This window comes from Protopterus annectens, chromosome 4.part0 (genome assembly GCF_019279795.1).
Source record: "Protopterus annectens isolate FY-2018-M chromosome 4.part0, PAN1.0, whole genome shotgun sequence".
Taxonomy (NCBI): domain Eukaryota; kingdom Metazoa; phylum Chordata; order Ceratodontiformes; family Protopteridae; genus Protopterus; species Protopterus annectens.
In genome coordinates this window covers 250,669,647-250,813,825 of record NC_056733.1, presented here as the reverse complement: position 1 = coordinate 250,813,825, position 144,179 = coordinate 250,669,647, and positions in this window count along the sequence as shown.

Genomic DNA, 144,179 nt, shown 5'->3' with positions numbered 1-144,179 from the left:
ATATATATATATATATGTGTATAGGCATCATTTTTCATAAAGTGATACACCATTTCTAAACTGAGAAACTGAAAATACTGTCATTTCCAAGATATAACATTCTATACATTCTGAGCCATTGAACTCTTGCAGTCCCTAAAAATAAACTAATCTTGTGACGTTGGCTTAGGTTTATTCTACTTTTCTACAGTTTTTATTCTGTTAGATCTCCTTTCAGACATTGTGCCATTAGAGTTTATATGTCTGTCATGCTGCATACTTTTCAGCTCGTTTGAACAATGCAAACTTTGTTCTTCTAGTTATACCTCCAAACTACTTGTCTTTTGGAATGATAAGTGCAGATAAACTGTGATAAAAAAATTCATTCTCTGCTGGTTAATGGGTGTAACTGCCTTCTCTTCATATATGAAATCTGAAGAGCATTCTTATTATTTATGAGATATAGACCAGCTATGGAACTTCAAAAGACCAACAGGTGGCAAAAGCAACTTCTATTTCAATACAGGAGATGTAAAAGTTGCCTTCTTTCTCTTTTCTTGTTTCATTTAGCACCCTTCAGCAGCCTCCCATCCCTCATGAGAGAGTGACATAAAGAACTTGTACAACATGCAGTCAGAAGGAGAGGGATAAAAGATACAGAACTGCACCTGCTCCGAAGTGAAAGCAAAGCTGAATCACAGCTAGCTGTGATACAAACAGCTCATTGCTATTCGGGCACTGGATCAAACTGCTTACAGGAAGAGAGACAGCAAATGCTCTTCCCTCTCTGCGATGGAGGGATCGGGTATATTTGATGATCATTTACCCTTCAGGCATGACAGAAATGCTTAACTTTATTACAGTGTTTCAAATGCAGAACTTAAAAAATGTTAGCTGTACTAATTTCAAATAACTGCAGGCTAAGTGAAAGTCTGCAGACTCTATCACAACTACATTATCAGAAAAGGAGCCATGAAATAAGCTTGTCCAAAATAAATATTTTTTTCAGACAATCCATTGTAATGGTTCCCTGCATCACAGGAAGTAAGCCATCATCTTTTTAGAATAAGGGCTTCTGGGTAAGTCCTAATGTTATTAGTCTTACTGATGCAATATACACAATCTGCCAAGCTATGTACTAAGACAAAGTCATTAAGTGTTGTTTCATTTATTTATTTATTTAACAGTTTGATAGCTGTTAGAAGCAAATAACAACAGTGGCCTTTTTCAGCAGACACTCAAAGACATACCTCCTCACAATGCATCAAGTAAAGCTGATTGAAGCCATTATAGAACATAACTATAAAAGAATAAAGGACTAGACATTTAAAAAGAATCAGTACCATGCTAAATTAGCTCATGGGAGTAACAGCCTTTATGTCCTTAACTAAGCTATACAGACTGAATTGTAAAAAAACTACACAACAGTATGACACTTCTAATCTTACCTGTGGTGCAGGGTAGGTGAGCATGTGGTACAGAGTAGTTGAGGACAGCACTGTGGATGAAACAGTGTTTACTTCAAACAGAATAAGTGAACCCACAACAGATATAAAAGCCTGTGGCAAAGCAGATGCAGACGTTAGGAACTGTCTCCCTAAATATCTAATCACATGGCTTACTTTTGTTATTGGTACCTGAAATCCTTGGATTTCTCAGAAACTCATGGGAGCTGAAAGTACTAGCAGGCTAACAAGAGTCATTTCCAAAGAGTTGATTGTGGACAGATTATATCATTTCCAAAGAGTAGATTGTAGACAGATTATAACTACAGATAAGATAATATGACAAGAAATCTGATTAAAGTTAAGTGAGGTAAGAGCCTTATATAGAAGTCCAGTGGTGAATTTATACATCAGGGCGGCAATCGCCAATTTATGTGTAACATTTTGTTTAGATTATTTTAGTGCCACACTGCCAAACCACAGCAGCAGGAGAAAGGTTGCCCCCAACCATCATTTTCCTTAAGTCTGGTGAAGATGAGATTTTGTTAAGCTCAGCAGGCCTAGTTCAGTAGGACTGGCTTTATTACACAGGCTGCACTGTCCCAAAACATAACAGGTTAATCCACATGAAAGTGCGAGTATTTAATAGCAGACTTCTGTTATAACTCCTGATAATAACTTAAATTGGGTTTGGAGAAATGTCCGGTAGCAGACAACATTTTTGATGCATGAATGCTGCTATTTCCAGTACCGATAATCAACGGGCTTTTAATGCTGGTGAAACTTCTAGTGGCTTTATAAGTATGTTTATGGATGAGAGACATCAGAAAATTAATAATCCATTTTCCATGGCTGGATATGTAAGTGCTGGTTCCTTTCCTTTGGAAATACAAACAATTATTGACCATTTTGAGAAATTACATTTTTAGGAAACCAGATGTTATTTTAACATTTTGGGCTTGCAGCACTACATGGAACTGGATGTGTCTCCACATGGACTCTGGGCTTTTAAAAGTCCTTCCACCCCTTTTGAAATCAATGACATGGGGGACAAAATCTTTAGGGTTAGCTGTTGCCCATAAGTGTGGAATGGAATGGGTCTCTATTCTTGTAGAGAGAGACCAAATACAGCAGAAGAGAGTGAAGGATGAAATTATTAGTATGCACACTGAACTGGTTTCTAAAATTGGTTCTCAATGGTTGGATGGGGTATTAAATAACATCAATGACAAACTTAAAAAATTAGAAATGGAACTAATTGAACAAAAAACTAAAAAGCTGAAAAGGGATGTATGTGATTATAGTGGTGGGTGGGCTTTCCTATGGAAATCCAATCGAAATGCCTCAAAATCAGGAAGTGCCATACGTCAGAAGGGAGGTTATAAAAAACAGCATTCTGTTTCATTTGCTTCCTCGGAAAGCACGGGCTATATAACCGATTTAGACAATGATATCAGGTTTATTCCACCACTTCCACTAGCTCAGGAATCAGAACAACACCAGTAGCCTTTTTGGAACCATGGAGATGAAAGAAACAACAATGGAAAAAGAGGTACTAAATGCATGTACTAGTGAAGGACACTTTAAACCAATATATGAAAAAGGTAGATGGCAATAATTGTACTTACAATTGTGAGTCATTAATAATTAAATTGTCAGGTTGTTTATTAATCATTGAGCAGGTTAATTTTTTAAATTTAGGTTTGAAGTTCATTCCTACAGTTCTTCCTCTCTGGCATTTGTTAGAACAGGAACCTTTTTCAAATTTTTTGTAAATTGCATTTAAAATGTAATTTTAAAGATAAAACTGTGCACCATATTAATGATGTGAATCTCAGTGAAGATGAAACTTTTTATTCATTTGAACCTGAAGTATGTCATGATTTTGATGAAGAAGAAGGTTTGAATGCATATTTTTGTTAGATACAATTAATGTTCCATGTAACAGTAAATGTGTTCCTCCCTATACTAATGATTGTGTGAAACAATTTTCAGCAATGTTACAGTACGCTATTGAACATGTACATAAAGAATCAAACAGTAATAAATCTAAAATTTGTTATAATTTAACTAAAAATGAATGGGTAGCCTTGAAAGAATTGTCTGGAAGAAAGGATTTGCTTATAAAGCCTGCAGACGAAGGGAATAAAATTGTAGTGTTACACTATACACACTATATGCAAATGTATTATAAACACTTGGATGAAAGTACAGTTTATAAAATAACTGATGTTAATTGTTATAAGGAAGCTATGAATCAGTTTTCAAGATTACTGCAAAAAGGTGTTAGGTTGGGATACTTTACTAAGGAAGACACAAATAAAAAAATTAATATGGATGGTTGTGCTATGGCAACTTTTTATTGCTTACCGAAGCTGCAAAAGGATATGCACACCCTCCAGGAAGACTGATTGTATCTGCCACCAATTATTTTTTACATAATGTTGGCATTGTGTTGCATAATTTTTTATTACCATTTGTGGAAAAATTAACATCATACATTAAGAACTCATTTTACTTTTTGAAAAAAAATTTCAGTATTTCAATGGAACTATAGAATGTACTGGATCACTCTAGATGTTAGTAGCTTATATACAAACATTAGACATGCTGATGGTATTAAAGCATTCAATTACTTCTTAGGAGATAGTCCTGTGTCTCACTACATTATAGAACTGTTACAATTTTGTTTAGTAAATAATTATTTTAGTTTCAGTAATAGAATTTATCAACAGTTACTAGGCACAGCCATGGGGGAACCTTTTGCCCTCATGTATGCAAATTTATTTATGGCCATGTTTGAAAGGGATTATATTTATAAATATAACTTTGTAAAGAACTATGTTCTGCATTATTATAGATACATAGATGATTTAGTTTTTATTTGTCAAGATGGTTTTGATGAAGTGCAAATTTTTGTGAAAGACTTACATAATATTTATCATTATCATTTATCATTTGTCTTTTGCTGGATTGCAATACAGCGGGGAGATTAATTTTTTGGATTTGCATCTACTAGGATTAGATAATGGATTCATTCAGACCTCTGTGCATAGAAAATTTATGGATGGAGGACAATATTTGTATGGGACCAGTTGCATTCCCTCTCATTTAATAAATTCCCTACCTTATGGAGAATTGTTGAGGTTACATAGAATTTGTAACAATAACGAAGATTTGGGTAGAGAGATCATGCAAACATCTATAGTGTTTTTGAATAGAGGGTATGCTATAAATACTGTCCATAGTGCCTTAAACAAGATTAGTGAGGGAGATCATATATACAAACATAGGAGTAGTTATAAAGTGAATAGAAAGACTATATATGAACAGGAAAATATTTATTTAATGACTCACAATATTTTAAGTGATGAAATATGAAAGCAGGTTAAATATTACTGGAAGTTTCTTATGAATGATGATAAATTACAGAAGATTTTGTGTAACAATCCATTGATTTCTTACAGAAGAGGACAGAATTTAAATGATAGATTAGTTAGGGCCTATTTTATGGTACATTAAGATAATTTGGCCTCTGTTTTGAGATCTAGAGGTACAGTTCCTTGCAGGAATTGTAATGTGTGCCAATGTGTAGTATCAGGATTTGAGAGGATAAATAATATTAAATATGACTCTGTGGGATTGTTTTCATGTGAAACTGAAGGGATTATATATGCCCTTCATTGTCCCCTGTAACCTGGTATATATTAGAGAAAGCAAAATAATGTTTAGAACCCGGTTACAGGAACACATTAGGGACATAAAAAACAAAAACTGGAGAGCTCAGTGGCTGTTCATTTTATGGAATGCCACAATAGTGACTTTACATTATTACAAGGAACTATTTTGGAAAAAGTGTTTGTTAAATTGGGTGATGCCGCTATGTTAAAAGATGTTATTATTTAAATAATCTGTTTTTATACTTAAATATAACACTCTTGTGCCTCGTGGGTTAAATTACGAAATTAATTGGAGGTATTTGATTTAATTAAGGTTTTATTGATTGACTGTTTTATTGTTTTATTGATGTGTGTATATAAGGAGAATGTATTTCAAAGTTTGTTACTGCTTGAAGGCTGTATTGGCTGAGGTTCTAAAGTTTATTCAATAAACATTTGGAACTGTTGCCAGTTGTATTGATTTATCATTTTTTGTTCCTTTGGTGGTGTTTGGAACATTTTTGATTTACTTTGGAGTAAAAGTGAGTCTCCCTGACTCCATTCATGATTAAATTTGTATTGCATATGCATTCTTACTCCACATTGGAGGTTCATGAGTACAGAAGCATATTATTATTTGTGGATTGTGCTGAGGAGGCATTGCTACAAGGGTCTATATTAGATGATCAAACTTTCAAAAGTTTGACTGTCGAATTTTTGAAAGTTTGAACATTTTAACAGAGATATCCGTACTACACGGAATGGGAAAATTTCCCTTTTCTGGACTGTACTGCAATCTTGGAGTTAGTATATTTAAAAAGTGGGGGTGTGGGGGGTCCAGGTGGGCTTGCCCCCCTGCTTAAAACGTTCAGGTAGGTTATTTGTGTAGTTTTTTTTTATTAGATGTTCGAATTTTTAAAAGTTCGATCATATGGTGTCAATCATATGACAGTTGAACTTTTGAAAGTTCGATTATCTAATATAGACCCTTGCTACAAAGTAGCCAAAAGGTATTGATAAACAGTGAAAATAAAATTGACCCTAAGCCTGATCATTAAGATAGGTCAACCAACAGGTACTTAGGTGCATTGGCTAGGTTTACTGGTTAACTAGGTAATCAGACCAGAGACAAGGCTTAAATTGCCCAGGACCAGACAATGAAGTTCATTGAGTATGGAGTCAAGCACATTCATTACGCCCAGAAGATACCGCCTGTAGCTTTTCCCTTATCTGTGTTTGTCAGTCTCATGTTAGTGGTGTAAGTAGGCTGTCTGTTGAATTAGTACGAACAGAGAGGATTGTGTTAATAATTAATACCTCAGGTAGAAACCTGAGGAACATAGAACTGTTTCTTCATTGAACCTTTGCTCAGAAGGGCTTTCCACATGACTTGCTGTGCTATGTCATATACCAAGTATTGATACACCATTTACTTGCTGGCATCCATTGTATACATTTATGCAGACATTCTATAAAATGTATCACTACATTCTACCTACTGAGTATGGAAGTGATACATGGTTAGAAATCCAAAACAATGAATGTTATTTAACAACAATATGTACAGTCCTGTTGTTAGAATTGCTTCTTACCACAGAGAGTTTAACAACAACTGACCTAATTCAGTTCTACACCAAACTGGTTAGTAGAACCACAGGAGGTAGAAGATAATGTCTTTGAAGACACTTCTGGAATTTGTGCTAAGTGTTTCCAGTTACGTATCTTCACCCTGCACCAAATAAGAAAATAAGATTTGGGGTTTTGTTGATGAACTGGGGCAGTAGCTTGGATCTGTGACTTTTGACCCAAGCTCTGATCCACTGTCACTCTAACTCTCCTTTCTTCAGTAATAAAACATTTTTGGCATTTAGGTCATAAAACTGATTCTGTTTTAACTGCCTTCTGTGTGAAAGCTTTTTTGCTTGCACTGTGTTTTTTTGGTATTTGAAATGAGAAGGATGTTGCTTGCTTTGATGTCAATTTTTTCACATCACTAACTGTGAAAGAGAAAGGTCTGTTGATTGCAGTGACACACTCCTGTACAGAGACAATGACAAGTAATAGACTATTTGATTTGATAACTCACAGTTCTTCAGACTATTCTTTAAACTATGAATCAGGTCTTCAACTTGCCCAGTAGTCTATGGCAACCTTGGACTTGCTCTAACATGGTTGAATTCCCATTCTTTGATGAATATTTCCAAGCTCCTGAAACAGGAACTAAGATCACCACTTCCAGTATTCCCTGTGTTGTGAAGATTGATCACAGCACATAAATCAGTAGCAACCTCCATATGTTTATAGAACATAGAAAATTATTGCTGTTAAGTTCAAAAATCTTCATTTAGTCATGTTAATATTTATCTTGTGATATATTGCTTCTTTCCCTGACTTTGGTTTCTATGGATAATACAAAAGATATCATGCTACATCCTACAAATGCTGTAATTCAGTGTTTCAAAATCTGTCCCATCTGTGCAGTCATGATGGACTAGTTCATGATAACTCTTAACTTTTTCCTTGCATCTATACACTTCTGTACCTGCAGTGGCATTTCATTCCTCAGGTGAGATGGACTTCTGTTGGCATCATCTTCAAATAAGAAACCTTGTATATTGGAGAATTCCTTTTCAAAGGTCTAGCGTGGGTTGTTGAGCATCTGGAAATGCTTCACATTATTCAGCCACTCTGATATTAACGGTTTCATGCAAAAAATGAATTTCTGTCTCATCTTATGTTGCATCTTTCAGTTCCAGCAGTTTCTCAACTGTCACTGATATTTGCCTTATAATCCATTGAACTTACACATCTTCTTCTAGCATATCCTCGATAAGCACTCCGCATGGAGCAGGTATCATTGTTCCAGCTTTAGGAGACAATTTGATACTTGTCTTCAAGCATGTTAGACCCCCAAACAAATCAAAATAACCGTCTAGGACATCGATATCTGACTCTGATTCTGCATTTTGTGTTGCTGCATTTGCAGTGATGCAACACACATTTCCTGCACTCTTTTTATTGCATGTGTCTAAAAAACTAGTGAAATTCAATATTTTGTTTAATTAATTGGCTTTGTAGTATGAATTATACAGTTTCTGCACTGGCTTTACTTTAGTATGACCCACACATTCTGAACGACTGTTTCTCAAACATTTTGTTTGCCTCTGCAAGCATGAGAACAGTTTTCTCATGCATCATCACAGAACTGCATCATAGAAGTTTGCTGCATATCTCCTTCATCAGACTCTGCACATTTGGGCTCTAAACTGCACTTTAAACATATTTTCTAGTTAAACTGTCTGAATTCTTTTAATTGTGCCCATAGACACTCAGCAGGGGATCATTCCCAATACATTAGGTTGCTTTAACTGAGATTGCAGAAGTGTGACTTGTAACAGCTGTTTGTACACTTTATTATTATTATTCACAAAACTCAACTATATCTGAGCTAGAGGCTTTAACTTTGTCTAGTATATAACAAATTACATGCATATTTACATAGCTTGCAGCTTGGCGATAACATTCTGAGTGAAGACTCTGACATTATGCTGCAATCTGTTTGAGTGTCTGCCTTAAGTACACCGGCTTTTGCTTCTCAGTACAGACTTCCTGAAAACCCTCCTGCCACTCATTTTTCAGTTTACGTAAGGCTGATTGTTTCACATCTCTGATCTTGCACCTTCTGTCTTTGCTGTTAGCTTGTACAGCATCAACAAACTGTATTTCTTCTGCAGTCACACCAATGTCTAGTCTTGAGCATTTGTTTCTGCAACATTCATATTCTGCACTTGTGACTTTTTACATTTAAATCATACTTTTAAAAAAAAATACCCAACATTTCTACGTATGATGTAGGCTTATTATTTCATTCTTTTTTTTTGCTTTACATTGCATACCTGTAACCACAACATTGAAACTGGGTGCAGTTATTTGCTAAATGTTTGCAAAGCACCATTTTGTTTGACATGATGGGAGCCATGAAGACTGCCCTTCTGTTTTTAATTTTATTATATTTACAACTTCTAGGATTCAGTGTTTCCTTCTTCTCTCATACATAGTCTCAGTTTTACATGCTCTCAAGTCCTTAGTGATTGATCTTAGCTGTACATTCAACAATAAATTGATATGACCCATGTATGACTTTTTTCCAGTTTCATATCAGACTGTCTCAGTAGTCCACCTCTTATGAATTTATTTCTTATGCCACAGACTAGTATGTAGCTAATTAATGAGTCACACAGGTTCTCAGATTCACACTCTTACACTTTGTGGAATAACTCAGCAACATATACATCAATGTCTTTTTTCCAGACCCCTGATTTCTGTGAATACTAAATATGCTACATAGGAGAGCTTCTGGTTTAACTTGCACTATGACAGGAATTTACTTTTGAGTATTGTCAATCTGTTTCTGTCTGTATCTTTCAGAGAAAAAGTGTTAAGTATTTTAATGGCTTCCTTGCATACATGGCACATAGGACATGTTGTGGCTTGCCACTGAGACCACTCAGTAAAATACAACTCAAACTTTTGTATCCAGGACATTAACTTTCTGACACATCTGAGTTGCTGGTGGTTCAATGGATGCCACATGGAACCAAAAAATAAAGAAATATCCTCTTAAACATTTGCAGTCTAGAGCAATATATCTCTCAATGAAAACTTGTATTTTTAAGCAAATTGAGAGTAATTGTCTTCTCTATGTGAAAACAAAATTAGTGAGGCACATTTTCTATGGTGACTGTGAAAACAGAACTCAAATAATTTTACATGTTAGCTACGACATGGTAATACTGTTCAGACATGAAAGAAAAATGCACTCATATAGCACTAGAATATACAACTGGATAAACAATTTTTTTATGGTTTAAACGTTCTTTATTAGAGAATACAGAGAAACCTATGCCTTCATTGTAGAACTGTACCTTTCTTCTGATACATTAGATCTGTATGAAGAGGCACTAATAATCAATGCTTCAAGATGATGCATGCATCCCTTTTGAAACAGAGAGAGAGTGAGAGAGAAAGACAGAGACAGAAGAGAGATGATTCTTCACTGAACCTTTACTTTGAAGTTTTGAACCCTTCCTTGTCACATAAATTGTATCCTGTATTACTTCTAACTTTTACAGGTATTCTTCGTGACATACTATGGTATCCGTTACATAACAGTACAGAAAACCAGGCTGGCGTCAGTCAATGCACTACCTAGATAAGGCATGAGTTTCATAGTTTGCATTGACTTGTGTCTGGACTTGGTGGTCATCATGGGTCACAGACTCCACTACATCCAATTAAAAGGTCTCAAAGCTGTCCTGTACTTTTAGTCTTTTTTTTCTGAAATGCTTAAGGAGTCATAATTCCTAATACTCTGTGGGAGTTTATTGCAGAAGAATGTAATAGCTGGAGCCAAAAATCTACAACTCATAGAACTATTTCAAGTCGGAATATGGAAACTGATTTCATTATCCCTAAGTATTCTTTCATTCTTATGTAACTCCAGCTCTAAAAGTATCATTAGAAACTGGTTGTGTAAAGCTTTGCAACCCAGACATAACCAACCTCTTATATATCTATAACACTGTAAAGGCTTAAGAATCTTAAACATCTAGGGTGATCCATTTCTGTACAAGCTGGAACCTTTTCAGTGAATTTCCCATGTACATTTTCTTACATCTTTAGATCACCCTTGGTGCATGTACATACAGAAGTATTATATACAATAAATGGTCGAACACAGAACATATATAGTTCAGTCAGACTAAAAAAAGAATTCTGAAATATTGTTCATAGTTCTGAAAATCAGGCCCATTACTCAGGGTACTCTGATCCTAAATTTAAATGCATTTTCCTAAATGGTCATTTATTATTTAAAAGGGTCATAAGATCTTGCTTTACTTCAGTGATTTCTGTAGAGCTGTTGATTATAATGACATCTGCCAGAATTCTTTGGGGCCCAAAATGTATTACTTTACACATATCGGTGTTCAGTATTAATATATGATGTTTTTACCATTTTCTTATTAAATTTAAGTATACATTCAGCAAGTTCATGTCATTAATAGTGTCGTAATGGATTTTATATTAATATCATCCATGTACTTTAAGACTCAGTGTAGGCCAAATACTAATAAGAAAAATATCATTAAAAAATCTAGGGGCAAACACTGACCCTGGGGTGCACCAGCACAAGCTGGAGCTCAACTGGACGGTTTGCCTAAGATAATTTCACTCTGATGTCTACCTACTACCCATTGTTATATCCATCTGATTATATATTTGTTTAATTTTTTTACAAGGAGGCTCTGAATAATCTCCAGATAAGGAATACTTTTGAAAGCCTTAGCCAAATCTAAATATACTATGGTCACACCCAATCCCATGTTCAAAATTGCACTAACACACTCATAAATGTTAGTTAAGCATTTAAGAGTAGACTGTCCTCCTAAAAAGCCATGTTGATTTAGATATATTTTAGTATCATATGTGTGGTCTCTTCCTTGAGTAAAGATATCAGATATATTTAGAAACATTTCCCTAGTATACAAGTGAGACATTTAGGACAATAATGCTGAACCATATCTGATGGACCTCTCTTACAGATAGGCAGTATATTCATTCATTTCCAGACTGCTCAAACTTGCCTTTCATGTAGAAGTGAATTGAAAAAGTTAGAAAAGGTTTCCCTGATGGACCTCACACAACCTAATACGTTCATTGTGAAAGAGTGAAAATAATGAATGCATTAGAGTCCCTCTTATGTACATCGTGTATACCATATACTGCCTCCAGCAGACGGTAGAGCTGCTTACATTCACCTATAGCAGCATCCCTTAATCTCTGAATAGCTTGCCAGATACTAATTTAGGTATTCTGCAGAGTATGTCTGAGCCTTTTATGCATGCATATAAAATGTCTTGGTGGATCACATGTGCCCTTACATATCGCAGAACCTCCAGCTGCTAGATAAAGTACAGCTGTGTAAGTTTAACTTACCATAGCAGGGGATATTTGAATGATCACTGCTGCAGTAACCTTAGCTATATGGTTTATATCCTGCCAAGGATATAACAGCTGGACAAATTCCAAAGTTTCAGGACACCTTCCACATGCCCAAACTGTCAAGCAACCTGATCTGAGCTGACTAAAAGAACAACTTTCGGTTCAAAGCCCTTCAGAGTTTTCTTGCTAGCAGAGAGACTGGGGCTGAGACCTGAAAGGACAATGCAAGGAATAACAAAAAATAAATGTCCATGCCCTGGCATAAAAAACACAGCAAAAAAGAAGGAAGAGTGGAGGATGGGAGGGATGAACTAGCTACTACAGCACTGATAATTTGAACAACTACTGCAATGGTAAGTTCAGCTTCTACAACTGTACTATGTTTATTTATTTTATTTTATTTTACATTTGTTGACCGGGCTAGTCTAGCTGGACATATTTCCATTTTCAGTAGAGGCCCGGGGAGAAAAGCTCCACACAGATATACAAAGTATAAAAATATTGTTACAAAGTAAGTAAAGGATTAATAAATGATAAAACAGATGTTTTTTCATTCTAGATATAAAGTAGCAATAAACAGAATATTACTTAGGGAAGCTAAAAACAGTTGTAGTACAGGAGAGTTATGTACAATACTTCACATCAGGTACAAGGATTTAAACAATAGGTTAGAGTTTAGCTAGTGACAGTCTTATTTACAGATTAAGGAAGTAATACTTCACATAAGGTACAAGGATTTAAGCAATAGGTTAGAGTTTAACTAGTGACAGTCTTATTTACAAGACTAAGTGTTTAGAAGAGAGGAAGTTAGGTTAGAAGAGGAAGAAACAGGGGTGATGAGGGTGGTTAGTCAGGGTTACTACAAGGGCAAAGCCAGTGCTTTTGGAGGTGTTTTTTAAGTTCTAGTTTGAAAAGTGGCAAGGATGTTATTAGAGTTAGTTCATTGGGTAGCAGGTTCCAGTTGTTTCCTGCTGTGTTGGTAAACAGAGAGTCACCAGCTGCATTATTAGACTTTGTTAAGCTAGCAAGGAGTTTGTTAGAAGAACGTAGGGAATTCAGATTATTGTATGGGACTAGGAGTTTTGAGAGTATAGGGGTATTATTGGGTTGGTGAAATATCTTGTGGGGAATTGTGAGTTGGGTGTTTTCAGATGGTTTTGGAATTCAAGCCAGTCGAGTTGCCTGAGATTAGAGCAGTGGTGGGTTCTAAAGGGATTGCCAGTAGCAAATCTGGCAATGTTATTATAGAAAGTTGCTAATTTGTTAAGGTTAGTTTTTTTTAAGGTTGGTAAATATAGGTGAAGCATACAAAAGGGTTGAAATTAGATGGGAGTGAGCAATCTTGGCTCTAGCTGTTGAGGTTAAAAAAGGTTTTATTCTATATAAGGAACCTATTTTTCTGTTGACTATTTTAATGGTGTTGTTTATATGGTAATCAAATGAGAGATTATTGTCAATGGTAATTCCTAAAAGTTTAGTGGTAGAGTCTGGGAGAATAACAGTGCCATTATTTGAAGAGATTGAGAAATCTAAGGGGGGGGGGGCCTAGTAGTGGGTGTAAAGAGAAGGAGTTTAGTTTTTTTAGCATTAAGTAAGAGGCAATGTTTGGTAAACCATGTTTCTATAGTGTTGAAAACATTTTGAGTAAGAGAATGTAGTTCAGATGGAGAGACTGCTGAACAAATTAGTGTGGAGTCATCTGCATATTGAATACAGGTGGCTTCAGGGATTGCTACATGGAGATCATTAATAAATAGTGAGAAAAGAAGTGGTCCTAGAATGGAGCCCTGAGGGACCCCGATGGTGACAGGTAAAAAGGATGAGATTTGATTTTCCCAGAGGACTGCTTGTTGTCTGTTGCTGAGATACGATGTAAATCACTTAATGGCCAGAGAGTCAAAGGAAAGAGATTCAAGAATATTGATTAAGCAGGTATAGTTAACCAGTCAAAAGCTTTAGAGAGGTCATTAAAGAGTGCAGATGCAAGAATGTTGTTGTTACGGTTTCTATTGATGGTATCTGTGAAGGATAGAAGGGCAGTAGTGGTACTATGTGATGGCCTAAAGCCATGTTGACAGTAGAATTTGTTGGTGAATGCATTTTTCCATAATTTTAGCTAAGGGTGATAGGAGAACAATTGGCCGATAGTTAGAGTAGTCATTAGAGTTTCCACCTTTATGTAAGGGGATAATGTGGGAGATTTTCCAAATATCTGGGATGGTTCCTTCTTGGATTGTCCTATTTATAAGGATAGATATAGGGTAGGCAATTACTTTGGCTGCTGTTTGGGGATATTGGGAAGGAAGTTGGTCAACAGATGGAGTACATGGCTTAAGTTTGTGAAGAAATTTATAGATGAGAGAAGTAGAGATGAGTAGTAGTTTAAATTGAGAAAAAGAGTGTGTTAAGTTGCTTGGAAGGCTGGCGTTTTCAGAGATAAGATGACTAGCTAGAGATTGTATAGTCTCAGTGAAGAAAGAGTTAAAGGTATTGGCAGTTTGATGGGGAGTATTTGGATCTGCATCAAGTGGGGTGGGTGTTTGGAACTTTCCTGGGGAAATGAGCTTATTAATGCAGGACCAGAACTTTTGAGGATTATTTTGATGAGTTTGTTGAAGTTTACAGTAATAGTTTCTTTTATCTGTGAGTATTGCTTTTTTGTGCTGTTTCTAAGCTGCCTAAATTGTAGAAGATCAGAACTATTTCTATGAGATCTCCATTTAGCCCAGACTTTGTTCCTAAGTAGAATTTGATTTCTAGTTTCATTAGAAAGCCATGGGGCTGGGTTAGACTTCATTCTTATGGAATGTTTAGGAGCATGCTTATCCAGGATAGATAAGAATAAAGTGTTAAAATACTTTACAGCCTCTTCAAGTGGAAGGGATTTTAAAGGGTTCCAGTTACATGCTCTAAGCTCAGTTTGGAATAATTCTGCCTTAAAGTGTTTGGTAGAGCGTACTGTCCTAATGATGGGGAGGTTTGGAAAATCCTTTTTTCTCTTGTGATGTATGTCAAGGAATGATCACTTAGATCATCTGGTAGAGTTCCTACTTTATAAGTTTGTTTCACATTATTTATGAGTATCCAGTCTAAGGTACTCTCTTTCTTATTAGGTTTGTTAATTCTGGTTGTAGAGGTTATGGTTTAGGTAAAGCCATGGAGGTTAATATGAGAGGTAGGACTTTCAGCACTAACACTTTTCCAGTCCATATTAAAGTCACCTAGTATTATTGTTTCTTGGGGGTAGGTAGAAGACACCCAGCAGAGTAAATCCTCTATTGTAGTGATATTGTTTCCAGGTGGTATGTAAATGTAGATAATGTATAAAGATTTTTTTGCATTGATTTGAAGCTTAGTAATGAGGACTTCTGCGTTGCTATCCTGGGTTGGATTAGATGGTAGGGTAGAGATATGAAGTCCATTTTTAAATATAATTGCTACTCCACCTCCTTTACATTTTGTTCTGTCTTGTCTAACTATATTATAGCCCTGTGGAATAATTTCATTATCTTTGGTTTCTGGTTTTAATCAAGTCTCAGTAAGACAGAGAATATCAAAGGAGTGAATATCTAGGAGGGCATGAAGGTGATCTATTTTATTAATGATGCTTTGGATATTAAGATGCCCTATTAGGAGAAAACTATTGAGTTTAGGGTGAGTTGTTTGGATTGTAGGGTTGGTAGGGCCAGGGTTGGGGTGGACATCACCATCTTTTAAGGAGGGATCATTTAGTTTTGTTACTGAATAGTTGCCAAGGTAAGTAATGATTTTCAATTTTTTTTCTGAGTTTAGCTTATGTTTAATGTGGGAGAGTCTGTGGTATTTGGGTAGTAGGTAACTGGAAGTGGAAGCAATGTTAGAATGTCTATTGAAGGATATTTGTGTGTAGATTGCAGTTTGTTTGTGAGAATGATTATGATGGAGATAGTGTAGTTTTTCAAAGGAGGTAAGAAGGTAGGTTGAGATGAGGGTAGTTGAGAGTATAATTGTGAGTGTTAGCTTGTAAAGATTAGGAGGAGGCATTTTAGAGGAGATTATACAGTAAGAACTCAAGTATATGGATGCAAGAGGGAGCAAGATGTGGAGTAGAGGAAGATAAAAGGATACAGGAAGAGGAGAGTGGGGGAACTATGTATACAAGTTGAGAGTAGGAGGAAAGATACCTTAAGGAGTGGTTAATTGTGTGTGATTATTAGAAGATGGGGGTGTGGTGAATTATGTGGGATGAGGTGATGTATGGGATTGGTTGGGTGATAGTGAGGGTGTGGTTTAAAGAAGTATAAGTGTAGGAGTACTGGGGGTGGGTGGGAATTGGGGGTAGGGTAGGGGAGCAGAGTGAGCCCGCAGGGAGAACGGACCGGGTCACAGCTGAGAGAGGCTGAGAGGCAATCAGTTATGGAGAGAGACCAAGATCTACAGGCATAGGAAGGGTAAGAGACAAACTGTTTCTAAGTAGCAGAGAAAACAGGTGAGCAGAGGTATAGCTATGCTGGGGAGACAGTTATATAAAACAGTTTAATAGCAGAGAGAGAGATATTTATAGAAAGTGCCAAAGGCAGGAGAGGAGGTCTATACAGCTGGATAATAGAGAGGGCCAGTAGCAAAAGCAGTGATAGTCAAAGGTGTAAATTTATTAGGCTCCCAGACTAACCTAGGATAATTTCCTATTCAAGCAGTCATGTGATAAGGGGTAAGTACATGAAAAGAGAGTACAAACACAGCTAGCAGAGTCTAGCTGGTCTATTGAGCTAGTTGGTTTCTACAGCCAGTGAGAGATGGTATTTCAAAACCTAAGATTTGATGCCCTCTACTGGATACAGTGGGGAAAGCATTAACTCCATTAGGATAGTAGGTGGAGGGGGGATAGGTTAATAAAGGATGGTGGGGGTAGTTCCACGGGTGTGCTGGCCCTTACAAAATAGTTTAGAATTTAAATGCAGATACCAGAATTTAGAGTTATCACATTCACAAGGTTATAGATTAAATCATACATATACTGTAGGATAACACCTACATAGTAAGGCTGAAAGTGGAGGGTCCAGGTAGATCTTGAGGGGCTTCTAAGTTGAGTTTCCCTACTATTCAGTAGGATATCATTAGCCTTACAGGGTTTCAAAATGGAAGAACTGGCTGTGTCTCCACACAGGACTTGGAAGCTGAAAAATGAGACAGAAAGAAAATATTAAATACTTTGTAGCTCCCTAGGTTACATTTCATACAGGAGTGGAATGGGAAGTGTAGAGGAAGAGTGCTAGTCAGAAGCTGAGTGGAGTATATGATGCAGTGAGGTACTAGTTCAGAGTGTAAGAAGCAGGAAGGTTAATTAGCACAGGTATGCAGCTTATAAGATCAAATACATTTAAGTGCATGGCTCAGAGAAAAAAACAATGCATAAATATCTACAACAGAAGACAATGTGTGGTTACTAACTTCAAAACAGCATTAACTAATGACGCTAAAGACTAACTAATTAGTTTAGCCTGTTAAACAAACATGAAATTAAACCAAGTCATAGAACAGTACATACAGCCTATTACAGTCAAATCAAGATAGGATGTTCATTATAGAATCCCTATTGCCAGCAGCACAATTAGCTCATTGATAATTCATAAATAGCACTTGAGTAGTATGAGTGTAAGGCTAAGGGCCTAATCCCAAGATTAATTAGGCTAAAGCAAATTATGCAGTGCTATAGCTAAGGGGTTCTTTTAGGATGCTAGGCTCCCAAGGACTGTAATACTTATAAAAATTATAGCCAAAAGAGGGATGAGGCTGGTTTACATCACCACAGTAGAAAGGAGATAATAGAAGTAGTGAGATTGGCTTGTCCAGGCTACAGGATCAGTAGTTTATAATTGAGTAGCCTTCCTGGATGCCGGTTAGGGAAGTCACCAGGGAGAAATTAAACCTTTTAACTAAAAAAAAACTTAGCAAAACTCGGGTATCCAAATGCCACAGCATAAAAAATCCCCACCAACAAAAGGGTAACAGGATAATGTTCTTCATATGATCACTGCTGCAGTTGCCTTAACTATATGAGTAGATTACCACAGGTACCTATAGTTGGGAGATGAAAGGAGAAGGGTCCAGGAACCTCTGGAGAATGATCTAAGCAAAGCTTGATCTGGACCTAGAGAAGGAATCAAGCTGTTATGCTTTGTAAAAGTACATACAGAGGACCAAGTAGCAGCTTTTAGAATACTTCTAGAATTCAACTCTTTCCAAAAACCATAGATGAAGCCAACGTCCCTGTAAATTCAGCATTGAACCTGCCTGGAATAGATTTGTCTTGGTGAGTATAACAAAAGGTAATAGTAATAGACAACCATTTGGAAATAGTCTGATTTGACACAGGTTGTCCCCTCTTACCTTCACAAGAAATTAACAATTGATCCAAAGATCTGAAAGATTTAGTTCTGTCAAAAATAGTGCCTGAGTTTTCTGTGGACATCCAAGGTATGGAGTACTTTTCACCCTCATTTTTAGGTTCAGGAAAGAAAATGGGGAGATGGATAGTTTGGCTTAAAGTAAACATGGACACCAATTTAAGCATAAAAGAAGGATTAGTTCTCAATGAAAATCTGTCATTATGGAAAATGAGGTAGGGTTGACTCACCATAAGAGTATGCAATTCAGATACCCTTCTTGCAGAGGCCAGAGCAATCAGTAGAACAGTTTTCCATGTTAAGAACCGTAAGTCAGCCACATTAGTTGGTTCAAATGGACCAAGTGTTAGCTTCTCTAACACAAAATTAAGATTCCCAATAAGACACCACTGGTTACTTGGAGGCCTCTTATGCAAAACCCCTTTCAAGAACATTTTAACCTAAGACTGCTTTGAAAGAGGAAGAACCATGGGCAGGCATGCTGAAATGGCTGATAAATGAACCTTCATAGATGCATAATAAAGGCCATAGATTAGTAACTTACACAAATATTGTAAAACCAGAGAACAACTAATCCCACATGGGTGCTGGTTATATTGTTGGCACCAACTAGAAAACCTTTTCACTTTGCTAATATATAATTTTCTAGTAGCAAGCTTTCCTGCCTCAATTAGTACCTGTTGTTTGTCCTGAGAAAACAGGTTCCTAAAAGGAATTATGACCCTATAATCCAGACATTGAATTGAAGATAATTGGTGTTGGGTGTATCAAAGACCCCTATTCTTGAGTGAATAGATCCATTCAGTGAGGAAGCTTATGGCAATTGCCACTGTCCTTTTCCAAAATAAGGGAGAACCATGGTTGTCTGAGCCAAAAGGAAATTGCCATAATGATCTTGTGGGAGTCCTTCTAAATCTTCAGAAGTAACCTGGATATTTGTGGAAAGGGTGGAAAGGCCTGTAGGAACATTACTGTCCATAGAAAAAAAGGCATTTGTCACTCAGGCCTTCTTACCTGGAGTCCTGGAACAGAATCTTGCCAGTTGATTGTTCAGAGATGAGGCAAACAGCTCTACTTGAGAACTCCCCACAGATGGATCAAATCTTGGAAGACCCCCTGATCTAGTTTTCATTCATGAGGGTTTGTCCTCATCCTCCTTAGCTGGTCTGTCACACAATTTTGCTCTGAATTGAATGTGGGTTGCCTGTAGAGTGAGCTTGTGCTGGGAAGCTATATCCCAAGCTAACATGGTAAGTCTGTAAAGGGGGCATGACCCAGTTCCCCCTTGCTTGTTGATGTACCACATGACTGTAGTATTGTCTGTAACAACTTATAACCACTTGAAGAGGTCACGTGAACCAAAAATGGTTCAGAGAATTGAGTGCCTTTATCAGGGCAAGCATCTCTTTCATATTTATGTGCTTGCATCTGTCCTTGGTATTCTATAACCCCTGCTATTTTACCCGTCTAGAAACTGCTCCCAAAGCAAAGAAAAAAGCGGATGTGGTGAATGACTGCTTTGGATCAGGGAGGGAGAAGGGGAAACCTGGAGTTAAGGATATCTGTTGTCTCTACCAACAGATTTCTCTTCTGACAAACCCCAGTACTGGGATCTGAAAAGATGAAGGGTGTTGATGTCGGGACCAAAGAGATTTCCAATACCACTGTATCTTTCTCATGTAGTAGAAAGCCTTAGAAATAGATCTAAATAAGAATCTATTTTTTCCTGTGGAAGAAAAGCTCTTTGAATTGAAGTGTCTAGTTTATATCCCAGAACAAAATCCTGTGTGTAGGAATCAAGAAAGACTTTTGAATGTTCTCATGGCATCCCAGCTTGTACAAGAGATATTTCTCCCAATAGAGAGATTCCTGACATTTTGAAAAAGACTCTACAAAGATAAGCAAGTCATCTAAATATGGAAAACTGTTGATACCCTGTAGCCTGCAATGAGCTATAAAGAGAGCTAGATGCTTTGTGAACCCTCTTGGTGCAATGGATAGTCCAAAGGGTAAGGCAGAGAACTGATAATGTGATCCAGACACACAAAATCTGAAAAAAACATCTGAAGTCTGGTTGAATAAGGATGTGATAAGCACATTTTAAGTCTAGTGTTACCTGGAAACTTGAAACAGGAAGAAGAGGCTGTGAAGTGTTATCATTTTGAACTTTGGCACTATCATAAACAGGTTTAGGAAAAAAGATATTGAACTGGTCGACAAGCATTTTCTTTCTTTGACACTAGAAACAACCTTGAAAAAACCCTTCCCCACCTGGAAAGGAGGAACTGGTTCTATCGCTCCTTGGGACAGTATATGATAAATAACAGGATGATAGAAAAGAGTTTGATTTGCAAGATGAGGAATGGCTCCCTGGAAAGGAGGAATTTCATCCCACTGTCATCTGTAACCCTGATGAATGATTTTCTGAACCCATTTGTCTGAAACAATCTGTTGCCAAAGAGAAAAATGGAGATTCAGACATTCTGAAAGAGAAAAATGGCCAGGGTGAGAGAGGTCACAAGGTCTCCTGAATAGATATTCAGACTTTTTGGACTGTCCTTGGTTTTGGGAGGCTTGAGTCTTCTTTTTTGGAACTCACTTGCCACTTTTTCACATCTGTTTACCCAAATTCTGTTTATACTGTTTATTCTGTTTAAGTCAAAATTGTATGAGGCGAAAGAAAATGCATTGGATAATGTGGAAAAGGAGGGCTGAAAAATCTTAAAAAAGATTCTTAGGATCAGCTTGCCCCTTTCATCACACTTTTCGATCATCTCTGCAGAAAATGGGCTAAACAGTAAATCTCTTTCCAAGGGAAACTTTTAAATCTCAGTTTTACATCATCTGGGAGGTGCTGAGAATGCAAACAAACAAACCTCCTTAAAATAGTAACAATGGCCATAGGCATGGAAGAAGTATCAACAGAGTCATATACACTGCAATCAACAAGTAGTGACCTGCACAACAGAAGAAACTAAGTTATTTAAAGCAAAATTTTCTTCATGAGAAGAAACTGTAGACAAAACATTCCTCATGCTTTCACAATTTGTCAGAACAAAGTTTAACATGGGAGTCTGACAATTAAAAATTCTGAAAATCAGATTTGCAGAACTATATACTTTTCCCCATACCCATCAGTAATGTTCCCGTCCTTATTAGAAACAGTAGGATTGGAATTAACTAAGTGCTTAGCTGCAGTGGAGTCAGCAAAGGCAAGAGCTACTGGGTCAGGTTTGTGAATAGTGTATAACAATTTAAAAGATTAAGGAACTTTATACATCCTATCTGCCTGACACATATCCTCTACAGCAGTTAGGACAGGAGAAATGGGAGTAGGTTTTGGCAAATCCTTCTATAACAACTTGTATTATTTTCTGAGGGACTGAGAAACCTCAGTGTTCTCCCACTGAAAACACAAGCACATTCTAGCAATATTCTCAGAGAAAGAGGGGGGAGAATCAGAAACTGAGCTCTACTTTGAGTCTGAATCAGAAATCTGAGGACAAAACCCTGAATCCATCCCTGAATCTTCCTGTTCAGATTCAGAATCTTGAATCTCTTCAGGTAAAAGGAACACCATCTTTCTTTTACCAGAAACTATTTTACAAGAAGGATCAATAGCCTGAATTAAACCCTGATCCAGACCAAGTAAACTACTTAAATCTAATGAAATTTGAGGAGGAGTAGATATATGCTTAGTTTTCTGTTTCTTTTTAACAGAAAAATCATGGCAACTGTGTTACTAACGGCAGCCACTGCTTCTCCAGAGATGGGCAAGGCCTTCTGACACAACAGAAGAATCTTCCCTGTTCCTCTCTATTAGGACTGACAAGACTGACTCTCCCTTGTCCACTGAGGGGACCCCCCAACAGCTGCAGATGACTTGGCTAACCCCTAGTCCATAATGACTGTAGATGCTACACCAGAGGATCTGTGGTAAAAGATGAGTGGTCTGAGGTACAGCAAACGGCCACAGCAGAATCACCCAGCTGCAGCTGAGACAAATTTCTAGCCTGCTGTGGTGGCAAAGACTGTTTGCTTAAATTTTTCTTTTTGTATCTGAAAGAAGGACTGACTGTGGGACTGATAATCTGCTCCATGGTCAAGCTGAAAATGGTGCCTGTTTCCTAAGGAAGACAAGCAACAAATGCCTGTAAAAATTACCATTACACCATGTTGGGAGGGTGGCCTAATGGTTAAGGTGTTTGCTTTACAAACACAAGGTGCAGGGTTTGAGTCTCACAAGGGATAATTAGGGGCAGTTAGCTTAGTACTAACCTATGAACAAAAGTTACTTTTTACAGAAAAATACACTGTAAAAAGCTCTTTGAAACAGTATGGCAGCCCTACAATGGAAAATAAACACAATTTCTCCACAAAAAACACGTTTTCAGTTTGTTTACTAGTTTTAAACTGACAGGAAAAACAAGTATTCTGTTTAAAAGAATGTTGCAGTTTTGAATGTCCATTAAAACACAACACTTATAGCTTTAAAACAAGTTTTCTGAAGAGAAAAGTAATACAACTACAATCTATTTAAGTTTTTTTCCTCAAAGGGAGCTAATCTGCCCAGCAAAGGAAAGCAGAAGCCAACTCTGACAGAATAATAGGAGGTTACTAGGCTAATGGCGCTGGGGCCCTTCCAAGCCTAGCCAAGAGTTTATCCCCAAAAAGAAACCTCAGTCAGCACCTGTCACCCCTGTCAATGAGGGACACAGATGGAACCCTGGGACAATCCTCAAAAAGTCTCAGAAGAGCACAGTCTTGGGTGACAGTAAAACTCTGAAGGGCTTCCCATCCAAACTTGTCTTTTAGTTAGCTCAGCTTGAGCTGCTTGACAGTTTGGGGGTGTGGATGGTGCCCTGAAGCTTTGGAAGCTGGTCCGCTGTTATATCCTTGGCAGGATATAACCCATATAGCTAGGGCTACTGCAGCAGCGATCAATATGAATTACGGCTGTGAACTATTAACCTTCCCAAAGTTCTTTCAGGGTTTGATTCCTTGAATCTCCATTTGACAACTCTGTGACTCTTAGGAAGTCACTTAACCAGGCAGTGCTCAATGACTGCCCATGATAAAGAACATTCTGTGCAGCGGGTTTACCTAGGCAGTTAGATTAGTAAATATATGTTATTATAGGCAGCAAGTTGAATTGATGACTTAATTTTCAGACGTCTGTCTCATGAAGGTTTGGGGTTCCCTTCTGACCTCAGGTCACTCACTGTGTGAAGTTGTACATGCTGTCTCTACATTTTGTGATTTATTTTTTTTGATTCCTGTTTCCCCTCAGTTCTGAAAAACTTACAGGTGGATTGGATTATCAGCAATGTTGCAAAAAGAACTTAGCCACCCAATGTGAAGCATGGGGTGGTAAGCACTCCACACTCTTCATTGAGGGGCTTCACTGTATCACCTTAATTAATGTGACATCTTCTCATATGACGCGGCATTGGGGCAGGTGTCTGATATTTGATGAAACAGTCCATTGCTGCAGCAGAACTCAACAAGTTGTGCAGTTGCAGTCTAAGTAGTTACCCTCATACATTCACCTCATTCAGTTACTTGCCTCATTCAGCTATTCACTCATTGATTCTCTACCTTCATTCACACACTTACCCCCTTACTGAGTCACTCAAATAATGCACACACTGAACCACCTTACTTACCTCGTTCTCACACTCACCCACTTCTTTACTTACAGATTCACTCACCTCAATATCACACTCAGCTACCTTACTCACTCATTTATTCACTCACTGATTCATTCATCACACACACACACACACACACACACACACACACACACACACACACACACACACACACACACACACACACACACACACACACACACACACACACACACACACACACACACACACACACACACACACACACACACACACACACACATCCACCTTATTTACTGACTCACTCACTGACAACGTGTATGTCATATAAGGCTATAATTTAGGCTCTTACAGCTTACAATTTTCATAACTGCCCTTGTTATTTGCAGATGACAAAGTGCTCCCACCCAACCCATTCCTCTGAAACAGGATCCATTTTCAATAACTTAAAACTGACCTTTATAAGCTGGAGGCACAGTTCCAGGTAAAGAAGTTAATCCCCAGCATAATGTTTCAAATTCTTTATTGCAAGAGAGATCACTCAGTTTACCTCTTATGTTAGCATTACCCCTCATCGTTACTTCATAGAAGAAGGTGCTACTGTTACTTCAGAGGGGACACAAATTCAGACTTTAAAGAAGATTACAGTATTCAGCAGGTTACAATAATCAACAACTGCTTTAACTTGCACCACACAGTTTCAGTGGTCTTTCACGAGAAAATTATTATTTTACTTACTTTAAATGCCTACCCGTTTGAATACATCCTCTGAATAATCTGAAAGTGCTATTAATTATGTATATATTTAATTTTGTATATAGTTCTAATACAGGTCAGTAACAGTTCTTTTTCTCTTTTAAATTCTTTGTAAATTGAACACTCAGTTGTTTGCTTGTGTATTTATATATTCCTTTCATATAATCCAGTTCCTTATGTATGTTATAATCAAGTGTTTGTGTCATTTGGTATTGTATTTGCCTACTGGCCTGGGTCTTAGGGCCAGTCCAGTCTCTTGGTTAACAAAAATACGTACATACATACATACATAGATACATACATACATATATACATGCATACATACTACTGTACATATATAAATAATGAAATGGAACTGCTAAACAAATTAAAACATGAGTTTTCATATTAACAAAGTCTTTCATAATGCATTGAGCTTGTATGTTCTTTTCTGTGAGTCTGTATTTATCCCTTATTCAGACTGTTCAGTAATGCAAATGTCCCTCATGTCATTGACAGGTCATTTCCTTTGGCATTCCAGCCTAGACAAATGGCTCTGTAAATTGCTCACTACTGATAAGCTGCCCTTGTTTAAATCCACATATCTACCTGGCATGCAAAATTATAATGGGTAAGCATGGCCTGTTATGCATTATCTTACCTCTACCACCATCGATGCCTGTGCAAGGTGTGCCAGTAGGTATGGACTTAGTGCCCTTGTTACTTTGTTAAATGTTTCCCATTGAGGTAGAACTGAAGGATGTGTGTGTGTGTGTGTGTGTGTGTGTGTGTGTGTGTGTGTGTGTGTGTGTGTGTGTGTGTGTGTAGAGCACTGTTACATCCTTGTTCCTGTAGTCAGGCACACATATCTGTACTTGACTTATGAGCTGCTTTACCTTCTACCACACAGTTTCAGCTGCCTTTCCGTTGGAAATTTCCCTGACAAAGTTGTAAGATCTAACATACTTATAATGGTTACAAGGCATTTCAGCAGCTGCTGTTTAGCAAAGGCACACTCACCTATGGTAGTGCTCAGAATATTTGTTTGCAATGTCTGTTCCCATACTGGAGGTATGAATGGATGTGTTTATTACAGCATACCCATCACTGTCCAAGCCATGAACTAGTGGTAATCTATGCGCTGTGCACATTATTGAATGTACCATGCACATTCCTGAATGTTTTACTGAGTTTATAAAATTGGCAAATTAACATTTTTGCTTAAAACTTAATTACATAATTTTTAGGTGTGTATAGTAAATGCTATTAACTGTAGCTAAGAAAAGGTTGCTTCATTTCCAATGATTTTGTCAAAAACTAGACTGAAAGGTGCTTCAGCCTAAATGTTAACTTTTGGGGATTAATATATTTTATGAGGTTTTGGTGACCTTGCAGATGGGTACGACACATATGGGGTATAGGTGATGTCTTGCTTTCCTCTCAAAAATTTGATTTCCATTTTGCTCAGAGCACTATTCAATCAATCTAGCTTGACCTCATGATCTTTGACATGGAGGTCAGAGGTAAAATAATAGGTACACAGCACACCTGTCACCCAGCCAGAAGTCAGTAATTTTAATATTTTATTTTATTTTATTTATTTTATTTTACATTTGTTGACTGGGATAGTCCGACTGGATTCATGTCCATTTTCAGCGGAGGCCCGGGGAGAAAAGCTCCAGGGTATGCAGAGTAAACAAAGTAATAAAGACATTATAACAGAGCCAAAAATCCACAAATGCACTGCGGACAAATACAGGCATGATATTACAGTAAATACTATGACAAGCAATAATAGACAGGTTCTCGACACTGGTAATAGCATTTTATAACATACTGTAATGTAGAGTATGACTGTGTATTACTAATATTCTGCTTACAGAGAGCTGCCTGTTGTTGAGACACTACCTTGAATTCATTTTGGTTATGCTTTATGGATTTCCAGTCACATTTGTCATATTCCAGTACTTCTCCTAAGCTCTAAGGAGTGACAGGTGCTGCATGACAGTGAAGGTGTTGCATTTCAGAGCAACACACCTAGATCTAACGTGCCGCTACCATGCAGTTGAATAGGCGACCCTAACTTATTTTACTTTCTTGTGTTCTTATGTTACTCTTGAAAACATAACCACTGATGTCGGTAAGCCTGCCATTATAATAGAACATAATATATAAAGATTCCCTCAATTATGTAATGCTGAGATCTCAGTCTTTACTTATATATTCTTTTATATTCCTGCATCATTTGTGAAAGCTGGTATGTTCTTAAGTAGTGTGTCTACCCAATAAATAAAAGCTAAGTAAAAACTGATGGTTCTATTTTTGTCTTTCGACTGAAGAAAAGTTACAGCTTTATGTTTCAGATTATTTTGCTAGTTAGTTTTTATAAATCAGGATACTTCAGAGTGGGCTGAAATGGCCTAAGCTTTATTTTTTTTCCTTGTTTTATCATTTACAGATCACTAGGATGCCACATCCTATCCTGGCAGTCAATGGCCACAAGGATTTGAATGAGGACAGGCACTGGTCTACTGCAGAAGGCACATGGTCACTTCCAAAGACAAACAGATACACATGCCATACCTCTCAACTGTCCAGATTTTTGCCTCATATTTTTAGGCTGTTCTTTGTAAAATTTGTGGTTTTCTGGAAAATCAATGAAGACTGAAGTCAATAAATAATGACATACATTTGAGTTACATACTTTATATCCTTCAGAAAATGCATGCTAATACAAATCCTATTATTCTAACTACTTTCTAAGTTTATAAAAAAAATATTTAATATCTGTTCTTACTTTTAGGCCTCTGTATTTTAGTCTCTGTCAAGATTTCTTGCATTTAATGGTTGAGAGGTGTGACACGTACACACACGTACACACACTCACACACACACACACACACACACACACACACACACACACACACACACACACACACACACACACACACACACACACACACATACCCAGCCACCTCTGGGCAATTTGGCATATCACCAGTCAGCCTATTGACATAAGGAAGATATGTTGACTCTACACAGAAGGTTCTCCATCAAAGAACAAAGACTCAAACCAGCAAACCTCTTGCAGTGAGTCGATAACACTACTCTCTGTGCCACTGTGCCTCCTTGTGACCAAACAATAGCACACTAATAATAATGGGAAGTATGCTTCCCATCAGGAGAGCAATGACATTACATCATTACTGGGAAGTATGCTTCCCATCAGGCAAACAGTGACATCACATCATTATTGGGAAGTATGCATCACATCATTACTGGGAAGTATGCTTCCCATCAGGCAAACAATGACATCACATCATTATTGGGAAGTATGCATCACATCATTATTGGGAAGTATGCTTCCTATCAGGAGAGCAATGACATCACATCATTATTGGGAAGTATGCTTCCCATCAGGAGAGCAATGAGATCACATCATTATTGAGAAGTATGCTTCCCATCAGGAGAGCAATGACATCACATCATTACTGGGAAGTATGCATCACATCATTACTGGGAAGTATGCTTCCCATCAGGCAAACAATGACATCACATCATTATTGGGAAGTATGCGTCACATCATTATTGGGAAGTATGCTTCCTATCAAGAGAGCAATGACATCACATCATTATTGGGAAGTATGCTTCCCATCAGGAGAGCAATGAGATCACATCATTATTGAGAAGTATGCTTCCCATCAGGAGCGCAATGACATCACATCATTATTGGGAAGTATGCATCACATCATTATTGGGAAGTATGCTTCCCATCAGGAGAGCAATGACATCATATCATTATTGGGAAGTATGCTTCCCATCAGGAGAGCAATGAGATCACATCATTATTGGGAAGCATGCTTCCCATCAGGAGAGCAATTACATCACATCATTATTGGGAAGTATGCATCACATCATTATTGGGAAGTATGCTTCCCATCAGGAGAGAAACTACATCATACCTTTATCATCCAGCAAAAGATGCAGACTGAAACATTGACAAGCATTAAATATGCGTACATATTTATTATTTCTTTTGCAAACTGGATAGGTAGGTGGACTGGCCCATTGACCCTTTGCAGCCATGAGATATGTTGAACACAGTCATTCTCTCTCTCTCTCTCTCTCTTTCTCTCTCTTTTTATCTCTCTCACTTTCTGTATACACACACAAACACACACATATATAATTTTATGTCATTTGATTGACTGCACATTTGATTAAATTCTAAATGGTGGAACCCATTTGATTAAAAATTAATTTGACTGAAAACTCATTTGATAGAAAACCTTCTCCACAAGTATCCCTTAAATATGATTTTGCAGGGGGGCAACACCCCCTCCCATAATTATACATACTAACTGCATGGTCACTCAACCATGGAGAAAAGAGGAAAACAGCACACACACAAAGAATCATTGCTGGAGAGCTAGCACAAACATCTATAGATCTTGGGGACAACATGACACTGACATTTGCAATCCACACAAACTCTACTAGACTCACTTCCCTAATAGCTCCTATGATAACAACTTATACCATCAGATACTTTTTATAGGCTCCTACACTTTTGTATTAAATGAGCTTTCAGTGAAATTAATTTTCAGTCAAATGAGTATGACCATTTTGGATTCAGCCAAATTACATAGACTCTACATACACACACACACACACACACACACATGCACACACACACACACACACACACACACACACACACACACACACACACACATATATATATATATATATATACATAGACATCTATCTACACATCTATCTATACACACACACACATATGTATGTATGTGTATATATATATATATATATATATATATATATATATATATATATATATATATATATGGGTTTATGGCAGATTATTTAGTTGTTGGGAACTTAAACTTCATATGTTTGGAACCATATGTTCGACTTTCCAAAAAGTCAGACGAAATAAAGCAACAAAAATATATGTTTTTGCACGGGGGCAAGCCCACCTGCATCCCCATACCCCCTGCAAGTTATATATACCAACTCCAAGATTGCACTACAATGTAGAAAAGGGTAAGTTCCTGCATCTCCACTGTACCACAATCTCCATACAAGTGCTCCATGTTTTCACAAAGTTGAACATACGGTCCTGAGCATATGAAGTTTGAGTTTGTGAAAACTTGATAATCTGACATAAACATATATATATATATATATATATATATATATATATATATATATATATATATATATATATATTATATATGTGTGTGTGTGTGTGTGTGTGTGTGTGTGTGTGTGTTTATTTATTTATAGACAGTTCAGTGCAGCCAGTCAGGCAGCATAGAATACCTTGAGAAATACATGCAGACATGGGATGAACATACAAACTTCATAGAGACATTGATTGAATCCTGTAATTATGAAGCAAAGATCATACCACTGAGCTATGATGGGACCATAACCAGAGGTGGCACACAGAGGTACTTGCCTCCCCATTGAACTGTGTGCCCCTCTGAGTGACTCAGTCCATAGAACAGGAAGGCTACTTTTTCTGTTTCCTTGGAGTGCTCTTCAACATACAGAGCTCATGCAAGTGCAGAAGTGCTTTTCCTTCCTCAATGTATGACATTGAAATGGAGCTCATGCAAGCACAGATGTATGATGCTGAAGCTCTCTGTGTGTGGACTTTAAAAGGCAGAACATAAACCACTGATTTCTGAAGTGCAAGTGAGCCCAGTAAAATACTACTTTTTGCTAGGAGAAGTGAAGTTATTTGAAAGGCAGAAGAAATCTCCACAGACAGAAAAAGAGAGAGAAAGAGAGATAGAGAGAGAGAGAGAGAGAGAGATTGTGTGTGTGTGTGTAAGGGTCCCAAGGCAGTGTTATTATTAGCAAGAGGCTGTACAGTTAAGTGACTTGCTCAGAGTCACACAGTACAGGGTTGTGGAGACTGAAAGAATCAAACTATGGACCCTGCTCATTAACAGGTTGGAGCTCCACAGCAATCAACAGACCAGTAAATCGCTGAAGGAGTTTCATAGTTCTCATTGTTTAGAAAATGCATGTCAATGCAATACCTATTTTTCTAACTTATTAAGTGAATTAGAGTTATCTGGCACCTAAGACAGTAGATTGTTACTGGTCTGCTTCCTGTAGTCAAAAGTACAGGGTTTGAATCCTTCCATTTCAGTTTGGCTCACTTGTACAGAATTCCTGGGTTATCCCTGAAAAAGAAGACTTTCTGCAGTGGATTTACCTGATTAACAAAGATATAAAAAAAATTAGTTTTTAAAATTTGACCCTTTTGGGGGCTTTCCCCCATCAATTTTTTTTGGATTTGTCTAGAATTCCCATGCAAAGAAACGGAGAATTATTTTGTTCTGTTCCTTGTAAAATGCGTGGCTTTCTGGAACATTGTTGCAGATTGCTGTCACTAAGTAGTAATGGCGAGCATGTGATTTTCAGAATTTGTATCCTTCAGAAAATGCTTGATAATGTGAAGCTTGTTATTCTATCAACTTTCAAAGTATATAAACAAAATGTTTAAAAGCTGTTCTTTCTTTGTTCCTTGTTTTTGATTTTTGAGCTAAGAAGTTAAGAAGGCAGAGGGGAGTTGCATTGTATGGTTCTGGCATTAGTGAGCTGAGATACATTTCTGGGCCATTATTTATGGATATGCTCAGTCATACAAGTGGGTGTAATTGATATGTGTGTGTGTGTGTGTGTGTGTGTGTGTGTGTGTGTGTGTGTGTGTGTGTGTGTGTGTGTGTGTAGGTGCATACGTGTCTGCGAGTCAGAGATCAAAGATGAAGCAATGTAGTCGTAGAATAAAGTTATAACTGACATGGGAAGAAAGGCTGAAATTCTTTTCGCTGAGAATATGTAACCTGAGATGTTGAGAGAACATGAGAATAATTTGTTTATTTCATGTGTGTGCGTGTGTGTGTGTGTGTGTGTGTGTGTGTGTGTGTGTGTGTGTGTGTGTGTGTGTGTGTGTGTGTGTGAGTATCCTTGACATTACTCTCAAATCCCTAATGTTTGAAGAGCTGGGCACTTTTTAAAAAACAATGTATTATAACTGAAATATAACTTTTTCGTCTTTTATATTGTAACCAAGTGACAATTATAGCAAGCAAAGAGAGACTGAGAGTATCAAAGAGCTTAAAGTATAAAGTCTACAGTTTATTCATGCTGTAAGCTTACTTATGTTAACAAGAAATGTTTTACCCATCTCTTCCACACTGAGCAAGATAGTGCAGAATTCCACAGTATGAAGATGGAACGTTGACTATCTGTATCTTATTTAACTCCTTCATTTGTTGATGTGATAGATGGTATCATTTTCATAATGCTGCAAGCCTGCTTTTACCTGTATTGCTTGATGCTGACTGCAGCTGACTGTGTTTTGTTGAGGTGGGGTGGGGTTGCTGAGCTTGCCCATCAGGGGCTTTGGACTTTTGCAATATGAGTTTTTTCTCCTGAAGGTCTCTAATGGTTGAAGGACTAGGAATGTGGTAAAACAAGTATACAATAACATTTACAACATTCAGTAAGCTCCCTCCCTAGTTGTTGTTAAAAACTCCACATTTTTCCATTTGTACCATCTTATGAGTGGGAGTACAGTGTTCCATACTTTGAAGATGGAAAGTTGACTGGTTGCAGTTTCTTTAATTATTTGGTTGTTGGTGCTATGGATGTTATGGTAATGTCAAACCATACTAAACTGTCTGAAAATGAATACGTTTCATACTTAAGAATGTAAGAAGATGTAGTTTTAATTATCCTGGCCATTAAAACTACAAATTCTTAAAGTCTTCTTCTAAGACTTGTTCATATATAATTATAATAAGATTCTAAAAATCTTAAGTGCATCATTTAAAATCTTGCAAATCCAACAAATCCTGGAATGAATTATTGTGACCAGGCATTTCCTTTTGTGTTCTACCTGTACCTCTCAGCTACCCCTATTTTTGCTTACTGTCTCTGATTTTGCTTCAGACATTTGTCCTGTTCCTCATAACATTTTTGATTTTCTGGTAAATCACTCATGATTACAGTCAATCAGTTATGCCAGTCAATAGAGTTTTATACTTATTGTTCAACAAATACATATTGATGCAGAACATGTTCTATTAAATGTTTAAGTGAATTAGATAGTAATTAAAATTGTTAATGAATTTATCCCCTTGTTACTTCTTCCTTTGTCGGGAATTCTTGACCAAATAAACTGAGAGGTATGGTGCTGCCGTATAACATTCAGATGTTAATTATTTTGATTGCCATTTTTGCAGCAACAGAGTAAATATGCGGTTCATGTAGCTGCATTTGCTTGGCACTATTTTTGTGTTTATAAGTGTTATTTTTCCTTTGGGGGGGGGGCTAGAAAACTAAGAAATATTTATTTACAGTTTCTGTAGCTCAACAGGTCAAACACTCTCCTTTAGTGCAGAAGGCTGTTAGTTCTATTCCCAAGCCAGGAACAGGGATTGATTTTGCAATACTGACACTACAATACACCATGGTGGGGGGGGGGGGGTGCTGCACTGCTGGTTGTACTGTCCTTTGGATGAGACATTAAACTGAGGCCCCATCTGCCTGAATTGGTGCTAGTTCAGTTGGATATACTCACTACACCTATTAAAAAAATAGAAATTCATAGGTGTCCTGGCCAAATTTCCCTTAACCAGTATGAATCCAACCTTAGGTGTTCCCTGAAAAGAGGCTGTTTTCCTTGTGGGACTAACCCAGTCAACACAAATATGTTTTAATAAATTAATAAAATAATGCAGTTGCCATTATATCTTAATTATTTCATTATTATATTTATATTTTAATGCATCAGAATCATTATGTGGTTTGGTTATTATATCTCAATGGACCTACTGCAATAAACTGGAAAATGTGTTTGTGCATGACATTTTCCCACCTCTGTAGTACTGGTAGCTACACCAGTAACTTGTTTCACTGTAACATACTTTATCCAAGCCATAATCTTCGAACATAACAAATTAGTATTTTTTCTGTGTTGTGAAATTGCCAGGATTTATAAAATTATGTCTGTCTTTATAGGGGAATGGACTTTCATTTTTAACAGTGGATAATGGGTAAGTTGTTACCATGTATCGTGTATTCTATACTTTTTTGGCATGATGTTTAGAATTTTTTTTATGTCCTGCTTGTCCCAGCAACTAGCTACTATGACTAGTCAAGAAAAGGAGCATGGAGCTGCCACTGACAATAGCCACAGATTAAAGCCATCCTCTTTACATCAGATCAGCTCTGGCAAAGTGCATGCAGCTATTCAAAATGATGTAGCAAAGAGATACCACAAGCCAAGATCACCCTTGTTCAAGCAATGCTCTTGCTAAAGCTGCTTTTTATATCAGTTGCTCTGACTAATTTTACTTAGAACACATTGACTTGTTATCTTTGTTTACTTCTTGGTGGCAAGATTTGCTACAGACATCCTTGGGACATACAAGTGTAAGATAATCACATGGCATGATGCTCTCAATAAAACCACGTTTGGTGTGCACTGTTTTGTACATAAATTGATGTCATGTTAGCTGTGTACAGTTCACTTCAGCCTAATACCACGGTATAGTCCTGTGCCAGATAGTCCTGTGCCAGTGTACAGTTCTGTTACCCTAATACCACAGCATAGTCCCGTGACAGTGTACAGTTCTCTCCAGCCTAATGCCACAACATAATCCTGTGCAAGTGTACAGTTCTCTTCAGCCTAATACCATGGCATAGTCCTGTGCCAGTGTACAGTCCTCTTCAGCCTAATACAACGCATAGTCCTGTGCCAGTGTACAGCTCTCTTCAGCCTAATACCATGGTATAGTCCTGTGCCAATATATAGTTCTCTTCAGCCTAATACAATGGCATAGTCCTGTGCCAGTGTACAGTTCTCTCCAGCCTAATACAATGATATAGTCCTGTGCCAATGTACAGTTCTCTTCAGCCTAATACCATGGCATAGTCCTGTACCACTGATGTTGTCTAGAACTGGTTTCAGCCATGCATATGTCGTAACAGGTATGGATATCTAGTGTTCATATACTAAACATTATCTATATGAAATGCATTTTCCTACAATATATAGAAATGATAAAATATAGCCAACTGAATACCTTAAGTCCATAACCAATCTAGCTGTAGAATATGTATCATGCTAGCTGTGTCCACCTTACAGTAGTATTTCTTATACTTGTCCTTCTCTGTGTCCATCCCTTTACATGTTTTGAACTCTTATATGCATATATCACACATATCCACACACACATATATGTATATATACTACCTTTTATGTTACTTACCTCCTCTCCATCTCATGCACATCTTTGTCAAACTGGCTACCACAGTGACTGATAAGACTATAGGCTCTGCTATCTACACAATGGTATGTAGCCACCTGTTTATTCCCTCTCATGTAAACTGCTCTTTGTCTCCCAACAATTTTTCTTTATACCTGACATTCTAATATTTCTTATGCACACCTAAATGCTTTCTTCTGTTTTAATCTGCCACATCCATATTAACAGTACTCATCTCCTGTTACTAACACAATAGATATGTGACAGTACTGTAGTACTGGTGGGAAACATACCTGCTACGTACTGCTCGAGTGTTGGGAAACACACCTACTATGTACTGCTTGAGTGTTTGGAAACACACCTACTACGTACTGCTTGAGTGTTGGGAAACACACCTACTACATACTGCTTGAGTGTTGGGAAACACACCTACTATGTACTGCTTGAGTGTTTGGAAACACACCTACTACGTACTGCTTGAGTGTTGGGAAACACACCTACTACATATGACTTGAGTGATATGGACCCTGGTAAACACACCTACTATGTACTGCTTGAGTGTTGGTAAACACATCTACTATGTACTGCTCAAGCAAGACAGACCATGTGAAAACTCAGATGCAGTTTATACAAAAAAGAGAAGAGGTGATACAGGATTGTTGGTAGACTGGATGAGCAAATATGTTAGTACTCATGGAGGGAGAGCCAAGATGGGAGATGAAGCTGTGTAATCGGGGGTGAGCTAAGATGGGAGATGAAGCTGTGTAATTATAGGGGGAGCTGAGATGGAGGAGGAAGCTGTGTAATTATGGGGGGGGCTAATATGGGAGATGAACCTGTGTAATCATGGGGAGGCTTTATTCCCCCATCTTAGCCCTCCATGATTACTAACATATTTGCTCTTTCAGTCCACATACACTCCATATTACCTCTTCACTTCTTTGCAGAAACTGAATCTAAGTATGCACATGCTCTGTTTTTCTCTCCACTTGAACTATATTTAGTAGGTGTGTTTCCCTACAGTATTGCAGTATTGTCACACATCTACTCCCAAGTCTTAAAAATATCTGCACATCCACTTGACAGCCTTCCTTCTCTTCCTCCTCCTGGAATGTGTATGACTGCTTCCATTTTTGCTGTTGATCACCAGACCGGCAAACTCCACCTGATTCAGTACAGATTTGTCCCATTGCAGACTGCTTTTCTGCTTGGAAAATAATATCTACCTATCGTTGTATGTGGTCCTGATACTGTAGTCACAGCTTTTTTCCCTAGCTCTCCAGTGTAGACACAGAGCACTCAAGCAGGCCATACCTGGTTAGCAAAATTATATCATTATTGTTTGATTTAGTTATTTCTTTAAAATCTTTTAACTTTCAGATGTGTTGTATGGGTAGAGGAAATGAGTGTAAGCATCACCTAATGTGTAACAGAAAGAACACTATGAGAGAGATCCAATGAACTATATTAAGACTCAAAAGGAGAGACCAGATGGGTACTAATATAATATTAAACAAGCTCCACTACAAATGAGAAAAAGCCAGGCTAGGTACTAATTCTGAATTAAACAAACTCGACCCCTACTAAATTTGAAGACTCCTTTCACAGGGATTGACAAGGGAATTAATTTACCTGAAATTATTCAGAGACTAATGAAAAATCAAGAATTATGCAGACAGATTGGTATAACATTGGAAGTCTTTCAAATGATTTTAAACAGAATAAAATGCATATAACTAAAGAGGTGTGAAGCTACTGCTGCCTAGCAAGCATTATTAATGACAAAAGTGGACATGCGATTCTGTGTGCAGGTCTCACAAAGTTAGTAAAACAGATGTACAGTATCATTCAACACACAGACAGGAAAAATCATTAAGTTGTTCTTGTATTACTTACTTAATTCATTCTAGAGTCATGAGAGAAGTAGAACTTATCAAGGCATTCAGTGAGTACATGGCAGAGAAAATAATCCTGGACAGGGAGCCAACTCTGCAGAACACACACACACACACACACACACACACACACACACACACACACACACACACAGGATGTACATCTATGGTCACCTTGGGTATCACCAGATACAACAAGCTAAATGAAAGAGAACAGGGAAATAGTTTCAGGAACAGAAGTCACAGAAGATGGTTACTGGGCTCTGTGGGGAAGAGTGACCCAGTCACCTGAGAAATGAGATGCTTTACTAAAATGGCAGAAGAATGTTCCGTTTAAGCTTGCTCAGCAAAATCACAACAATAACTAAGAGATGAGCGATGCACCACACCATAAAACGTATCTCAACGATTTATTCAGAGCTGTTGCAGACCACACAGAGAGACCGATAGAAGAGAGAGGGTGAGACACTATCTTCTATCGGTCCCTCTGTGTGGTCTGCTACAGCTCTGAATAAATCGTTTTGAGATACGTTTTATGGTGTGGTGCATCGCTCATTTCTTAGTTATTGATGAGATGCTTTACTTTCAGTTGATGGTTGATCATCAAGTGAATGTGAAGTATCTATCAACAGAAAGAGGGGAGTGAGTTTGGTACGATGGCTTCAGTCGTCACCTCATAGACACAATGTGCAGGGTTTGATTCTGACCACTGGTTGTTGGCTAGGCTTGTAATGGCCTGCAGACTGACTCTCTAGTACTTACCCATAAGCCTATGCAGAGGGTGATGATGGCACTAGATATAGTTATGTACTTTCAGATGCCAAACACAGGATTTTGCTTAAGACAGGAGAGTCGGGTATACTTCATTCATAAGTTTTGGACATATCCTAAGTTGTAGTAATACTACAGGGTATAATAACAAGCACTCAACAATTCTTGGAGGTTGATACAAAACTGATGGTTGGAAATGTAATCATTAAAAGTTCAGTTAAGATCACATTGCTCCCATATAAACTGGGAATCACCAAAGTTAATGGACATCATGACTGTCAAGCTTAGATATGGTGCAAGCACACACAAATGCAAAGTAATTGCCTTTCACATACATACCAGGCAGGTGGGAAAAAACACTGTTCTGAAACAGATGGAAAGAGCTTAGTTCACAATATCTTGTTGGCAAGGTCCACCATGTCACACCAAGACTATTCACAATGTTGTTCTACTTCATTTCCATTTTTGTTTGTTTGATTGGGATCTCCAAATAGAAGTGGTCTAGTTAAGTGACTTGTTCAATCATACAGTATGCAAGTGGTGACTGAGGGATTGAAAGCCTGGCTATGAGATGAGTCTTGTTTGCAGTCCACAGCCTTAAAGAACAGCTATCCTTAAAAACTAAAAACTGTGAGCACATATTGATCTTCCTGTGGTACTATGGCACTGAACTACCCTTGGTGATAAACAGTATTTTTGAATTTGTTGTATCACAACATGGTTACATAGGAACCTCCATAATGACTTGCGTTTGTTTCTTAGCTAAATCTGCTTCTTCCCAAGATGCACTGTTTGCCAGCAGACATGACATCAATATCTTCTGTCCACTGAGTCCCTGACTGCAATTGGCGGGACCTTGAATTACTCCTTTCTTTCAGTTTTTCTCTGAAACCATGTCACTGAATTTCTCTGACTATCTTTAATACAAATTCCTAAACAATATTTATAGTCCTTTTCTTGTCAGCCAAAAACAAAGGCCAGTTTAGTTGTCACCCTCACTAAATAACTGGTCTGAGATGGAAGTGCCATGTTTCCTGTCATTCATACATGTGTTTGACATCTGTGAATAGCAACTCAACTTGACAGACCTTGTTACTATTGGTCACATAATGTATCAAATTCTGTGACAAATCTTATGAGAAAAATAACATATTTCAAAGAAAGTCAAAAGAATGTGTTGGGAATCTGCACAATTAGTTGCACACAGGAAACAGGCCAAATACTTAAATCATGTTTTTCTTTTTCATATATGACGCTACAGAGGTTAGCCTAAAGGCAAGAAAGAAAAGCTTGGAATTTACAAATATTGATCCCTTAATCCTCTAGGCTCTACTGCCCATTTTCTTGTACAGTTAATAATTTTCATGGATTGGAAATGGGGTTCAGAGCTGGCTAAATGGGTGGTAACTGGATTACCCTGATTAAACGACTGGGTGTTTGAATCCCATCCACTGTGAACAAACAGTATGTGATAGCACAGGTGTTAAATCTGCACAGCTGACATCATATAAGGGTATGGTCTCTCAGTCCACACCACTGCAAGATAGTTCATATGCAAGGGTTGACAGGCTTTGATCTAGTGAAGAACAGCAGCATTTTAAGTCTGCACTGTTGCCTTGGGTAATAGTCAGCACCTATCACACCCAACTAAGCTTTACATGGTGCAGTTGTGGACTAAGTTATAATCCTGGGCTTACTAGGATTTCACTCAGTTTATACTGATCCCAGTGTTTTCTTGCCTTCCAGTGCAGGCTTTCCAAAAGCAGCTGAAACATGTCCAAAATTATTTTATATGCACACAATATTTTCTAGAAGGGGATAGGGTAAATAGTAAGTCTATAGTATTAAGACTGTCTCCCCTAATTTACAGTAATGCTCCTACAACCAGACTACCCTGGAAAAACAAGAACACAAACTATTGTTTACGTATAAAATAAGCCAACCTTTAAATGTCTGAACAGTAGTATTAGGTAGAGCTATAGGTTCACCTAGGACCCAGTGTCACTCTGATGTAGTGATCCTCAAAAAACAAAAAAGAAACAGTTTTTGCTTTTAAAACTGCATCAAATATTATACCATATACAAAGCACTGAAACACTTCAGGACTTCAGCCTTGACTACAAAAGTAATATTGCATACTGGCATTCAGAAATGCCTGTATAGAAATAAATACCGATACTGCAGTACAACTTGATGGGCATCTCCCAACCATGCCCCCTAACACCTTGCACTTGGAGTTGCTGCCCCCTTTGCCCCACTTTAGCTATACTACTGGCATTTAGCACTGAGAAATCACTCTTTGATAAGTGGATATCAACCAGAAGCCAATCTACAACATTCTACAATATCTGGACAGATAAAAATAGATGTACATCTATTATCTAATACATACACACACACACACACACACACACACACACACACACACACACACACACACACACACACACACACACACACACACACACACCTTTTCACTTACAATAGGCATTAAAATAGGACAGTAAAACTATTTACTTGAAATAGCTAAAATAAATAATTTTTGCTGAAACATAAACATGCAAACAGGAGTAAGAATTTTAAAACAAAAGTTCTAAACAGATAAACGATGTACAGCAAAGTTCAGCTAACAGCTAGACTAGACCCACAATTAATTTTAGCTAAAGGGATACTATGTATAATGTACCACTAGCCTTCAAGATCAGAAGTGCAAAAGTGAAGTTCTTGCAGACAGTTCTGTCTCTGTGCATATTCTAGCACAACAGCAAATCTCTCAGCTAACAGTTTCGCCAGAGCCATAGATGGCTTATCTAGCACCCAGTTCCCAATCACATGTAATGCTCCCCCCAGCCCTTCTAGTGAAGTGAAAAAAAAGACTTCAGCTTACACTGAAGCTGATTGGTTACTACAGTTGGCTTCCTACTCCTACCAGCATATGCCTCCCCCCTCAAACACTCAAAGAGCAAAAAAAGCTTTTGCGATTTTCTTTATCAGAATTTTGGTACACAAAAGACCTCAGGAACTCTCAATTGTATCCCCTAACACTTTGCTCCAAGGGCAGCTGACCCCTTCACCCCACCCTTGCTAAGTTACTGAGTTTCTCACTCCCTCTCTCTCTCTCTCTCTCTCTATATATATATATATATATAAGAGAGAGAAAGAGATATGAGTCCCAGGCAAGGTTTCCTATAGGCACCTGACTTTTGGAAAATACTTTGTTCTAGCAGTTACACAGTTTTGGTTGTGAATGGGAAGTCTCAATTATGATAGCATCCTTTGACTTAGAGTAGCATCTTCAAGGAGCAATAGACTTCAAATATTGCAGATCTGTACGCAGTAGAATTAGTTTTACTTTTAAACAATAGCAGATTTTATTTATTTATTTATACTAACCCCGGTGGTGCAGCGGTAGCGTTGTTGTCTCACAGCAAGAGGTTTTCCCGTTCGATTCTCGGCTGGTGTGTGGGGAGTGCCTTCTGTGTGGAGTCTGCATGTCCTCCCTGCGGTTGGGTGGGCGTTCAAAAGACATGAGTAAATGGGCGTGCCTTAATTTAAGGTTGAATGTCGAGCTGGCACCTCGGCGTTACATGGGTTACATGCATAAAGTTAAAGTTGCATTAAAAAGAAGCTTAGTGACATAATTTTACATTGATATAGTTCAATAGGTCAACAATAATTTTTTTTGTTTGTATAAAATTATGCAAATGCATAGTAGACACACTGGAGAGAAATGTGTAATGAGGTACTAAGTATGGTCCTTTTGAGGGTACATAAAGGGAAGGAAAACTAGGTGGGGTCATGGCAAGAGCAGGTCCTGGAATTGAGAAAATAAGCTTTTAGTTCATTTTTAAATTGTGAGGTATGGGAGAGTGAACGTAAGTCAAGGGGAAGTTTATTCCAAGCATGGGCAAGGGAGTGTTTGTAGTGTAGTTTGCCTATATATGCCTGTATAATTTAATATATAGTTTCCCACACTTCTTTTAAATATTGCATTTTTACTAAAAAAGAAAGCAGAATGCAACTTCTTTTACTTTTATCACTCGCCTCTCATTTGCATTCTGAAAGAACAATTATATTTCCTGGCCAACTTTGGCTTTTCAAGAAGTATACAGACTGTTCATTCTCTGTTACCTGCTTTATTCTATATAGAGTTGGAAGATACCAAGGAACCCAGAACCTATTCAGGTAAGCAACGAATGGTAGACAGAGAACCAATTCTGGACAAAGAATGAAAGATGATAACAAGAGTAAAAAACCTGTAACTATTGTATACCAATGAAGAGTATGGCTACTGCAGAAAAACAAATAATACCGAGGAAGCATATTGGTTCATAGTTTCATTCCTTTGAAAAGCTCAGTAAAAATAGTTTAAAATACAATATAAAGCAAGCATCTTTCAATGCTTAAAGCTTTCTTTGCAAATTGTATGTATCAGGGTGACCTTATCACCTTGACAAATATCAAAACCTATTGACAAATTCCTCATTAACAGCATTGGGTTTTAAATACAGGAAGCCATTCCCCAGTGATGGTTACATTCTCCACATTAGCAATGGATATAAGGTATTGATTTCTAGTTCCTACACACATTAGGGACTCCAGTGACAGAAAACAGATGTTTGAAACAGCATGCCTGTGAACAAAACTGAGACACATCCTTTTAAAACACAATTAAGATGTTGGTTGCCTAGCCACAAAAATACACTTAAGAAAGCATGCATTTCTGTTAGGTTATCTCTTTTCAGGTGTATTTATTTTACAGTTGTTAACCAGTGTTATCATTTATCTCTTTGCTCATAATTATACTGTCACTTCTTGTTAATTCCTAATGGGTAATGTCCATTTAATTAAATAATAGTAAATTCAGCACTACAAGTTTATTATATTCCTATGACAGAAGCTATTATTGGCTAAACAGATGTATCTTAACTGAGTTAATGTTGATTAATAAATAACTGGTGGACCTCCTAAATAGAGAGCTGTATTAGGAAACTACAGTCAGTATAGGACCCACTTTAGTCCGTAGCTGAATATGATAGTGTAAATACTGCATCAGACACCATTTAAATACATCAGAATAGGATAGTTAAGCAGGAGACTGGAAAGAAAACTGCAATTGCAGCTACTTACATAATGAGCACAGCAGGTTACATTTATCCCTATTTACCACAGGGGTGATATTTGTTCTGTCTGGTACCATTTTGCTTCTAGATTCCCTCCATGAACTTGTAATTCACTCAAATCATGGATATGAGTGTTGTATCTGAAATGCAGAAATCAATCCATCCATTAAAATGGAAGAGCAGTGGAAGGTTTGCATGAAAAGTGTTATTTAGCCATATACGAACTAAGCACTTTAGGTGAACTTCCCAACTTTTATAGAATCATATCTGTACTACAAAAGCAACTGAAAGGCCTTGTTTATACTGATTCCTTACTACTGTGAAGCTTAATAGCTCAGGGTATATGAATACAAACTCCATTCTAAACCTTGAACTTAATGTCCATTCATGAGTGGTTACCAAATGTGAGCTCTGACTTAATCGCAGTTCCCATTACAGGGATGCCTACCTAGTACCAAGATTTTCAGGCATCAGCCCGTTGCCAAAGTTGCACAAGCAACAGAGAGAGGTAGTTGAGGTATGTGTTCTTCTGTAGACCCCCCCCCCCGTTTTCATGGGACGCTAAGAATTGTGCTTCTAAATGCCATTTAACTCAGTAGTGGTTCTGGATGCTTTGTGAAAATCCAGACATATTATGAGTGATGTATTCTTAGCTTAAAATTGACCAGTGGTCATTAAAAAACTGTTTCATTCACTGACTGTAATGGAATTAAAGCTAACTAATTAGTGGGAGGAGCTAAAAATTAGGATTTCTTATTTAGGATATTTAGCTGCATTCTTATTTAGCTGCAAGTGTTGTAACACTACTGCTGGTGTGTGACTGTGGTGGATTTTCCCACCTGCCTGCCCAATACCTGCTGTGCTTTTAAACTTGGTGGCTTTTGAGTTCTCTGTCCCTTCTGTAAATAGGACTTTGAAAGCTCCTCCCAGTCTTATCTCATCTGCTCATTCTACTGGGAGCTGAAATATCAAAATAGGAGGGCACTCCCCTTAGACTCTTTTTTCTTTTAAACAAGAAACATCTTTATTAAATTATCATGTATGACACAGACAATCTCACATTTACATAAATGAAAATAAACCATACTGGCATTATTCTCAGTTGCAAACATTATACATTACAAACCATGTCAACACAACTGTAGCTGTAAACATTATACATCACTTATAATATATCCAGTCATTGTCAGTCAACCATTAGCTTATTCAAATCCTACCTTTTTTTAAATCTCGTTCCTTCTCTGCATGTATTGATCCCACACTTCCCATTTTTCCTATGTAAATTGCTCCTACTGTTTTCTAAAGATCCCTATTCCAGTTGTTTTATCTCTGTTACTATCTTTGCTACTTCTAGTAAAGTTGGCTTAGACTTTGATTTCCATTTTCTAGTAATTGCTTTTTTGGCAGCCATAATAATTAGACTCAGTAAGGCCTTACTATGTCTAGGCAATTCTGATTCTGTATCATAGCTCAAAAAAACATAATTTCCTTAGTTACGCAAATTTGCTCACCCAGCATCTTGGACAGAGCAGCCTGTAGGGAATCTTTAAAGTCTGCCAACTCACTATGCTCCAAGAAAATATGCTCCCATTACCTCTTTCTTCCCCATCACACCTTCAACATTTGCTGTTTACCTGAGTAAAAATTCTTTGGAGTCTACTTGGGGTATAAAAATACCTATGTAAACACTTCCAAGCAAAGATCCTAAAATCCTCTAGTCCTTGTTGCATATTTGGAAGGCATACATATATCCCTCCATTGTTTCTTTGTAAATTGCTTATCCAATCTCTCTTCCCAATCCTTTCAAACCTCCTCTGATTCATTCTTATAGTTATCATGCAATATTTTATATGCTCCACTAATTATTCTTTTTTAACAGCGGCTTCTGTTCTAGATTCTACTAAAAACTCTACTAGTGCTGGTCTTTTATTTAAGACCTCCCCTATTTCTTTCTCTTTACCTATACTCTGATATAAATCCTTGATAGGGAAGGCAGTCTCTAACCAGCAGTCCAAATAAGCTCTTGGTGTCTTCCCATTTTATTACCTTTCCCCTCTCTAGTTATTTGCTCCCAATACCATGGTTCTTTTGCCAGTTTTCTCCAATAAATTCCAGCCCCCTCTTGCCTATTGTCTGTATCCCTAATTGCAGTCATCCCTATTGGCAGAATCTCCTTTCTCCGTTCCCATGTTGGCTTAGTTCTTAGAATACTTTCTGCTGTTTTATAAATATAATATTCTGTATGATTATTGTTATTCTGCTTACATGTATGCATACAAAATCCCAGTCTTTCCTTGTTTCTTGAGATTCTCCCCCTTGTTCCCATTTCATCATAATCTCTTTCCACTTTGAATTATAGTTTTCTGCTTGTGTTATGCATAGGAGCCTTAACTGTGTTGATCTGAAATACCCCTTTAAATTGGGTAATCCCAATCTGGAAGAATAAGATTATCCCACTTGACTCTTGCCACCTTCTCCTCCCAGATAAAATTCTTCAGCTCTTTACTAATTGCTATCCACAACTTCTCCTCTAGTTGATAAAAATATGCTTGATCTGTGTATAAAACTAAAGGGACTAAAAACATTTTAACTGCTTGTATCTTACTATCAATATCCTTATTAACACAGCTTCCATTTTCTCAGTTCTTATAAGCCACACCAGTATAATTTTTAGTCCGTACTCTTAAATACTTCATTTTATAATGCCTCCATAAGTATGGATATTGATGAACCAATTTGTATGTGGGTACATAATTTACCACTATTGCCCTTGTTTTAGCTTCATTAATTTTGTATCCCCAAATGATTTGAAACTGTGTCAATATGTTCCACAGCACCGTAATGTCCCTTTCTGGTTTTGTCAGGTATAAAATAATGTCATCTGCAAATAAAGCCAGCTTTTCTTGTCTACCATACCAATTATATATTTGATTTTCTGAGTCCCTTATTTTCTTTGCCAATGGTTATAAATATAATGCAAATAACAAAGGGGAAAGAGGACACCCCTGCCTGTTTCCTCTGCTCAAGAGGAGATTATCAAAGAGGACCCCACCCACTTTAATTTTTGCCTCTGATCCCTCATATATCCTCCTAATCAACCTTATAATTTTAATTGGGAATGCAAATGCTTCCATTGCTCTGCTCATAAGGCTTACTTTGTCAAATGCCCATCATCAAGTGTGGTATTTTCTTACATTCTGCTTCCCTCTGAATCATCAGTGTTCTGCTAATGTTGTCAAATATTTGCCTCTCCTCCACAAAACCACATTAATCCATATCTATCAATTCTGGCATCACTTTGGCCATTCATTTTAGCCATTATAGGTATGAACACTTTATAATCACAGTTTAGTATTGAAATGGGCCTGTATGAAGCTGAATATGATGGATCTTTTATCCTCTTTAGGTATTACAGCTACTACTGCCTTTTTCCAGGATGTTAGCAGTTCTCCTCCTCTTAAAATTCTGTTAAACAAAACCTTCCAGATCTTTTTCAGTTTTTCCCTCATAGCTTCCAAACTTCCACAGGAATACCCTCGGTTTCTGAGGACTTTCCTGTAGATGGGTTATACATCACCATTTCATCTCATCTCATCTCATCTCACCCTATTCTGTTAGCAATTGCGCCTCCTCTACCTCTAACCTTGGCATATTTAATTCTTCCATAAACGTTTCCATTTTTACCTTTTCTTGATTTACATATTTCTCTGCTTTATAGAGACTTTCACAGAATTTCCAAAATATTGCTAATAATAAAAAAAAAAAAATTCTTGGAGGTACTGCTCAGGACCAAAAGGCCAGCTAAATAAACCACAACACCACGTTTAGCGCTTTTGTTCCATTTTATTTTGGAACTTAATCAGAAAAGTTTTCATTCTTTCATTACTCAGTATATACATACATTTGTACTGAGTATTTCAACCAATAGCACAACATGATCAATTAACTGTGAAACCATAACAATTGATTAAAAATGCCAGTGACTGTATTCACTTCTACTTGTAAATAACCATCTTCTGTCTTTCTAAAGGCCTCCCCAATAACTATGCTTTTATATATATTTTAATCAAATACTTTAATTCATATTATGCATTATTAAAATTGAATGTATGATGTATAAAAGTTAATAAATAATGTTTAAATAACCATAAAACTTAACGAATCTATGAAAAACATCTTGAATGCAATAAAAGATTATTATTATACAAGAAAAAAGTATTATTATAAAAGTTAAATACACAGCAAATAACATACAAAATGCATTCAATAATATCATAAAATATTTTCCTAAAATCTTATACTTTACCAGGCTTTTGATGTTGATTTGCTTGTTTAAACCTGGTTTCCGATCAGCCCTCAGTAAAATCTGCCATCTTAACTCATGAGTCTGCAATAATTTATTACACCCACTAATAAAAAGAAAATCATTTATTTGTACCAACACAGCAAAATGGAACTTTTGAAAATTCTCACATTCTAAATTGTGTTTACTTAATGCACTTAAAGTATTTTTTATCTTTGATTGCCTTTAGATGTTCTCTAACTCTGGTTTTAAGAGACCTTGTGATTTTACTTATATAAAAGCATTAACATGTGCTATAAAGGCTTACATAAACTATATTTTTATTGTAGTAGTGGCCATTAGTCTCAATAACGTTATTCAAATGGTGGAAATGAACTGTAGTAGTGTTACTCATGTATCTACACTGTTTTCAAAAAACATAGGCAAAAGTCCCTGCTCTTGGTAAACTTAATTTAACATTACTGCTGGGATGAAATTCTAATAATGTTTTTTAAGTTAGTGTTTTTTTTTTTAATCACAAATAATGGTTTATCACCAACAAGTGGTTTACACCAACAACTTTAGCTAAATCAGGATTGCCCATAATAATTATCTTCCTCTTAAAATTCTGTTAAACAAAACCTTCCAGATCTTTAACAGTTTTCCCTCATAGCTTCCAAACTTCCACAGGAATACCATCTATATCTGGGGACATTCCTCTAGATTGGCTATACATCACCATTTTCATCTCATCTCATTCTATTCTGTTAGCAATTGAGACTCTTCTACCTCTAAGCTTGGCATTTTTAATTTCCATTTGTACCTTTTCTTGATTTCCATATTTCTCTTTTTTATACAGACTTTCACAGAATTTCCAAAATATTTCTAATACTTCTACAGGATCCCTTGTTATTTTCCTTGTTGTAGACTCCTTAAGCTTGGTGACAGCCCTTTCTACTTTCTGTTGCCTGAGTCATAGGATTATAGGAACATAGGAGGTTACTAGGCTAACAGTCCCAGGGCCCTTCCAAGCCTAGCCAAGTTCAACATGTGTTCCCAAGGGTGTCTGGTTTAAGCAGACACTAAAATCAGCACCTATTTCCCATGTCCAAAAGGCACACAGATGGAACCCCTGGGTGAATTTCTAGTTACCCATCCAGTCTTCCAAATTGTGCTTAAATAGAGCAAATGAGGGTCTTCGTTTAACATGAATAGAAAGCTTGTTCCAAATGTGGGGTAACCTCTGTGAGACAAATCTGTCTCTCCAGCAAGTTCTGTTGATCTCACGTACCAGGTTAAGGTCCTTTGACTGAGTGACCCGTGTGGCATTTGATTTGCAATTGTGCAACATTTCTATCAAATCTGGGTCAGAAATTGCTCTATATGCAAGGCACGGGTTGCCTCTGAGCAGTCTGTATGACACATAGGAAACTGACAATGATTTCAGTCTGCCCACATAAGACAGATCTTGAAGAGCCTGAATTTTCTTTGTAAGGAACCTTTGTGATCTCCCCAATTGCTGCAGGTGTTTGGAAAGGAACATACCAATGAGAGTGTTGTACTCTATTATTGGCCTGATAAAGGAAAAGTACAGAGGGGTTATAACCTCTTTTTTTCTGGATACAATGCCCTTACTTATGCGATGAGCATTATAAAATGCCCTTCTTAGCACTGTGGAGACATGGTGATTGAAGATAAGGTTGTTGGCTAGTGATGTGGTCGTTTGCTGGAACATCACCCTTGCTGAAGGGGATGACAATGCATTTTTTTGCATTAAGTTTAAGACTATTACTTTGTCACCAGTCATTAGCCTGCATAAGACCTTCTTGCAGGATGTTGACATCACTAGGGGTTTCAATGATCGCTCCCAGTTTGCAGTCATCAGCAAACTTTGTCAGCCACAGTCCTTTAGTTTTAGCCTGTATTTCAGAGAAGTAGAGTCTGAACAGTAGGGGTTCCAGAACCTATCCCTGTAGAACATCACCGGTTAAGGGTCTGCTGGAGGAGGTGGAGTCCCCTATTTTAACAGTATGAGTTCTATCAGTGAACCAATTTGCAACCCACCTGAAAATATATGGATTGATACCTAGCTGGGTTAGTTTATCAATGATGCCTGACTGGGAGATTGTGTCAAAGACCTTAGCTAAGTCTAGGTAGGTCATATGCACAGATTTGCCCTCATCTAGGGGTTTGGTGACTGTCTCAAAGAAGTCCACCAAGTTCAACAGGCATGATCTCCCTTTGACAAAGCTAAACTGGGTGAGGTCGAGCATTTGGAGATTTCCTATATCTTTATTAATAAGGTCCATGATGATTAATTTCATGGCCTTACAGATAAGGCTGGTCAGGATAATGGGTCTATAGTTCCCAGGGTCAGTGGATGCACCCTCTTTGTGCAAAGGGATGACGGTAGCTGTTTTCCATTCCACTGGGATGAAGACAGTGCTTAGGCTGTGATTGAAAAGCATGCTTAATGGTGATGCTAATTCCTGTTTTAACCCATGTAAACACAGCCGGGGATGTTGCTTGGTCCCATAGAGGCTTTGTTTTTGGCCTCGGAGAGGGCATTTAAGACCTGCTCCTCGGAGATACTAGGTGGGGACAGATGTTTGGGATGATTTAGGGTATATGCAGCAGGGACAGGGAGTGAAGTTTTCACTGAACTTGGCAGCCAGCAGGTTTGCTATATCCACAGGGTCTATATATGTAGTACCATTAACTATGATTTCATCACAAATTTTGGCCTTACCTTTGAGGTTATGGATGTAACTAAAGAATGCCTTGTGGTTATCCTTAGTTATGAAAGCTAATCTGGATTTGCAGTTAGCTTTGGAGGACTTCACTAGGATACTTATTTGCTTGTTTAAGCTGAGGAGGGAGTGTTTCCAGTTTTGAGACCATTCCTTCCTGTTCTTAGACAGCAATTTCATTCTCCTACTTTATAGCCTATTAATGGCAGTTGTCCAGCAGGCGGGTTTGCTTTTCCTTGTAGATCTTGGTTTGGTTCTATCAGATACGGCAGAGTCAATATAGTTGTACAAGTGCTTATATAAAGCATTGGTGTATAACTCAGCATAGGTGTCTGTTCCATTAATGGGGGGAGGAGCTATGAAGCTATTTATAGTGTCATGTAAGAGACTATAATTGGCCTTGGAGAAGTTCTTTAGTATAGTTGTTGCTAAGGAGGTGTCTTGTGCTCTAAGTACTTCTAGCAAGACTGATTTGTGGTCAGATCTCACCAGGGATGGCCACACACTGGGGATGGTGCTGTGTTCTCCCATGTTGGTAAGTATCAGGTCCAGGATGTTTGAGCCCCTTGTGGGTGTGTCAACCAGCTTGTCCCAGGCATTGGACTTAACAAAGTTCAGGAACCTTTGGGCAAGTGAGTTAGAACATGTATAATTTACCCAGTCAATGGACAGGTAATTAAAGTCACCCAAAACCAGGGTGTTTGTTTGTATCTTGACTGAGTCAAGTAGATCCAAGTAAGCTGAGTGGTTGTCCTGATTCATGCAGGGGATCCTATAGCTGGCAATAACGTGAAGAGGGGTCTTACCTACAGTCAATTGCACCTGGAGTAATTCAAGAGAATCATGCTGTTTAACCAATATAGAGGTGTATTTATCTTTAATGAATATTAATACACCACCTCCTTTAGTTTTCATGCCTTCAGTTTGTGGTCTGAATGGGTGGAAGGAAATTTAACCTGGTATAGCTGGGGTGCTCTCCACAGCCTTAAACCAGGACTGCACAAATGTCAGTATCTTCCAGGATGAGGACTGCTTCAAGTGAGTGCAGTTTCTGGTTTAGACTCATAGTGTTTAGCAGCATAACCTTGAAGTTGTTTTTAGAGGTTATTTTTACATTAGGAATTTTGTTCTTCTGACATTGCCTAAAAAAGGCACTATGGGGGTGGCAAGAGCCTTAGCCAGTAACTGAAATCTCAGGGGTGACAGATGAAGACCATCTCTGGCAAAGCATTGAGGTCTGTCGACCATGTCATCCCAAGCTGACAGATAGTGGATCCACTTTGAATGACACCAGAAACAGCCAATTGCTGAAGTCAATCATTTTTGTTTGTACTGAAGTATCATCCGAGGTGAAAGTAAAATGCTGCTTAAGGCTAGTGACATACCTGCCTGAGGCACATAATCCAAGAGCTCAGTCATGTCTCTCTTCATATAGTCCAGTGAGGTACATCTCAAGTCATTCACACCAACATGGACTGTGACAGAGTCATAACAGTGGCTGTTATTGAGAGACTTGAGTGCGTGTGTGATGTGGCGGATCCTGGCATCTGACAGCTAACTGTGACCTTTTCCTTATCCAACCTGGTGAGAAGAACATCTGTGTGTCTCACAACTGAGTTGCCTGTTATGCCTTACAGACCTGATTGGTGAGACACTGGTGTGTGATATATTATGTATACTATCTTCTGTAGAGGATGTATTTATTATTTGAAGCATGCTTGTGTTTGGGAGGTCTCTGATGTTTAGGTAATCTTCTTGTAAGGATCTACGGATATGTAGGTTTATGTGTTGTTGGTGTGGAAGGTGCAGGAGGTGAGGTATGCATGCTGGCAACCTGCTTAGTATCAGATAGACTGACTGGTGAGTGAGAGAGTCTGAATTCTAGGTTACTGATATAAATACATCTCTCACATAATGAATTTATGTGGACTAGAAGAAGTGGGTTGTCACTGTACATGAGGCAATTGCCACATTGCCTCAGGATGCCCATGTTGACCAGTCTGGCTGGGGAAACTGTGGGAAATTGTCCATCCATAATGCTAGGTAAGTTGATGTGGTCAGAAAACAGAAAGAGGACAGGAAAGAACAGGTAAAGTAGAGAACAGGAGAAGTAGACAAACAATATAAATGGCTAGTGGGTAGGATCGTGTTGGTACCTCAGGAGCTTTGCTGAATGTATCACGTGTCAGTGAGGGACAATCATGAGAACTCACTGCTGGAGCACCAGCAGAGTACTAAAGGAAAATTTGCAGGCAAAAGTGTTTGATTATAACTGCCAATGATGCCCACTGCTGTGTGGCAGTGCGCAATGCACACACATGGTGCTATGTAGCAAACAAGCACAAATGGATCTAAACAAATTAACCAATAATAAAGCTCAAAACTCAGCCCTGTTCCAGCAACCTTCAATCAGATGAGTTCTAACTGCACACTCCGGCCACTAGGGTGCAGAGGAACCCTCTCCAACAAAAGATGGCCTGGTTTAGTGCTCAAATTATACAAACAGAGCTGGATTTAGCAGATCTGAATCTAATCTATGCTACAGCAAACAAAGTGCACCAATTTCGGAAAGAAAAAAAAAACAGTTCAAATAAGTAGGCACAATAAGCCTTCAACCAGCAATTCCCAGCTCAGAAGGGCAGAAGCTACCCTCTTCTCCCACAAGAGCGTAGACCACAAACCTTCTTAATATAAAATAACTGACCTGAAGCCCAAGTGCTTAAACCAGAACTAAAACACTTTTAGAATAACAGACACACTAAGCCTTCAATCAACAATTCCCAACTTAGAAGGATGTAAACTACCTCTCCTGCCACAAGAGTGTAGACCTCAACCCTTCCTAATGTAAGATAACTGGCCTGAAGCCCAACTGTTTAAACCAAAAGACTTAGAATAACAGTTACAATTTAATCAGGCTACTAACAAGCAGTAATAAATGCAGCAGAATAAATCCAATTGAACACTTTTAAGAACAAGCAGCAAAAGCAAAATAAAGTAATAAAGTAGGCAGAAGCATAAATAAAGTAAAAGCAGCTGAATACATTTTTTTAGTTAAGTGGGAAGGGAGGAAACAGAAGATTAAAAAAAAACGGCAACAAGTAAAAACATGCGAATCTCCAAAACGGACAGACCCCTTCACAAACCAGGCACAGTCCAGAAGTAATCCAAAGGAAAGGCCCTCATTCCACTTAAATAAATGATGATATGTCGTTTAAAAACAACCAGTATTCTATAAAATGTTCCACTATTGTAAAATAAAAAGCACAGTCCAGTTGTAAAAACCCACTACACTTTATTTCTGTTAAGCACTTTTCTGGTCTGAAGAAGTCTCGCTATAAGCTTCAATTCAAAATAAAATGCAACCAGAGATCAGCAATATTCAGGGAGAGTACAGCAAGCAGGCCACCAAACAAACACTTCAGCTAAATATGGATATTTCTAACTAAAAGAGCAATGCTGTTTCTCAGCTCCTCCCACTACTTAACTGATGTTATTCACTGTTTGCAAAGAGAAAAGCTTTAATTTTTCAGGGAGAATACAGCAGGCAGGCCACCAAACAAACACTTCAGTTTTTTGTGCTCTAGAGTTATTATCAAAAACAGTTGCTTAACAGCAATCTTTTAAACTCATGCATATTATGAAGGTAATGCCTTATTTTCTGTTAAGCATTCTACAGTTGCTCTTCTTCTTGTTCTGTGAGATTCTCCCTATTTTGCAATGTTTTAACATTTCTCAGTCCCTCTATGTAATTCTTGTTATGTCTTAACCATAGTTCCCTTTCTTTTATTTCCACCGTATTTTTAAACTCCAACTTAATTGTATCCCACTCCTTAGCTATATTTTCAGAAGAAATTTCTATCTTCTCTAATAGCTAATTAAATTCTTTTCAACAGGTAGGGGTTTTTATTTCATTACCCTGTGTTTTTATTTAAGTTATTATTGGAGCATGATCTGAAATAGTTATTGGGTGCATATCAAGACCTTCAATTAAATGTACATGTTCCTGTAAAATGTAAATTCAGTCTAGCCTAGCCCAGTTTTTGTATCTTGGCGAATAATATGTAAACTTACTTTGAACTCCTAGTACTGAATTCACATCTTCTATGCCAAATATTTCATACATTTCTTTAAATATCTACCCTCCTTTGTTACAGTTTCCCTCCTGGGCCCCAGACACATCTTCACTACTGAAAATCAAATTCCATTCCCCACCTATAACTAATATTCCTGATAGTCTCTCTGTGGTCTTTATTACTAGAAGAAGAAGCAGACTCTCCTTCTGTTTCACAGCTCACTTTTTATTGGGCATACTTTTGTATTTCTTCCTTAGCATGTACTTCATCAAAAAATGATTTTGTTCCTCCAGGGAAAAATATTTTGAAGCTGGCTGGGTACAACAGGTTGAATCTCATGCCTGCTTCTCGACATTCCCTGAACGTTTGTTTGTCTTTTTGATGATTGGCAGTAGATTTTTATGGTGCTGAGTTGTCAGCCCAGCGCCCAACCGCCTATTCACGCATGTCTTTCAGAGGCCACTCGACCGTGGGGAGGACATGCAGACTCCACACAGAAGGTACTCCAGCCGAGAATCGAACAGGAAAACCTCTTGCTGTGAGGCAACAATGCTACCGCTGTACCACTGTGGCTTTTTTCTTGACATTCCCTGAATAATGGGATAAATTTACTCCTCATCTGCCTGGTGTCTAGTGAGTAGTCATTCTCCACAAATACTCTGCCTCTTACTTCTAGTATTTTGTCCTTCCGCCGCAGTTTTGTCAAAATCAACTCTTTCTGCATCTTAACTATTAAAGCTCTAGGTTGTTTTGTCATAGTCAGGTTTGGAGCATACACATGATGTGGCCTTTCAATTAATAATTCCTGTTATGGAATACCAGTCCAGTTGCTTATTTGTGCTTTCATAAAATTAATACAACCTGTTCCTTCCAACTTCTCGGGTAGAGCAGAAAATCTCAGTTTTTCCCTATGTGCTCTGTCCTCTAATTCTAGTATTTTTTGAACATCTCTTCTTGTGCAGTGTCATATTCATCCAGCCTTTTCTTCATTTAGACCTCTGAATTTTTCAGTTGTATCACCTTATCTGACTATCTATTTAAAGCTTCTTCCATTTTTCCAGCTTTTTATTGTTTGAGTAGATATACTACATCAGTGTTTCATTTATTTAAGTCAAGTCTTTGTGCAGTTGCCTTATACTTTCCTCTAGGTTACTAGAAGTCATGTCTGAATTTGCACTATTTTTTTCTCTACAGCAGCTGAACAGCTTTTGTTTTTTTTTGATTTTTGCCTTTTGTTTGCCTTTCTTTCCTTTTTCCTTCAGGTCCTTTCCGTTTCTTTTTCTCCAGTTCCTGAACTAGCCAGTTATTGAAATTTACACAGAAATCTAGGTCCATTGGCTATCTCTGCTAAGTTTCTTCTGTTTCACTAAGAGCTAGAATTCATTGTGATGTTATGCAATGTGCAGCCATCTTCCTAGAATCTTAAGACCTTCTTAAGTCTTTGCTTCCTTCCATACCTTTTCAATGTTGCTTGCTCAATGTTGCTTTGCTCCTGGTGACAGAAAATAGCCATCCAGATGAAGGACTTCCTTTCGCCAAATTTTAGAAATTGAAACATTGCTTAAACATTGCTCGCTCTACGTAAAGGGATGCCACATGTGCCAGGACAGGCATTGGGACATTGCTAATCTAGTAACAGAACTTTTTTTAAAACCTCGCCCCCCTCTTCTACATTTCCAGATCCAGAGATGGATCCTGGACACCGACTTTAATTTTTTATTTAACGATTGATTTTTTTGATTTTGTAAATGTAAATGGGGCATCTTTCCAACGCCAACCATCTTATCAGTTTACAGGCAATCAGTGCCCAACCTGTTACCATAAGACAAATTTAATGCTGATTATCCATACCTTATTTTCCCCCTACCCACATTACTCTCTATAGTGTATATCAAATTATCTCTTCCAGAATACATGTTTAAAGGCATTTTAATCTTAAATTGTCAATCAGTACTAAATTATAGTGGTTCATACTTCTTAATCTTCATAATAATAGAGAGGAGTTGTTTGTCTTCTGACTGGAGAGTTTGGATGGTAGCTGTGGAGAAGAGATTTCAGGCAAGACAGGGTAATGGCATACATACTATTTTATGTTTTGTAAATAGTTGCACATAGGTCAGATGATAAGGAACTTCAAACCACTCTAGGATTTTAAGTGGTAAGCACTGGTGTGTGAGGTGGGAGGCATTTGTTGCAAATTTTGCAATTTTTTAAATAGCTTATTTCAATTTTTTCTTTAAGGAAGTTTGCAAGTTGGCAATAATTGGGGCTGCATAAATCAGAGAGGGTAGGAGTAGAGAGCCAGCAAGGATGGCTTTAGCAGTTGTGTTTAGGAGATGTTTGTGCATATAAACCATTCCTAGTTTTTAGTGTTTTTTTTGTATTATTGTAAATGTGACCTTTATTATCCTAATGATCAAATAATCCCCTGATAAAATATGTGGCTCCAATAGCTACTTTGAGATGTACAAGCAAGTCTTAGGCAGTGAATCCACTAATCTTCAGATTTTTTTCTGTATCATTTTTGCCTACATGCCTACAGGCCCCCAAGTTTGAAAAGGGCTGTCATGCATGCAGCCATGAGGGTGCATTATGCTCTTGCTGGCATCATGGTGATGATAGCATTTTCTCATTTTATGAAACTAACCCCCACCTGAGTGATGACAGGAGCATTTGCATCACCTATGCCACCTCAGTCTGCCCATATATGTTCTCCCGGTCCCCTTCAGATGATCGAACTTTTAAAAGATCGACTTTCATATGGCCGAGACCATATGATCTAACTTTTAAAAGCTCGACCAATCTGAATGGAGATCTCCATACAGTGCGGAACAGGAAGATTTCCTGTTACTGCAATGTAGTGCGATCTCAGAGTTGGTATATTTAAGTAGTGGGGGGTGTGGGGAGTGCAGGTGGGGCTTGCTCCCCTACTAAACAGAGTTAGGTTTTTTTTTTTTTTTTTTTTTTGTGTTATGGTGTTTACTTTACATGGTCGATGTTTCAAATGTTCGATCATATGGTCTCAGCCATATGAAAGTCAGACATTTGAGCTGTCGATCATATAAAGTAGACCCGTTCTCCCATATCATATGCATCAACAGGGGCAACCATCACTGGCACCCAGCTCTATCTGAGGAGCTTCCATTCTCCAGGATGGTGCTGTCAGTAGAACTGAAGCACAAGCCAGGTGAAAGTCACTGTTGCTCCCCCCACAGACTGTGCAGGCCCATGCTTCCATTGCCATCAAGTAACTGGGTCACCAGTCCAACTTGGTTGTGCCTGGGCTGCAGTTAGGGCTTTATCCCTAGCTTTAGCTTTAACTGGGCAGTGACCTTTTTTACATTTAAGCTCAAAATAAAATTGTCTACTCACACTTTAGAAGTCTTAAAATTGGTCAAACATCTATTTATACTTTCAGTTTCTCTCCAGATTATGATGTACAGATGTCAAGACATAATCAAGTTAGACATCCATATACATTTTATCTGTCTAATAATATGTATAATTAATTATCTGTAATCATACTTTCCATCACACTTGCCCAATTCACACATGCTTAACCATTTCTGTCGTTCATCTTAATAAAGAATGCACCCATGTTTAACCAGATAGTTCAAAATATTGTTCAAGATTTCTCTTACATGAAAATAACCATTCATACTTTTCATTTGAAATTATCCATGATATTTGTCAGACAAGACATAACTACTACCATAGTTAGATAAACATAAAAAATATCTTGTTTACATTGCCTGAATATACGAGTAGTGTATTATTTAAATTAAGGCACTCTTTTTACTTTTGGCAGAGCTGTAGCTGGTTGAAAACAATATCTTTTCCCCGATTTAGCACTCCTAGGTCCATTCCCTATCTCTTACCTGCACCCTCAAATGCAAGTTAAGAAACATGCAAAAAAATGGGGGCCCTTCTCTGACTTTCGCTCTTCACATCTCTCCAAAGGTGTGCCAGGGAGAAAAAAATACTTTTTCCACTTTTAAAAGCTACACCACACACATATTCCTGATATCAAATTTGTTTGTATACCCGAATTCAGAAATGCTGGAATGACATAAATTCTGTATTACATACCGCCGATCAAACCCCCCCTAACACATTGCACCTGAGGCTGCTGCCCCCTTCATCCCACCCTGACTATGCTTTTGATCTTAGTTGTTGTGTCTTTTGGCTTTTCCCGATTAGGGGTCGCCACAGCGGAACTCCGGTCTGCTAATGATTGGCAGTAGATTTTTACGTGCAAAGTTGCCAACTCTGATGTACAACCTTCAACAAAGGTACGCCCATTCACGCATGTCTCCACACAGAAGACGGTCTATCTGAGAATAGAACAGGACAACATCTTACTGTTAGGTGACAACGCTACCGCAGGACCACCACCACAGCTCTGATTCACCTATTACATTTACACTAGTATTGGAAAGTAATTTTTCTCCTATTTAGAAATACTGCCTTATGTTAAAACTGTTAAGTCTGGATTAGGTCTTTATTTTACAGCAAGTAATATCCAGGTAATACAACTGTTGTTATAGTTAAATTTCATTTGCTTATATTGTTTGTTGTTTCAGCTTCAGAAATATGAAATGTTTATTTTGTTAGTAGTAGTTTTGCATCTGTGATTTAGATATGACTACATTCTCTGCTAAAGAACTGCTTCCATTTCAAACTGAACCAGCTAATAAAATATCATATTCAGGCTTGTGATTTACATAGCTGTGAAACTTAAATATTTGACAATATGCAAATGTCAGAAAAAAAACATTTTGTATGCAATATAAATCTTCAGATAAAATTATATGACAATCAATCTTTGTTTTGTTTCACTAATGTGAAATGTTTAATAAAAATTGAGGCTTAAAAATTGTATAAAACAATCAAAAATTCACAATCATTCAACATACCTTCATAATTAATTCATCTTAATGTTTATTCTGATAGATGCAAGCCATTTGTTAAGCAAGCAATAATGTGCTGTTATTGTGGAAATAACGCCTACCCAAGGGTGTTTTAGGCGTTGGGCCTCTATATGCCTGGAAGGGCATTATTTCTATAATAACACACACCTTGGAGGAGATTATTGCACTTAGAGAATAGGTTGTCTGTAAAATTATTGTGCTTTGCTTATTTATTTTTTATTGCTATATTTTTTTTATATAATTTTGATGTAAAATAGTTCCTCTGTCTAATGTTTCAAACTTACTGTAGTACATGTTTATGGTTTTTGAGGAAACATTTTACATCTAAAATCCAACACATGAAAAAATATTCAGGTATTTAATTTATTTGTTGGTCCCTTAATCCTAAAACATTTGATTTGTTGCCAGTCATTGGAGATTGAAGTTACCAAATAACAACATACATCTGAGTTTCAGACTTTTATTTTCTTCAGAAAATTCATGCTAACACAAATCCTTTTATTTAAGCAAGTTTGTAATTGTATACGATCAATAATTAAAATCTGTTCCTATGTCTTAGCCTTTTTCACCTTTTATTTTAGGCTTTATCCAGATTTGTTCAGCTGAAAGGTCCAGAGGTATGCGAACCTCTTTACTGTTGCTACTGCCAGTGGTTGATTTCACTCACTCACTCTCTCTCACACGTACACCTCTGTTTCAGAAAATGCATGTTAACACTAATCCTAATATTCAAGTAAAATATGTTCCTGTTTTGAGCCTTTGTCCACTGTTTATTTTAGGTTTATCCAGATACCTTGAGCTAAGAGTCAAGACCATACCTTTCACTGTCCATATTTTTGCAAAATGTCCAGATTTTTGGCTCATATGTTTGGTCCTTTCCTCATAAAATTTGTAGTTTCTAGCAAATCAATGGGGATTGAAGTCATTAAATAATGACATTCGAGTTTCAGACTTCATATGTTGTCATTGTTGTCTTTCGGCTTTTCCTGGTTAGGGGTCGCCACAGCGGAACTCCGGTCTGCTAATGATTGGCAGTAGATTTTCACGAACGTTGAGGTGACGTTCAACCTTCAACGAAAGCATGCCCATTTACACATGTCTTTCGAATGCCCACCCAACCACGGGGAGGACATGCAGACTCCACACAGAAGGCACTCCCTGCATTCCAGCCGAGAATCGAATGGGAGAACCTCTTGCTGTGAGGCAACAATGCTACCGCTGCACCACCGTAGAAGTCCGAGTTTCAGACTTCATATCTTTCTGCAAAATACACGCTAATTGAAACCCTGTTATTCTAGCAACTTTCTAAGTTTATAAGAACAATATTTAAAAATCTGTCCCTGTTTTTGGTCCTTTGTCTCCCCCATTATTTATGGCCAATAAGTTTAGAGGTATGATTGAGAGGCATACCTCTCAACCTCTTAGAGCAAGAAATCCGGACAAAGTTATACAAGATAAATAAATAAATGACATACTGTTGTTTTAGTCACTTAAACTGCAGCCAGTTCCTTCATTAATTATTTACCCTTTTTCAGTTTTCTATCCATTGTTCTCCCCATTCTGCACTGCCTTGTTCTAAGCACCCTTGACCTGCTTTATTTTGTTAAAACTGACGTGACATATTCACTCAATATCTCTGCTTTTTCTCAGTCTTCTCTGATCTCTTTCCCATCTTTGCTCAGTCTGGCCAGTTAAGTTCTTCCTTACTTTCTGCCATGTACCTAAATGTCTCAGTTTCCCTTCTTGAGTCTTTCTGCTAACTCCATTTCAGCCATTGTCTTTTTTATGCCTCTCTACCTTTGTTGGCCTTCAAGTAGCTTCCTTGTGCTATACCTCTTCCACTTCCCATCCTCCTCCTCCATGCCATCTCTTGTAGGTTCCATCTTTTGCCCTAGTTACAAACCATGCATTCCAGTGTAGCTCCATCAACCTTCTCTTTCTTGTCTCTTCTTTACACATTTGTTCACAACCTGAGTACGCCATTCTATACCATTCCCATAACTTGTCTTTTCCCTGTTTATTCTCAATTTCCTAATTCATCCTTGATCTCCAGGACATTACAATGCATTTGCTAATGACCCATACCATTGGCATTATATTCATCCTACCATCTACTCTAAATCACACAGTGGCATGACCTTAACCTAGAGGTCCATGACTTCTTTGTATTGATTAGGGTGACATCCAGAAGAGCAGCACCAGCTGGCTGAACCCATATTGATTAAAGATGTAAAGCAACTTCTGCTATTTCACTTACCTGAATGTCAGCATCTGTCAATCTGCTCCTGGGAGATTCAGATCCTCCATAGATATTAATCTCTTCCTCCTACCTCACTACTTTATTGTCTCTTCCAGTCTTTTGGCTCCATTCCTTGATGCGTCTGAGAGACAATACATTGGATGTATCCATCGGCTCTCTTCCTTTCTTCTTGCTTAGCTGCAGTTTCTCCTATGACCACTTCTTGATTTAGTATTCCTCTTGTCTGGCCTCACATTTGATGCCATAGTTTATGTGCTTGCTACTCTATCTCTGTCTGTTCCTCTTTTGTCATTCCTGTATAACCTACACCCAGGCATCTCCTTCTTCCACCCACTTTTGTTACTATCCCATGTTTTTGTGATGCCAACAATGTCCACCTTCCCCTCTTGCATTACTGTTTGCAAATCTTCATCCTATCCATACTCCTTGCAGTGACAGAAATACTCAATCTGGCAGTTAACACAGAGGATTAAAGCTATAAGATGTTAATGAGCTGCTTTCTGTGGTCCAGAGTTTGATTCCATCTACCTCCATTTATCTAAATGTGTGACTCTTAGCAAATCACTTAACCAGACAGCACTCCTGGGATGAGTCTGAAAAAGGCCAATGGAGACCATTGCCCTACCTCAGTAAATAAATACAAATAAAATAAAATTAAATTAAATAAAAACATCCATGGCCACACTCTGAGTTTTCCTTATTTGTTCCTCTGCTATGTTTTGTGCCCCTTTTTCCACCTGTCTACTTCTTGAATACCTACTCTGTTAACTGCTTCTGTCAAAAAAAACATTTAGTCTCAGTTTAAAGTCATGGTCATTGAACTATACCCTTCCAACTCAGTGTTGAGCACCAATGTCACTTCTGTGTTATGATGGAGCCTGTTTCTTGCACAGAGATAACTCTCTGACGAGCCTTTTCCCATACCTCTGCCAGTCCTAAGCCTTTCTCCTATGTCCATTGCTACAACCAGTCATTATCTTCACCAATAATCTATTTCCTCAGCAAGTTAACTGCTAATATAGATAATTCTTGTAAGAAAGCTATTGCCAACCTACTCTCCTAGCTTCATGTTGCTACCTCCCTGGCCCTGCTTGTCATAATTTCAGCTACTTCCACTGATACATCACTGTTACATACATGCACCACAATATGCATCCAACCCAGCCCTTGGAGATCACTTTGGTCACATGCTCAGGCATCTTCTAGACGCTAAGCCCTTAGACTAGTTTCACTGAACTCTGGTCTCTGCTCTCTCACTTTCCTGGACTCCTGATCCCCTTTGTGAATGATTCTGCAGGTAAGAAAAAAATATCCATACTGGCTTTCCTGCCTTTTACTTTCTACCTCTTGCCACTAACACCCTAGATATGTAACTGGAAGAACTGGGCAGACGAAGAGGCTACCCAGGTTGCCACTTCATAGGGACACCAAACAAGCTGATAATTTACAAGATGTCAAATTGCTCTTTTCTTTTAAAGGTAGCAGTAAGCTATTAGACTGCTGCATAATATCCTTCCATCCTGACGTCCTTCTTTTTGCCCTTCCTCTAACAGCTGCATCTTCCACTTTCTATATTGTTGCTCTGTAATGCTGCAGTAACCCTTATGAAGTATGCTGACAATCTACATTCAGGGATCCTAATTGTACCCAATAAGATTTTGAGTGCTTGACCTTTCTTAGTAGAGTGCAGTAGATGCACTCTGCACTGACAGTTACTAAGCTTGTCAGTGTTCACAAAATGAAATGCATTGTTTATCAAATGGGTGTGCACCTTTTCCAGGTAGTTTCATATTCAGGCCTGCAGGTTCCCAGTGTGTGGGTATAACTGTTTTTATTCAACTCTGTCCAGACACATGTGCAAGCATGAGTGCGTGAGTGAAAACACACACACGCACACACGTGCACACGCGCACAAGTGCACATATACACACACACACACACACACACACACACACACACACACACACACACACACACACACACACACACACACACACACATGCACATATATATGGGTTCAAGTAACAAGACTTCCCTAAACGTCAAGTTTGACAGAGAAAAGAAAGGCTCATGATACCAGAGTTCTATAATAACAAATAAGTTAGACAAAACATGTTTGACTATAGTGGCATCATTGTGGTCAGTTGTGATCAGTCCACTACCCTGGTAAACAAACATAAATAGAAAATAAATAAATAAAAGTCTGACAACACTGTGGTTTCATTGTGCAATATCAGTATTTGGTTAAATGAAGGCAGCATTCCTAAAGTGGATGGTTAAATGTATACAACATTCCTTCAACCCTTTACTGGCACTGAATACAATTAAGAAAACTGAAACTTGCATGTTTACCTGTCCTCAGCTTGCTTAGCCCTAGGTGTCAAAGGACCTGACTGGCTGGTTATGACTGCCATGCTCACAGTCTGTCAACCTTCAAATATTGTCACAGACACCTGCAGTCACACAGTGTACTTTCAAGCATATATCCCCTACTTCTGCTTCACACACTTTTGCACTGTTCCCAGTTTAGATTAATATAAATATATATGTTTCAACATTCAGCAGAGCTTCAGATAGACATTGTCTCTTTCTCCCCAACAAATTAACTGTAATAAAACACCTTTTGAAATTTCAAGGGCTGCCTTTCTTACAATACTCAGCAGCTCGAGCAGAAGGAAAGCAGCCTTCAACTTACTCACAAACCATGTTCTATGCTTCCAGCTCTGCTTAGGTGACTGTAGAAGGGGTAGAGGTAACTATTACAAAAGTATCGCACAAGGAAAACCTGTTTTCAAGTGCCTGAAAATTAAGCATTTCTGTGCAAACAGGGACAGTTGATTTACCTTGTACATTATCTCCTAAGTGCGTATTAAGCTACTGCATTTATTTGGAAGTCCAGAAATCAGTCTGTAAATACAGCTCAGGGAGTTTAAAGTCATGAGCTGTGAATAAGTGTTGCCATTTAGTCCAGCATTTTATTCTGCCAGTTTTGATCCTTAATTAGAGCAAGTTGCTTAAAGTGTTCTGTCCTCCCTGCTCACCCATGAAAATATGTATTTGTGTTTGGTGGATCACAGCTGCATAAAATAAACAAAATAAAATAAAAGTTTAAATGGACTTTTTCATTAAGGCCCAGGGCTAGTGACTTGGCACTATTGTGATAGAAGAAGGTGATGGAGTCGGTTATGTCAAGTCCTTGGGTGTGTAGGATAACTTGCACTAGTATAGTGACATGTTAATCCTGTTGTATGTAAAATTACTGAATCTGAAACTTGGCATCACGATTTATAGTGCTTTCAAATTTAGCTGAGTCTTCTGATGTGATCGAATTTAAATTTCAAAGCACTAGTGCTCTTGGGGGGTAAAGGTTCTCCAAAATACTCAAATTTCATTGAGCTACCAGGCTTCTCACTTTAATACAGGTAACAAGAAAGCTTTATTTAAACATTATTCTGAAGTTTCACATGATTAAGTTTCAAGTTCCAATTACTGGAAGTGCTGAGACATTTTACCCTTGGTGGGGATTTTAGTAATACTTTACAGAAACATGAAGCAAGGTGACAGGTGGAGTTTATGTCTTTAATTCAGTTATCATTTTCACTGTACCCTTAAAAGGGGCTCAAAGACAGAACTTTAAGAGTTTGTGAATTTAATTGTTAAATTACTTTAGATGAGGACACATGTTAATATAATTTTAGGTGTGTCATCTGTTATAGTAAGATTAACTTGTTTAACATTTGTCCTGAAGAAAGGCCAGTCGTTTTATTTAAGCTTGTCATTTCAGACATATCTGAGGGAATGGAAAATAAACTCAGCTTCTTTCCTAGTGATACAAAGTTAGGGGCACAGTAGAAAATGAGGGTGGTGTCTAAGGAAGTATTTGACAAGGTTGACCAACTGGACTGAAAGGTGAAGTCCATGTTCTTTGCAGACAAATGTAAAATACTATACTTGGGCCACTGGAGAGCTGGTGTGAAATATCAGCTGAGAGGAGTGTTGATAACAGAGCAGTGAAAGGATCGGAGGTGCTGCTCACACCTGGACTGGACCATAAGGAGCAGAGTGAGAAGGCAGTGGCAGCAGCAAACAGTGCTGAGGTGTATCCACAGGATAAAGAGGTAATGGTCGCTCTGTACTGGGCTATGGACAGACCACACCTTGAGAACTGAGCATAGCTTTGGAGTCTATAAAAGGAAAGGGACATTAAGCTGTTAGAAGGATTCCAGAGTAATGTTAACAGAAAGATCAATGTGATGGAGTGGAAATCATATGATCAGATATTAGAGGAATTCTATTCACAAGACCTTGGAAGAGAAGGGGGTGAGAGGTATGATGTATCATGTCTGGTAGATTTTGAAGGGGCTGTCCTGAACAAGGGGGGGACAAGAGGGGAGGAGGGGACATAGGCAGCAGGTTGTGGGTATTGACTACTCTTGGATCTGCAAAAGTACCTTTCTTCTATGTAAATCCTTCTTATTGAAAATTGCATAAATCCGTACAGAGCCAAACCTAAAATCACCTGTGCTTCTTACAGATAACTACACAAATCATTTAAACATAATTGACACTATATTGTATATTCAGAATTATTCATCACATACATCATATACATGTTCATTTTGCATTCAGATAAATTTATATTTTGCATTTTTAATGCGTTATTAATTTGTATATATTACACCTCTCACATCCCTCAGTAACCTAAACTGAATTACAAGGCCTATTCTCCCCGATTCTTACATATCCCACTCTTCAAATTATAACACTTGCCCCTCTCACTGCTTTTGTTTACTTTACTTCCCTCACCCTTGCTGCCTTCCTTCCTTTCCAAACTGCATCCCATTTCTGCTTCAATCTTTTAACCTGACTTCTATTACATCACTCCCTGCTACCTGCTACATCATTTATTCTGTCTTCTCCACCTGTACATTGACCGATATCACATGATTTCCATGCTTTAGCAATGTCCCTTTTCAACCAGCCTGACATTAACATTTTTCTCTTCTGTTCCCCATATCTTCTATCCCTCCCCAATCCAGATCAACGTAATAGCCATCCCTTCCTAACCTCTTTGCTCCACATTTCTCTCATTCGCTGCCACTTATTCTGTAGCATTGTGCAACCCTTCCACATAAGACATTATCTAGCTCTTTTCCTGCATCTCTAAAACTCTGGATTCTCCCACTGACCCTCCTCTACCCTTCTGCACATCGTATGCACCCCGTCTGTCCACTCGATGAACATCTTCTTCACAGTATCCTGCAACTCTTACAAATTTTTTCCATCTTTTCTCTTCCACTGGAGAGTATAACTTGACTCCAGAATACTTCTCCCCTCTCTTTAGCAATGGCAGGCTTACAGATTTCGAAATCTTTTTCTCACCTGTATTACTAGCAACTTTTTGGGATGAAATGCCAAAGCCGATTCTCTACCAAATTCCTCAAAAATCTTTTTAACACTTGAGGTGACATCCTTTATATAGCCTCAATAATAACACAGAATCATCATGTTTATGTTGTTTCTTTACCCCACTGCTTCCCAACTTTGTATCAACCATTACTAACAGGAAAATCCCCAGTGATAAAGGTACGCATGTCTTATTTTCCCTAAATGTACCTTGTCCATCTGTGCAAATTTCCAATTACAATAACTTACACACATGGTATGCTATATAGAGCTCTAATCTTCTGTACTGCCCACCCAGACTGGAATACCTGCTCCAGAGTTTTTAACATAAAATTCAAATTTACTAAGTCATAAGCCTTTTGTATATTTAGCAACATCATCTTTGCTCTTTAAGATCACCCTTCCATACCAGCTCATAAAATTTAATAGCAATGTCCAATGATCTGCACATGAACTACCTTTTACAAAGCCTACATGAGAGTCCCCCTACTACTTTTGCTGGGAGGGTATAGTCCAGCTACATGTATTGTTACTAACAGGGCTGGCCTTAGGCAAAATAGTGTCCTGGGCAAAGGACTCCATAGATTTATGGATTCATTGATTGTTACTAGGCTGATGACCTGGGTGGCCTTTTTAAGCCTAGCCAAGTTTTCCTGAAAGAATACTGTAACCAAATAGGTATTTGTATCCGAATAGGACATTGATGGCCAGGCATTTATAAGCTACCTTTGTCCATAAGGGACATTAGTGTCAGGCCCAGTGTAAATTTCCTATTCATCATCCACTGGTCTAGGTTGCACTTAAACTGGGTAATAGATAAACTCTGCTTCACATGGATGTGAAGCCTGTTCTATAGGAGGGACATGTTCAGGCACCTAAGCAACATGACATTTCCCTGTGGTACATTTGGTTGGGGACACATGGCTGAAGTGACATTCAGTTGCAGAGAAATATGGCTTTTTGTGAATTCCCTGTGGGCAAAGAGAAGCACAAACTGCCTTGCCCAAAGCTTTAATAACCAAGTGCATGGGGGAAGAAGAAATGAGTGTTGTTCTCAGTGTTTGATACATGCTTATGTAACTACAACATGTAGAAGTGTGCTACAGCATGGAGGAAATCCTGCATGTTACTGTCACATTTTGGCTTCAGTATGCATTTTAGGTAATGTTCCCTAGACACTGTGAAAGGGCTAGTGGTCCACACACACCAATTATAAAGACACTACCCATTGTCCACTGCATTTTTAGTACCACTGACATGCCCTCTGGGCAGCCTGCTTTTGATGCCTGCCATACTGCCTGCTGTCTCACATTGCCTTGGGAACCATGGACATTATTTTCCCTTGTGCATTTGGTTATTGAAGCTGTGGGCATGGCACCACATTCTTCTCTTTGCCCACAAGGAATTCACAACAGACATATTTCTCTGCAGCTGAATGTCTCTTCAGCCATGTGTCCCCAATGAAATGTATCACATGGGTATGTCACTCTGCCCAGATGCCTGAACCCACTTTAAGGTGATCTGCATAAGGCAGGTTTGTTATGCCTTGTATTTTTTTTTGTAAGAAACCTCTGAGGTCTCTCTAGTTACTGCACATGCCTGGTCAGGTACATACCAAAGGGAGCACTATATGCGCGTCTCCCTGCTGCCTGCTGCACTCACCAGCACTTCACCAGTTGCTGCCTGTCTCTCATCCTGACCTACGCAGACCGTTCTGATTACTGTTTTCCCACGTTTTGCACTGCTTGTCTTACACTTCATTTTTCCCTGCATTCCCTCATTTAACATATCTTAAGTAGGGAAAACTACACTCTGATAACTGTGCAGGAAATAACTGTATTAAGCCATGGCAAGCCAAGGGGGTTCTAGATGATCTGAGGTACATTTTAGAGTTAAACAATCTTTCACAGAATAATGCCCTGAACAAAAATCATGATTAAAGAAAGAAAGAAAGTTAGTCTTAGTTTTTCCTGCATGCTTTCAATGCACTCTGACTGACCAAGATGACTCTGTAATAACTGTGGGGAAAATAACTGAATGAGATTGGGAGTCTACAGGCAAGCCATGGGCTTATAGATGTTCTGAGGTACACATGACAGCTTTTTTTCAAACGTTCAAGCCAATGATGTCCTGAACAAAATTGTGAGTAAGGAAAGAAATTTAGTACTTTTTATTTCAAAGAAGGAAGAAAGAAAGAACTTATATCTAAGGTTTAATATTCAAAGATGACAAAACAGCAGCTCAAATTAAACCAAGCAGACAAATGCTTGTAAGAATATTTAAATCATATCTAGCAATAGTAACTGGCTTCCTATCTCCCCTAAAAGAAATATATATATTTTTCTGTGTATCCCCCTCTGGTGTTATATTGGGATGAAGGCATACATTTCACGTTGCTACTGTAATATGAATATACATCATGTCTCCTCAACCCTACCCAACATCTGTGCACCTCTCTGATGTCAGACTGGTATTAATTTAAAAAAAAAAAAACAAATAGAACATAACATGTATTTCAATCATTTGCTGTAAGACACATATAAACAACATGTAGCCTTACCTTCTCGCAAAAGATAGACACCTGTGTACACTGTTCCTATACAAGCAGTAGTGACCCTCTGTACTCACCACTGATGTTTGTTAGCAAAGTTAAAGAAAGAATGACCACTTTGTCCCCAGCTCAACACAAACTATAGTGACTTGTGTACACCTCTGTGGTTAGGGTGGAAAATAAAGAAATAATGACGTTATCCCCGGTCACACACACAAGCTAAAGTGACCTTTTGTGCACACCTCTGAGAGGGCCAGTTTTAGACTAATTTTGTTTACAATTTCTAAAATTATTCTTAGTGACCTTCTGTGCACATCACTGATGCCAGTTTTAGGCTAGGTGGGATTCAAGTCAATGGTTAGTACCATGCCTATCAAAATTCACTTCTAGAGTTCTGGGATGTTGGAAGCACCGGGTCCCCAGATGCTTTGAAGGTCTGGATGTTCCATGAAGCATTTTATGCATTATTTTTGAGATGACTGTTTAAATTGATCAAATGAGAAGAGGGTGAGTTTTTTTCACCTATACAACCTCAACCCTCACAAATCAGTTATAGCCACGTCTGTGTATTTCTGTGTACAATTCAGATGTCTGACAGTAATAAAAGATGATGAACATATAATGAATTTCACCTTTGCTCCATGCAAAACAGTTACCACATATTATAAAGTATTTCAAGTTGCATCTTACAAGTTGAATTAGTCCTGCAAAGCCAGAATAATGAGCAAACCACAGACAAGATAGTCAGTTTTCTTATCAGACAGCCCCAACAATGATACCTAGTTTTTCTATGCATATCACAGATTCACAAATGAAAACTGGTCCTGCAAAGCCAAATAGTGAGTGTTTAAACTGAACAAATGACAATAGGGTAAGTTACTTTCATTCAGTAAACCCCAACCTCCACCCAGCAGTTATAGCAATTTCTGTGTACATTTCAGATATCTGATTCTGATAAAAGATGATGATCAGGTACTATCCCCCACCCAGCAGTTATAGCCATTTCTGCATACACTTCTGATGTATGATAAAAGAAGATGGTCATGTAATTTATTTCACCTTTGTTCAATGCAAACTCTTGCCACACATTAATCTCAACCTCACAACACAAAAAATATTGACAAAGCCAGAAAAATGGAGGGACTAAGGCCCACAAAATAGGGACAGATTTTAAATGTTGCTCCTATAGAAAGACAGTTAGTTAGAAAGTTGATATAATGACAGATTTGGCATCATTATATATTTTCGTAAGGATATGAAATCTGAAACTCAAACTGTCTGTCAATATTTAGTGTTATTTAGTGGCTTCAATCCTCAATGATTTGCCAGAAAACCACAAATTTCATGAGGAATAGACCAAAAATAAGAGGCCAAAATCTGGACATTCTGCGAAAATCTGTACAGTTGAAAGGTATGAATTAATAAAATATTCCAAGTTGCTTCATAAAAATCAAAGTCTGAATAAATTAGTAAACAGCTGGCAGCTAGTCATTTCCTCCTCAGACAGCCACAACAATTATAGCTACTTTGCCTGTGCATATCTCAGACGATAAGTTTGATGTAGAAAAGGTAGAACATTTTCAGTTTTCTGTCCTACATTACTACCCCACCATACTTCTCAACTTTCACTGATTCAACATCTGAACTGTTTTATACAGTTCTGCACTGTGCTTTATTAAGGAATTTCAATGATATTTGCTTACCACCCATTCCACTGTTTTATTATTTATGGATAGACTGCACATGTTACATTTAATTCCCAATACCTCTACTCCAAAATGATTCAAAAAAGTCCTGCAACTAACCAAAAACCATGCCAAGTGAGTGAAACCTGAATTTATACCTCTCAACATTTTATAAATTCTGGACAAATCTCAAAATAATGAGGGACAACAGCCCATAATCTGGAACATATTTTAAGTATTGCTTGCATTTCTCAATGTTATGCCAGGCAACCACACATTTTGCAAGGAACAGACCAAAAATATGAGGCAAAAATATGGATAGTCTGTAAAATTCTGGACAGTTGAGAGGAAAGAGTATGCATTTTTATTAAAGGGTATGAAGTCTGAAACTCAAATGTTTGTCATGATTTAGTGATATCAGTTTTCAATAATTTGCCTGAAAAACAGAATAATATGAGGTAAAAATCTGGACTTCCTGTGAAATTCTGAACAATTGATAGTATGCCTGAACCAGTACATATACTTGGCATAAAATTACTACTTTCTTGCTATAATTGTTTGGGGTTAGTCTCTTAGTCTTGTGGCTTTCAGGTGTTGGCAGAGTGGGTGTATACCTTGCCCCAGCTGTTGGATATATGCGCAAAAAAAAACAAAAGAGAGAGGTGTAAGATCAGAACTGAAATCGAAAGGTGCCAGTTTTTTTATTTAAGGCAGAGATTTTTTTTCTGCAAAATAACAGACAGTTGAGAAAAATTATTACAGGAACAAAAGGTGTGCTGGGGGGATATCCCAGCTCCACAGCTTAAATCAATCACTGCAGTGTTTCTGGCTTTACACAAGCAACTGTCAATATCTTTGCTCAATAAACAGGGACAAAGCCAAAAGTAAGGGGGAAAAAGACCCAAAATCAGTAGCAGTTTTTAAAGCTCACTCTTATTCATTCAGAAAATGAATAGAACAACAGGCTAACAGGTTTTGCATCAACCAATTTTCTAAAGAATATGAAGTATTAAACATTAATGTCTGGCATTACTGATGGTTTTCTCAGTGATTTACATGAAAATCAAACATTTTAAGTGGGACAGGGCAAAAGATGAGGGAAAACAGGTATGCTGAACCATCCACTCACAACAAATTGTTGTCTGTTTTGTAGCCGAGGATGGGACCAAGCTCAAAGTTTATAAATTAAGACAGCTTGAAGATTGGTGCTGTAAAACAGCAAATGTTCCTCTTCTGCATGGAAATAAAGAGAGAAATATATATATATATATATATATATATATATATATATATATATATATATATACAAGCCAGAGAGATGCCCTTAACCAAATGGTTCCCAAGGAAACCTACTAATTTGCCTATGTGCAAGGCCAGCCATGCTCACCATTATTTTGGAATCATTACTACATAATGAAATTGGTCTGTAGTTTGGCAGGTTCTCCATCCACATTTCTTCTTATATAACACAACCATTTCTACCTACCACATAAACTTTGGCATCATCCCGTCTTCCTCTATCCTAGCATACAGATTTACCAGGCATTTTCCTACCTGCATTCCTGCTATTTTGTAATTTTTAACTGAAAAAAACGCTCAGCCCCTCCCCATCTTTCCCTTTTTCTTGAGCCTAATCACTGTGACAGCCTCTCCTGAAGCAGCCCCCTTATGCATCTTTCTGTATGTTCTTCCCTTAACACCACACCTCCCTCATTCACTTTCTTCTTACATCTCATCTTGTTTACATCTTCTAAAATGATTCTGAGTCACCGTCTTTTCTTCCTCCATCTCAGTTCCTGCCACCCACGCCTGCTTCTTCAAATCCTTAAGCCTGTATACTAACAGTGCTGCTCCTATTTTCCCTTATTTTCCATTTCTCCCCCTCCTCTCCAGTTCTGACTCAGACTGCTCCTCCTCTGGCTCTTCCAGCTCCCCCTGCATCTTCCCTGTCATCTCCACTTTGATTACTGTCTCCTGTTTTATGAAGTCTTCTTCCTCCTTATTTACACCTGTCTGCCCCTGCCTCAGTTCCATTTGTAATACCCTTATTCTACCCTGCCTGCACCTACTGTGACATCCTCTATACCATGTCATTCCCACCTTCCAAGCTACCTTAATTACATCCTATTCTCTTTTTCTCTTAGTTCTGTCTCCCTTTTCTTGCTTTATTCTTTTGGATTAACTCACCAACCTTTTTCTGCAACCTTTGTACCCAGTCCAGTGCACTCCCATCCTTGGATTCCAACTCCACCTTTCATATCCTTTTGTCCCACCACACCATCATCACTAAGAAGTGCTTTGACATTCATCTTTCACATATATCTATTGCCTACATTTCACAAAAGGTTTTGCCATCTACCAAATGTTGTCTAGTCCTTCTGTTAAGAGTAAAATAGCTCAGGGTCCTGCACTTTTTCCTCCACGTCTCATGCTCCCATCCTTCTCATACATTCCCTTAAATGCTTCCGACATTTTACATTAACTTCTGCTTTCTTAAATAAGGTATCTAACTTCAGCTTCAGGATCAAATTAAACTCATCTGGCCAAAGCACCCTTCTTATTATTTCTATTGCCTCCACACAATTCACTATTGCTTGTTCATCATTCTCATTTGGGCTTTAGTGCGAGTGTATCATTACTCCTTTCTTCTCAAACGTGGCTCTGTAGAGCTTCCATCTTCTCATATCACCAGCCACACATTCTTTCCACCATGAAACTCCTTCAGCCTTTTAGTAAGTACCCTGCTCCTCCTCTTCCTCCAGCTGGGATGCACTTTACCCATCCATTTATATTCATTTTAATGCACCTTACCTTTTTCTCTTCTAATCAACTTAAGTTCCTTTAAATGCACTATATCCAATAGTTCCCTTTAACTCCTAGTCAAAAACACGTTCCTTTTTTTGTGCTATCGGCCCCCAAATCCAAACTGTTTTCACTACACTCCCCCATCACAGGCCTACTCTTGACTCTTCAGGAGCTGAACCCCTAAGATCTTTGGGCACACCCCACACAGGTGCAGCAATGCTTTGACCCCCACTGGACAATATAGGCCAAAGCTGTTGCATGTCATCTGGCTTAATAGCTACTTGATTATTGCTTTCTTGGTATTTGCGCTACCTCTCTCTCTCTCTCACTACTCCTCCCACCCTCTTGGAATGTTTGTGTTATTTTGAATCTGTACAACCTACTTCTTAGCATCTGTGTAAACATTGCATATTGCCAACAACATTTTACTACTGTGGGATGGACTGTGCCATTTCTGAAACATCTGTACCTTAACATATATATTATACATTTTAATTATGTTATATTCTGTAAATTCATGTTATTCCCCCATCTACTCACACTGTCTGTCTCCTTCCTCAACCTACACTTGAGCAAAGGTGATCATGATCACATCAGTCCACCCGCATTATTGTAAAACCTTTACAAACAGTGAATACAAAATCTGCCACTCTCCAGTTTAATCCACCTTCTTGGGTTTACTGAGCTCACCCACTCATTTAGCAGTGTAGAATTCCCTATACCTGTTGTTAAATATAAAACATTTTAATACAGTACATTATACTCTGTAACTACTTGTATTATGCATATACAAAATGTAAAACTGGTACTTTACCTATATCCTTAATGAGCTGCGAAGAAAATTTAAAAATGTTTCATTACACTACATATGCTTCTTAACCTCTTAACTCAAGAATTTTGGGTAAAGTCAAAAACAATGGGGGGACAAAGGCCGCAAATCAGGGACAGATTTTAAATATTGCTCTTATAAACTTAGAAGACTGATGAACAGGTTTTCCATTAGCAAGTATTTTCTGAAGGATTTGAAGTCTGAAACTCAAATATCTCTCATTATTTAATGACTTCAAAGTTTATTGATTTGCCAAAAAACACAAGTTTTATGAGGAATAGAGCAAACTATGAGGTAAAAATATGGACTTTCTGCAGAATTCTGGACAGTTGAGAGGTATTGAGACTACATTAACTTCTCTATTGCTTCTATTATATGCATAGAGTTTCAATTGGCATGCTAATTATTTAAATCTGCAAGTCATTCCATGTAGCAAGTAAGTCATACTCTTCTGTAATTTTCCTCTGTATCAGAGATTAGCTATGCTTTCCTAAATCCTAAACCAAATCTAGAAGTTAGTGGAAAAGTCTAAAGTCTGAGTTTGTTAATGAGCTGCTTTCTATGATCAGGGTATAAAGTTTGATTCCTCCCCCCTTCATTTATCAAATGTACCAGTTAACCAAAATGTGATTCTGGTTCACCCCCCGAAAATGCACAATTGTGTCCAGTAGGTACCTCACTGTAAAAGGTAAAAAGAAAAATTATAATTATAAAGCTTACACAGATTGAATCGTCCATTGCATGTGTCTATCAGTTGTCTATAATGGGCACAAAACTTACATGAAGTACATTGTTTGGACTCAAAGTCCATCCATTACCCACAACAGGCCTTTGCCCCCCTCTCCCTTTTTTGCTGGAATACCATAAGATACTCAGACAAACAGAAAGGTATCAAAACATCATAATGTCCACAATATTTGCCAATGTTGGTGGGTTTGTGGGTTGATGTAATAGTTAAGATATTACTTCATAGTCACAAGGTACAGGGTTGGATTTTTCACCTTTGAAAGGGAAATTGGCTAGGCTTAAAATAGCCTATAAGGGCAGATAGCCTAGTACATACCTATAAACCTATGAACCCATGAGGGAACAATCTTCAGCCACCCATTTAGCCAGTGTCCATACTATGGTTTTCTACTCTTCCTGCTTGATCTTAGTTATGCAGCTACTACTGCTAGTCCAGCTTCTTTTTAGTACTCTAATTCTTCCACCACACTCTCCTGTCTCCCACCTGGAGACCATATAAACGTTTGAATTCTGAAACATTAACTTTATCGTAGTAAGTGATTTTGTATGATGATTGGCCAAGCACAGTGTGTGTGTGTGTGTGTGTGTGTGTGTGTGTGTGTGTGTGTGTGTGTGTGTGTGTGTGTGGGTGATTCAGTGACATGCTGACCATCGGTGGTGAATTCCACAAAATACAATAGCCTACATGGTATGCTAATGGTGGTAAAATGAGATGGTAATTTGTAACAGTATTAAATTGAGGGCACGTGTGAGACTACACAGTATGGTGGAGTGATTTACAGATGTACAGATATATACCATGATTACAGGCACTAGTTCAAGAGGTAATGAGGTCACTAAAATTCTGGAGTTACTGGAGGTGAATCATGGAATGATGTAGGGGGTAGCTAAAAGTTTAGCAAACCTGTATATGCAACAGTATGTGCTCACCAGTAATGGTGATGGTGTTGTGCTTTGTCACTCTCAGATGCACTGTGCAATCTGTCCGTGTCTAACATTTCATGCCTGTCACAACACTGACATTGCGGACCTCTGGCATGTGGATAAAGTCACCATACAGGAGTTGTCTCGACATCTGTACCCTCCTCTGCAGTCTTATGGAATGCATGGAGTAACTTGTGGACACCAACGTATGTGTGGATTTATAAATACCAGCTACATAGCCATTCAGTGACTAACTTGAGAAATGGTTGGTGTATCACAGGCACCTGCCTTAAGAATACTGCACCAGTTCCTTGATGTTATACTATAATGTGGGTGAGCATATGTCATTTCCCTATATCACAGAGGAGAGAGCCAACACTATGCAGGCTTTTTTATGACATAGCCAATATTCTGCCATACTGGAGGCCATAGACTACACCTCATTGCAATAAGGACACTACCTGGAGAACAGGGACAAAGGTATATAAATGCAAGGGTTTTTACTCTAGCAACCACCAGGTTGTCTGTAATGCACAGGATATGATATACAGTGTGACTGAAGGACACTCAGGCAATACCTACATCTCCCACATACGGAACACATGTGACTTATCTTTGAGATTTGTACATGAAGATTTCACCCATGGGTATTTCACTGGCAATGTTGGATATGCTCTGGAACCATGATTTATAACACCTATAAGAAATCCTGTGGTCATAGTGGAAACTGGCTATAACTAAGCCTTGCGACAAACCCAGATCATCATCAGATGTGTGTTTGGCCTGTTGAGGGCCTGTTTCCTCTATTTGGATGCATCCTGGAGTGCACTGCAGTACAACCTTGGCCCATGTAGTAAGATATTTCAGTCTGTCCTGTGCTACATAGAAAAATTTTACATAAGCAGTTGCAACAGGCATGCACATTCAGAAGGATGAATTCCCATACCCAGCAGTGGAGGATGAGCCTGATGAGGACCCTGTGGAGGAACCGGCTGCCAGGTTGGAGTACTATGGCCACATGTTTATGCTAGTAAGTGCAGTGGACTGTATTGCAGTACTGCTCATGCAATTTACACTCTTCTTTTGCAAGGTACCCCCAGATGCTTGGAACATCTAACAGTAGTCTATGTTACTGGACTTTTGGGGTACAACATTAACAGATATTTCAGTGAGTACAATAGAAATGCAGGTTATAACCAAACAAGTTTTGCTGTGCACACTTACCTCGGAAAACAAGTATATTTCAGTAAAGTAATTTGCTCCTTAATATCAGCAAGCTTGGAGATTGCCTGCCTGTAATCTTCCATAGCATGAAGAGACTTATGGTGGTTGCAGGGTTTTGTATCACATACATGTAAAGCTTCTAACATGGCAGCTATGCACATAAATGACTAACTAATGAACATTCCTGAATAACTGTTTTTATGCTTCGTGGCTGTAGGCCGAGTTGCACTAAGAAGCTCTCCTGATCTTGTGCACTTTCATGAGTACCTCCAAGGTGCACTAAGCATGCATATATGGGGCAGTAAGCCTTCTGGGAAGGACACACAAAGCAGTTTATTTTTGTATTCTGAGGAATTGCTAAACAGCAAAAGTATGATTGTACTAAGGCAACACGCTCCTAATTCACATATTCCATTCCTTAACACCACTTTGCCATGTCAGCAATTTGTGGACTACATAATGGTCAAACTGTGATAAATTGCACTTACAAGGTGCCTTATGGTGCTCTGCATGAAAAAATAAACAGGCATGACTGTGACAGACCTGACAAAGTTCTCTGGAATGGAATCTGCTGAATGGTCATGGCTGCCAATGACACCAAGTATGGCAGGGCTCCATGGTGGAACAGCAGGGAAAACAGGATTTTCCTTTATTTTGCTTCATAGGGATAACTAGGAGCACCTGAATGGAAACTCTTATGAGGATCTCCAATATAATGTGGATACCTGGTAGTCTTGTGAGGGTCATGTTTAATTCCACTGGCATATCCTGGTGAGCTGTGCAGAAACCACTACAGGGACCAGGGTAAGTACCATCTTGCCCTTCATAGCCAGTTGGCAGAAGAGGTCAGAAAAAGGGTACCTGAGATATATTGTAACTATTATCTACCTTAACTGCACAATCATTAGTTTTCATATTTATAAATATGAAAATGATTATCATATAGCGTAATATTTTTTTCTGACATAGATGGGTATTATGGAGAATAGTTTTCTATATTAGAGGTGAATGCAGATGCTTTCTTGGAAAAAGGGCGCATATTGCTACATTATATTTGGTAACTGTAATTGCATTTGGTTTCTTAGATGTATTTGCTATTACGTCTTTGCTGTGACAGACTGTGACCCTATAAAGGTCATCCTAACTAGGGTAAGGTTTGCATGCTATATGTATTGAACATTTTCTGGTAGTATGAATAATATGCAACATACAATTCTACAGCTCCAAAGCATGTGTGCCCTTCACAGTGTAATTGCTGTTATATCTGCTATGTGTGTAACACCTTACTGATGATATGAGTCCTATGAAAGAAGTATACTGCATCACACTGCTGACAATTGGTGTTTATAGGCACAGCATTACTGATGCCCACCGATTCCATGGCACACCTGCCTACAAACACCAGGGAGTGCTAGCTCTTTCACTGCTATTCTGTCAGTGCGTCCTAGCATAGACCAGTTCTACAGTATGTGTAGGCAATTGCTGGCACTGGGCCAATGTACAGATTTGGTGCTTCAGTAGTATGTAGCTATTTAAGTTAACATATAATGTATATCTGTTGGCTATGTTTTTTCTTTCCCTTCCCTCCCTTTGTCACTATCCTTTTTTATATTTATTTTTCTTTGCTGTTTTATTTCTCTCCATTTATGTTTGCAGTTTGTACAACAGCTGCTATGGCTATGCCAGTGGTGTGACCACAGATTCCAGCCCTCCAGTGTGTGGATCCTGGCCTGCTTTCCCATTGGCTGTAGCAAGGGGAAAGCTAGGAGGCTACACCTGCCACCTCTAGTGAAGTTTGACCAGATCGGACTGCCATTGATCCCTCTGGTGGCACTGTCAGGGATAAGCAGCATGTGACATGCAGGGAATTAGAGGTAGTGAGGTAGAGGTGATCAGTCACAGTAAGCCTACACTGGCCACTTAGAAAGGGTCTTCTTGCAGTTACCAGAACAACTAAAAGAAATCCAGGCCTGGTTGCATCTGCTATTATCACCTTAGGTGGGCCCCAGTGGGGAGGGTGGTCAGGATGCTGTTTCTTTTCTCCCCTGGGTATTGCACAGGCAGTGTGACACAGAAGTATGTATCCACCAGACCTCTCCATCTGGTGTTCCCCTTCCTTGTGTGTCATTGACCTCCCCATTTGTTGTCCAGTCCTCTCCATCACCAGTGTCCTCCATTTGCTTGTGTGTCTCTACTTCAACTATCCCCGCATCTGTCAAGGTGTCAGTCCATCCTATGTCAGTCTTTATTTCTGGTTTATGTTTGTGAATGTGCTCCTGTGTGTGCCCCTCATCCTCTTATCATATTTACTTTCCTTACATCGTTCTCCTGCTTCCCATCTTAAAAAAATGGTGTCTAGTCCCCACCAAAAATATACCATTTCTAACAATCCTCTAAATTTAGATATCTTCCACACTTTCTAAGAATCCCAATGACAACATCATCTCCCACCTATTCTCACTACTGCAAAACATGCAGAAAAATGTATACCAGGAACTCCTACCTTTGTTTCCACATTACACTAACAACACTAACCTACTTCCTCCTACTGCAGAGCTCCACTGAACTCAAACCAAGTCCTATATCAAGCCCTCTCTCTCCAACCAACATCAACAACCCCCTTATGCCCTCTTCAATTAAAGCTACACTGATAAATGCAGGCAGCATCAAAAACAAATTAGAACAACTTCAAGTATTTCTTTTCACCTACAACACAGAATTCGTAGGGATAACTGAATCATGGAATAAATATGACATACCAAACCTTAGACACCTCTTCCCAGGATACAGCCTTACATTTAATGCACATACTGGAAATAGAACAGGAGGAGAGACCCCGATACTTACCAAAATCAACCATCAACCTCAAATTCACAGTACTTAGCAAGTGTACATTCCCCTATAATCAAGACCCTACCTGTTTAATCACTGAACTCCAGCTATCCAAATATTTCTCATTAACATTGAGTCTAATCCACATCCCCAAATAATCTAGCCAAACTTAAAATACTTCTGGACAACCTTCTCACTCAAATCAAGCCCAATAATATCCTTGTCATACTCGGAAACTTTAATGTCAACCTCCTAGGAAGACCCAACTATTCTGAAACAATGGACCTTCTAACTAATCATGGGCTCACTTAACAAATGAAGAACCAACCAGGCCTCACATCCAAAGAGGAAACAACCCTTTTAGATTTAATAATTGCCAGCTGTCCCACACTTATCTCCATCATACAAGTTCCTTGCACCTCAGTTACCTTTTCCATATCTCATTTTCTGTTTACCCAAAAAGCAATGCTAAAACCACCAAACCCATTACTGGCATTAACAATACCAACTTGACTTCCTTTACCTCAGTCCCAGACCCAGTCCTTGTCATTATCTATTTGACTAACTACCTCCTTCATCTGCAAAACAAACTATTTCCACTAGTTACTAGATGCTGTAAAGCTACTGAGAAGCAATAGGCCACTAAGGAACTCTTCACCCTCTTCAAATTACATAACAAAGCCTGGAAACCTGGGAAACAAATTCATCCACTGAACACAGAAATAAGTTTACTACAATAAGAAACCTTGCCAAACAGCTCATCACAACCTGAAGACATAAAGCAAAATACACAGTTTTCACACAAAAATCATCTTACTAAACCAAAATAATTTTATGAAATTGTTAGATAAATTTCAGGATGTACCTACCCTGCCACCCCAGGAACAACACTATACCATCCTTCTTGGGTCCACTCTCAGAAAGAGACTTTCTCCCATCTCCCCAATGCATCCATCCCTTGTATTTTGCATCCCCAGAAACAACACCATTCACTCCCCCTTTTTTTTCTCCTTCAACCCAGTATTAAAGAAAGAGGTCCGAACTCTCCTTGACAACATCCTATCCAATGCCAAAACTGGTTCTAATGTATTCATCCTTGGCTTATCTTCCTATGTAAAGACTTTCTGCTTCTCCCATTAAAGATCCTTTACAACAGTTGCCTTATCCACAACATGTCTTATCTCTGAAAACAAGCACTCATCAAACCTCTAGAAAAAATCAACAAATCCACAGAGGTGATTTCAATCCCATCTCAGTAATATCCACCCTCAGCAAAATCTTTGAAAAAAAAATCACCTCTTTACAGCTCTGCAATTATCTACTTTCCTAAAAACCTTCTCTCAAGCAGCATGGATTCTGGACAGATAAAAGTAATCATACTGGCCTGTTCACTTTGACCAATGACTTCCTCTTCTTCTCTTTCGGCTGTTCCCATTAGGGGTCGCCACAGAGGATCATCTGTTTCCATTTCTTCCTGTCCTCTGCATATTGCTCTGTCACACCAACAACCTGCATGTCCTCTCTCACCACATCCATAAACCTTATCTTAGGCCTTCCTCTTTTCCTCTTACCTGGCAGCTCCATCCCTAGCATCCTTTTCCCAATATACCCAGCATCCCTCCTCAGCACATGTCCAAACCAACGCAATATTGCCTCTCCGACTTTGTCTCCAAACCATCCAACCTGAGCTGACCCTCTAATATACTGATTCCTAATCCTGTCCAACCTTGTCACACCCAGTGCAAATCTTAACATCTTCAACTCTGCCACTTCTAGTTCTGACTCCTGCCTTTTTGTCAATGCCATTGTCTCCAACCCATACAGCATAGCTGGTTTCATTACCCTCTTGTAGACCTTCCATTTCACTCTTACTGGTACCCGTCTGTTACAAATCACTACTGACACTCTTCTCCACCCACTCCATCCTGCCTGTACTCTCTTCTTCACCTCTCTTCCACACGCACCATTACTCTGAACTGTTGATCCCAAGTACTTAAACTCATCCACCTTCGCCAACTCTACTCTCTGCATCCTCACCATTCCTCTATCCTCCCCTCTCATTCACACACACATATTCTGTCTTGCTCCTGCTGACCTTCATTCCTCTCCTCTCTAGAGCATATCTCCACCTCTCCAGGGTCTCTTTAACCTGGTCCCTACTCTCACTGCAGATCACAATGTCATCTGCAAACATCATAATCCATGGGGCCTCCTGTCTGATCTCGTCTGTCAACCTGTCCATCACCATTGCAAATAAGAAAGGGCTCAGAGCTGATCCTTGATGTAATCCCACCTCCACCTTAAACACATCTGTCACTCCCACTGCAGACTTCACCACTGTCACACTACCCTCGTACATATCCTCTATCACTCTTACATACTTCTCTGCCACTCCTGACTTCTTCATACAATACCACAACTCCTCTCTAGGCACCCTATCATATGTTTTCTCCAAGTCCACAAAGACACAATGCAACTCCTTCTGACCTTCTCTATATTTCTCCATCAACACTCTCAGAGCAAACATCCCATCTGTCGTGCTCTTTCCTAGCATGAAACCATACTGCTGATCACTAATCATCACCTCCCTTCTTAACCTAGCTTCCACTACTCTTTCCCATAGCTTCATGCTGTTACTGATCAGTTTTATCCCTCTGTAGTTACTACAACTATGCATATCACCCTTATTCTTAAAAATAGGTACCAAAACACTTTTTCTCCACTCCTCAGGCATCCTCTGACTTTCCAAGATTTCATTAAAAACTCCACTACCATTTCTCCTAAGCACCTCCATGCTTCCACTGGCATGTCATCTGGATCAACAGCCTTTCCAGTCTTTATCCTCTTCATAGCTGTCCGTACTTCCTCCTTGCTAATCTTTTTCACTTCCTGATTCACTGTCCCCACATAATCTAACCTTTTCTCTCTCTCATTCTCTTCATTCATCAGCCCCTCAAAGTACTCTTTCCATCTGCTCAACATACTCTCCTCGCTTGTGAGTACGTTTACTCTGACCAATGACATTCTTCATAATTTCAACAAAGAAAAGCTCAGTGCGGCAATATTTGTTGAACTTGTCGAAGCCTTCTTAGGTTGATCACTGACTTCTATTTAACTCTTTTACCTCATCCAGGATTATCTACCAAGTCTGCTTGTGTTTTAAAAGTTTCTTATCAGACTGATATTTTGAAGTTAAAATAGGCAACTCTCTTTTTCTCTCTTTCTTTAACCCTGCCCTCTTCACTCGGAGGTGCCATAAGAACCAGCCCCCTTTCCCATCCTATTCTCTTTATTCATTAATTATCTCTCCAAGCTGACCTTCCCTTCATGCAGATGACATGACTGTTTACAGGTTACAGTCATCCCACTCAATTAACAAAGGCCAACTTGACAAGAATACATCTTTGCTGTCCAACTGGTTACAATGTTGGAAACTACAGTTAAATGTTTGAAAAATGCACTCTCTTTAGAACCAAACATAAGGTCTAAAACGTGCCTATAGACTGGCAAATAACTCTGTATAACTCTCCAGCTCTGGAAAATAACTCCTGCTTCTACTGCCTAAGAGTATGGCTTGGCCAACAGCTAAATCTCCAACACCACATCCATGTAGCAAAAGCCAAATTCAAATAGTTACTTTTGGCTAAAAAATATCTCCCACTTTCTTTCTCCTGAAGCCAGGGCAGCCATTGACAATGAAGGGCTTTTAGTAGAACTCGAGTACAGAAAAAGCTCTCTTCCCTACAAACCTCTGCAAATAATTGTAGATTTACTACCCTGTCTCCAAAAACACACTAAGATTCTTACCAAAGTACACTGGCTTCCTTTAACCCATAACATCACATTCTTACTAGTTTCCCTACCCTTTAAACTAATGAATCTTCAAGCCTTCCCCTTCTTTGCTGGTAGATTATTTCCACATACCATAAATTACAGTCTTGGGTTCCTACCTCCCAACTTAACCTCCCTCCAGAAACTTAAAATGAAATTTCATTGCACAGGCCACAGTTTCTCCATCATTTGTCTGCAAATCTGGAAATTCTTTCCCCCACTCAAAGAAAACACCTCCTTCATGATTTTCAGAAAGAAACTTAAACTTATCTTGTTCAAAGATGAAACCCGCTGCTGCTATACAACTGGCTCAATAACCTGAACTATTTTTACAATGTCTGCATAGTACTAACAATCTGGCACCTAAACCATCCAATCCCATATCTTATTATCCACTTCAACTTTGCGACTTTGTCAAGCTCTCTACACTAACTTCCTGCCCAGCTATTTCTCCAGCCATACAGCTATATTATGTATATAATGTCCTCACAACTGCATTGTATTATATACACAGGTTATCGTTTACTGAATGTTTGGAATCTTTATTTGAATGTATTGTTGTTGTTTCTCTGCTTGCTCCTAGGCTGAATCTATAAATGGTCCACTGAGACCAGTGTTCTACTCTGGTTATCAAAGTTAAAATAAAAAAAAAATGATCTTTTGACAGATCTCACTATGAGCTTTACATTTGGTAGGCATACTGCAATTGTGTTAAGCATGTTACTGAATTCCCAGGGGAAGAATAGAATAAAACCGGTACATAGTAAAGTGCCATTTGGCCTACGATCCCCCCTCCCACTGAAAGCCCCACACTTATTGTATTCCACTGCAATACCTAGCTCATCTTGCAGGGTGAGAACCTGGCAAGTATTTTCTAAATCATATCATAATTATTGGTGTTTTCTCTGTCAGCCTGGATTTGGTTCTGTCGGAGCTTCCTTTCTTCCCTCCTCCTCTTGTGGTACATCCTGGGTCACCTTTTCCACATCACACCACTCCTCTGCCACTTATTCTTCTCTCAAATTACACCAGATAGTCCACAAGGATTAATAATGGAAAAGTTAAAGAAACAGATGCTGAAGTAGGGGATTACTTACGAATTGAAGGAGTTAGTGTAGAAAATTCAACTCTGGTGACATCACAACATGATGGAACAATGAGTCCCCAGATTAAGAAAAAACAAATAGAATGGGAAGCATCTGATCACTTGCCACATGAAGATAATATGGAGCTGCCAGTAGGAAACCCATATAAAAGTTCAATTGGAGTCATGCAGCAAGGGAAGGAGCAGGAAGCAGTGGCAATTCTGACACAGTGAATGTTGTGGAGTGATAGGTCAGTGAGTTCCCATATGAAAGAGCAATGGATGATGCAGGATGCAGCTGAGCAGAATATGTCACTGGAAGATTTTCTTGAGCTTTCTGTAGAATACCTGCAGGAAAAGAGAACAAATAATTTGCCCTCAGCTTTGAAGAAAATGAGCTAAGGGAATAGTTGTTTGACTTACTAGAGATGGATATACATATTAAGACTGATGAAAGAGATTGCAGAAAGTCAATAAAACCTAAAATATTACAAGTCTGACAAAACCAATGAACACAGTAATCGAGTATTAACAGAAATCCATGTGATATGACAGAAGTTAATAGCGTATATTACTGTACAGCTAAATTAATAACCAATAAATCTTTATACAAAAACACAGAGCAATAAGGCAATGGAAGGGAAGAGATTAAATGCCAACACGGAAGTAACGAATAGAGAAAACTATAAAGCAATTAACACAAGAAGTGTCACCGTTAGAAGAGTATAAAAGAGGGAACAGATCTACAAAAATACTTAGAAATACAGACGTGATAAATGTGACGTGCAGTATCAGAACAGACTAGGATCTATAGTTTACTACTGCAAATAATAAGCTAAAGGTATCAGCACAGGCGGAAAACTCTGAAGATATTCAGATAAATATAAAGGAAAAGAACAAAATAAACAATTCATTAATAACACAAAATAAGTTTTATAGAGAATTGGGAAACAAAGCAAAAGGAATAGAAACACAAGCAAAAAAAAAGAAATAGACACATTTTGGAGCAATATCTATGAAGACCCTGTGGAATTTAACAACGATGCTGAACGGAGAGAAGATGGAAAAGAAACAGTAAGAAGTTCAAATGTACAACATATAAAATGAGATTAAGTAATTGTCAGAGAAACTGATACAAAATTAAGAAAAACTCCTAATTACAAAATCCCAGGCCCAAATGCAGTATCTAACTTCTGGCTAAAAGTATTAACATCTTTACATGAAGATTTATCCCTGAGTAAGAATTACTTATATATGCATCCTGAACAGACACCAACCTGGTTAACAATAGGAAAAATGATATTCCTCCTTAAGAGTGAACCAAAAACTTGTCTTCTGAGGATGACTAAACCTTATACTGGAACTGATGCTGACAAGAGTTTATAGTCATTTGGAAGAAAACTCAAACATGGCAATACAACAAGAGGATAACAAAAGAAAGCCACATGGAACAAAGGACCATTTGTTGTTAAAGTCATAATGGAGAACTGAAAAAAGGGAAATAATCTAAGTATGGTATGGACAGATTACAAAAAAGCATTTGACAGCATCTCACATTCATGGATAAAGAAGTGCTTACAGATGTACAAGATACACCTTACATTGATCAATTACATTGCAGTGACCATGTAACAATGGCAAACCACGTTGCAGCTAAGCCATGATAAAGGACCAATTATTATCCCAGGAATAAAAATTCAAAGTGGGATATTCCTGGATGAGTCTTTGTCACTGCTGCTCTTTTATCTTAACCTTAACCCATTAGGCTGTTTGTTTAACAAATTAGGTCATGGCTACAATTTGGCCCCCAAAGAACAACAACGTATAAAGACTACTCATCTTCATTTTGTGGCCAGTTTAAAACAGTTCATCAGATGAGGAGCTGAAAGCACAAATGCAACTGGTCAAAATTTCCTTAGATGCTATAAACATGTCATTTGGTCTTGATAAATGTGCAAAAGCAATATTTAAAGCAGGAAAGCTGCAGAACCAAGAAAATATCAGTCTGGGACAGGAATGTGATGTAAAGGAACTTGAGCGGAAGAGTGTATAAATATTTGTGAATTGAAGAAGGACTGACAATATAACTTGAACAAATGCAAACAAGAAAAAGACTAAAATGAATACTGAAAACAGTCCTGACATCCAGGAACTAAGTCCAAGCTATAAACCATCTTGCTCTTCCTGTTCTAACTTACAGTTTTGGAGTGATTGACTGGCCTCAAAAGATATTGGATGAGTTAGACAGGAAACCAAGAAAAATGCTTCACACTTATCAAATGATATATAAAAGGAGGTATGGGCCTCCTAAAAATTGATTACTTGCATTGATCTGCAATTGTAGGACTGCACACGTATCTTCTGACCTCACAAGATCCAAACATAGTGAAAGTTTTAAAGCATGAGAAAACCAAGTCTAAGATGACTTCCCTGCTTAGTTTAGCAGAAGTATGCCAGTGTTATGTAAGAATGAAAACCAAACCAGAAGTGCACACAAATCAGGCAGCTACTGAATGTGCCAAAAAACAAAATGAAGAATATAAGGTGAAGGATCAAATGAAAAGGCAAGAAATGTGGAAATATAGCTGCAAGTACAGAAAACCCCTGCAACAACCTCATGTTGATCAGGATCTGATGCAGGAATGGTTAAGGAGAGGTGAATTTAAGCCAAAAGATGAAAGGCTAATATTGGCAGCCCAGGATAGTGGATTAGGTGCATGTTGCTTTACAAAGTGCATTGAACATCCGGAAGAAAGAGACAAATACAGGTTTTGTAAAAAGGAACTGGAAACAGTCCCACAGCTTGTTGCTGTGTTACAAAGTGCATTGAACATCTGGAAGAAAGAGACAAATGCAGGTTTTGTAAAAAGGAACTGGAAACAGTCCCACAGCTTGTTGCTGTGTGTGATACATTAATTGCAGAGAGTCTGTATACTAAAAGGCATAATAATGTGGCAATACTGAAGCAGCAGAGAAGCACTGGAAACATGAGCCACAAAGCATTGCACAGAATGATGATCTTTATATGACATGGGATCACCCATTACTGACAGTTCAAAAAGAGATATGAAAAAAACAGATATAGTAGTCCATGAAGAGAAGGCAAAAGTATCACTGATCATTGAAATTGCTACACCCAGTGATTACAGTGTCTTACGTACAGAGTGACACAAAGTCATAAAATACCAGGATTTGTAGGCAGAAATGAGGGCAATGTGGATGAAGGATACCTAGACAGTTCCAAAAGTAGTAGGTGCAATGGTTCTCATAAAAATAATTTACAGTCTGTTTAGATATGCTACTAGTACATGTAACTCCATATGAACTGCAAAAGGAGTCAGTTCTGGGCACATTGCGTGTGCTGCAAAGTGCACTTTTGGCTACCATCAAAGACTGAAACAATACTAATGTCACAAACTTTAATCATACTTTGACTTAGGAATGGGATCCATTTCTGTCATGCTACTAGAAGCCCAAAAGACTTGGAGAAATTAAATTGAGACAAATCATATTCTTCTTGTTTCTGAGGTCTTTAGGGTTTATCTGTCTCTATACTATTCCTTCATAGGTTTGAAGGTGGTTATTAGGCATGTGGTCCAAAAGACCATTGAGGAACCTAGATAATTTTCCTGGCTTCACCACACCAATGTATGGTTAAATGGCAAGCTTAGTGTCACAAAATAGACAAATGTAGGGTGAGAGACTCAAATCCTGGACTGCTTACTCCATCCTCCTCATACATCTTTTCTGGGATTAAATGTTCCTGTTAATGCACATACTAGAGATTTAGGTCACTCACCCCCTTCTCTTTGTTGTCCATTCCCCCTCCCCTCATTTGTCTTAGTACCAGTAACTACTCCCCTATTAATATGAGTGCATCATTTGTTTCAATGATACTGCAAACCTTCACATTCCTCTTTCCCTGCCTCATACTTTCAATGGTACACCTCTTTTTCCTCCTCCTAGAGGTGATCACTCTCACAATTTATTTGCTGCCTTCATTGTGCCCAGACAGTTCTGATGACTTTTCATGTAACTACAGGGTATGGTTGCCTGCTTACCATCTATACTGTTTCATTTGCACTAACACTGGATATGTATACACAGCTTCTTACCACCTATAAAATTATCCAGACTCTATCTGCTTGTCCAGCACTAAATAACATTCTTTAGAACTATGTTCCTAGTCAGTCATTATGAGCCAATGACTGAAAACTCCCGTCTGTCCACAAACCTAGCAAATCAGCTGGGCATTGTCTATAGTTGTATCATGGTGCTAATGCCTGGGACTTCTTACCTGTATCCATCATGTCAATAATGCCTGGAACTTCTTACCTGTATCCATCATGTCAATAATGCCTGGAACTTCTTACCTGTATCCATCATGTCAATAATGCCTGGAACTTCTTAACTGTATCCATCATGTCAATACCCTTGTTCCCATCCTTCAAAATTATTCTGAAAGACTTCCTAGCCAAAAGCTCAGCACCAGGGTAAACTATATCCCTAAATGTGAACAAATATATCTTCATACCTTACATCTCCATACTCTCCCTTCTTTAATTCCTTACTTACTTCTATCAAATTCTCCCTCCTGGTTTTCTCTCTAAATATGCCATACACACCAGAATGGTGTTGATATTGAACTACAAGAATATGTTTGATTCTTGGAAACTGCTACAAATTTTCTGATATTTAAGTCGAAATATTCTAGAACACAGATTTGTTTTTTGGATATATGTAGCACTTACAAATATGTCTGGGCTAATATCAATGAATATCTATAGGAAGGCGGTTCAGGCTAGCAGATTTCTCCATAGTTGCAGCATGCATCCTGGTCATGTTTTTAAAGGGATAGTTAAAATATAATATATGTGATTGAGTAGACTGACTACAGTACAACATTATGTAACTAGCAGTTGGATATGTTAAGACAAGAATTTCAGATGAGAGTCTATGATGAAGGTCTTTTGAAGGAAGCATCTAACTATTGTATGTAATTAATGAAGGAGATGGTAGAGCCAAACCATATTTTTTTGTCAGAACATCCACAGACTAACCAAAGTCATAATAACAACACTAAGAAATATAGTTTTATTACTAGTGATGTTACTGATATTATACAGAGAAATTGGATCATACCAACTGCTGTGCCAGAACTGGGTAAAACAATAGGTGCCTCTCCTATTTTTACTTTTAAGAAATGCCCTAACCAGAAACAGGAAATATACTATAAGCAATGGTGGCTGGTGACTTCAAATCAAAGGGGGACTGCAGGAGACAGCTGAATTGGTGGGGTCAATGAGATTGGGTGTGACCAACTAGAAAGGGGAGGAGCTATGCTCAAAATCACAAAAACTGTAACTTTAATTAAATACACTACCCTTGGTGCCAAACCATCATTATGAGAGTCCAATCAAGACAAAATGAAGTGTAGAAGAAAAAAATATTTAAATGCATTGGCTGCATGACAGCTTACTTAATATCTAGATGTTAACAAAAAGGTTGTGAGGCATGAAAAAATAAATTACTTTTTAAATACATTACTGGAATGCCAGTCAAAATCAAGTATAAATATAAGAAGCAGCATTCAACTCAAACCACTTCTCCTTGCACTGCAGTTCTAACTATAATTTATATTCAGCTTTATTAAAGTACCAAGTAATATGCTGAAAGTAGCAATCTCTGTGAAACCCCCACTTGTAAAAATGTTTCTTATCCAAAAAAGACCTGCTGCCTGACAACAACTATCTGCTTGTTTCATGGGGAAAACATGATCAAAGTAAAAAATGAAAAGCAAACTAGAAACAAGCTCAACATATATTGCTTAAAGGATTACTGCACAGGTTATGGACCACACATGATAGATTGGCATTCTGTTTAGTTTGCAGGTAAAGCCTGCAAAGATGACTGCAAGTCCCCAACAAATGAAATGAGCTTCTTAAAATAATATAATCCTGTCCTTTATTACAAATACTGTCATATACATTTCAATACCCAAGGCTTATACGTTATCTGGTTATGTAAGTATTCTCTATGGCAACAACAGAAAGGCTTTCGATGTTGGCAATTCTTTAACAGTATGCTTATTAAAATGTACTTGCATTTTACAGTCTCAGACAAGCTTACCTGATGGTCATTAAAGCATTGCTACTTAAACACAGAGCAACAGGCACTTTCTGAATAATAATAATAATAAGCATAAATCAACAGTATAAAAATATGATAGAAACCAGAACATTCTGCAAAATCAAGGACAGATGAAAAGCCACTGTAGTACTTGTGCCTACCTTGGATGGGCGATATTCTGCACATTTACACTGCATAACTGCTTCTTGCCTTGCTTGGACACATCCAAAGTCACTACATGGGGGATTGGGGTGCAACAAGTATGTCACAATTTGAAATGTCTCTGGCTGACTGTGATGGTCCTGACACATTTGTCATACCTCTCAACCTCAGTGCAAGAAATCTGGACAAAGCCATACATATAAGTGGGACAAAGGCTCCAAAATAAGGACAATTTTTAAATATTACTCTTATAAACTTAGAAAGATAATAGAATAGTAGGTCTTGCATTAGTATGAATTTTCTGAAGGGTATGAAATCTGAAACTGAAATGTCTGTCATTATTTTCTAACTTTCAACTGGGAACATGTCAAAGAAGGGACACTTTTTTTAATATTAGTACTGCTAAGTTGAGCAGCTGACAAAATAAAAGAATCTACATGCATTTCTGAAATAAAAGTAATCTATAACTCTGCTTATTACAGTAATTTATTAATTGTAAACCCTCCATGTTTTCTTCCAAAATTGCCATTTTTGCGGAGGGATTGTTTGGGGAAGTGCAACATTTTAATCCAAAATCAGGGACAGTTGAGAGGTTTGGATATGCCTAATTCTATAAAGCAATTTATTTGCACATACCTCTCCACCTGATAATGCAGGAAATCTGGACAAGGCCAAATATATTGGGGGAACATATAAACAGTACTAAAAATTGCTCTTGTATAAACTGAGACAGTTGATAGAATAACAGATCTTGCTTTAGCATGCATTTTTCTGAAGGTTATGAAGTCTGAAACTCAGTGTCTGTCATTAGTGACTTCACTCCTAAATGATTTGCCAGAAAACTACAAATGTTATGAGGAACAAACCAAAAATAAGAAGCAAAAATCTATTCATTCTGTAAAAATCTGAACAGTTGAGAGGTATAGTTCAGCCGGGCTGTTTTTGAGTTTGCCACCCTTCCCCCCTTACAAAATCATGGTTGAATGGAGCCTCCCCCCCCCCGCAGCCATTCCAATGAACCATTACTTGGCTATTTCACCCCATTTACTATAAACACTAATGTGCATACTGCTTTACTTCTGCGATGATTTGGACTTAATTTGAAAGTTTATTTTGCATTTTACAAACACTAATGGATATCTGCTAAACAAAGCAATGCAGTCTCACAATGAATACAGACTTAGCATTAAAACATCTCTGCCCTTGAAACTCACATTCATTGAAACAGCATTGAAACCCACATTCAAAGAAAATACATTTTGCCAGTGACAGATAAAGATTAACTTTGGGTTTGGGCTGTTTTCAAATCACAGGTCCCTTGCACATGAAACATACACGTGCTCTTTCATACACCTTCCTGATTGTATTAAATTATATTCCTTGTACAATACAGTACAATTTTAGAGGGCGTTTTAAATTTGTTTTGAACATTTTTCCAGTAAACAATGAAACAAAATGCATGTACCAATAATGACAAAACTGCCCAGTTCAGAACATTTCCATCATAAAAGTCTACTCAAACTTCTACAGTCCACCAGTATCAGTACATATGCACAATCTCTGAAGAAGTAAAAGTCATCTAAATAATTCCACATTAAAGAGATCTGTAACTAATGAAGAGGTTGCTGCTAGCAAACAACTTTTTATTTCATTGTTTCATCTACAAATAAAGTGCCTGTTGCCCTTGAGGAATAAATTGCCTATCTTACACTACAAAAATGATAAGCTAATAATATTGCAATAGGGAATGGATGGCAAACTAATAACAGATTCATAGTTACTAGGTATCTTCATCAAAAAGGAGTGCAGCATAAACCGCCTTTGCAACACAGTGCAGTATCAGCAATCCATCTATCTACTGTGGGAGTAGAACCCACGGCCTTCTGCATCAAAAGCAAGTACACTACCTGTTGTGCTATTAACAATGCAAGCAAACTCAGCTTAAGCAGCACTAAACGTTTTCTCACCTGCAGCTCTCAGCTCCTTATAAAATCTACACACTCAGCTGTATCTCTGAACTTTGCACAATAAATCTGGAAAAAGCCAGAATTTATTGGGGGGGGGGACAAAAGCCCAAAAACCAGGGACACATTTTAAACATTACTTGTATAATGTTGGAAATTTGCTAGTATAAAATGCTGTGCTACCACCATACATTTTACTGCCAAGTCTTGAACCCAGGACCCTATGCAAAACAGTCAGAGCAACATACCACTATGCCAAATCAGCTGTTTTGTGAAAGAGAAGAAGACTGAAACTTAAATGGCTACTATTTAGTGAATTCAGTTCTCACCATAGCTGTCAACCTCTTAGCACAAAACACATGAACAAAGCCAATAATGGGGGAATACAGCTCCCAAACATATTTAGTAAATTCAGTTCTCACCATAGCTCTGAACCTTTTAGCAAAAAACACCTTGACAAAGCCAGTAATGGGGGAATACAGCCCCCAAATATATTTAGTGAATTCAGTTCTTACCATAGCTCTCAACCTTAGCACAACAAACCTGGATGAAGCCAATAATGGAGGGATACAGTCCCAAAAATAGGGACAAATGTCAAATATCCATCTTATAAACTTAAAGAAATGCTAGAATAAAAGCTTTTGTGTTACCATGTACTTTCTGAAGAATATGAAGTCTGAAATTCAAATGCTTGTCATTTTTATTTAACATTTGTTAACCAGGAAAGTCTTACTTGGAACAAAAGCCAACTTTCAGCAGAGGCCCAGGGAGAAATACTCCAGACAGACACATGTCTTTGTAAGAGGGGAGACACCAGAGCACACCCACACAAACACAGGGAGGACATGCAGACTCCACACAGAAGGTACCCCAGTCAAGAATCAAACCAGAGAACCTGTAGCCATCAGGCAGCAATGCTACCACTGCACCAATGCGCTACTGATTTTGTAAGGACACAAAAATACAGAAACCACAGATTTTATAAGGAACAGAACAAGTATGAGGGAAAAATCTGTACATTTTTATAAATGGTGGTGGGTAGGGAATTCAGGCTCTTGCCACCTGGGCCCAAGGTACAGGGTTCAAGCCTGTTTTCTATCCACCACCATATAGCACTTGGGGCATTACACACACACACACACACACACACACACACACACACACACACACACACACACACACACACACACACACACACACACACACACACACACACACACATACTTCCCTACCTGAGAGAGAGACTAGGCTCCAGGACAGTTTCTGGCTCCAATAACAGTCCCAAAATGCTCCAGCCACGAGTCCCATGCAGATAACTGTCTTCCTGGGGAGAGTTTCCAGCTCCAGTGTCTTCCTGGGGGGGGTTCTTGCTCGAGAGCAGGCTCCAGCCTGTGGACATTGCAGTCTGGACATCTTCCATTCTGTGCAGTCGTCACCGCACAGACGTCTGGACTGCAGGGCAGAGATAGCCTTTCCTCCTATTCAGACTGCTGACAATGCAGTCTGGAGTTCCACATCTGTGCAATCACGCAAGCGTGGAGGAGTTCTGGGACTCAAAATTTTTTTTTTATTTTGTTTTTTTTTACAGCAGTCCTATAGCATGAGCTGCCCCTGGCTATAAGGAAATACATGAAAAGAAGGACCAGTCCACTACTGTTCCATGCTATAATTGTGTTTCTTGTAAACACATTGATCCTTCTGTTACCTTTGTGCAACCACGAACAAAACATATTTATGAATTTGATTGCTTTGCTACATGTAACACAGAAAATCTGGTTTATTTAGCTGCGGGCATGACATGCACCATTTTCTATATAGGTAAATCTAATAGAAAATTTAATAAAAGAATTTCTGAACATCTTTCAGAAATTAGAAAGATATACTTACTAATTCCTTGGCAAAGCATATTTATGACAATGGTACAGGCCATGCATTTAAATTTAGAGTAAAATAAAGGATATTTTTTAACATAAGAGGTGGTGATATTCTAAATGCCACTGAACTAGCTAAATACAGGTGGATTTTAAAATTGCAGGCTGACTGTGCTCCTGGATTAAATGCTTTGGTTAGTTTAAAACCTGTATTAAAGCAAAAGCAAATGAAACTGAAGTGAATGCTGCTATTGACTGTCTGTATCTGTTGTGCTTTTTAAGTTGCTTTTGAATGTACTTTTTATATGAGTTGCTGTGTCTTTAAAATTTAGCTTCTCTATGTAAGAAGCTGAGCTCTTATTGGGTGGTGGGATCATGTGCTGTATTTTAAAAACTCTGTAGTTGAACTGTGTTTTATATACATTGAAGAAGGGATTATTCCCGAAAGCTCTACTATTTGTATTTGTATTAAAATAAGTGAGTTTTTTTTATTTCTGGTGTTGTGATCTAGTTTTTGTTATTCTTAACAATCACTTTATAGCCATAACAAAGCAATTAACAAAGAGATGCAAGTAAAACAGGTTTTCTGTCATTTCATGAAATTAAATACCTGGCATGTGCAGTATAATTTACTGGTCAAGCAAAAGGGGACAGTGGATAACTTAGTAAGGGGTCCTACTCTTTCACAGAACCTTTCAATCACAGAGCAGGCATGTATTTAACTGATTAAAGTTAATATGCGACAAGGTTCTTCATGATAAATATGCTTACATGAAACAATTACAAAAGTCTCAGTAAACTTGTAGGCGTAGACATATGTTGACAGTGATGTCATAACCTGCTAAGGCATACATTAGCCTTGTATGGGGAACAATATTAAAAGCTTTAGAGAGGTCAGGAAGAATAGCTCCAACACATTTCCCAATGCACAACTTGTTCTCAGATATCCTTCGGCAGATGAAGAAGTGCAGTATCTGCATCATGGCTGTAGCTAAATGCTTGTTGTGTGCCGGATATAATGTTTGAGTTTATTAAATGATGACCAAGCTGCAGTAGGTGGAATTTCTGAGAAATTTTGAAAGGGTCAAAGCATCGCAGTTTGCTAGTAGTTAGTGAAGGCAAGTGAGGAACAACTTGAAAGATACTAGCAGATGTTAATATCTTTAGAAATCTGGGTACTATACTGATGTTGTTGTGCTTCAAGTCATTTAAGATATTTAAAAACCTTATTACTACAGACAGTGTGTACAATAAAGGGAGGAAAATTGAAGCAGGTCTATATCATATGAGTGAATAGGAAAAACCACGAATGCTTACAATCTCGAAAGTACCGGACCTCGAACTTGCTATTGTGGGGGGTGCACACCCCCTGCTAAATATATATTCCAACTCTGACATCACACTACAGTGAGGAAAGGGCAAATATTCCATTCTTCACTGTGCCGTGATCTCAGTAAAAGTACTTCGAGGTTCAGTACTTTCGAGATTATGAGCGTTTGCGGTTTTTCCTATTCGCTCATATGATATAGACCCAATTGAAGCTACTGGTGATGATAAGGTATCAAGTGAAGTATCTGATATTGTTTGTTGAATGCAGTCATAGAAGTGATGTCATCGTTTTGAGGAGAGATGATGACTTTGACACTGTCCTGGGTGAAACGGGTTAAGTCCATGACAGAGTTTTTTTGAGTTTTTAACTTCTATTGAAAGAGATGATGAGACTTTTTGCTTGTAAGAATAGAATTCTTAACCTTATTTCTTGCAACTTTAAAATTCCCAGATTGGATTCAGATTTACTTTTATGACAGACAATCCACAGATGATCTTTGTTAGAACTTTTTTTTCACTTTTGTAGTGTCCCATGGCACAGTTACAGACTGAATACACCCTTTACAAAATTAAACAAATCTATACAATGGTTAGTAGAAAAGCTGTGTTAAAGAAATTGACTGCTTCATCCAATGGGAGGTATTTTGGAGACCAGCAAGTCATATATAATGTTAACCTGAAGGTGACTGCATTAAAAGATTTCAGATTTCATGAAATATTATATCTTAGAACTAATGGATCTTTGCTAGTTTTCAAAAGACCAAGACTGGCAGGTGATGTATTGCATAAGTCACAATGCCACCCAGCTGAATATTTTTACAGAGGCTGACAAAAGCAAGTCAAAAATGTTCCAGCGTCCAGAGATTTCATATCTACAAGTAGGTATAGTGGCACCACATAACTGGATAGTGGGGTGGCTGTTACATACAGTAGGGTCCTCAGATGTTACTTAAAGTTTCCCTCATTGATTAGGTCTGAAATAACATGGACATAAAGCCAGTGTAACAGTGTGTCAGTAATAATTTTATTCTTACCTTGGGGGCATAAGTATCGGCTATGAATTTATGTGTTCATAAGTTTGGTGAACAAACATAAGGCCTATTGACCGCTGAGGTGCTTAATGACCCAGATCCTACACTGGAGTTTACAGATGTCCATGTGGTCATCCAATTCTTTCCTGAAGGTATGGATGACTGGCTGAGTTTAAATGACTGAAAGAGTTTATTCCATAGGCATGGGACTCTTTGAGATATGAAGATGACATGTTTCATGATAAATATGATATTAGTTTTTATTGAAGACAAGTTTCCCATTGTGTTCAAGCTACTAGGGGATATTCCAGATAACAAGGGGTCCATTAATGCTCTACATGTCACACGCAGGTCTTCTCTAAGGAGGAAATAAGGTAGAGATACCACCAGTGAATTTGGTGTTAACAAGCAAGAATAATTTATGCTGGATGGAGATCTGTGGGTTAGAGATGGACCATGTACGATTACCATAATGTAAAGTAGTGACCCCCTCCAGAACCCTTATGAATCCTACCTGACTGAGGAATATTATATCCTGGTGGTCAGCAACTTAATGAATCCTACCTGACTGAGGAATATTATATCCTGGCGGTGTGGATGTTATGTCATTGTCTCTTGGCTTGAGCCAGATTTCTTAGTAGGCAGAATTTTAGACTTGAAAATAAAAAGTCTACAACATAGAAGATATAATCACTACTCATGCTTCTGGAACTAATAAAGACCACTTTTTAGCTCTATACATCAGTAGGTTAAACAATTGCACTGTTGTAGTTGGGCCAGAGTTTGGATGATCATCTCTTGAGAGTGGTACACGGCAGGACAAGGGTGATAATAGCAAAGTTTAAACCATTTGATTCTGGTAGTTACTTGTTTTTTCATTCTGACATGAATAAAGACAACACTTTGTGAGGTATATTTTGCAATGTTTGTTACACTTGGTATTTGTAGCAAACATGTATATTTGAGATGTATGTTTGAGAATGACACCAGTAATGCTTTTAAGTTTTTTTGTTTTGGAATTACTTATACCTAGCAATAGAAAAGGTGATCTAAGGAATAAAACAGAATGTAAAGAGTTGAAGTGAATTCTAGAATTACATGCAGATGGTAGGAAGGGACTTAATAGAACTGTCCCTTTAAGACCAATTCTTAGATCATGTGACTTGGTGAGGTAACTGTGTTTAAAAGATGGTTTGTTTGTAACAGTTTTTAGATCTCATGAATCGCCTGTTTAGAATGGTGTGAAAGTGCTTATGCCTGTTTTAGCCTTGCTTTTATGGTTTTATTTTCCTTCTTTGAATAAAATCTATGATTTTATGCAGCAACTGCCATGGTTGACTGGTTGGATTTACTTCTGTTTTTACCTTTTCATATTTAACCAGTCTTAATCTGAGTTTACAATGTTGTTCTCTACATATGTATTCAGTAAACCATTTAAGCTTGCATAAACCTGCTCCTAGATCAAAGAAAATGAATAAACTAAATCATATCAAAGAAATAACACATATAAATAATAAAAAAGAAAGAATAGATATTAAAGGTATTCTCAAGGGCTATAAATATGTTATGAAAATATAAATAATAATACAAATAACCTTGATAATAATGATATAGTTGAAACTTTTCTAAGGGAAAATATAAATAATAAAATAATAAGTGAACAAATAAAAAATTGATAGACTATTTACTCTAACAGAAATAAAAGCTCAAATAAAAAAGTTAAAAATAATAAGGCACCAGGCTTAGATAGTTTTATACCAGAACTGTATAAAATACTACTGGATGATGCAGTTAAATATTAGATAAGGTCTATAGAAAAATAAAAACAATTGATGAAGTCCACACATGGAAATATTCCCTTATATCAGCTGTTTTAAAACAAGATAAAGATCCTACAAAGTATTCATCATACAGACCCATTTCACTTTTAAATGTGGACTATAAGATGTTCATATTCATTTTAGCTAAGAGAATCAATCTACTTTTATCTAAACTAATTAATGATGATCAAACTGAGTTTATTTTAAATAGACAAGTACAGGATAATATAAGAATACATACACTAGTAGACTATGCAAATAAAAATAAAATAGAACTTTCTATCATTAGTCTCACTTTAGATAAGGCTTTTGACTCAGTTATTTGGTCATACCAGTTTAAAACACTTAAAGTGTATAATTTCACCTGAGCTAATTGCATTAATTTCTAAGTTATACAATAACTCTTGTGCTTATGTTAAATATGTTCTTTTCTTTCTAATTCCTTTAAATTACAAAAAGGCACAAAACAAAGCCATCCATTATCACCTTTACTTTTTTGCATTAGCTATAGAACCCTTTGCTAATAGTATTAGATCCAATAAGAACATTAATGGTATCAAAATAAAAGAAGATTTCGAACTAAAGATTCAACACTTTGCTGATGATATGTTACTAACAATAGGAAATACAGAAAATTCATTAGAACATATAATTACTTCTAAGAGTCAGTTTGAAGAAATATCAAGCTTAAGATTTTATCATAATCAAACAAGTACATTATCAATTAATAAAAAAATAAAAAAATCATACAAAAAGTATTCTAAATGTAATATGCAAGGCGTTAACTATGAAGCTTCATTAATAAAGGACACTGTACAAAATCTTTTGCTATTTTTAGATTATATTTTTGTCAAAAGGAGATTCTCATACAATACATTTCATGGTTATAATCTACAAAGTAAAGTGGCATTCTAAATAACTACAATGATGTTGTGCATGGAGACATGATTACATTCCAAAGAAAAAAAAAAGATAAACCTCTTATGAGCTACTGTAACATGAGAACAGACCATAAAAAGAAGTTATGTACCTACCATAACATTCCATGTTAGTTGTCCTTCATCTCGCCTTCCTTCTTGCTGCTTGGGTTCGGAGCCGATCCTCGGCTCCGACTCAGCCTACTTCTATAGCTCAAGAGCTATTTACTGGTTTGAGGCTAACCCTTATCCCAGAATGCCCAGCATCAGCTACCCAGATCTCGTTTGTGATAGCACACACTAGACATATAAAGTAACCAGTAACCTAAAACTGATTTACCAAAATAACAGATCAGAGTAAAGTGTCATAAAATTACCTGGCATGTGAACCAAGAAAAAGGAAAGCAGCCAGTGAAACCATAGTGAATTCCTCTCAATCCTCCAGGAAGGGGGAAGGAGGGGGGACGCAAGAAGGAAGGGGAGATGAAGGACAACTAACATGGAACATTATGGTAGGTACATAACTTCTTTATGTTAAATTGTCCCATCTCGCCTTCATTCTTGCTGTTTGGGACAGCATCTCTAGCACCTAAAGACCCCGGGTGGCTCATTGGAACAGACTCTTCAAAACAGTGGAACCAAAGGAAGCCCTGCTCCAGGAGATCACATCCACTTTGTAAAGAGAGATAAAGGTATGAGGGTTTGCCCAAGTGGCAGCTGCACAAATTGAGTCTATGGGAAATTTAGACTGAAAGGCTACAGATGTGGCTAATGCTCTAGTAGAATGACCTTTCGGTTTTGCTGGTAGATGTTTATGCCTTAACTGATAAATAAAGGCAATGGTGTCAGATAACCATTTAGATAAGGTCACCTTAGAAACTGGAAGGCCTTGCTTATTGTGAGCATAGGAGAGAAATAATTGATTTGAATTTCTTAGCTCTTTGGTCCTATGGAGGTAAAAACGTAATTGTCTGTGCACATCCAGTTGGTGAAGACCGTATTCTGCCTTGTTGCTATAACTGGGAAAGAAGACGGAGAGATCGAAGGATTGATTTAAATTGTTTTCTGAACAGACTTTTGGTAAGAAGGATGGGTTGGTTCTCAGAGAAACTCTATCTTTTTGAAACACCATATATGGAGGACGAACACAGAGTGCTTGGAGTTCTGAAACATGTCTAGCTGAGGTAATAGCAACCAGAAAGAGTGTTTTTCAAGAAAGAAATTTTAAGGGACAAGAAGCTGCTGGTACAAAGGGAAGCAGAATCAAAGAAGTCAAAACTAAATTGAGATCCCAAGGAGGAGGTGGATCCCTCACTGGGGCTCTAAGAAGAGATGTTCCTCTCATAAAGGCTTTGCAGGGCTTATGAGACATTATGCTAGAATTAAGAATTCCAATAGGAAAATTAGATATGGCTGCCAGTTGTACCCTGATGGTAGCAGCAGCCGCACCCGACTGAAAAAGCTCTGCTAGAAATTCTAGAATTTGATGGACTGGGGCTGAAAAGGGGTCTAAGTTTCTAGATTCTGCCCAGTAAGAAAATCTTTTCTATTTGCTAGCATAAGTCTTTCTCGTAGTTGACTTATGGGAGGATACAATAATATCGCAAACTGCTGGGGAGATACTTGGAAGCCTGGCTAAGGTAGGAAGTGGAGAAACCAAGCTGTGAGCTTGAGAGTCTGAAGGGATTGGTGTAACCCGCCTGACTGATGAATCAACAGATCTGGCACTGGGTCCAGAACCCAAGGCTGGTCTAGAAGGTGAAGGTGCAGGAACAGAAACCATATCTGTCGAGGCCAAAAGGGGACAATGAGGATCATTTTGCAACCCAACAATTTTGCTTTCTGCATGAGTCTTGGAATTAGGGGAAAAGGGGGAAATGCATAAAGGAGTCCCTGAGGCCAATTGTGGACTAGACCGTCCCTGGGAGTTTGACCTGGAGGAGGAAGCAGGGAGAAGTAGCTGCTGCATTTGTTGTTGAGGGGGGGTGGCAAATAGATCACAGCAAGGCTGGCCCCATTAGCGGAAGATAAGGTCCACAACTTCCTGATTCAGAGACCACTCGTGAGGCATGAGGATAGCCTTGCTGAGCCTGTCCGCTATTATGTTGAATTTCCCAGGGATGTGCGTTGCTGTCAGAAAACGTTGGGAGGGAATCGCCCATTGCCATAGCCTGAGGGCTTCTCGACACAAGGGGTAGGACCTGGTTCAGCCCTGCTTGTTGATGTACCACACAACTGACACGGTGTCTGTTTGGATTGCAATAGTCCCGGAAGGAAAAGAGTCTTGAAGAGCTTGCAACTCTAAGAGCACCGCTCTCATCTCTAGGACATTGATATGCAGATGATACTCATGAGGTTGCCACATGCCTTGGACTGTCCTGCCTAGATAATGCCCCCCCACCCTATCAGGGAGGCATCCGTGGTCACTGTGGCTACTGGAGGGGGTTGAATGAAAGGTCTGCCCTGAGTCACCAGTGGGGAGACCATCCACCAAGAGAGGTGTCTTTTGCATGTTTCTGTAATCAGGATCATGTGAGACATGGGTAGTTCCTGGAAGGACCACTGCATGAAGAGAAGCCACTGAAGGACTCTCATGTGGTAACATGCTAATGGTACAAGAAGAATGGCAGCGCCATGAAGCCTAGAACTTGCAGGACATGTCTGACTTGGACCTTTCTGTTCTGCATTAGAAATGACACTTGTTGACGAATAGATAAAACTCTTTCCTGAGCTAACCTTGCAAAAATCTGTTTTGTGTTTAATTCTGCTCCTACATATGTAACAGATCAATAGGGCAACAAGGCAGATTTTTCGAAATGTACTGTAATGCCTAGTTGGGTGCAGGTTGATATGGTATAATCCCATGCCTCTAAGAGTTGATGCCTGGTGGTAGCAGTTAGGAGCCAGTCATCTAGATAGGGAAACACCTGGAATCCTTGACGTCTCAGGTGAGCCGTGACTACTGCCATACATTTGGTGAACACCCTGGGGGCTGTGGTGAGAACAAAGGGAAGAGCTCTGAACTGATAATGACTGGCCCCTACCTGGAAGCGAAGAAATCTCCTGGAGTGTCTGTCCATTTTGATATGGTAGTACGCATCCTGAAGATCTATGGAGCAAATCCAGTTGTCCTGACCCAGAAAGGGGAGAATGGACTGTAGTGTTACCATCCAAAACTTTTCTTTTTGTACAGATTTGTTCAATCTGCTGAGATCCAGTATTGGTCTCCAGTCCCCTGTCTTTTTTGGTACTAAAAAGAATCTTGAGTAAGTTCCGGATCCTAGTTGGTCTGCGGGGACTTCCTGAATGGCTCTTTTTTCTAGCAGTTTTGAAACCTGAATAACTGCCTGATCCCTTAGATTGGGTGGGACATCTGGGATGGACTTTTTAACTTTAGAGGGGGTTGAGGAAAGGGGATTTTGTAACCTCCGGAGATGATAGATAGTACCCATTTGTCTCTTGTTATATTTTGCCAGGCTTTTGGGTACAGGGAAAGTCTTCCCCTGACTGCCTCCAGAGGTGAGCAGTTGGGCAACCCATCAGGGATGCTGGAAGGGTTTGGCAGAGAAAGTTTTCCTGTCACCCTGATTTTGCAGTCCCCCTCTGCCATGAGGGTGGCGTCTGCCATTGTTGTTGTTTCCCCCTCTGCCCTGGAGGAAAAATCACCATGTGTGTCAGACAAGGGTCCCTGGGACTTCCGAAACCACATCTTTCCACCCTTCTGACCTTTAGGATAAGGTCTGTTAGGAGTGGAAAAACGGACTCCCACAGCAAAGAGTCTTGCCTTCCTGCTCGCACATTGTAAGCGAGTCTTTCACCTGAGGCCCAAAAAGCAAGGAGCCATCAAAGGGAGTATTTGTGAAGGAAGCCTGAAAGGGTTCCACAAATTGACACAGCCGCAGCCAAGCATGCCTCCCGAGAGCCACTCCTGTACCTGCAGTTCTGCTTGCTCCATCGGCTGCATAGGAAATCAGCCTCATGGAGGAGCTGACTATAGAATTAATAGTCGCAAGCTGGGAAGCTATTTTGGCTGATGATCCCTCAGCTGTAGGATCTTGTAGGGTATCTCCAAGCTCTTTTAGGAGGTCCCTTTGAAGTCATGTAAAATGAGAGAGATAATTCAGGGACCTCATTGAGAAGGTCGCTGAGGAAAACATTCGCTTCCCATATCTGTCCATCGTCCTAGACTCTTTGTTTGGTGGATGGACAGATGAAGAAGTTTCTGCTAACTCTTTATTGCTGGTTGCTGCTACCACCATGGCATCAACTGGCACACCTTTAGAGAGAAATTGTTTGTCCTGGGGGGCTGTTATGAACTTATTTGGTCTCCTTGGAGTAGGTTCCACAGAATTCGGACCTAACTAAGCCTTTTGAGCCACTTCAGACATGAGTGGATTGAAAGGTGGAGACACCCAAGTGGCAGAGGGTCGGGAACCGAATGCCTCCAGGTATACAGACTCATCCTCGGTAAGGACTAGGGAAGACCAGCCACCCCTCTGCCTAAGCATTTCAAGGATGTCCAAAAAGGAAACATCTTCAGAGGGGACCTGGGGGACCCTTCCGATTCATCCAGGTCTGTATCTGAGGTGACAGACTCAGGGGAGTCTGGTTGCTTCCTCTTACACTTCTTCTTCCATGGAGGCTCCTCTGAGTGATCAGGGGATGCCTTGGAAGAAGATGGGTCACCCAATGGGGTGTCCTGGGGAATAAGATCCCTACGATTCTGGGCAGGAGGAGGAGCAGAGGTTGAAACAGGCACCACAAGAGAAGGAGCCGATGGGGCTGATAGTAGGGCTGCTTCAGGGGACAGCACACTCCGCATGACCTTGAAGGCATCATGATCCCAAGGTAAAGAAAGCTCCGGCTCCAAAGAGATGGGAGTCCTTCTCCATGTCAAGGGCGACGGCTCTGAGGCCGATGTGGGAGCCGAGCTCACCTGCGCTGAAGCTCCGAGAGGGTAAGAAGGATTGGACAAGGGACCGATGCCACTTCCCCCCCTTGGAGCCGATGAGAGAGCTTCGGCGCCCAGATCCCTTGATGGATGGAACAATCGAGGTGATCGGAGCGAATGTCGGAACCGAAGAGGAGGTGATCGGCGTGGTCGGTTCTACTATCAGTGCTTCCATGGTCTTCAGCTCTGAACTAAGTGTAGTCGGAGGAGGAATGGAGATGGAGGCGGATGGAGCCGCAACCTGTTGAGGTGGGCTGGAAAGTAATTTCGCAAGGGCCTGTGATTTAAGCAACCTGCTGACTACTCTCTCCACGTCCTGATCCAATAACCTAGAGGATCAAGAGGAGTGGGATGAAGAGTGATGACTGCGTTCACGTCCTAATAAGGGTGACTGTGGCACAGAGCGGATTGGCTCCAATGAAGGAGACCTTGCTCGCTTGTGGCTCTGAGACAGCTCTGAGGTGGCAGTTGGAGCCGAGGGAGGAGATGACTTGCCAATGCTAGTCGGCACCAACAAACTTGGTTCTTCAAGCCCAGGAGTCGGTTCCGAGGATGGAGCCGATGGCTTGACAGACGTAGAGGATTTCACTGGCTGAGAACCTTTAGATGGGGAATCCTGTGGTTTCAATAATCCTCGAAGGATTAATTTGTTTTTGTGCTCCTGCAGGACCCTTGGACTAAATGCATGACAGATAGAGCAGGAGTCCTGCAGGTGCACAGCCCTTAAACAATAAACACAGCTAGTGTGCCCATCTGTCAGAGACATTTTCTGACAGTATGAGTCACACTTTTTGAAGCCAGAAACTTTGGCCTCTTTAGACATGTTACACTACTATACTAAAAACAAACAGTTTTTTTTTAACAGTTAAGGAACAGAAATGAGAGCCTCTAATTTAAACGGCTGTCCTAAGGGGGGGGGGGAGAACTCTCTAATTTAAACGAGTTCAGGGGAAACAGAAGGCCTGCGAGATATGGAGTGACGGCTAACAAAGCTACAACACACACAAGAAAGGCGATAAGGGATAAAGAACTATATCTAGACAAAAACTTGACAAAATTTAATAATAAATAACAATTATAATCATAGAAAAAACTATACTAAGCCTGAGCCAGTAATGAAGCAACCTCGCAGCTGAAGCGGCAAACGAGATCTGGGTAGCTGACGCTGGGCATTCTGGGATAAGGGTTAGCCTCGAGCCAGTAAATAACTCTCAAGCTATAGAAGTAGGCTGAGTCAGAGCCAAGGATTGACTCTGAACCCAAACAGCAAGAACAAAGGCGAGATGGGACAACTTAACATCAGCACTTTCAAAGGTGTTCAACAAATATTATACACCACTAAGTGCTTTTACAGTTTAGTTTCACAGAAGGTATGTTACTTCGGTCCCTGAGTATCTTTCCTCCTCTGTCCTCTGAAGTTTACAGAATTAGTAGTAACTTGTTTAAATTACAGTAGTATTTAAAAACTAATAAAAACACTACCACAAGAAAGAACTCACTCACTGTGTCTAAAAGAAAATGTCCAGTAAGAAAGTATAAAAACACAGAAACAGTTGCTGTCTCCAGATTAAAAAACCTTTACTTAAGTGCACAAAAACTAACTCAAGTGCTTTCACCATATAGACATCATCAGGTGTATCAAAAAACACTAACAAACACACACCTTTATACCAATTAAAAAATCACGACACAATTTAAATACACAGTACATCCTCTTGCATATCAAAAATGTATCTTCAAAAAGCAAGATATAATGATAAAAACACAGTGATAAAAAACAATAATAAGAATACAATATTAAAAAACACAGCAATGAAAAAAAAACAATAAATAACTCGTATATATATATATATATATATATATATATATATATATATATATATATATATATATATACACGTTTATATTACCCTATCGTACGATTTAAATAGTACCTAAAATATCTAAACCACAAACTATCGAACATACAGAACAGCAAAATTTTTCCCAGGGAAAAAATTTGCTGTTCCGAAACATAAACACACAACACAAGAACAAAAAAATGAATAAACCACACACATACACTTAACAAAACCATAATTCTAACCCTACACTACTACCTGTCTACTCACCTTAACCCAACCCTAACCCTAAAGTCCCTAACTACCGTACACTCACCTTACCCGCTCCCTAACCCTAAAGTCCCTAACTACTGCACACTCACCTTACCCACTCCCTAACCCTAATGTCCCTAACTATCGCACACTCACCTTACCCTGATCCGTTCCCACACTTACCTTAACCCGGTCCGTAACCTCCGTTCGCATACTTACCTTACCCTGGTCCGTAACCTTCCCACCACAGTAGAGTAAACAGTGAAGCCATGGAATGGACAACCGAAATCTTACCCTAGGTAAGATTTCGAAGTTCTAATAACCGCTATTTTGAGTTTTCGACAAAAACAGGTCGATATTATAGCATTTGAAGTTTAAAAACTTTGATACTTTAATATAGACACTATATATACATGTACTTCATTAAAACTATCTCTTGAGGGGTCTCGACTTTAATTTGGGTTTCAGAGGTACGGAATCATTGAGTCCATGTCCTGCATCCCCCCTGAGTCTAACAATCTAAGTTGATTCCAAATCTTCAGTCCTATTGCGTATGTCCCCCTGTCTAACATTCTCATAAACTCTAGCTACAACTAAAAACTTAAATTTATGGGTGAAATCAGTATTCAATACATGTTTTGCAAGTGCATTAAGACTGTTACCCTTATTAATGTGGTAAATATGTTCTCTGATACGTTCTTTGAAGGGACGATCAGTTTTCCCAACATAGAACATTCTACAATTTGTGCAATAAGCTAAATAAACAATATGTAATGTACCACAGGTGGCATCTACTCTAAACATATACGTTCTACCACTGAACGGATCTTCAAATTTGGAACTGGTATCAACGTATATGCACCAATTACAATGACCACATGTTCTGGTACCTCGTTCACGATATTTTACCTGCTTATACTTAGGATAGCATAACCTGTGTCTCAACGATTTGTTGTTCTTAAATAAAAATTTGGGCTCCATATCAATACATCTGGAGATCTCTTCATCAGTAGTGAGGATGTTCCAGTGTTTCCTGATAATATCCATATAATCCCTGATGTCAGTGGTGTATGTCACCTTAAACCGCAACCTTCTATCAGTAGATCCTTCCTGTCCCCTGACATTCACTCTACTCCCAGATGAAAAATATGGTCTAGCTTCATGATGTCTCTTATTAGTGACTTGGATCACACTACTATGAATTAGTTGATCCTCATAGCCTCTCTCTCTCTCTTAGATTCCTAATAGCAGTATCAACTTCAGTAGAAAAGTCTGTCTCCCTAGCATTTAATCTAGATGCCCTATATATCTGGTTAGAAGCAACATTTTTGAAAACGTAAGATGGATGTAAGCTGTCTCTATGTAACAGATGGTTGACGTGACATTCCTTCCTATGAAGTTTAGTGTAAATAACTCCAGTACTATCCTTAATTATAGCCACATCCAAAAACTCTGCTGTACTATATGAATAGTGTGAAGTAAATATTAAATAGTGTGTATTAGTATTTACATAATCCATAAAGATGCAAAAACTATCATAATCACCCTGCCTTTTTGAAATCAAGACCACTGAAACATTGAAGCAGTTTTATTTCTATTTTTAACATAACATATGCTTTTAACAAGAACCTTTTATATATTGTATTTCTGTTTTTAATGAATTGCATGACATCACAGAGAAACAGCTCTTTGATTGGATATGCCATGATTTAAATTTATTGTCTTGATGTATGTTTGAATGAGTCTGAAGAAGCTATTAGTTGTTGAATCGTGAAAGCGCTTACTCTTGTTTTTTCATTAAAGCTCTATTTTCTTGGAACCTGGAAGTTTATTCAGCCATGGTCTGCTTGTTTTATTTTATTTTTGTAACTGCTTTGAGGTGTAAACCAAGCGTTTATCCAGTCTTTGGACCTTTTTCCTTCTAATACCCCATTTATGTGGTACATCAACAAGCAAGGCTACTGCAGCTGTGATCAATATGATGAACTTAGTACAGCTATATAAGTAAAATTATTATAACAGTAGGTGTTTGAATGATCACTGCTACTGTAGCTGTTCCCTCCCACCCATCCCCTTGTTTTTGGTGATGTTGTTTATGCCAGGGTGTGGTTAATTATTTGTTGTTCTGCCTAGCATTGTCCTTTCAGGGTTCAGCCTCTCTCTCTCCACTGGCATGAAAACTCTGAAGAGCTTGATGCTCAAACTTGTCTTTTAGTCAGCTCATCTCATTCTAATACCCATCAGAAAGACCCCATACCATATATCAGCTAGCTATAGAACTCCATCTGTGACAAAAGAAAACCACAATGCCTATCTACAGGAACTAGAATTAGTCAATATTAAACCAATACCATTTTCCTAGGTGATCTAAACTATCTAACTATAGACTGGGAAACCTTCACCACCACTAAATTCCTGGACTTTGTTAATACAAATGCCTTAGAACAATTAGTCAAGAATACCCACTGGAAGGATTACATAATGGATTGTGTCCTTACTAAGCATCTTGCACCATCCTTTGCGTATTTCCATCACTTGTTAGATCTGACTATAAAGCAGGCTAATTTGAAATACAACTGAAACCAGAGATCCCTTCTACTGACAGCACCTTCAGATTTTTTATGACAAACTACCTATTCCTAAGTGATACATAAGCAAGCTTCAAATCCCCACCAAACCCAGTTAACTCTAATTAATATGTAGTAATATACACCACTACACTATACCAGCATGTAAACCGCTTCATAGATGCAGCTGTATCCTGTAGGAACAAGTGCAAGCAAACCCCAGAAACAAACCTACATGGTGAAACCATAATATAAACAAGCTTTATGACAAAAGAAACATAATTTGACCAAAAGTAGCTGTAATTCCCAGAATGTTAGAGCTCTTGTCACTGAAATAAACAACTTATGAACTCAATAAAACCCATCAAAGCCAAGTTTAAGGCTAAAATAGTTACCCAAGCGAAAGACAATCACAAGGCATTTTTCAGTTATGTCTGTAATCTCAAAAATACAGTGCAGCAATGTGCTGAGCTCATAGTGAACAATATTACCTACAATGAAGCTGAAGATAAAGCAAACCTACTGGCTGATAAATTTAGCTCTCACTTTACCCCTGTCTTGCCTTCATTTTAAGACTTGTTGATAATAACTCTGCAAGTGAAGATGATAAAAAACTTACTCCAATCTTCAAAACAAGCTACTTCATCACTAAGGTGGAGGATATTCTCTTGGAAATTCTTACACAGAACCTTTATCACACCACATAAAGTTCAATTGATGTATAATAAAGACATAGGATGCTGGAGATGTAAACTAAATGTTAAAGCTGACTGGCAGCATATGTTTTACGATTGTATAAAACTTATATTGAAATAATATGAATTCTCTCTTACAGTCTGTTTTTAATGGTAAATCTATGCTGACCAAATCTTTTATTTAAATACATCTATTCCCGCATGTGTCACAAAAATAAAATGCCCTCTTTTATGGAGTATCTTAACATTAGCAAGAAAAGTCATTACCAAGAACTGGAAGAATCAGGCTACTCCTACTATAAAGGAATTTGTACACTTGGCAACTGAAGTTTGTCACCTTGAACTTATCATGATCAAGACGAGAACATCTAGAATCACCTTTTCATATAATATATGGTTGAAATTCAAAGAACTATTGGATAAACAGACTTTAATAATTAATAATTAACAACTACTCTAATCACATTTCTTTTTCTGTTTAAAAACTTGTTTTATGATAGACACCATTGTAAATAGTTATTTTAGTTGTTTATTATTGTTCTTTTAGATATGTATATTTGTTTTATAATATTTCTATTATCATATATTAATGTTTTGTTGTTAAAATTTTCAATAAAAATAATTGAGAAAAAAAAGATTTATCTAAAATTGCCTCACCTCCAGTGATCACACAAGAGCAAGTCCTAAAAGTGCTATCAAAAGCTAAAAAAATGACTGCCTCAATGGGTCTTAAAAATACCCCCAGATGCGTCTTAAATATCATGGAGCATAATTTAGCCACACGCCAAACAACACTGTTTAGTCTCAGCCTTCATACAGGTTTTGTACCAAGTGAATGGAGAACAGCTACAGTAATTCCCCTGCATAACAAGGACCTTCCACAGACCCAGGCAATTACAGACCCATAAGTCTGACCGGCCTCATATGCAAAGCCATGGAAAGACTTATCATGGAATGAATCAGTCAGGATATAGGGAATCTCCAAACACTGGACCTGTCTCAGTTTGGATTTGTCAAGGGCAGGTAATGTTTACTCAGCCTGGTGGATTTTTTGGAAAGGTCACCAAAGCAATGGATGAAGGCAAAATGGTACATACCACATACCCTGGCCTGGCCAAAACTTTTGATACAATGCTGCACTTAAGCATATTAGAAAATCTAAATAAACGCCAATGTCACTCACTGGATTGCCAGCTGGCTCACAGATAGGATGCAGATAATCAAAATAGGGGAAGTTACCTCCACAAAGAGACTAATCACCAGCGGAGTCCCCCAGGATACTGTGCTGGGACCTTTCATGATTGGCATCTACTTTTCTGAAGTAACAGCCAATACCAAAGGGCTATGGCTAACTAAGTTTGCAGATGAATACAAGCTAGGAGCAGCCATTGAATCCCTGAATGACTTAGTCATCCTGCAGGAAGGTTTGCCTCAAATAAATAATTGGTGCCAAAATCATGGATTGAAACTAAATGTCAAAAAATGCATTACTGTAATCTTTGGGTAGTCAGCTGCCCCATGGGACTACCACATTGACAACACTCCCCTAAGAGTTGACTCAGTTGTTTGGGATTTGGGAACTTATGTGGACAGCGATGTAACTTTTGACCAACATGTGTCCATTGCTGTGAGAAAGTCCTTCTATATTGCACAGCTTATAAACAAACATTGTGTCTAGATCTAGGATGCCATTGCCCCCTTTCACTCAACTGTCATTATGCCAGTCATTTTATATAATGCCCCCTTTGGCATGTATCTGCCCGGACACATGCAACAACTGGAGCACCCATAGTGATACCTTACTAAAATGATACAAGGCCTAACCAACATGCTCTGCATGGACTGATTCAAAGCCCTGTCACTATACTTGGTGTCCTACAGACAGCTAAGAGGTGATCTGTGTCTGGCATACAAGGCCTCTTCCGACCCATTACTGATGGATTTACTAGACATCAGGAAGTGAAACAAGGTCAGAAATATGCGGTATAGGCATATCAAAATCTTCAGCAACAGAACAGTTTGGAGGGACAGGCATATCTCACAGAGGGTACAGCTGTTGTACAGACTCCTCATCCATATAAACAAAGTTCATTGCTGTCTATATTTAAGTGCAATTTAGATCTATGGATAGGAAACATAAAAATTTACCCCAGGACTGCCCCCAGATAGAGGCAGCTCCTAAATGCTTTATTCCATGCATGGGTCCCCTCAAATGAGCTATGGTACGATCCCAGTTATTCTCATTAGGGGTAATATATAATTATCTACCATGGGATGGGTAAGGCCACTCTATAACCAAATGGGGTAGGTTATTTTTGAGCACAGAAAAGGAAATTGGCTAGGCTTAAAATGGCCCACAAGGGCAGCTGGCCTAGTACATACCTATGAACCTATGACCTTATGACATTTTTTCATACATGCTCAGCATAATACAGTAAGGGTTACTTCTGCTATGCAACAAACCCTAATAGCAAGTTACTCCATATGATGATATAAACAAAAATGGTCTTTTAATTTAAAGAAAGGTACAGCATACTGGTATCCCAATATTTGAGCTTTAAGTATGCAGGACTGCTGTGAAGGATGTATAGTAACGCACATAATAGAGTTAAGAACATATTTTTCTTTATTTTAAAGGTAACATTGCTCATGTTATGGTCTGAAGAATATTTTTATAAACCAAGTGCTTAGATTGATGCAAAGTCAAGCAATTTATGTTCTCTCTTTTGTGTGCTGTACAGCAAATGTGTATTTTTATTAATTTGTTTATTTTTCTTTATCAGGACAGTCCGACTGGGCAGTAATAACCCTTTTTCAGTGGAGGCCTCGGGAGAAATGCTGAGGAAAACATAGTTACAAAAAGGAATATAACATGATAATACTCTAAGGATAAAAAATGATGATAAATCTGTTTATACAGGAAAAAAGTTAAATCTAATAAAGCAGACTATAAACAAGGAAAGACAAGGACAAACAATTAGGTGTGTAGAACTAATATACTGCTAGTTAAGGCAATGTGCGTGATTAGTTAGGACTGAAGCTTCCACATGATTGTGTCAATTTTGCTTGATTAGCCTGCTGAATCCATAAGATACTGTGATGATCACGGTCCTTTCCAATGTTTTTAACTGCTGACCTCTCAAATCACACGTTACCTTAAATTTTCTATGCAAGTGAAAGTTAATGACATTAAGAATTTACACACTAAAAACACTGTGCACAATAAAATGTTCATGGTCACAGCAATATTTCATTACACCAAACAAATGTATATTTTACAATGACAGCTAGCTGAATCTGTTATGAGCTTGTAGCTCAGAAAACTGTATAAATGTATTCACTATGTTATTTTTCATAAATCATTGCAGTATTTTAAATGGCTAAGAGGCCCATGGGACGCATTTACAGTTTGCTTCCATACTTCATTGATATATTTTGTAATTTAAGGTCACTACACAGTCTTTAAAGGTGAAGGGCAAGTATTCTTTTACATTATTTTTTAACTTTCTAGCAATTTCATAGCAATTATTTATGTCTGATACTTAAACTGTCTTCAGCCAAGTATAAACAAGTGCATTGAAGAGCTAAGTGTTGTGAGCAGTGTTTCACATAACATAATCCCTTGGAATGCAAGGAACTCAAATCATTAGCTTAAAATGTATTCTGGAAAAGTAGCTTAAGATATTTCATCTTTTACATGAAACTCACCTTAATGGGGCTTATAAGATTTCATTGTAGCGGACCAACAAGTGTTGAGTGCTACCCAGATTTCCAAAAACATATGAAAGCTGATGTTATGTAGAAGTTTTTTTACAATTCCATGTCAACTGTACTGCCTCTTTTCATAATTCTAAACATTATAGCATTATAAAATGCGTTAACGAACAGGTTTCTTGGTTGATGCATGCATTCAGGACTAGAATCATGTCCACATAAATTTATATTATTTAATAAAAAGAGAAGCATTAAACAGCAAACGTATCTTAGTCAGGGGCCACACCGTATCTTGGTTCCAAGGCTAGATATATTATCTTCTAGGATTACACTGTGAAATCAGGAAAAATCTAAATATGCTATGCACATCTTTAGCATGAGACATGATCTTAACACCACTTAGGGATGCCTGACAAAAGTTTGTTAGTGATTTGGACTTGGTTTCCTGAGCTGGGAAAATGAAAGCATGTCCTTGCAGTCATTCTCTTACTTAACGGGAGAAGGGAAGCTCTTGTAATGAAAATTCCAGGAGAGGATTTGAATATGGTTTTAAGGTGTGTCCAATTTAATAATGACACTTAATACTATGTTCTTGAGAGACTAAAAGCATTGGATTTATGAAGCATACTCTAATCTGTATCAGATTATCAGAAACAATTCAGTTTCTATGGCAAATTATGTTACTGATTTTAAGCAAAGATATAATCAGAAGTTTAAATGTAATATAATGCTCCCAAGTGCAGTACTTGCTCTTAAACTGCTAGCTACCACATGCTTAAATGCAAAAGATAGACACCTTTAGAAGCATGCACTGAACTTATTTTTGGCTCAGTAAAGTAAGACCTAAAGTGCATTTTCAAAGGAAAGGCATCACACATTGCAGGGCATAACATATTTCATATGGCAAAAACAAAGTATCAATTGGGCAAATGAAAGAGCTCTGTAAGACCAACATGACTTTGTACAAATCTGCTAGACATGTATGGTAGGCAAACCTCTCAACTGTCCAGATTTTTGCAGAACATCCTAATCTTTGCCTCATATTTTTGGTCTATTTCACTTAAAATCTGTAGTTTTCTGGCATATCTTTGCAAACTGAAGTCTTTAAATAATGACATACATTTGAGTTTCAGACTTCATGTCCTTCAGAAAAATGCATGCTAACGCAAAGCTTGTTATTCTAGCAACTTTCTAGGTTTATAAAAACATTCATTTTTTAAAATAAACATTATTTATTTCCCTTAGCTTTAACAAACTATGGAATCCCAATGCATAGTATATATTCTTTCCCTGTTAATGGCCAACAGTTTCTTCCTTAAGCTTTATTAATTTCATTTTTACATTATTACTTGGCCCAGTCTTTTCTATTTTTCTTTTTTTAAAACAATTAATAAAAACTACATTTTAGTTATTCATTCATTATTCATAGGATCATAGGACGTTACTAGGCTATTGGCCCTGAGGCCCTTACAAGCCTAGCCAAGAATTTACCCTATGACTACTTTGTTTTGTCTGATTTCTGATGTGCGCTACCTTAATTTATCTTTTTATACATTCTATCCATTCCAGTATCAGCAATTGCATACGTTTTATTTCTGTTTGGTTTATTAGCTTCATTTTCTTATGCTTTTGTATTACTTTCTGTTTCATAACTATCTACAATGTTTACATATCCCCTTACTCCCTCTTCTTTTACCAATGGGATTATTAATCATATCATCTTTTAGCCTTCCTCCTTTTCTTTTAATTCATACCATACTTACAACTTCATCTGTTAATTTTCCCCTATATGCATCTATCAGTATTATTAGGTTATCCTTCTTTGCATTATTTGTTTTTCTCTGCCTCCTTTTTTCCCATTGTCTATCTATCCCCAGCAAACATCTCTCTTGTGTAATACCCATATCTTTAACTTATATTTCTTTTATTATCTCATGTAATACCTGTATCGTTACCTTATATTTGTTTTATCTCATGTAATACCTGTATTGTTACCTTATATTTGTTTTACCTTATGTAATACCTGTATCGTTACTTTATATGTGTTTCATTATCTCATGTGACACCTGTAGCTTTAACTGCTATTTGGTTTATCATCTCATATAATACCTGTATCGTTACCTTATATTTGTTTTATCTCATGTAATACCTGTATCTTTATCTTATATTTGTTTTATCTCATGTAATACTTGTATTGTTACCTTATATTTGTTTTATTATCTCATGTAATACTTGTATTGTTACCTTATATTTGTTTTATTATCTCATGTAATACCTGTATCGTTACCTTATATTTGTTTTATCTCATGTAATACCTGTATCTTTACCTTATATTTCTTTTATTATCTCATGTAATACCTGTATTGTTACCTTATATGTGTTTCATTATCTCATGTGACACCTGTAGCTTTTACTTCTATTTGGTTTATTATCTCATATAATACCTGTATCTTTACTTTATATTTCTTTCATTATTTCATGCAATACCTATATCTTTACTTTATATTTGTTTTATTGTCTCATGTAATACCTATATCTTTACCTTATATTTGTTTATCTCATGTAATACTTATATATTTACCTTATATTTGTTTTATTATCTCATGCAATACCGGTATCATTACATTATATTTGTTTTATCTCATGTAATACCTGTACCTTTACCTTATATGTATTATCTCTTGTAATACCTGTATCATTACCTTATATTTGTTTTATGTTATATAATACCTGTATTGTTACCTTATATTTGTTTTATTATCTCATGTAATACCTATATCTTTACCTTATATTTGTTTTATCTCATGTAATACCTGTATCATTACCATATATTTGTTTTATTATTTCATGTGATATCTGTAGTTTTACCTTATATTTGTTTTATCTCATATAATACCTGTATCTTTACCTTATTTTTATTATCTCATGTAAAACCTGTATCTTTACCTTATATTTATTATCTCTTGTAATGCCCATATCATTACCTTTTATTTGTTTTATCTCATGCAATACCTGTATCATCTTATATTTGTTTTATCTCATGTAATACCTGTATCTTTATCTTATATTTGTTTTATTATCTCATGTAATACTTGTATTGTTACCTTATATTTGTTTTATTATCTCATGTAATACCTGTATCGTTACCTTATATTTGTTTTATTATCTCATGTAATACTTGTATTGTTACCTTATATTTGTTTTATCTCATGTAATACCTGTATCGTTACCTTATATTTGTTTTATTATCTCATGTAATACCTGTATCGTTACCTTATATTTGTTTTATTTCATATAATAAATACCTGTATCGTTACCTTATATTTGTTTTATTATCTCATGTAATACCTGTATCGTTACCTTATATTTGTTTTATCTCATGTAATACCTGTATCATTACCTTATATTTGTTTTATCTCATGTAATATCTGTATCGTTACCTTATATTTGTTTTATTATCTCATGTAATACCTGTATCGTTACCTTATATTTGTTTTATCTCATGTAATACCTGTATCATCACCTTATATTTGTTTTATTATTTCATGTAATACCTGTATCATTACCTTATATTTGTTTTATTATTTCATGTAATAAATACCTTATATTTGTTTTTCATGTAATACCTGTATCATTACCTTATATTTGTTTTATTATTTCATGTAATAAATACCTCTATCATTACCTTATATTTGTTTTATCTCATGCAATACCTGTATCATTACCTTATATTTGTTTTATTATCTCATGTAATACCTGTATCATTACCTTATATTTGTTTTATTATTTCATGTAATAAATACCTCTATCATTACCTTATATTTGTTTTATCTCATGCAATACCTGTATCATTACCTTATATTTGTTTTATTATCTCATGTAATACCTGTATCATTACCTTATATTTGTTTTATTATCTCATGTAATACCTGTATCATTACCTTATATTTGTTTTATTATTTCATGTAATACCTGTATCATTACCTTATATTTGTTTTATTATCTCATGTAATACCTGTATCATTACCTTATATTTGTTTTATTATTTCATGTAATAAATACCTCTATCGTTACCTTATATTTGTTTTATCTCATGCAATACCTGTATCATTACCTTATATTTGTTTTATTATCTCATGTAATACCTGTATCATTACCTTATATTTGTTTTATTATCTCATGTAATACCTGTATCATTACCTTATATTTGTTTTATTATTTCATGTAATACCTGTATCATTACCTTATATTTGTTTTATTATCTCATGTAATACCTGTATCGTTACCTTATATTTGTTTTATCTCATGTAATACCTGTATTATTATCTCATGTAATACCTGTAATACCTCTATCATTACCTTATATTTGTTTTATTATCTCATGTAATACCTGTATCATTACCTTATATTTGTTTTATTATCTCATGTAATACCTGTATCATTACCTTATATTTGTTTTATTATCTCATGTAATACCTGTATCATTACCTTATATTTGTTTTATTATCTCATGTAATACCTGTATCATTACCTTATATTTGTTTTATTATCTCATGTAATACCTGTATCATTACCTTATATTTGTTTTATTATCTCATGTAATACCTGTATCATTACCTTATATTTGTTTTATTATCTCATGTAATACCTGTATCATTACCTTATATTTGTTTTATTATCTCATGTAATACCTGTATCGTTACCTTATATTTGTTTTATTATCTCATGTGATATCTGTATCTTTACCTTATATTTATTTTATTATCTCATGTAATACCTGTATCATTACCTTATATTTGTTTTATTATCTCATGTAATACCTGTATCGTTACCTTATATTTATTTTATTATCTCATGTAATACCTGTATCATTACCTTATATTTGTTTTATTATCTCATGTAATACCTGTATCATTACCTTATATTTGTTTTATTATCTCATGTAATACCTGTATCATTACCTTATATTTGTTTTATTATCTCATGTAATACCTGTATCATTACCTTATATTTGTTTTATTATCTCATGTAATACCTGTATCATTACCTTATATTTGTTTTATTATCCTCATGTAATACCTGTATCATTACCTTATATTTGTTTTATTATCTCATGTAATACCTGTATCATTACCTTATATTTGTTTTATTATCTCATGTAATACCTGTATCATTACCTTATATTTGTTTTATTATCTCATCTGTATCATTACCTTATATTTGTTTTATTATCTCATCTGTATCATTACCTTATATTTGTTTTATTATCTCATGTAATACCTGTATCATTACCTTATATTTGTTTTATTATCTCATGTAATACCTGTATCATTACCTTATATTTGTTTTATTATCTCATGTGATATCTGTATCTTTACCTTATATTTATTTTATTATCTCATGTAATACCTGTATCGTTACCTTATATTTATTTTATTATCTCATGTAAGCTTTATAACGCATTCTTGAAGTTCACTGCACCCTGCCTTGCCTTGATCATCCTTCTTCCTCACATTTAATTTCATAAAAAAAAACAAAAAAAGTGTTTTTCTTTAAATTTGCAGCAAACTCCTTTCTACAAATGTAACAAACAGTTATTACAGTTTATACCCCACACAGGCTGCTGCAGTTTAGACCACAAAGGAGCGTTACATGCTCAGCTTTGACCACAAATGCTATACCGGCTATTAAAAGCCGGTATGAATTAAAGAGTGATTAGGATCATCCATCTGAGCTTCCTAACACTTTGCATCTGGGGCAGTTGCATCCTTCACCCTGTTGATCTATGCTTTTGCCTGCAGCATTCTCTATTCTCTCCTGGATAAATTTTTTCCAATTCTTTCAGGTGTATAAAAATACTTGTGCATGCAGTTCAAGGCAAAGATTCTAAATTATCTTAGCCTTATCTCTTTCCATATTGTGTCAACACCTTCTCCCATTGTTTCTTTGTTGTTGTTTTGTCTAATCATGTTTGCCATTGTTCTTTTATTTCCACCCTCTTGTTTTTCATTGTACCCCTCATAATATGGTCTAGTGCTATACTAATCTTTGCTTTGCTATCCCATCTCCTTATTAATACTTGTCCACTTTATTAACAATGGAATTCCCTCCTCTTTACACTTAATCTGCAGGGATTCTTTCTCTTCCTCACATAATATCTCATAATGTATATGTAGGTAACCTGGGTGTTTGTATTTCACAGAACTTCTGTCCATTGTAAGCTTTTATTTTTTTCCTTTTGTATCTTCCCAGTACTTAATCCCAGTATTCATCATCTTCCATCTCTTTGCAGCTATATCTTTCATATAATGTGCTATTTTTCAAACTGCCTTATTTGTATGCTATAGTGTAAGATATCTGTTACCTTTTGTTATTTCACAGTTGGCAATAACACTAAATTTGCAGTCCATTTTTCTAATAAAAAAATAATATATATATATATATATATATATATATATATATATATATATATATATCATTGCACTCTTTGTGGATGTTTAAGATTTGATCAGTGTGTGTATTCTCTTGACAAATAAAACATATAATACATTACATTTCAATTTCACATCATATTGTATGACATTACCTTATGTCTGTTCACAGTTCTTTATGACACTGAATTTGCAGTCCATTTTCCACTTGAGAAATAATATATACCATCATACACTTTGCTCATTTTCAAGATTTACTGTTTAAAGAGTCAATCTTCTCATTCTGTAGTCACCTAATCTTTAACTCATTTCAGTAGTGTTTCCTTCTCATGTATTTGGGTAATTGTAGTTTTTTATGCCTATCTTTTCATCTTAGTGTTCATTTATTTATTTATTTTATTTATTTAACATATGTTAACCAGGAAATCCCGACTTGGAACAAAGCTATTTTCAGTGGAGGCCCAGGGAGAAATGCTCCAGACGCATGTCTTTGTAACATGGGAGGAAACTGGAGTACCCAGAGGAAACCCATACGAATGCAGGGAGGACATGCAGACTCCACACAGAAGGCACCCCAGCCGAGAATTGAACCAGAGAACCTCTTGCTGTGAGGCAACAATGCTCCCGCTGCACCACTGCGCCGTCCATATCCTTTCCCTCTCTCCCTTCAGACCTGATTCTATGCTTGCAATTTCTTTTTTTCACCTCTCTCCTGCTGCGCAGTCATTTCTTACATTTTTTGTTTGGTTCAACACCTGGTATTTTTTAATATGGGGAAATAACCACTTTGTTTCCTTTCTTTCTGCTTTTGCCCCTGCATTTGTTCCTTTTGGGAACCTATTCTATTCATGCACATTTCTAGTCAAAGATCCTTGCAATGTTTTGTCTAGGTCTCTTTTACCTTAGTCTGGGCTAAGACATGTTTTTGGTCCCCTTGACCACATTAATCTGAATATTGATGGGCACAGAATTTGATATTGTATTCCCTTCTCTCCTGTTTTCTTCTGAATAGGAAAGTAATCCACACTCTTCTTCCTTTTATCGACCGAGAAATCTTACTTGGTATACATCGTAGCTTCTCTAAAGAACCATTTTGCTTCTGGTTTCCATAGGTATACCAATATTCTTTCTTTTACTTCATAAGTTGTGAAGCAAATAAAAATTTGTCTCAGCCTACCACGTGCTGCTCTTCCAGGAATCCATGTTGATCTACGTGTTCTTTTTATTATTTCCTCTTGGGGGAATTTTGTCCATTCTGCCAATAATGACTTTACATATCCTTTACAGTCTCTTCCTTCCGTATTTTCAGGTATTCCTACCAATCTGATTTTTTTTTCTTTATGCTTTGTCTTCTAGTTCTTTGGCCTTTGTGTAACAGTTTCATCCTTGCCTCTGCGATTTCCACTATAGCTCTTAGGGTTTCATTTTCATTCATAAACATGAAGATTGCTTCTGCCTGTTCATTTACAGCTTCCGTTATATCTCCCAATGTCTTATCATTATCGTTTATGTAGTTATCTAGTTTGGCATTCGTTTGTCTTATTTCCATGAAGATATCCCTGATGGTTATATCTGTATTTGTTTGCTCTTAGGTGCCACTGGGATCTTCACCACCACAAGTTTCATCTCTTCTTTTTTCTTTTTCAATCACTTTCTTCTTTTTGGTCACTCCTTGTCTTCCTTTATTTTTCTTGGGTATCATAAAGCTTTTTCTCTAACACCTTAATTCTCTTGCTTTTTCAACTTTTCCTAGTAGTTTTAATGTTATTTTCTTTGTCATTTAATGAAGCCATGAATGCATACATCTTTACTCAGTTCACACCATACTGAAAGTCCTATAAAAGTGATATTAAAAACCTGTCTCAGATTTTGGGCTTTGTCCACCTATTACTTTTGGCTTTGTCCAGATTTCTTCCATTTAGACATTGAGAGGTATGAAAGCAGGCAATACAAATGTACTATATGTCAGGGTGCCTATCAGTGGGTTAAATACTGTCCAAACAGATATAAACAAGTTTACATAATGAGGGAAAGCAAAATGGCTGAAAATAAATGCAAAATATAACTTTATTTGCCAAGGTGCTGGTTTCAGATGCAGATACTTTTGTAGTAGAATCTTGAGGCAGTAGTGATAGATAATGCATACACATGCACTGTTCATTGAGAAAAATGATTAGGCAACTATTTCAGTAAACTGAGTAAGAGTGGGGTGGAAAATATGGAAAACTGACATGCCTAGTAGGATGACTTTCTGGTTTACTGATAGAAAAGTAACATGTTCCTCTAAGTGATTGAAATTACCAGCAAAAATGGGTCAGGATAAGTGTGATCTCTAAACAGAAGTAGTCCCTTGGCTGAGATACCTTGTTGCTGAGTTGGATTGCTTAACAAGGGCTGGAACTATCCTGCATATGGAAAACAACAATGTGATGATACTTAAACAAACGGTGACTTAAATTTACTAGTTCTGGACATTATTGTCTCAGTATTCTAGACTAAGACCTTTAGCAGTGTTATTGTGAAACAAGGTCCTCCCTTTTATAGAGAGCATGATGAGGGAGAAGAAGCAGAAATATTTAAATAAGCTACGTTTTCAGTTTGGACATATTTCTGTGGACAGACTACAGAAACTGCTTTGTATTTCAGGAAACAAAGATTCTGAATGTGTCTCTGTCGCTGTCTTGAAATAGACTGCTGACAACAGTGAGGTCTGCCTGAAGTACAGTAGACCGAAGTCTAAGCCCACTGTTGTAATGCCTCTGGCCTCCAATTACAATGAGACAGTTGCTATGATGTTAAATGAACTTGATTCTGGCTCGTGCTACTTTCATTTCATCAATCAGTTTACATGTTTCAATGTTGGAAGTATTTGCAAATGCAAAAATATACTAAGAACTTGTAAAGAAATGTATTTATTGCTGGATAAGCAAGCACAATCCACCCTGGAAGTCAGTCACTGACAGTAGTGGAAAATTCAGGAATGATATAATGAGAGACACGGCAGAGTACTTCAGTACTGAAACTGACTATTAGCAATATGCAGTGCTTGATGGAATGGGCTCCTAGAAAGACAAGTGTATACTAACAGAAACAATCTTAAAAGTAAAAGCTAGCAATGACTGTGACTGGGAAATAACTTTATATTGAAGTCAGATGTCAAAAAAATTGAAGGCAGACTGTCTTCAGCTGCAGTCCATATAAGAATGTATTTGGTCAAATCTCCTTTCTGCTCTGAGTGATAAATTGTGCGTTCATGAAGGGACCACATGGAACAATGCAGTGGGAGAATATAGAGCAGCATTAACTGTTTCATAAGATAACATTTATTGAGGTGAACATTGAAACAGAGTTCGGAGAGCAATACAGAAACACCTTTATCCCACAAATGTAAGGTTTGAAACCATAGACAAGGAGACAATGCCTGGTTAAGCTGAGTGGATTGGACCCACAGTCATTACTGACCAGGATGGTGTTGTGGCATCTGTGAGACATTGCAGTATTTGAGTAAGGGCACATCATTCCAGGCTTCATAAAGTCAGGAGTGAAGTAGAGGGCAAGTACTTACAAAATAGCAATGGTGACATGGGAGACTTACTGGAAATTATACCAAGGAACTCAGAAATGAAAAATGAAGATGAGATGCAGAATAATAAAATGAGCAAGAACTAATTTGGATCTGATGGTGTGAAGCAACCACATGTGCTGCAGTGAATTTGTGGCCCTTGTCTCTAAAAAGATAAAAACCATAAGATTTGTGTTCTGAGAAAAATGGATGAAACATACAGCTGAAAAATTAGGACAGGCTGGTATATCCATGTGAGGAAGAAATTACCAATGAATGGGAACTTATCAGATATAACCCTCTGACTTGCATATGGGATGTGAGGGTCTATATTAGAACACCGAACTTTCAAAATTTTGAGTGTTCTAATATCGAACCCTATGAATCGAAAATTTAAAACATCGAACATACAGAACAGCAAATTTTTTCCTAGGGAAAAAATTTGCTGTTCCAAAACACATACACACAACACAAGCACACCAAACAAACAGCAATCCACACATATACACCTAAACTCTTACACCTAAGCCTACACTAAACTATACATACACCACTAACTATCCACTTACCTTAACCCAAACCCTAACCCTAAGGTCCGTCACTATCGCACAGTCACCTCACCCATGCCCTAACCCTAACTCACCTACCCCGCCCTAACCTTCACATCCACACAATCGCACACTTACCTGAACCCGACCCATAACTTTCCACCACAGCGCTGAAAATACCGAAGCAACAGAAATGGACAACCAAATTCTTTCCCTAGGAAAAAATTTGGTTTTCTGTTTCTTCGATATTTTCAGCATTCGCTGAAAACGGGTCGATATTAGAACACTCGAAATTTTGAAAGTTTGGTGTTCTAATATAGACCCGGGATGTGACATACTTTCTAACTGAGGATCACCCACCAAGACCATCTGGATTTAACCCTGGCTTACCCACAGTTTTACTTCAAACCCATAACTGGGAAGCAAGTCAAGTATGCAATCAGAAGGCTACTTGACCACAGGTGCATTTGTCCACCCCAAGATACTAAAAATCAATTCCCACTCCCTGTCTTTCTCCCTTGCACACATCTTCATCTATTCCTCATTAACAAGGCCATTCCCTGTCTGGTCAAGTGTGCTACCATCACTCCACTCCCCAAGGTTCCCCATTGTAAAACAGCTGATGAGTACTGACCTCTTACCAACATTGATACCATTGCCAACCTACTCAAAACTTTGACTGACAACAAAACATTAGAATGTATCACCTGAATGTGATATTCTCTCAGACAGACAGTACAGCTTCAGGCCTAAGTATAGCACTTCCATAGCCATCTTCTTTCTCTGTATTCATATCTACTCCAGCATAGAAGAGGGTAAACTCACTGCAGCCAACTTTGTTGATCACAAATCAGCCTTCGATCATGTTAATCATAATAGTCTCATCAACAAAGTTATTTCATCATATGGTCTTTATTTATTTATTGACATTTGTTACTGGGAAAGTCCACTAGGCCACGAAGAGCCCATTTTCAGTGGCGGTCCGGGGAGGAAAGCTCCAATACAAAGAAAAACAGCATAACAATATAAGATAACAATATAACATAATACACAATATAAAAATATGAAATAAGCAGCAAAAGCAAAAGAGAAATCACAAGAGTTTTCATGCATATTTACAAGGTATAATGGATATAATCCACAAAAATTAATAGGAATCCAAGGCAACCATGAGAGGAATTTAAGAATTAGTAAGATATACCAAAACTGAGTAGATAAGTAGTACAGGACTTGTGCCTCTAGTAAATGAATTGTGGGAATATAGAATTAACAGCAGAGAGAATACAGATTTACAGATACACTTTAGAGTAGTAACAAGGCACATAAGGTTACTTGCAGGAGGGAAACTGGTTACTACAGTTACAACAAGTAGTGTAAAGGTAGAATGGCTGAGGATGTTAGATAGTGAAGATGCAATACAGATTATTAAGTAGATTATGAGGCTTGCCAATCGTGCCAGGGAGACACTGCTATGTTCCAAAGGATTCTGATAAAATCCACAATATCAAAAGTAAAAATCCAAAAAATGGCGTTTCGGGTATAACCCTTCATCAGATACCAGAATACAAAAGTGCTCATTTTTTTTTTTTTTTTTGATATTGTGGGATTTTATCAGCTGGAAACCTTGTTTTATACGCTTTTTTGGTCGTCACGATTTTTTCTGGCATTACATTGTTTTATCGTGGAGACAGGACTTTGGTGAGTGCTATGAAAACAACGAGGATGGAACCTGTTTTTAATACCACCAATGAGAGGAAAATAATTGTTTAAGAGAGACTGTTCCTGTTAATGTGGACAAAAATGAGAGACTTGAGCTATAAAGTAGGCAGGCTTCAGCGGTTACAGTGGCAAAAACATCATTTAGAGCTCCTGGCAAAATGGCAATTAATTAATATAAAAACTAGCTTCCAATACATGGAGTTACTGATAGATTTCTTTGAGCTAGAAGTAGATGGCTTAAAAAAAGGTATACTTATTTGGTGAGAGTTACAGCGTTAAACTGGAACGTCTATATGCTACACTATCTGAAAGTGATGATAAGTTGAGAACACAGAAAACCAACAAACTGCGGAGAGATCATGAGGATTTCACCAGGGGCAATATTTTATCGACAATCCTCTGTTTCAGTTGTGGAGGCTCAATAACCAAAGGGGAATGTGGAGAATAGAGAACATCCGGTTTTGGAACGAGGGCATATGCGACAACAAACGGAAGTAGATTCAGCAGCCAAATGAGGCAACCAAGATGAGGGAGAGATTGGAGTAGTCGCAGCAATAGAAAATTCCACCAGCAGGTCTGTCGAGCTTTCGGTCTCGACACAGGAACGTAACCTCATATCAACAATTGAGGATGAAGCACATAGTACTAATTCCTTGAATAAATCATGTCCTGAGTCTGACATTGACAGAATGGGAGCGAGACGAAAAGAGATTCAGGGAAGAAAGGGGACTGGAAAAGGTCTCTCAGCGAGGGCAGAGGAACCAAGAAACGCAGGACTATAGAATGACTGGTAATACTATTCATGATGTTGTGTATAATATATCTTCTCATGTTCTTACTGAAGATGAGATGTTTGTTTTAAAAAAGGGTTTTTCATTTATCCCAAGTAATGGAAGTGTATTTAATGAATATTGCACTGAAAATGCTTTTTGGTTTTGCACCATTTTCTGGTACTGAATTAAGACAACCTAATACTTTTTCACCCCCATTTAATGCTTCTATGCAGATGTTTATTAAAAGTTGTGAAAAGGATATTTTAGAATATCTTTCTACAGACCATACTAACAGGTATTATAACCTTACTAATAATCAACGCACAGCATTATTGAATCTGAGCCAGAATGATAATCTTACTATTAAGCAGGCTGATAAGGGGGGAGCGGTAGTGGTTTTAGATACCACTTTTTATCACAATAAAATTAAAAATTTGTTATCAGACTCGGACACTTATATACCCATACATCCTTTGAAAGTTAAACAAACAGTGGATAATGTACATAATAACCTAGATAGGTTATTGAATGAAATGAAACTCAGCGAGGAACTGTATAGATTTGTATATATAAGTGAAGTCATTACACCTGTATTTAAGGCACTACCGAAGATACATAATCAATTTGGCCAGAACATAATTTAAGACCATATGCAGATAGTATAATAGAGATTCTTAGGGATACAGGAGACTTTCTAGGAGCTGTCAGTGCGATACAATTAAATGGGGAGACTGACAATTTACTATTAGTTACTATGGATGTATAAAATCTGTTCACTGTTATAACTAATGATTATGGGATTAAGGCCTTAGGACATTTATTGAAGGATTTAGGGGTCCATACCTCAAAAATAGAGTTATTGAAGGATTTACTTTGTTTAGTATTGGAAAACAATATTTTTTTGGGTTTACAACAATGCTAATTTAGTACTCTCATATTGGGAGAGGAAGTCATTTCTGAGAAACAAAGACTGGTCACAATACATAGCGCTATACAAGCGCTTTGTAGATGACATCTTTATGTTGTGGAATGGCGGTGAGGAGAGATTAAAAGAATTTGTGACATATATAGAGTCAAACACATCTTTTTTAAGGTTTACAGTAGTGTCATCATCTACATCTATAGATTTTCTTGATGTACAGTTGAAATTCAACAGAAATACAAACACTTTTTCAAGTAGCCTGTATAGGAAGGATTGTTGGAAGAATAGCTTGTTGAGCTATGACAGTATGCACCCTAGATTCACATTTTCCAACATCATACAGGGACAAATAGCTAGGGTTTCAAGGGTTTGTACAGAAGATATTCAGTTCAATTCTGAGATAGATCAATTAAAGATAAATTTTCAGAAGAGGGGCTATAAAAATAGTCTGATAAAAAGAGTGGTTGACAATAATATAGGTTTTAGGGATAGTAAATATAAACCATGGCTGAAAGAAAAAGGAAGACAAGAAAAGAGTACAAATTTAAACTATACACAGAAACCTAAATTGATGTTTAAATACAGTGGCAATATAAAAGGAATATGTGATATAGTAAGAAATAATTGGAACATTTTGGTCACGGATGATAAGGTTAGATCTGTGGCGGGCGACTATCCCATTTTTGGATTTGAGAGGGATAAGAATTTAAAGGACATTTTAGGTAAAGAAAAAACTATTAAAAAATCACATTTTAAGGTTAAGCCAGGGAGTGTGCCTTGTGGTACTTGCAAGGCATGTATACATATTAATAAGAATTTACTATTTAAACATCTCCTGACAGGAAAGGTTTTTGAATTTACAGCGAGAGCTACTTGTAGGACACCCAACATTGTGTACATGGTGGAATGTGAGCAATGTAATTGTTTTTATATAGGGAAAACAAACAATATGTTCAAGGTTAGGATCTTACAACATTTGTCTGCTATTAGGACTAAAGATGTACATAATGCCCTATATAGACACATTGAGCAATGTGTAATACACACATTTAAATTTAGGGCTATAGCCAATATTACTTTGGGCAGTAGGGGGGGGGGGTGATATTAAACAAACCACAGAGTTAGTGGAGAGTAAATGGATCATAGAGTTAATGGCACATAGAATGCCTGGTTTAAATGATGTCATCCCCATGAAGCCTATTTTGAAAAATAGGCAGGTAAATTACTGATAGCCTATTGGTTAACATCCAGTTTAAATTTGTGTAGTACAGAAGCTATGGTATCTGATGAAGGGTTATACCCGAAAACGCTCATTTTGGATTTTTACTTTTGATATTGTGGATTTTTATCAGCTGGAATCTTGTTTTATACGTTTTATTAAATATCTTTGGAACATAGCAGTGTCCTGTCACGATGTTTTCTGGCATTACATTGTTTTATCGTGGAGACAGGACTTTGGTGAGGTACCAGACTTTTTTGGTGTTAGATTATGAGGCTTGGAAGCAAGGTTGAGATCTGTACAGAGGGGAGTCAGGTAACTGCATCAAAGGAAAAGGTAACATTGAACACCTGAACACCGACAAGTATTCAGCGAAATTCACTTCCGCGATTCACTAAATACTTGTCAGGCGAAGATGTAGTTGGCCAACTACACAATGTTGCCCTTTTCTCCACTGTAGTGCAATCTCAAAGTTGGTATATTTAGTTAGGGGGTGTGTGGGGGGCACAGCCCTCTACATCGAGGGTTTGGGGGCACAGACCCCCACATGCATGGGTTTAGTTTAGGTATAATTAGTTCCATTGCGTTGCAGGGCAAGTATTTATTTGCCCAAGTATTCAGTGAATCGCGGAAGTGAATTTTGCTGAATACTTCTCGTCGTTCAGGTGTTTGATGTTATGGCGTTTCAATACCGTAATATAGAACCGATCTTACTCTACCCCATCACTCAGTGGCATTAACAGTATTGGAGTACCTCAGGGATCTGCTGCTGGACTCCTACTATTCTCCTTCTTTGTCAGTGACCTTCCATCAAACTTCTACAGCCTTAACTACCTGTTATAGGCAAACAACATTGTTATCACAGATGTCAGCCACTTCCTCACTGATTTGAACCAGTCCCTTTAAAGTGATTTGAATGTCCTGTGGAACTCTCTCTTTCTAAATAACATTAAATAGTAACAGCACTACTATTATGCTTTTTAGTATAAAAAAGAAATTATATACCACACTGCACCACCTACTAATATTACTGGCCTACTAGGCCTACTAGGACACCCACCTCCCAGTAGTCACCCAACAAAAATATCTGGGGGTAATCCTTGAGCCATACTTTTCATTCTTAACATGTGTTGAATTACAGTATCAAAAGGTTCTGACACAGCTTAAGGTGGCTTATAAAATTACTTGCCTACTTTCAAAAGAAAATAGACAAGCAATTGGCATAAACGCACTACCAAAACCAGTGCTACTACCCAGTTTAGGATATGTTCTTCCAAACATTGCTTTCAGTTCTACACAAAATCTTGATAATATCCAAAAAATAAATAACTAAATAAATAAAATAGAGAAAACTAAGCTCATATAACGGCTACCACTGTGTTACCATTTACAAAAGCAATTGGCTTCCTGTCCACTCTAAAGCTACTCTTCCCCTAAACACCCATTTACGCTTACAAGCCACAGTTACTACCCCCTCTGAAGACTACTACATTTCTGCAATAACACATTTACTCTAAGAAATGCTGATGATTTCCTCCTACTTAGACGTCCCTTCATGCTCTCCATCACAGAACATGCTTTCCGGAACCTTGCACCAGCCTCCTGGAATTCAATTACTCACAGCATTAACCAGGCATCTTTATCCTCAGACTTCAAAAATTACTCAAAGCCCTGTACAGCTTTTTCTTGCCTTGTTGATCATACCTGAAATGGGTTTTCAGATCAATGTACCTACCTGGTTAACTAATGTATGTAAGTAAATAAATACATTATCATTTGAATTAGCAAAACAGAATGAGATACTAGTCTGAAAGGATAATGGTGTTTTTGAAGAGGTTGATAATGTTGGCTAAAATGCATCTCTGTTAGGTGGGTATGTACTCTCAAAGAAACACCAAAAAGAATAATACCCAAAGCATATCTCATGGCTGGAAGAGCTGAAGAACTTTGCAGAAATTAACTTCTAAAAGATTTACCAACATCTACATCAAAATTTCTTTATCTCCTTTTGGCCAGCATTTATTAAAACAGTGGAAAGTTCATTCTATGGACATTAAATCTGAATTTTTGCAAATGATGTAACTCTTGTGACATTTATGTCTGTGCCACTCCAGAGACAAGACCTGCTTCCACAATGAGTCATCATGTTACAGTTCAGTGAGGAGCCAACTCACTGAGCATACCTGGTCAGGAAATTAACCTGGCAAAAAAGTAAATGTGTTTTTCCTGCAGAGTATAAGCTCCCACGCCACTAAATTATGTATTCCACAGCTGCACACACATGGAGAATAGATATGTCTTCTAAAAGAAAGGAGTAAGTGCTGATACAGTATGATACAGTATGTTATTGTGTGCCACCAGTGACTTCCTATAGAAAACATGTATAGTGGAGTTGAAATTTGCTGAGTTGTAATTGGCAGATTAGAACCTCATGCAGTATCCATTTGACATGCAGTAGAGCAGCCACATGGGATAATTGTGTCAGCTGTCTGGCAGATGCATCAATGTACAGGTATAGCAAAGTGGTAAAGTCAGGAGCATACATCTCAACCTCTTAGTACAAGAAATCTGGATAAGGCCTGACAAAATGGGGGACAAAGACCTAAAAATAGGGACAGATTTTAAATACTGAGCTTATAAACTTAGAAAATTGCTAGAGTAAAAGGTATTGTGTTAACATATATTTTCTGAAGGATTTGAAGTCTGAAACTCAAATGCATGCCATTATTTGGTGACTTCAGCCCTCAGATCATCCCTGTGATTTGCCAGAAAACCACCAATTTTATGAGGAACAGACCAAAATTATAAGGCAAAAATCTGGACATTCAGTGACAATCTGGACAGCTGAGAGGTGCTGTCAGGAGAGAGGATCTTCCACACTGCCCCTATTGTGTTCTACAGGCTACAGGAGAACAGTAATACCACTGAAGTACTTGCTTTTTACTTGGATGATGTTCTATGGGTGGCTTTTAATGCTTTGCCAGTTTAGTTATTCACTGCCTGAGAACTGCCTTTTTGGTTGGCCTTGAAGAAGATGACCACTTTTGTTATGTGGGATTGGACTTAGCTACTATTGATGGAATGGTATTGGTACATTAAGCCAACTAAATGAAACTACAGTTGTGTGAAATCTTACCATAATGGTAGATGTCCTTGCCTTCACTGCTGCAGTATTCCTTACAAATGGGGATTCTCTGCCATGAAGCCCATCGTCCGGCCAGTTTACCAAAGTCTACTGTTGCTTTAAGGTACGCTGAACGTCACCTGCACACTCCTTGCATGGGGTAGGGCATAAAGGTGATGTTCAGGTGTACCATCCTCAGAACTGATTGCCCCAGTAGGAACAGCAGTCCAAGGAAAACCAAGGAGAACCTGCACATCTAGAAAGGAAAAAAGACCAGGGGGATGGAGAGAGGGAGTGAATACTGCAGCGGTGAAGGCAAGGACATTTACCTTTATGGTAAGATTTTACACAACTGTACTATGTCCTTACATTCTCCGCTGCAGTATTCCTTACTAATGGGAGAGTGCAAAAGCTCAAGAAGAAACCTGGAAGGAGGAAGCAGCAGAGCCCTCCAAGAAGCCATGAAACATGGCAAAACCAGCTCTAGTTCTGGAGATACCATCCAACTTGTAATGTTTGGTAAAGGTATGCACAGAAGTCCAGGTAGCAGCTTCAAGAATAGAATTAGCATCTAAGCCTTTGAAAAAAGCACCAGAAGGAGCCACAGCTTTAATGGAATAAGCCTTTACAGAAGAAGGAAGGCTCTCGCCATGAAAAGTGTAACAAAAGGAAATAGCCTTTGAAATCCAAGTGGAAATAGTTTGCTTGGAAACAGCCAAACCTAAAGACCTAGGATGAAAGGAAAGAAATAACTGGTTAGATTTTTTGATAGCTTTAGTTTTATCCAAATGAAATCTGAGCTGTCTATGCACTTCTAAGGTATGCAGCACCCTCTCACTGTCAGATTGTCGAGAGGGGAAAAAAGAAGGCAAATTAATAGACTGATTATGTGACAAGAGGGTGGCCTAATGGTTAAGGTCCTTGCCTTACAAACACAAGGTGCAGGGTTTGAGTCTCACAAGGGATACCTGGCTAGGCTTAAAATGGCACGCAAGGGCAGTTAGCTTAGTACCAATCTATGAACCTATGAACCACCCTGGGCATGAAAGAAGGATTAGTATGCGAGGACACCCTGTCCTCATGAAATATCAAAAAAGGTGGACAATCCACAAGGGCTTGCAACTTAGACACCCTTCTGGCAGAAGTAAGAGCTAACAAAAGAACTGTCGTCCATGAACAATGTTGCAAGGAAGCTGAAACAGTAGGCTCAAAAGGAGTCTGAGTCAATTTTTCCAGAAAGAAATTAAGATCCCAGGGAGGAGGAGGAACAGACTTCCTGGGAGGTCTAATATTAAGAACACCTTTAAGAAATTGCTTAGCCTCAAATCTAGAAGCTAGCAGGGGAGTTAAAGGAAGACAAGCAGAAATAGCTTATAAGTGGGCCTTGATAGAAGAATAGGCCAAACCAGCATTGAGCAACTCACACAAATAAGAGAGAACCAAAGGAACAGCCACAGGTAGTGGGTCCAGGTCACAAGAAAGACACCAAATAGAAAACCTCTTCCATTGAGATAAGAAGGATTTCCTAGTATTAGGTTTCCTGGCCTCCTGCAGGACCTGCAGCACATCCTCAGAAAAAAAGTCTAAGAGGAATCAAAACCCTATCACCCACAGTGTCAGTTGAAGCATGAATAGGTAGGGATGGATGAGAGACCCCTTGTCTTGTGTGAGGAGATCCACCCTGTGAGGAGACTTGTGATGATTGCCCCTGGCTAGATGCAGAAGTAGAGGGAACCAGTGCTGTCGCGGCCAAAAGGGAGTTACCAACAAGATTCTGGGAGCATCCTGTTGAATCTTGAACAGTACTCTCAGGAGGAGAGGAAGGGGAGTGAATGCATAAAGAAACACCCCCTTCCAAGAAAAGGAGAGGGTGTCCACCAACTATACCAGGGGACTTGGGACTCAGGCACAAAACAGAGGAAGTTGTCTGTTCAGAGGGGAGGCAAAGAGATCTACTTGAGGAGTACCCCACTGGTGAACAATGTCCAGAAACACATCCCTGTGAAGTATCCATTCATGTGATTGAATGAAGGACCTGCTCAGATTGTCTGCCATAATGTTCCGATCTGAAGGAATGTAAACTGCCTGAAGAGTCACCTGACATTGGATAGCCAGATCCCATACCAGATGTGCCAGCTGGCAAAGACGGTAAGATCTCATAACCCTCTGTTTGCTGATATAACACATGACTATGGTATTGTCTGTGGATACCTTGAGAGGCCCTGGAGAAAAGAGAGGATGAAAGGCCTGAAGAGCCAGCATAAGAGCTGTCATCTCTTTGATGTTGATGTGCTCCTTCTGCTGACAAGGCGACCACACTCCCTGAACCCTCAGGGAGCCAAACGTTGCTCCCCATCCCACATCTTAAGCATCTGTGAACATATTCTGAGAGGGAAGAGGAGGCTTAAAAGGTAGCCCTGGATTCAGAGACAACTCCTGAATCCACCACACAAGTTCTTTCTTGAGACGTGGGAGAAGAGGAACAGATAAGTCTAGAGGATGTGCATGCTGAAGTCACAAAGACTTCAGAAACCACTGGAACTTCCTCATGTGGAGCTTGTCCAGAGGGAGCATTGTAATGGTGGAAGCCATGAACCCCAGAGCTCTCAGAAACTCTCTGGCTGTAATGTAGGCTAGGGGAAGAAGACTTTGAAAGAAAGAAATGAGAGTTAATGCCTTTGGTGGAGGCAGGGATGCCAGCATTGGCACCATTTGAAACCTGCTACCCAGAAAGACATGATCCTGAGAAGGAGTCAGGGAAAACTTTTTGAAATGTATTGTGAACCCCAGGCTCTGAAGAAGAGAAATGGTAAAATTAAGATTTTACAAAAGGACCTCTGGAGAAGCTGCTTGAATCAGCAAGTCATACAAATAAGGATGGATTAGGATCCCCTTGAAGCTTGTAAAAGGCAATCACAGGAGCAAGGCATTTGGTGAACACCCTTGGGGCAGTAGAAAGGCCAAAGGGCAAAGCACAGAACCGAAAATGCAGGAAGCAACAGAGAAATGCAAAAATCTCCTGAAGAGAGGATGGATCAGAATATGGAGATAAGCATCCTTGAGGTCCAGAGACACCAGAAAGGCCTGAGGGAGCAATTGAGGAAAAAGGGATGGAAGGGAGAACATCTGAAAGGAAGGCACCTTCAGAAAGGTGTTTAGATGGGAGAGGTCTAGAATAGGTCTCCAAGTACCTTCTTTTCTGGGCACTAGAAACATTCTTGAATAAAACCTTTTCCCCCTTTGGGACACAGACATCTCTTGAATAGTACCCTGAGAGGGCAGGAAATCCAGACCATGAAGCACCCTTGCTGAATGATTGACAGAACCCAAGAATCCTGGGTGATTTGGAGCCAAACAGGAAGAGAAAGAGAAAGACATAGAGAAAGAGGAATATGGCTGGGAATGGGTGGTTAGTCAGACAGCACCTGGAATGTCAGGAAAGGAAGGCCTAAGAATCCCTGCAGTCTGAGTGGCCTTAGCAGGAGGAGTCTGTTTACTACCCTTTTTACCTTTAGAAGGAGGGTGAGACTGCCTAAGAACAAAGGCTGGCTTACAAGGGTAGTTTTGCTGAAATTTAGGCACAGGAGAAAAAAAAAGACATGCTTAAGCTCCTGTAAAGCCTTCCCTTTGTCCCGAAGAGACTTAAATAAACTAGCAGCTACTTCACCAAACAAAAGAGTATTATCCAGAAGAGCATCCTTCAACTTAGCCTTAATATCATCGGGCAAAGGTTGAAGCTGAAGCCATGAATATCTCCTCAGAAGTGAACCAAAATTAGCAGCCTTATAAAAGACATCTGCAGCATCATAACTACATTTGATAGAATGACAAACTACCTGAGAGAAAGTCCCAAGCAAGGAAAGAGCAGAAGATTTACTTTCAGAGTCTGTAAGATAAGAAAGAATCTGACAAGCCTGAGAAAGAAGAGCCAAGACATACCTACAGATATGAGTCTGATAATTAATTGCCTTAAAAGCTAGGGTAGCCGAAGTATAAACCTTCTTATCCAGCCTATCCATGGTTCTACTGTCCTTGTCAGAAGGCAGTAATTTGGACAAAGGAAGCAATTGAAATGCCTTATCAGAGGCTACAGACACCACAGAGGGGTCAGCAGCAGGACATTTAAACAAAAAGGAACAATCCTCAGGCACACTATAAAACCTATCAGACTTCCTGGGAGCAGGGGGCAGAGAATCTGGTGCTTTAGAGGCATTGGAAAAAACATCCAATAAAGCAGGCAAGACAGGAGGAATGGCCGCAGGTTTAGGGGATTCCATCTGCAGTAACTCATAGTACCTCTTATGGATATCCAAAACCTGGACACAATCCCACTTAAAAAATTCTATCATCCTAGAGATCATGTCCTCAAAGGAAATTTCCTTAGAAGGATTATCTAGAGTATAAGAATCTTCCTCCTCAGACCCGTAGTCTAAAGGAGAAGGAATCTGGGTAGAATAAGCAATGGAGTCATCATCAGAACCCATCTCAGAAGAACGCAATCCTCTGGGCCTTTTAGGGGAAGAGGAGGATCAAGGGAGAGCAGGAACTGAAATCCCTTGAGGAGGCCTCAATGACAGTAAAGCATTAAATAACCTCTGAGTAAAGGCCTGCCACTCACTTGTGGATTCCTAGGAGCAGAAACATGAATAATTTTCTGTTTCTTTGTAAGTTGACAGCCATCCTAGAAACTTGAGAAGGTCCAGACTCAGGACAGCATTCCACAACTGCAGTAGGAACCTCTTCCCTAAAGAGAAACTGCAGAACCCCTCTAGACCCCTTGGAAACAGTCAATTGTGGTTCCCTCTGAATGCCCGAAATGGACGCCTGCAAAGCCTTGTCGGACATGCTGCCTGCCGGATCCTCACCAGCTTCCAACCCAGACATGGTAGAAAAATCTTACAAAACAACTGGGTGAGCCTCTGGGTTCATAATAACCTCAGGAGAAACTCCTGGCAGAGCCTGGACAGCAGAAGATTCTGGTCTTACCTTATGCACCTTCTTCTTTTCTGATGGCTGACCCATGGGGCAGGAAGTTCCATCCATAGTATCTGCAGCAAGAAGCTTAAGATGCTGGTACTCAGGATACAAGGAAAGTGAAGAAAGCCTACTATGCAGAGTTTTGGGAACAAATGCCTGACAAATTGAACAAGATGTATGGTCGTGAGCAGCACCTAGGTAAAAAAGATGCTTATCATGGCGGTCTTTATGAGGAATCAGTCTCCCACACTGGCATTTACCCTTCCTGGATGACATTAACCCCAAACAGAAGAAAACAAACAGAAAAAATAACCAAAAACCCAACTGGGTACTTATCTGCAACTGTGAGGACTCCAGCAAACAGAAGTAAACACAGCAAAGCCAACAAACAGAAAAAAAAAAACAGACGGAGGTAACAGACCAATGGTTAAAACAGCGTTCGGACTGGTGGCAAAAAAGTTCTGAGGATAGTACACCTGAATGTCACCTTTATGCCCTACCACATGCAAGGAGTGTGCAGCGTACCTTAAAGCAACAGTAGACTTTGGTAAACTGGCTAGATGGTGGGCTTCATGGCAGGCAGTCCCTTTTTGTAAGGAATACTGTAGCAGTGAATGTAAGAACATCAAGCAATTTTTATTCTATCATTGTGTAAACATCAAGGGTACTGCGGTGGTGGTGCTGTGGTAGCATTGTCACCTCACAGTAAGATGTTGTCCTGTTCGATTCTCAGCTAGAGCGTCTTCTGTGTGGAGACATGTGTGAATGGGCGTACCTTCGTTGAAGGCTGTGCATCAGGGCTGGCAACTCGGCCCGTAAAAATCTACTGCCAATCATTAGCGGACCGGAGTTCCGTTGTGGTGACCCCTAACCGGGAAAAGCCGAAAGACACAAACAAATTGTGTAAACATCAAGGGCAATGCAGTAGGTTGCCCCCAACATAACCAAAATTAGCTTAGGTTAAAAATAAGACAACATCTCTGGTTTGCAAGATAAAGTACATCCGGCATCATCTTTGTCCCTTTCTATTTGAAGCCCAGCATGGAACATGTCACTGTAAACACTTTTCATGTAATAAACAAATGAATGTTCATAAAATATGTTGTATGAAAGTTGTTTGAAAGTTACAACTCCCTGGACAAAGATGTATACCTGAAACCACTTATCTTCAGTGATGCTGCACATAGAAACCTGTCTGATGTCAACAGGTGTGGGCATTTCATTGTTTTGATGGGAAAACAAAGAACATTCTCACCCCTTTGCTGGCAGTGAAAAATAATTAGAAGTGTAGAATATACTAGCTTCACAGGAGATAATCTTTCCTTGTCAGGAAGACTCAAGAATGCATTTTTTTCTTTTTGTGCTGTATCTTGAGCTATTATCTGGTAATCTAAGTTGTGACCCTTTCAGAAATGTTTGTCACATACAGGTATTCTTTGACTGAAGAACTTAACTCTATAAATCATGTCCCAGAAAAGAAGGTTTCATCTGGAAATCAAAGGAATAGAAACACTCATACAAACCAAAAGATTTCACAGTATCCTGAAGTGATTTAGTAGGAATCAGCTGGCAGACCTCCCTACTGAGAAGGCAGTTCCACCCTTTGGGCTTCTTAAGGTACTGAAAGATGGTGCTTAGAACATTGGCTACTGAATCACTATGCAAAGTTTTAACCATTTGCTGTTTTTCTTGAAGAGAGGGGGCAAGATAGTTCAGTCTATAGTTAACGTCTTTTATTTGGGACCTTTATAGCAGTATCCATTTCTATGCTATACTGTATACTTTTATTGCAACACTTATATTACCCCAGATAGGACTCAAACCCACAATCCTTGGTTTAGGAACTCAATGCCTTATCCATTAGGCAACTGGGGCCTTATGGTAGACTTTTGCAGCAGTATCTACTTTATGGCAAAGTATATGTGATTTTACAGCAGTATGAACTGTGGGCTTTGTCTGTGATTCTATGTAGTGTTGTCTGTGCAGCTTGGATATTTAGAGAATAAATTCCATGTGTATTGAAAAATGTGCTTTGAACAAACACAGCTTTAAAAACTGTGTCTTATTTAATGTTGTCACACAAGCAACAGTCAGAAGTGAACACATCTGTCCCTCAAGTGTCTCTGATTTTGTCTCAGATATTTGCTCCTCCCTTTTAAAAAGGTTTTGAATTTCTGATACAACAGTGGTTGTTATAGATAGTAAGCAAATCATACTGGGCAAAACTGAGACTTCTGACTTTACAAACAAAGCATTCCAGGGCAGATCCACGTTTTGTGCGAGTGTTCTGCCAAATACTACCAGTATTTAAATGTGTCCCTTCATCTGTGGTGTGTAGTTCTGAATATTTTTAGTTTTGTTGCTGATTCGTGACGTAAAAGCTGAGAGCCATCATCAGCTTTAAAAGCCATCTGTCACTTTGTGCAGTCACACTATTGTTTTAATGATAACTCTTGGGGCAGCTAGAACTTCTCATATATTACCAAGAACTCTTGGGGCAGCTAGAACTTCTCATATATTACCAAGAATTATAATCAGACCTAAAATCATATGTTCATTATTTGCTCTTGGGAGTGGATTCAGTTTTTAATCCATTTCCTGAACACAATAACAGCTTGGTTATGACCAAACACCCAGTCGTAATTTTCTATTTCAAACCCCACTCCAAGCTGCTTCATTGGCCAATACAGCCCCACTATGAAGACAGTAGAGTCATGTAAGTAAACTTACCATAACAGTAATTGTTTGAATGATCACTGCTAAAGTAGCCTAAGTTATATGGGTTATATCCTGCAAGGATATAACAGCTGACCAGCTTCCTAAGCTTCAGGGCACTTTCTATGCTGCCAAAGCATTACTCAGCTCAGGCTGAGCTGACCAAAAGTCAAGTTTCGGTGCAAAGCCTTTCACAGCTTTCATGCTAAACAAGAGAGGGAGGCAACGCTCTGAGAGGGCAATACTAGGAGAAGCAAAAATACATCTCCATCCCCGGCCAAAAAATGAAACAAAAAAATATGGTGGTGGAGGGAGGGAGTGGCTATTGCAGCAGTGATCATTTGAACATCTACTGTACTGCACTAGCCTGAGCAATGTGGGCAGATTACTATAGCTTAGAAGAGAATGGTCCTAGTAAAGCCTATGCAAGACCTGGATAAGGAATCTAGTTTATAGTGTTTTGAAAAAGTATGGACAGAGGACCAAGTTTTTGCTTCTAGAATGCTTCCAGAATCCAATACTTTCCAAAAAGACCATAGATGAAGCCAAGGCCCAAGTAGAGTCAGCCTTGATCCTGCCTGGAATAGTTTTGCTGTGGTGGGAATAACAAAAGATGATAGCCTGAGACAACCATTTGGAAATAGTCTGCTGTGAAACAGGTTATACTTTCTTCTTACTTTCACAAGAAATGAACAACTGATCAGAAGTTCTAAAAGATTTTGTTCTGTCAAGACAGTACCTGAGTTGTACGTGGACATCTAAAGTATGAAATATCCTTTCTCCTTCATTTTTAGGTTCTGGAAAGAAGATAGGGAAATAGATAGATTGGCTTAAGGTAAACGTGGATACCACTTTAGGCATAAAAGAAGGATACATTCTCAAAGAAACCATATCTTTGTAGAAAATAAGATAAGGTTGACCCACCATAAGAGCTTTCTATTTAGATACTCTTCTTGCAGAGGTCAGGGCAATGAATACAATTGTTTTCCATGTTAAGAACCTCATGCCATCCTGAATAGCTGGGTCAAATGGAGCAAGTATTAGTTTTCTAACACAAAATTAAGCTCTAAAGAGGAGTTACTGTTTGCCTGGGAGGCTTCTCATGCTGAACCCCTTTCAAAAACATTTTCACATGAGACTGCTTGAAAGATGGGGATCCATGGGGAGATATGTTGAAATGGCTGACAAATGATCTTTGATAGAACAGTAAAAGAAAGTGATTCACACAAATACTGTAAAACCAGAGAAACACTAGCTTTTGTTGACGCCAACTACACAACCTTTTCCATTTGCTAATATATGATTTTATAGTAACAGGTTTTCTTGTCTTATGTTTGATTTCTCCAAATCTTTTGGGTTTCTAATACCATGACAGGAATGGACCCATTTCCTAAGTCAAAGTACGATTAAAGTTCATGAAAATAGTATTGTTTCAATCTTTGATGTCAGCCAAAAGTGCTCTTCGCAGCACCCACAATGTGCCCAGTAATGACTCCTTCTGCAATTCATACTAACATATCTAAATACAAATGTAGATTCCTTTTTATAAGACCCATTGCTCGTACTAATATTGTAACTGTCTGGGTATCTTTCTTCCACATTGCTCTTGCTCTTGCCTGCAGTTCCTAGTATTTTATGACTTTGTATCTATGTACAAGACACTGTAGTCACTGGGTGTGGCAATTTTTCAATGATCGATGCTACTTTTGTCTTCTTTTCATGGACCATTATATTCAGTTTTCTAGCATCTATCTTTTGAACTGTTAGTAATGGGTGAGCCCATGTGATGTAAACTTCATCATTTTCTATAATGCTTTGTGGCTCATGTTTCCAGTGATTTTCAGCCACTTCAATATTATAATGTTTGCACAATCCGCAGTGCAATAGTCTCTCCACATTATTATGCCTTTCAGTATACAGTCCTTCTGCCATTAGTATGTCACAGCCAGCAATGAGGTGTGCGACTGTTTCCAATTTGGTTTTAGAAAATCAACATTAGTCTCTTTCTCCCACATGTTCAATGAACTTCATAAACCAGCATGTTCATAGCCCACTATCTTGGGCTGCCAATATCTTTTCTTGTCTCCATTAATACCTGTTGCATATCTTCAGAAAACGTGAGCCTAAAAGGTTTTAAAACCCTATCATCCAGGCAGTCAACTGCAGTTATTTTGGGTTGGGATGTATCAAATACTTCTGACCTTGTGTGACTAAATTCAGTCTGAGAGGAAGCTTGTGGTAATTGCTCCTGGCCTTTTCTAAATGAAGGGAGAACAACTGTTGCCTGGCCAGAAGGGAGTCATTATAACAGTCTTTGTGGAATCCTTCTGAATATCCAAAAGTACCCAGGAAATCAGTGGAAAGGGTGGAAAAACATGCAGGAACATTGCTGTCCAAGGAAAAAAGGCATATGTCTTCCAGACCTTCTTGCATGGAGTCCTGGAATAGAATTTTGCAAGTTAATTGTCTAGCGAGGAAGCTAAAAGATATACTTGAGGTGTTCCCCGCAGATGGATAAAATCTTGGAAGATCCCCTGATTCAGTTTCCACTCATGATGATCTGTCCTGGTCCTGATCAGTATGTCTACTACACTAATTTGCTCTGATCAGTTGTAGGATGTCTGTAGAGTGAGATTATGCTGTAAAGCTATATACCTTGCTAACATGACTAGCCTACACAGGGGTAAGATCTGGGCCCCCCTTGCTTGTTTATGTAACATATCACTGTGATGATGTTTGTAAACACTGGAAGAGGTCCTGGGGACCTCAGATGATTCAGAGAGTTGAGAGCATTTGTAAGAGCTAACATCTCTTTTTAAGTGTATGAAGTTTGGTCAATCTTTTTTTATTTACTAACCAAAATATTTATTCAACAGAAACATTCCATACCCAAATACCTCTTAACATTAATATCTGACGTACTAAAACCTCATGCTACAGCCTGTATATAACAATAACTAGCCAGCAGCAGCTGTATGTAACAGATCCATATATACAGCAACTTCAAGGTTTGATAAAGGTACAGAAGAGAGTGACATAAGTGGTAAATGTACAGAAGGAAGTTCACATCAAGAATAATTCCATTCCCAGGTAAATAATACTCAAAAAAATATTTAGATTGTCACCACCAGGGTCTTTCTTAGTAAGCAGACATAATTCATAGCTGTACAGATAAAAATCTAATTTGGGGTCAGTATTCAGCACCTTCCAACTTTTAAAAATGATCACAGAGGTGGTCGGTTGCACCTGCAGTAGCCATCTGAATTCCACTGATGTGATGTCTGAGGTTTGTATTTACCACCATAGCACCCAGAAAACAACATCATCTAACAGGGGTATGGATTTCCTGATAGCCTAACCGGCCAAACTAGGGTCCTTTTTCCAAAGCACTTTAACCTTCACACATTGCTGTAAGAGATGATAGTTATCTGCTCCATCTTGATTACACTTCAGCACTTCCCATTTCCCCATTGCCAGGTGTTCAATGTCAAAGGGGAGATATGACAGAAGTATATCTTCTTGAAATGTTTAAACCACAAAGCTGGGGGCAGAGAAGGATATTTACAAATTTTCATAACCTGGCACCAGGTGATAGTGTCTATCTGTACCTGTAGGAGTGTAGACCATTTTACCCTGTCCTCTTCAAAAATTCATTCTCATAGCAATGAAGTTCATCAAATATCTTTGTTAAAAGCTTGTGTTGGAGGGGTATGTACTGTCAGGTGATACTCACAAATGGTAACGATAGGAACCTCTAGTAGCTTTATAGCTTTGACGATATTGCCACCAATGGA